At 44.4% G+C, this 130664-nt stretch overlaps 2 protein-coding genes and 2 long non-coding RNA genes across 4 annotated transcripts; 2 read left to right on the top strand and 2 right to left on the bottom strand.

Annotated features, from left to right (window-relative positions):
- Window positions 1-27250: 27250 nt before the first annotated feature.
- Window positions 27251-64296, bottom strand: LOC103889515 (conserved oligomeric Golgi complex subunit 7-like). The gene is given in 9 exon segments (XM_024255854.3): window positions 27251-27366; window positions 30404-30513; window positions 36038-36236; window positions 44831-44953; window positions 45920-46002; window positions 53622-53790; window positions 56196-56312; window positions 56951-57099; window positions 63908-64296. Coding segments are annotated over 9 exon segments (1227 nt in total). The 5' UTR covers window positions 64077-64296; the 3' UTR covers window positions 27251-27258.
- Window positions 64275-69126, top strand: LOC129048584 (uncharacterized). Its single transcript, XR_008511025.2, has 4 exons — window positions 64275-65452; window positions 65842-65907; window positions 66590-66681; window positions 68531-69126. It is a non-coding gene; the product is annotated as an uncharacterized LOC129048584 (long non-coding RNA).
- A 7656-nt stretch (window positions 69127-76782) lies between these two features.
- On the bottom strand, window positions 76783-107449 carry LOC129048849 (ADP-ribosylation factor-binding protein GGA2-like). The gene is given in 18 exon segments (XM_063728404.1): window positions 76783-78364; window positions 79554-79570; window positions 79573-79663; window positions 80671-80840; window positions 85488-85645; window positions 88960-89090; window positions 89475-89503; window positions 90346-90468; window positions 91228-91353; window positions 93498-93579; window positions 96601-96738; window positions 97296-97376; window positions 99218-99321; window positions 102260-102383; window positions 103929-104027; window positions 104871-104946; window positions 105539-105623; window positions 106301-107449. Coding segments are annotated over 18 exon segments (1818 nt in total). The 5' UTR covers window positions 106374-107449; the 3' UTR covers window positions 76783-78253.
- A 2294-nt stretch (window positions 107450-109743) lies between these two features.
- LOC129048583 (uncharacterized) lies at window positions 109744-124420 on the top strand. Its single transcript, XR_008511024.1, has 2 exons — window positions 109744-110623; window positions 123191-124420. It is a non-coding gene; the product is annotated as an uncharacterized LOC129048583 (long non-coding RNA).
- Window positions 124421-130664: the final 6244 nt, after the last annotated feature.

Raw genomic sequence — 130664 nt, 5'->3', positions numbered from 1 at the left:
CTAGTACCTATTAGTTGTGCTGTGTATGTTGGTGCCTAATCACACTCTACTTCACGTTGTATTTAACTTTTCATGTCCCTCCACCTAACAGTTACTGAGCACCTGCTACCACATGCAGAGAGCACTGTACAAAACATTAGGATACAAAGATAATAAGACCCAGTGCCTGACCTTGAGGATGTCTCAATTTGGTGGGAGCGTCAGCCACACGCATATAGTCATATGACAGAATAGAGTGTTCAGGCACAAAAGGACCTTGAATCAGAATAATTTAACAACTTACCAAACTTAGAAATTTAAAATTTGAAGTACAGAGCAGAATTATCAAAAACTTTAAAAGCTGCCCAAGGAAGCAACTCTTCAGTCTAAATTTTTTCCATTATATAAGTCATTTTATCCATATTTGTAAGACTACATGTATAAAATTAAGAATTAATTGCTATGTTTCTCAATAAGAACATTCTGGGGCTCCTATGGTCAAATCCAATCCCAACAGCAGAGAAAATCCATACGTTTCCTTTATGATTGTGTATTCATTCCAGTGAACTACAGAGTATGTGTCTTACTAGAATAGAAAGCAAACATATTCTGCTTTAAAAACAGTTTAGTGAAATGGAATCACTTTTTTTAATCTGAAGCTCATCATACATGCAAATGTTTCCCCTCTCATTAGACTATAAATTCCTTGGGGACAACAGCTCTTGTATCTTACACTGCCAGCACAGTAGTAAACAAAATGAAATGTCCTTTAAGTAGCCATTGAATCTTATACTCACCCAGAGCTTAGTCAATTTCATTGTATTAACGCAATGCAACAATCCTCAGTAGAAAAATCTACACACTCTCATGTCTAGCTGACTGCCCTAGGGCAGCATGCGTCCTTACCTTCAGAGGAGGCTGGCCACTCTGCTTCACTGAATGGTTGAGGTCTTCATGAACTCGGTCCAAAAGCCACAGCAGAAACTCCTGGGCATCATGCTGGGAATTTCCCCGGTACTGCAGTGCATTCTTTGACACAATAGTCTATGCAGGTAAATAAATCAGCATGAACAGCTGTGAGTTCCCGGCTTTAAAGAAAAACTATTTATTCATAATCCCAAAAGGGATGCAAGATCTCAAGGGTATTAGAGAGTACTTCCCAGAAGGAGTGAAAAGTAAAAACAGATGCCAGTGTAAAAACCTCACCCCTAGAAACATGTACCAGAACCCTTAAAATACACTTACTCCAGCAATTCTACTTTTAGGAGTGTATCTAAAGAAATCATCAGAACAGCCTGTCAAGACTTCTAAGAAAATATTAATCAGGGTTTATAAAAGCAAATAATTGGTAATAACTTGGACATCTTAAAAAAGAGAATTGGTTAAGAGTAGGAGGAGCTGAAACAGTAAAGACAGTTAAATTATGATACAACTACATGACATCCTTAAGAAATACTATATTAAGTGAAAAAAGGTTATAAATAAGTAGTGTGAAATGTGAATGTATTCTTGTAAAAATCGTTTAGGGGGGTGTAGACATATACATACAAAGAAAAAGTTCTAAAATAACACATACCTACATATTAAGTATTATCTCTGGGTGATAGAATAACAGGTGCTTTTTTTCTTCTCGCTTTTCATATTTTCTACAATGAATACATGTTACATAACAAAGCAGTTAAAAGTTTTGTTTCAAACTTCACAAGATTGATTTACATTGCTTTTGCTAAAATGCTAAACTTTTATTAGGTAAGATACGTAACAGCTTCAAGATTCATCACTCATCAACAAAGATTTAATAAGTGTCTAAGATACTAACAGCCTAGTGAGGGGGACAGGGAGAAAGTCCACGCTTACAGTGTAGTTAACGGGATGGTGGTGATGGATGCCAAGTTTCTCATAGTCAGAGAGGGAAGTTACAGATAAGCAAGGAGGGAAGGGAATGAATCAGCTGAAGTTAGTATAAACTCCTATTTAGCTTAACATAGAGATGAACAGATAAATAATTACAGATATTTATATAAACTTGGGTTCACATCCATATATCTGTACACTGAAAGGCGAAGAAGTAGCGACACCCCAGTAACAATGTGCACATCCAGTGCCCATATCTTGGTTTCTAATACCATTTTCCAATATAAAACTAGGGCTCCTTGGAGAAATGGCCGATTCAAGGACATTGGGATAGGGGACATGTCAAAGGGACACAGGAACCAATCTAAAAGAACTCCCAACAGCCAAAGCTGGAACAATCTGATCAACAGAATAAACAATATTGGGTTATAACCCAAAGTATAAAAAAGTATTAATTGATATAATTAAATGACTGAATGAATAAATATGGAGAAGAGACAAATCTTCCTTACAGAGGAATTCCAAATAATTTATATCAATAATCCCCCCTCCAGGAGGTAAAGCTTACCACCCCTACACCTTGAGTGCGGTTTGGGATAGCGACTTACTTCCAAAGACAGGAGAATGGAAAGAGGAGTAGAAAGTAACTTATAGTTACTAACACAGTAACTAACACTGCTTCAGAGAGCTGGGCAAGGTTGACATCATCAGTGGTAAGTCACGTTGCTAGCATGTGCACTTGATATGTGATGAAAAGAACATTTTACCTCTGGTCTTCCTCCCAAAAACCCATGGCCTCAGTCTAATCATAAGGAAAACATCAGACAAAACCCAAACTGAAGGACATTCTGCAAAAAAAAAAAAAAAAAAAGTGACTGGTGCTTCTCAAAACTATCAAGGTCTTCAAGGATAAGGAAAGTCTGAGAAACAATCACAGACCAGAAGAGACTAAGATGATGTGATGACTAAATGTAATGTGTTATCCCATGGGAGCCTGGAACAGAAAAAAGGCACAAGACAATAACTGGGGAAACCTGAATAAAGTATCAAACTTAATCAACAGTAATGTACCAGTGTTAGCTTCTTACTTGTAACAAATGCACTACAGTGACACAGGATATTAACAAAAGGGAAACTGAGTATGGGCTTCATGGAAACTCTATGCTACCTTTGCCACTTTTCTGTAAATCTAAAAGTATCCTAAAAGTTTATTTAAATACGAATATATATATTTACAAACTTTCTATAAATATAAATATGGCAGTTGTGTATATGCGTATCATGGGAAAAGAAGAGAGGCTAATTAAGAAGTAAGAGGACGGTGGTGTTAACTAATAGACAAGAAACCCTTCCAGGAGATGTCATTTGAGCTGGGCCTTGAAGATAAAGAGGCAGGGATTCAAGGCTGAGGAAGCAACATGCACAAACACACAAAGGTACAATATGACACCTTCAAGGAAGACCAACAAGGTAGAAATAGGCCTGAAATTCCAGATCTACTAGACAGAATGGGAGGAGATCAAACAGTAAACAGATTAGGCAGACTAGGAGGATATGAAAAAGTAAAGTCAGATGCCAGCTCAGGAAAGATTTTAAAGGCCACTCAAACATGGCACAGAGAGCCATAAATGAAATGGTAAATTAAGATCATGGGCTCTGGAGCATACAGCCTGAGTTCAGATCTCTGTTGCCCCACTTCCTATTTGTGAGGCCTGGTACTACTCTCCTCCAAAGTAAAATGGATAATAATGACTCAGTGTGATGAATAGATTTTGAGAATGCATGCCAAACATTTCACTTGTAAATGAGATAAAACCAGCACTCAAATTTTAGCCATATTATATATGGGAGTAAAGACAAATCAGGGGGCTGGGCGCGGTGGCTCACACCTGTAATCCCAGCACTTTGGGAGGCCAAGGAGGGTGGATCACGAGGTCAGGAGATCGAGACCATCCTAGTTAACATGGTGAAACCCCGTCTCTACTAAAAATACAAAAAATTAGCCGGGCGTGGTAGTGGGCGCCTGTAGTCCTAGTGACTTGAGAGGCTGAGGCAGGAGAATGGCGTGAACCCGGGAGGCAAAGCTTGCAGTGAGCCAAGATCGTGCCACTGCCCTCCAGCCTAGATGACAGAGCGAGACTCTATCTCAAAATAAATAAATAAATAAATAAATAAATAAATAAAAATTAAAAAGAGAGAAAGCAGGGGAGGCAACTGCACAATGGGAGAGTAGTTAGGAAACAAACTAAAGAGGCAAGAAATAATGACAGTCTAAGCTAAAGCAGTGAGGACAGAATGGGAAGGCAGATTTGGGAGAGATTTAGGAATTTGAGTGGTAGAATCAATAGGATTTGTGACCTAATGAATGTGGAGAGGGAGGAAGGAGGCATTAATGTCACTCAGGTGTCTTACCTAGATGATGAGCAACTGGCAGTACCCTGCATCAAGATAGAAAATAAAAAAGGAGGAAGTCCAGGAAAGAGTTCCCAGAATGAGTCCCCCCTTTCGAATCCATTGTAGCTAAAGTTCTACGGAAGCTCTGAATGGAAGTTACCTGGTAAACAACTGAAAAATACAGATCTGTGGGCTCACTGGAGGAGTCTGTGCTAAGGACAAAGATTTGGAATTCAACAGATGGGTGGTGGTAGAAACCTCAACTAAGGCTGAGAGTGCCCAGACATCATCTATAAGAGATCGAGCCAGAGGACAGAATGCAGAGGTAACCTATATTTAGGTGGGGGGCTCAAAGAAGCCCAAGAAAAACACCATCAAAGATGTAGTGAGAAAATCAGGAGAATGGTGTCTAAGAGTCAAATGAAGAGAGCTTCATGAAGAAAAGGGTGATCAACAGTGTGAAATGTTGAAGAATGATAAAGGAGGCCAGAGAACGAAAAACTGTCTACTATATTCCAATTAAGACGATAACAGAGGTGAAAAGAAGGAAAAGATTTGCGATTTGCATCACAATCTGATGATCAGTTTAATGTGAATCAACAAGAAAATATTCATTTATAGATCTTGAGATTCCGATTCAGGAGGAAAAAAACAAAGGGATATCACAGAGAATATGGAGGTGTCACTGACACAACTTACTGAATAAAATGAGCAAGGGAGAAGGATCCTGATAGCAACAAAGTTTCAAATACCTGGAAGGGACCACTGGATGCCATCTCAGAAACAGGTACACAAGGAGGAACAGGCGTGATGGGAAGTCTTCACCACGGTACAAAACCTCCCCACTAAATCACCAAATCCAAATGCTTTTTCCTCAGTCTTCATGTGTATCTCCCTTTAGCATTATATATATGTAAACGGCCCAGGCATGGTGGCTCACGCCTGTAATCCCAGCACTTTGGGAGGCTGAGACAGGTGGATCACCTGAGGTCAAGAGTTCAAAATCAGCCCGACCAACATGGTGAAACTCCGTCTCTACTAACACAAAATTAGTCAGGCATGGTGGCACATGCCTGTAATCCCAGCTACTTGGCAGGCTGAGGCAGGAAAAATGCTTGAACCCGGGAGGCGGAGGTTGCAGTGAGCTGAGAACGCACCATTGCACTCCAGCTTAGGTGAGCAGAGTGAAACTCCATCTCAATAAAAAGAAAAATAATTTAAAAAAAAAATCTTATTCCATCTTGAAATGGTTTGGCTTATGGCCTTATGTTCCCCTCATTTAGAAGAATCAAAACCAAAGGCATTAGTATGTATAATGGAAGAATGTGAGCTACAGAAGAGAAGATTTCCTAATTTTAAAAAAATGAATAGCCGGGTGCGGTGGCTCACACCTGTAATCCCAGCACTTTGGGAGGCTGAGGTGGGCGGATCACCTGAGGTCGGGAGTTCAAGACCAGCCTGACCAACATGGAGAAATCCCGTCTCTACTAAAAATACAAAATTAGCCGGGCGTGGTGGTGCATGGCTGTAGTCTCACCTACTCGAGAGGCTGAGGCAGGAGAATTGCTTGAACCCGGGAGGCGGAGGTTGCGGTGAGCCAAGATCACGCCATTGCACTCCAGCCTGGGCAACAAGAGTGAAACTCCATCCCCCCAAAAAAAAGAATTGATAAAAAACATCATTAGCACTAATGAAACCTTGGTTGACTCGGGATGTAAGACAAACATGTAGGTGTCACTATACTGACGGATCGAAAGAGGAAAGCAGATGACACCAAGGTCTCCCATTTCTGACTTAAGTAGGTAATGAACCAGGAACAGAGGAAGAGATTAAGGGACCACAGTTTTGAACAAGCTGCATTTGAGGTATCAACATGATCCCAAGTGAGGTTAAATCTGGTGCTCAGGAAAGAGATTTGAGCTGGAAATTTGAATCAGAGCAGCACATGCCTATCACATGAGACAGAACCCAGGGAACATCTGGTAAGAAGAGGAAGCAGCCGGGACAGAATCTTGAACACTGGAAAAGGTCACAGAAAAGCTGCCCGTGAAGAAGCAAAGAGGTGGCAGCCAGGAGAGAGACAGTGGCATCATACAAGTGAGGACAGACAAAAACCTCCATGGAGGCGGAAGCAACAATGAAAACTACCGCAGAAAAGGCAAGTCAGGCAAGCTCTGAGGCAGATCCTCTAGAATAGCAAATTAAGAGGTTGCTTGCTCATGTAATCTCAGTGAAGCAGAATATTTATCAGAGAGGGTTAAAAGAAACAAGGCAAGGTTTGAATGACTGCCAGAGATCATTCTTCATCACCAAGGAGCTCAGTTATAAAAGGATGGAGGAAAGATGCTGTGACCATCTGCAGGGGACCTTCAGGAGCAGAGGGACCCACAGGCTAAGGGAAGGAGCTAACAGAAAAGAGATATCTGAATAAAGATGATTCTTCAGGCTGGGTACAGTGGCTCAAACCTGTAATCCCAGCACTTTGGGAGGCTGAGGTGGGTGGATGACCTGAGGTCAGGAGTTCAACATCAGCCTCGCCAACATGGTGAAACCCCATCTCTACTAAAAATACAGAAGTTAGCCAGGCGTGGTGGTGGGCGCCTGTAATCCCAACTACTTAGGCGACTGAGGCAGGAGAGTTGCTTGAACCTGGGAGGTGGAGATTGCAGTGAGCTGAGATCACATCACTGCACTCCAGCCTGGGCAATGGAGCAAGACCCTTACTCAAAAAAAAAAAAAAATGGTGATTCTTTGGTAAGGGGAAAAGGAGAGATTGATTTAAAAGAGGCTGCAGAGGAACTGGCCTTAAACAGAAGGTAGGTAGGAGAGATGGAAGAGAAGGAGATAAAGATAGTCCTGGATGTAGATAAACTAGAGATAGGAAGGCAGGGAACCTGGTTTTTTGAGTTTATTTTGAAAAGAAAGTAGAGGACAACTGCCAAGAGGAGCTCTTAGGTGTAACAGGGGTAATGACAATCTCATAGCATAGAGTTGGGCCACACAAACTGTCAGAAGTACAGCAAGCTTCTGTTCTGAATCCTCTCTCTTAATTGACTCCCAATGGGGAAAAAATAGGAAAAAAAAAAAAGTTTCAGCATAGACATTCCTAACAAATTAACTGAAATCAAACTCTTCCTTACATTTCAAAGCAGATATTTTATACACAGCATCCATTCAGATTTCAGGGTGGAGACTACGTTCAATTATCAAGACTCCATTAAATTTATTTACGCTTCTGTCCACTATCACTTCAACTCATCCACACTTATCCACCAACTGCTGTGTTCTAAGGCAGAGTGCCAAGGCTGCTCAACAACGTGTTTGTTGGGCACGCCCAAACAGGTAACAGAACGTCCACAATCGTAACTAGGGCAAAAACCATTCTGGGTCAACCCCACCCTAAATCACTATATCAGACCCTAAAGGAAATTTAAGGAAAAGAAAATCTCAATACACAAACACAAAAGGTCCTCTTTCTGCCTCTTTTTACCCCTCACAATGGTAACTTATTCCCACTGCAGATACCCAGGGGACTACTTATCTTACCTCTTCCCCAGACAAAACAAAACACAGAAGAATCTAATGGCCAATCTTTTAGTATGTATCACAGAAAAAAGAAAAGCAGTAGGAGTAAGCTCAAGCTCCGGCTCTGCCACAAACCACTGGTTATCAGAGGCAACTCACTGAACCTGTGATTCGAATCCTGGTTCATCAAATGAGCAGATGAGACCCCTGCATCCCAAATCTTCACCCAAGCCCTTCCCCAAGAGTCCCGGCAAGTGATCTGGTATACGTTTTTGGTCACATCTGATGTTGCTTTGATTTGCCTTTTACGATTTTTTTTCATAATTAAACCTTAGTTTATTTGATGTCCTAAATTAATCTTTCTGTATGTTTGCAGTTTTGAAAAAGTTGATTATCAATGTCCTCTGTAAATAGAAGCATTGCTACAATCTGAGAAATTATTTATGTCATTTCTATAGAAAACAGAATGTGGGCCAGGTGTGCTGGCTTATGCTTGTAATCTCAGCACATTGGGAGGCCAAGGCAGGAGGATGGCTTGAGCCCAGTTCTAGACCAACCTGGGCAACATATCAAGACCCCGTCTCTATTTAAAATAAATAAAAAGAAAATAGAAAAGAAAAGAAAAAATAAAACATGCACCTTCTTAAAATTAATCTTACATATTTGTGTCTATTTTACAGAATTTGGGTATAGTGTTTCTGTTTGGAAAAAAATATTAAACTGAGTCTCTTGGTCTCCTGGCTTAAATCCTATACATCCTACTATAAACAAGTTTGACCCCTGCTCCTATTTTCCCCTCAGTTGGGATGATCCTTAGCATATAGTTAGTAAATAATAAAGTAAAAGGCAAAACACTTACCGGGTTTTCAAGTTTCACAAAATTTCTCCTTACCCTTCAAAGAGAGAATGTTTTTATTTTTTTCCCTTAAAGAAAACAAAAAAAAAAAGAGTTGGAAACATGGGTCAGAAAAGAAAAGAGCCATAAAATTAGACATGAGGGTCTTTCTTCCTGTAGAGCCCTAGTAAAGAGGTCGAAGCATCCCAGGCTCCAGGGAAAAGATACTGACTGGTCCAAGACATCCTTCACCTAACTCCAGGAAGAAGAAGAAAAAGCAACGGTCGGTCACTGGTGACTTCCACCCATGGGAAATGGATGTGGCAATATTGGTCTGACATGAATGATCGGGAGTTGGACTTCTCTTTTGGGAAGAAGGGTAGCTTGCAAGACTCATCAAACCCAACCATTGCCCACTTTCTTTGATTCTATGCCAGAAGAAACACAAAATTTGTTTCCAGTGATCATGGACAAAAACAAACAAACAAACAAAAACAGAAGAACTCAGGAGGACAATAGTATTTACATTTTTAGAAAAAGAAATAGATGAAATGCAAACAGCTGGGTGGTATCTAAAAGTGAAATCTGGTTTATGGGCTGCTGCTGGAAATAAAATAATAAGCGCTTGTCTTGAGAAAAGTTTCACCTTTTGAATTTTACTTTCAGGACGCCTACTAAGTTGATGAAGAATAATTAGCTAAAACATAAGGGATAAAATTTGTACAAATAGATGAACACTGTAAAAACAGATAGACTCATGAAAAAATGGTAATATAGTGTCCATGCAATAGTATGACATACTAGGACACAGAATAAATAGGGCCTTCTGTGCCCTTCATCTATTCTTCCTCCTTATCTTCTCCTCTGAGGGGAGAGGAGACAAATAAGACTGAGAGGCCCCTAATATTTGCTGGCTGGGGCAACTGCCCCTTGAAAGGGACCCTAAGGCCTCTAGGCTTTCATATGAACTTCCCCTAGGGCTGGAATGCCCTCCACCACACCCTTCAAACCACTCTCCCTCCTCAGAAAGATAAGCAGGGGACCCTAGTGGGAGAGGAGAGAGAAATGAGGCACAGGGAAAGGGGGCTTCCATCCAGGATGGAAAGACAACCTGATGAGGACAGGAGCAAATGCCACACACATTCCTTGGACTCTGTTCACATTTGGCCACAGAGAAAAGCATGTTATTCCTGGTACAGGTTGAGTATCCCATATCCAAAATGCTCAGAACCATAGGTATTTCAGAGTTCATATTTTTTTCAGATTTCTGATTATTTGTATTATACTTACCAGCTGAGTATCCCAAATTTGAAAATTCAAAATCTAAAATGCTCCAATGAGCATTTCTTTTGAGCATCATGTGAGTGCTCATAAAGTTTCAAATTTTGGAGCATTTCAGATTTCAGATTGTCAGATTTAGGATAGTCAACCTGTACAGAGCTCCTGATCCTTCCAGGCACGAGGGCCAAGCATAGGATAACTCAAGTATAGGTGTCCATCATATCCAAGTTCTCAGGATCCAAACTCAGGAACCAAACAGATTTGCATAGCAAAGAATATCTGCACTGCTGTAAGATTAGTGTCAGATTTTAAGCAAATTCATATGTACCACAAAGACCTAGTGGCAAAGACTCATTGCTGAATAACGACTAGTAAAGTATGCATTCCTCACCTAAAAGAAAAGGCTATAATAAAGGGGTTGAGTAATGGTTACTGCATTTCAAGAAATTATAACTGACTCGTGAAACCACAAAACTAAGGGTTGAAGTATGGTCAAGAGCCAGGAAAAAAGGGAGAAATAGTGAAAGGAATATCCTATAAGTGGATTCAGCCAGACAAACAAGGAGCAAAAGTTGTCCCAACTGATTATACAAGTAGCAAGAGAAGACCTCCAAGTAAGTATTTACACAATGGTAAAAACTTTCTGCTAGAAATGCAGTAGAAAAAGAAAGACTGGATTATGAATACCAGAGTTCAAGTTCTCATTCTACTACTTTTGATTTTTTTCCTTTTCTTATTTTTGTTGTTGTTGTTGTTGTTGTTGAGATGGAGTCTCTCTCTGTTGTTGTTGTTGAGATGGAGTCTCTCTCTGCCCAGGCTGGAGCGCAGTAGTGTGATCTCAGCTCACTGCAACCTCCACCTCCCGGGTTCAAGCAATTCTCCTGCCTCAGCCTCCAAGTAGCTGGGACTACAGGTGCACGCCACCACGTCCCACTAATTTTTGTATTTTTAGTAGAGATGGGGTTTCAACCATGTTAGCCAGGCTGGTCTCGAACTCCTGACTTCAAGTGATCCTCCCATTTCAGCCTCTCAAAGTGCTGGGATTACAGGTGTCAGTCTCTGCGCCCAAACTTTCTACCATTTTTTACTTAACATGTGCTTCTCTGAGCCTCCGTCATCTTTTCTGCAAAATGGGAATGGTGATAGTAATGCTTTTCTAAAAGGATTACTGTAAGGCTTTAATGAGATTATAAAAGCATTTTGTAAAGTCTAAAACTCTGTACAGATGCTATTATGTTACTTTTGAAAAACAGAATAAAAAAAGAAAAGCATCACCCTATGATACTACACAATCCTTAAAAATGCCAAAGAGAAAGAAAATGAGAAAATATCTAAAGCATTAGTTCTCTATCCTGGCTGCACATTAGAATTACCTGGGGAGTGTTAAAAATAAAAACCATGTCCTGGCAGCAGCCCACTGCTGATTTTTTTTTCAAGTGTGACTTATTTTTAATGACTATTTCTAATGTGAAGCCAAGTCTGAGAACAAACACAGCCACACTGGAAAAGCTCCGGAGTTTCTCTTCCAAAAGCACCAAAACTTATGGGAGGCTCCTTTGTCATAAGCGCATTATATGACTTCTTACATTACGTTTTATTCATATCTCCAGGACATACCATCTCACATGCATCACTAGACAGTGAACAGGAATAATGTCTTACTCAATATTACTTCCCCAATACCTAGCAAATACAATGCTTGGTGCAAAGGGTAACAATAACAGTTAATACTTATTGAGTGCTTATACTGTATCAGGCATTACGCTTATTGCTTATAGATGTTATTTTCTATAAAATTCACCCTTAATGGCTGGGTGCAGTGGCTCATGCCTGTAATCCCAGCTACTCTAGAGGCTGAGGCAGGAGGATCGCTTGAACCCAGGAGGCGGAGGTTGCAGTCAACTGAGATCGCATCACTGCACTCCAGCCTGGGCGACACTGCAAGGCTCTGTCTCAAAAAAATAATAAAATAAAATAAATAAATTCACCCTTAGGAAATTCCCTATGCTGTATTCTTATTTATGGATGAAAAAACTTAGCCTCAGAGAAACAAAGTAACTTTTCAAAGTTATCACTCTTCTTTTTTTCTTTTTTTTTTTTTTTTTTGAGACAGTCTCACTTTGTCCCCCAGACTGGAGTGCCGTGGCACAATCTCAGCTCACTGCGACCTCCGCCTCCCGAGTTCAAGCGATTCTCCTGTCTCAGCCTTCCAAGTAGCTGGGATTACAGGCGCATATCACCATGCCCAGCTAATTTTTGTATTTTTTGTAGAGACGGGTTTTACCATGTTGGCCAGGCTGGTCTCAAACTCCTGACCTCAAGTGAGCCGCCTGCCTCAGCCTCCCACAGTGCTGGGATTATAGGCATGAGCCACCGTGCCCAGCTAGTTACCACTATTCTTCAACCTCAGCTGATTAAAAAAGCCTTAAAATATTTTTGCCCATAATCCTTCTTCAACAAAGTACCTTAAAATGATTTGTCCCCATATAGGACTCAGCATCATACAGGGCTCAGGTTCTTCATTCTAAATGTCAATTCTCAGACATAAAGCACGACTGAACTACAGCTGCACCAACCCTGAGGCTTCAGGGAATTTATCTGCTCTTAAATAAATCCTTGTTAAGCAGTTTTTGTTTTGTTGCAATTTGTATTTCTTCCTATGACTGAAATATGGCCCAGAAACAAAAATGCCGTTTATCTAATTGGCATGTTATTTGAGAAATAAGGAGGAATGCAGACAATGTAGAATGATCAAGTTGCAGCATGTGAAGAACTATGTCCTGCCCAAGTGTCCCAGGATGCTAGAGAAAGCAAACACACCAGAGACAAAGATCTGGCTTCAGGGAACTCCATCCGTCTCTCATCTTGCAGCATGTAAAGAACTATGTCCTGCCCAAGTGTCCCAGGATGCTAGAGAAAGCAAACACACCAGAGACAAAGATCTGGCTTCAGGGAACTCCATCCGTCTCTCATCAGTAATGTAAAGGGGGTGTTCTTCACCTTAAATGCTCAAGCTGCTCTTCTGGTGGAGATTAATTCCACCAATAGTTCATCCTTCCCCGCACAACTTAAGTGGCCAAGACTTGCTGACTCCAAGTTTAGAGTCAGCTCAGGTCACCAAAATGTATTTAACTACCCAATCAACTAACTCAAGGAACTCAAAAGTATCTTCTTTTTGGACTCTTTCTCATTTTTCCAACACAATCTACCATTCAAAACTATAGTAAAACAAACCCTTTTTTTAAAGAGGAAGGGGGGAAATTTTGACTTACAATCAACACAAAAAAGCAAATGTCCAGTCCTAATGCAAGTTGGTCATCATACAGGAAGAATGATAATCTGAAAGAGTTAAAGTTAAAACTGAAAAGCCACCTAAATATCTAATAAATTATTATATATTCCTGTCACGAAACATTACAAATGGTTGAGGGTTTAAAAAGCATCAAGTTGTACACTTTAAATACACACAATTTTTATGTGTCAATGATATCTCAGGCTGTTTAAAAACAAGAGACAGACACCTATGGAGCTTTAAACCAAAGTTTTCCATTTATAGTAACTCTAAATCCAAAGCCCAAACCAACCTCTGGATCTTAACCACTGGGGAAAGAGACAGCAGCCAGCATCAAAGGAAAATTAGAGAGAGAAAAAGAATGTATCCCTACAGCTACATCCAGTGGCCTTTTCAGGCCATCCTGGCTTGCCAGGTGGTGGGAGATGAATGCTTAACCCTAGGAAGAGAAAAAAAGAATGGCAGTGGCAGCTTTCTGAGCAAGTAAAAGAAGGTAGAGGAGGAACATACAGACTTGCGAACTCAGCACAATGACCCTGCCCACAGCACAAGAGCCAATCAATGTTCTTCACTGAGTGGTGCTCCTCTCCAAAGTGGAAGTAAAGTGACCTATACATCCCAGGAGGCAGAATAAGGTGGGAAAGGCAAGGACTAGAGGAAAAATGAGATAAGGCCTTGAACTACCCCTAAGCCAAAGATGCATATATTTCTTCTATAAACACACACAGATTACATATACACACACAAGAGGCAAAATCCTCTTGATTTTGAATATATTGACATTTTATTACAACAGACCTAAAATGTTTTTGACTGAAGCCGATTTTATAAGGGGATCCAAAATATTCTGGAAATAACCTTGCGTTGACTCATTATTCTGCTATTGCATTTTTATAACTGCAACATCACTTAGTAGTAACTAAGGGAGACTATTCATAAGCAGATCCAGCAAGTTTCACTATAAATTATGCATTCACATCGCCATAAACCCAGAGTACTCCCAGTAAATTGTAACTGCCTGAGACGCTTGCAAGTCACAGACCTGCTGTGGCACTCTACACAGCCAACCCTATGGATACTTGACAGGCAAGCCAGGCTGACTCTTAGGCCTCCAATCAATCACAGCCTCCGCCCATTCTTTCAATCCTGGACACAAGAATCAGATCTCCTAAAAACCAGCACAGACACCTCCAGCTCATCCTGGCTCCAGTCTTCTCCTAGCAAAGTACAATTTAGAACCTTCCCAGCCTAGGCCTGGCCTGGCCCGGCCCAATCTTTACCAATTCTAGTCAGTTCAGGCCTTGGTCATCTGCCTGTCTTATGTGGATGCTAAATGGATAAGTGTGTGAATATACAGACAGTAAACAAAGAGAAGAGTGTGAAATCAAAATAGGGCAATTCCCTAGTATCAAAATGTTACTATCACATAGTAACTTCAAAGAATAGATCAAGCTGTTCTCCCTCACTACTAACCAAAGAAATGCAAATTAAAACAATGAAATGCTATTTTCTACTTAGCAACTTAAAGATTTCTTTTTTAATTACAACAGTGGGGTACCACACATTCTTAACAATGCTAGTGGTAAAATCCTTCTGTAAATAAGGTAATAATATGATTTAAGAGCCTTTGAAATAGGTAACTACTGAAAGGAATTTCGTTTTATATAGCCTCAAGAAATAATCAAAAGTGAAAGATTAATGTACAAAATACATTCATTACAACCAGAAGCCATCTGCATGCCCAAAAATAGGTTATAGTACCTTCATATAATGATCTGAAAAGTTTTTATGATGAAAATTACTCATAAGACAATACAAAATAAAGATCACATGATGAAAATCTGGATATATGGTTTGATATCAATTACATTATACACACACAGGGGAGGGGAAGGCAAGTAAGTCAATTTTATTATTTCAACTTGCATATATTTTCCATGTTTCCTACAAAACTTTAGACACTACTCTTACAGAAATAGATGTTATCTAATATCAAATTTTAGCAAAAGAACCCAGACACAAAAGAATATATACTTATTGCAAACCAAAACCACAATGAGATACCACTTCACGCCTACTCAAATGGCTATAATGAAAAAGACAGACATTAACAAGTGTTGATGAGGATATGGAAAAACGAACCCTCACACAGTGCTCATGGGAATAAAATGGTATAGCAACATTGGAAAAGTGCCTGACAGCTCCTCAAACAATTAAACACAGTTACCATATGACCCAGCAATTCCATCTCTAAAATATACCCCGAGGAACAAAAACACATCTCCACATAAAAATCTGTACGTGAATGTTCACAGCAGCATTATGTATAATAGCCAAAGTAGAAACAACTCAAATGTCTATCAGCAGATGAATAAACAAAATGTGAAATATTCATATAATAGAATATTTTGCAGCTATAAAAAGGAATGTAGTATGATATATACTACAAGATGATTAATCTTGAAAATATCATGCTAAGTGAAAGAAGCCAGATGCAAAAGGCCACATATATGATTCCTTTTATCTGAAATATCCAGACTAGATAGAGACACAATGTAGCTTAACGTTCATGTAGGGCTGGAATACTCCAGGGAAATAGGGAGCGACTGCTAATGAGTATGGGGTTTTTTGGGGAGTAACTAAAAATGTTCTAAAATTGATTGTGATAATGTTTGCACAACTCCAATAATATAATCAAACTGTACACTAAATGGATGAATTAAATCGTAGGTTAACTGTATCCCAATAAAGCTGTTTTTAAAACAATATATACTTATTTCACTCATAATAAAATCCAACAACAGACAAAACTAATCGATGGTGTTAGAAGACAGTCTATGTTTAATCAGTGGTGTTAGAAGACGGTCTAATGGATGGTGTTAGAAGACAGTCTAACATTCCAGAAAGGGTACCTTCTGGAGTGTTAGAGATGTCCTATTTCTTGATCTGGGTTACAAATTATCACTTTAGGATAACACATCAAGCTGTATGCTAACGACATATATATTTTTCTGTATGTATGCCATACTTTGTTCAAAAAGTTGACATTAGGCTGGGCGCGGCAGCTCACGCCTGTAATCCTCGGACTCTGGGAGGCCGAGGTGGATGGATCACCTGAGGTCAGGAGTTCGAGACCAGCCTGGCCAACAGGGTGAAACCCTGTCTCTACTAAAAATACAAAAATTAGCCAGGCGTGGTGGTGCACGCCTGTAATTCCAGCTACTCATGAGGCTGAAGCAGAAGAATCACTTGAACCTAGGAGGTGGAGGTTGCAGTGAGCCAAGATCATGCACACCAGCCTGGACAACAGAACAAGGCTGCATCTCAAATAAATAAATAAATAAATAAATAAATAAATAAATAAATAAAATAAAAAATTAAAAAGTTGACATTAAAATGGAAAAACACTAAAGTTTCTTAATTTAGTCAGACGCTCAGACTCTAACTCAGTTTAGTTAATCTTATTTAGAGCCGATTCTATTTATCTAGTTACTTAACTAAAAAGCAGATTAGAAACTGCAAAATAGTCGGGCATGGTATCTCATGCCTATAATCCCAACACTTTGGGAGGCCAAGGCAGAAAGATCACTTGTGGCCAAGAGTTTGAGACCAGCCCAGGCAACAAAGAGAGACCTGGTTTCTACCAAAAATTTAAAAATTAGCCAGGCATGGTGGTGCACACCTGTGGTCCCGGCTACCGGGGAGCTGAGGTGAGAAGATTACTTGAGCCTGGGAGATAAAGGCTACAGTGAGCCATGATCACACCACTGCACTCCAGCGTGGGAGACAGAGTGAGATTCTGTCTCAAAAAAAAAAGAAGAAAAGTACAGGAGGAAGTGGGAGGTACAGGATCCCAGCAACAGGATAAAGCAAGAGAAAACTAGCATGAAGATGGTAGGGAGCAATGAAAGGAAATATCATAGGAGAAATAAGAATTTGAACAATATAGCAATCCAGAACCACTCAACAGGGCCTATGTAGTCCCACTAGCCCCAAAAGAAACCTCCATATTACCTAAAAGGAGATCAATCAATGATGTTCATAACAACCCTAAGTCACCAAGGAACAAATGAGTATGTCTAGGATTCTCACCCTGGCAATGAGTACAAAATAATATGATCAAGCCATCTAATCAAAAGAAAAGGTTAAAATTGTAAGGATCTGATGTTCAAATAAGTAGTTACCTCAGAAGTCACTTACGTAAAAGACTCATTACCCAAAATGCCAGGCACATGGATTATCACTGTGTTATTCAACGATGATACAATGGCACAGAATGTATCATACTGAGAAGTGAGTGCCCTCTCCGGGACATACTCCTCAGTGAGTCATCCAGCACTAGAACACTGGAGATATAAATAAATACCACCTCTTCAAAAACAGTCTGAAATTCAAGTGGTCATAACTTAGAGCATCATGGCCGGGCATGGTGCCTCATGCCTGTAATCCCAGCACGAGGCTGAGGCGGGTGGATCACCGGAGGTCAGGAGTTCAAGACCAGCCTAGCCAACATGGTGAAACCCCATCTCTGCTAAAAATACAAAAATTAGCCAGGTGTGGTGGTGGGTGCCTGTAATCCCAGCTACTTGGAAGGCTGAGGCAGGATAATTGCTTGAACCCGGGAGGTGGAGGTTGCAATGAGCCGAGATCATGCCACTGCACTGCAGCCTGGGTGACAGAGTGAGACTCTGTCTCACAAAAATTAAAAAATTAAAAAAACCCTAGAGCATCTATGCATCAAAGGTAAGCTATAAAACAATCAGACTTGCAAAGCTAGACCCAGTGAAAGTGCAGAGGTAGAGGGTACTTCTCGTCAGCACTTAACTATGGTGATATTTTGCAAGATCCTTTCTACGCCTCTGTCCTACCAGCATCCCTTTCTTATGTCCCAGACCTGCTGTCACAGGCTGGGTTGGTTGGTGTGTTGGTTGGTTGTTCTTGCTAAAATGTTTTCACCACTCAGGTGTAAAGGAGTCAATGGTTGTTAAACACCATGATCTGTGAGGATGGTATTACTATGTGGCAATGAGAAGGAAAATATGGAAACTGAGGCTCAGTGACCTGCCCAAGATCTCAGCTGCACTAGGAGTCTCACTACATTCAAAACTCATAGGCTCACAGATTTTCAAAAGGGAAAGAGTAGCCTCTGACCCTGGATGCCCTCCACCTCCCCCAGCTCTACCCTCTGACGTTTGACAGAATCTGGGAAGGGGTGGGGGCAGCTACAACAGCTTAACCAGCTGCCTGACATCACAATAGAACCTGAAGGGTAACTAACCCCTTCCTCCAGCTGGATATAAAATAAAAAGCAGCCAATACTCCTTTCTTTCCCATCTGAAGGGAAATTAAGCTACTCTCCTTTCTTCCCGTCACTATTAAAATTGTGAAATCATTAACTAGTAGATATTTTCCACTAGCTGTTGCTTTTAAAGGAGTTTGTCCTTTTCCTTAGCTACCCTAGTTGATTATAACTTCCACGACACGAAGACTCTGAAACGAGGAAGATTCACCAAGTCGTCACTGTACTGTTAAAAAGGAACTCTTATTTTTAGAAGATGAAAGAACTTTCCAACTTAATGTGTCTGTGTAATCACTGGGAGCAACTCTGGTCAGGGAATAAGTTCTTACTATTATTCTTCTCCAGCTACAGAGAGCCATAACCTTCAAATAAAGAAAGCGTTTAATTTCCTTCTCTAGAGTTTGGAAACAGCCTTTCTCTGCTCCCATCATTGCTCAAAGTAAAGTAAATAGAGAAGTTAATTCCCTGCTCATTCATTTGCTCATGAATATGCACACAAGGGTCACGACTAGTTACTATGGGGGTTAAAGGGAATCATAGCAGCCATACACGGTGCCTCATGCCTATAATCTCAGCACTTTGGGAGGCCGAGACGAGAGGATCACTTGAGGCCAGGAATTCAAGACCAGCCTAGGCAATATACCAAGAATTGTCTCTACAGGAAAAAAAAAAGTTTTAATTAGCTGAGAGTGGTGGCAGGCACCTGTCATCCCAGCTACTGCAGAGGCTGAGGTGGGAGGATTGCTTGAGCCCAAGTTTGAGGCTGCAGTAAGCTATGATTGCACCATTGAACTCTAACCTGGATACAGAGCGACCCTGTCTCTTTAACAAAAAAAAAAAAAAAAAAAAAAGGCTGGGCATAGTGGCTCACACCTGTAATCCCAGCACTTTGGGAGGCTGAGGCGGGTGGATCATGGTCAGGAGGTGGATCACGGTCAGGAGATGGAGACCATCCTGGCTAACATGGTGAAACCTCATCTCTACTTAAAAAAAAAAAGAAAAATTAGCCGGGCATGGTGGCGGGCGCCTGTAGTCCCAGCTACTTGGGAGGCTGAGGCAGGAGAATGGTGTGAACACAGGAGGTGGGGCTTGCAGTGAACCAAGATCACACCACTGCACTCCAGCCTGGGCAATAGAGCGAGACTCTGTCTCAAAAAAAAAAGGAAATAAAAAAGGGACTCAGAGAAGTAAAGGTCTACACAGAAATACCTCTGTCTCCAACTATAAAACAGAAATTGTAACACATGCATCTACCTTACAACATTATAAGGAGCTAATAAAATAATCCACTGTGCAGGGCATGTGATAAGCACTCATACGTTACCGATACGAAAAAAAGCAAGAGGAGAAAATTATCCATAGTGTGCTACCATTTATCTAAACAAGAGAGAACATGAATACACACCCATATATGAATACACACAAATATTAATATATACCTACACATACTGCCTTATATTTAAACAATGAAAGAATAAATCATAAAATTTAGGGAGAAAGGCAATGGAGTGGAAGGATCAGAGACAGAGCTAGATTTCTGAATAGATCTTGTTTTGCAGATTTGACTTCAGCCATATATTGTATTTTTTAATATAATTATGATGTGACAAAATCAAATTTAGCATAGGAACCAATCTATCAAAATCAAAAGCAAAAAAAGAAACAAATGGGCCAGTGTGGTGGCTCACTCCTGTAATCCCAGCACCTTGGGAGGCCAAGGCAGGAGGACTGCTTGAGCCCAGCAGTTCGAGACCAGCCTGGGCAACATAGTGAAACAGTATCTCTATAAAAAATAAAAAACTAGCTGGGCATGGTGGTGAGCACCTGTGGTCCCAGCTACTCCAGGGACTGAGGATCACTTGAGCCTGAGAGGTAGGCTGCAGTGAGCTATGATCACATCACTGAACTCCAGCCTGGGCGACAGAGCAATATTCTATCTCAAAGAAAAAAAAGAAAACCTCATTTTAAAAAAGATTAAAAAAGAAACAACTGATTTTTTTTGAGATGGAGTCTCACCCTGTCACCCAGGCTGGAGTGTAGTGGCACGATCTCAGCTCACTGCAACCTCTGCCACCTGGGTTCAAGTGATTCTCCTGCCTCAGCCTCCCAAGTAGCTGGGATTACAGGCACCTCACCTACCACTGCGCCTGGCTAATTTTTGAAGGTTTTTTTTTTTTTTTTTTTTTTTTAGTAGAGACGGGGTTTCACCATCTTGGCCAGGCTGGTCTTGAACTCCTGACCTCATGATCCACCCGCCTCAGCCTCCCAATGTGCTGGGATTACAGGCGTGAGCCAACGTGCCTGGCTGAAACAACTAATATTAACTATATATCCAGTGATGACAAAACCACGTAGAGAACTATTCCAAGTAACTTTAAAACACAGTAATTTGTACCATACGGTCCTAGTAGAATATATGCTATGGACAAAAAAACTACCAAATAAGTCTTAAGCCATTTTCAAATACTAACATTGTTGGTGGTAGTACTGGGATTATTATTCTGAGACTTAGGAGCATACTGTGGGATAAGGCAAACGAGAATTTACGCTGGTGCTACAAATAGGACTTTCAGCATGGGAGGAACGAGCCACAGATATAAGACCAATGAGGGTCAATAAAACCCCAAAACCCTGTATTGGAATAATCAATGTGAATTCATGATTTAGCTTTAAAAGAAATCACCCCTTTCTTAGAAACCATGTGCATCCCTCATGCCTCAACTGTGGTCTCTCGGTACCACCGTACCAAAGGAACCTGATTCCAGTATCTGGAAATGACTAATTCCAGATCTGGTGCAAGAAATGATGAGCCTGGAACATCTTAACATCCTTGCATTCTCGTTTGACATGCCAGGCTACTAGTACAGTGTCAAAACGACTTGAGAGTCGACTTGTCCCACTGGACAAAAATGGGACAATTTTGAGCATCAATACGGTTAAAAACTATAACTGACTGAATACATCAAATATGCTTAAACCCATGAGCTCACAAGGTTACAAAAATTCACTAAACACAACTGGAAATCAAGTAATAATTTTGAAAACTGGAAAATAAAGGAGGGGGAAAAATCAAGCTTTTATCTAGCCTTTCTTCTGCAAAATTTACTTCAGGGAAACCAAATAACTGGACAAGAGTCTCTGTAGAAGTGTTCCAGCTAACAAGTAAAAAAGGAATGTTAGAATTATAATTTCACCACTTTCAACCCTTAATAAATTAACGGGTCAGGGAACAACTACCAGTGATTCTTGGCACCACAAGAGATAGAACCAAACAGTGCAGGCTTTCTGATGGAAGTTTATAACACCACACACAGAAAGTTTTGCCAAAAAGAGAAGGAGAAAAAAACCTCAAACGAGTCTCTAAACCTCTAGCTCTAACTACCATTTTACAGGAAATACATGGACAGAGGAACATCTTAATTGAAGCTACTGGAATATAATACAAAAAATCAAGGCTATGAAGTTTCTGTTGCCAGTCCATGATGAGATTATAGAAATTGAGAGTAAGCATTTAGAAGTATTTACAAATTAAATCATAACTTTATGTTTTCTGAATTTAACAATTTTTTTAATGGGGCTGGTCTTACATATGCCTTTTTAATGTCACTTTTCTATTAATTCATTTGTATTGTATTTTACAAACAGCCCACAATAGATTGGAAATTTTAAAAATTAGTCCTAAACCACAAATAATTTGAAGAGCTCTGCTCTACTAGACAAACACGCATTCAACAAATAAACTGCCAGAGGAAAAATAAAATAAATGAGAGAGAGAGGATGTGAGTGACAACAGATGTATCAATCCATTGAAATTCTGGAAACTTATTTGGATCCTTATAAGGAAATATATATGCACAGTTGTACACATATATGTGTACGTATATATGTGTGTGACAGACAGAAACAATATCAGAGAAATATGAACACTAATTAAGGAATATTAGTTTTCCTTAGGCAGATAATGGCATTATGATTTTTCTAAACCATCCTTATCTTTTAGAGATATATACTTAAATATTTATGGATGAAATACATTTGGAAGCTGCTTCAAAAGTTTGGGGAGAGTAAAGGCAAAGGTTATATAGAAGAAAAAAGGTTATATAGATGAAAAAAAATTGCCCACAAATTGGTAGTTGTTGAAGCTGGGTGACAGGGAAATGCAGGTTCATCGTACTGATCTCCCCTCTTAGTTATATATAGTTGAAATGTTCACAAAGAAAGGTTTTCTGAACATTTGGCTATTATTACTATTATTTAAACATAACTAAGAAAGAAGTGTACAAGTACTTTAACATGGTTCCATGTAAAATGTTACCTGCTTTCAAATGAGGAAGCCATAACGTCCAACTACAGGGGCTAGCGGAACTTTAATGTAAGAGCAATTTCTAAAACTAGTAAAGTGGGGGTGTACTCTGGACCCAGGAAGGAGAAAACAGAAAAAGCACTACAGGTGGGAGGGTATAGGGAACAAACAATAGCCAGCAAAGTAGTCAGGGGACTGTGAAATAATAATGCTAACAGATTTCTCTATACCAGGCACCATATTAGGCACTTCACATACACTTCTTACCTATTCCTGGTTATCAATCCTATGAAGAATGCATCACTTGACTCAGGTCTCAGAATCTGAACCAAAGTCTCTGATGCTATAGCTCTTTCCCTGTGTTCCTCTGCCTTTCTGGGACAGGGGGGAAGACAAGGTTTCATCATGAGAAAGCTTAAATACCAAGCTAAGAAATGGGGGGAGGAGCCAAGATGGCCGAATAGGAACAGCTTCGGTCTACAGCTCCCAGCGTGAGCGACGCAGAAGACGGGTAATTTCTGCATTTCCATCTGAGGTACCGTGTTCATCTCACTAGGGAGTGCCAGACAGTGGGCGCAGGTCAGTGGGTGAGTGCACCGTGCGCCAGCCGAAGCAGGGGCGAGGCATTGCCTCACTCGGGAAGCGCAAGGGGTCAGGGAGTTCCCCTTCCAGGGGTGACAGACGGCACCTGGAAAATCGGGCCACTCCCACCCGAATACTGTGCTTTTCCGACAGGCTTAGGAAACGGTGCCCCAGGAGAGTATAGCCCGCACCTGGCTCAGAGGGTCCTACGCCCACGGAGTCTCGCTGATTGCTAGCACAGCAGTCTGAGATCAAACAGCAAGTCGGCAGCGAGGCTGGGGGAGGGGCGCCCGCCATTGCCCAGGCTCGCTTAGGTAAACAAAGCAGCCTGGAAGCTTGAACTGGGTGGAGCCCACCACAGCTCAAGGAGGCCTGCCTGCCTCTGTAGGCTCCACCTCTGGGGGCAGGGCACAGACAAACAAAAAGACAGCAGTAACCTCTGCAGACTTAAATGTCCCTGTCTGACAGCTGTGAGGAGAGCAGTGGTTCTCCCAGCACGCAGCTGGAGATCTGAGAACAGGCAGACTGCCTCCTCAAGTGGGTCCCTGACCCCTGACCCCCCGAGCAGCCTAACTGGGAGGCATCCCCAGCAGGGGCAGACTGACACCTCACACGGCCGGCCAGGTACTCCAACAAACCTGCAGCTGAGGGTTCTGTCTGTTAGAAGGAAAACTAACAGAAAGGACACCCACACCAAAAACCCATCTGTACATCACCATCATCAAAGACCAAAAGTAGATAAAACCACAAAGATGGGGAAAAAACAGAGCAGAAAAACTGGAAACTCTAAAAACCAGAGTACCTCTCCTCCTCCAAAGGAACGCAGTTCCTCACCAGCAACGGAACAAAGTTGGACGGAGAATGACTTTGACGAGCTGAGAGAAGAAGGTTTCAGACGATCAAATTACTCCGAGCTACGGGAGGATATTCAAACCAAAGGCAAAGAAGTTGAAAACTTTGAAAAAAATTTAGAAGAATGTATAACTAGAATAACCAATACAGAGAAGTGCTTAAAGGAGCTGATGGAGCTGAAAACCAAGGCTCGAGAACTACGTGAAGAATGCAGAAGCCTCAGGAGCCGATGCGATCAAATGGAAGAAAGGGTATCAGCCCTGGAAGATGAAATGAATGAAATGAAGCGAGAAGGGAAGTTTAGAGAAAAAAGAATAAAAAGAAACGAGCAAAGCCTCCAAGAAATGTGGGACTATGTGAAAAGACCAAATCTACGTCTGATTGGTGTACCTGAAAGTGACGGGGAGAATGGAACCAAGTTGGAAAACACTCTGCAGGATATTATCCAGGAGAACTTCCCCAATCTAGCAAGGCAGGCCAACATTCAGATTCAGGAAATACAGAGAATGCCACAAAGATACTCCTCGAGAAGAGCAACTCCAAGACACATAATTGTCAGATTCACCAAAGTTGAAATGAAGGAAAAAATGTTAAGGGCAGCCAGAGAGAAAGGTCGAGTTACCATCAAAGGGAAGCCCATCAGACTAACAGCGGATCTCTCGGCAGAAACCCTACAAGCCAGAAGAGAGTGGGGGCCAATATTCAACATTCTTAAAGAAAAGAATTTTCAACCCAGAATTTCATATCCTGCCAAACTAAGCTTCATAAGTGAAGGAGAAATAAAATCCTTTACAGACAAGCAAATTCTGAGAGATTTTCTCACCACCAGGCCTGCCCTAAAAGAGCTCCTGAAGGAAGCGCTAAACATGGAAAGGCACAACCGGGACCAGCCACTGCAAAATCATACCGAAATGTAAAGACCATCGAGACTAGGAAGAGACTGCATCAACTAACGAGCAAAATAACCAGCTAACATCATAATGACAGGATCAGATTCACACATAACAATATTAACTTTAAATGTAAATGGACTAAATGCTCCAATTAAAAGACACAGACTGGCAAATTGGATAAAGACTCAAGACCCATCAGTGTGCTGTATTCAGGAAACCCATCTCACATGCAGAGACACACATAGGCTCAAAATAAAAGGATGGAGGAAGATCTACCAAGCAAATGGAAAACAAAAAAAGGCAGGGGTTGCAATCCTAGTCTCTGATAAAACAGATTTTAAACCAACAAAGATCAAAAGAGACAAAGAAGGCCATTACATAATGTTAAACAGATCAATTCAACAAGAAGAGCTAACTATCCTAAATATATATGCACCCAATACAGGAGCACCCAGATTCATAAAGCAAGTCCTGAGTGACCTACAAAGAGACTTAGACTCCCACACATTAATAATGGGAGACTTTAACACCCCACTGTCAACATTAGACAGATCAACGAGACAGAAAGTCAACAAGGATACCCAGGAATTGAACTCAGCTCTGCACCAAGCGGACCTAATAGACATCTACAGAACTCTCCACCCCAAATCAACAGAATATACATTTTTTTCAGCACCACACCACACCTATTCCAAAATTGACCATATACTTGGAAGTAAAGCTCTCCTCAATAAATGTAAAAGAACAGAAATTGTAACAAACTGTCTCTCAGATCACAGTGCAATCAAGCTAGAACTCAGGATTAAGAATCTCACTCAAAACCGCTCAACTACGTGGAAACTGAACAACCTGCTCCTGAATGACTACTGGGTACATAACGAAATGAAGGCAGAAATAAAGATGTTCTTTGAAACCAACGAGAACCAAGACACAACATACCAGAATCTCTGGAATGCATTCAAAGCAGTGTGTAGAGGGAAATTTATAGCACTAAATGCCCACAAGAGAAAGCAGGAAAGATCCAAAATTGACACCCTAACATCACAATTAAAAGAACTAGAAAAGCAAGAGCAAACACATTCAAAAGCTAGCAGAAGGCAAGAAATAACTAAAATCAGAGCAGAACTGAAGGAAATAGAGACACAAAAAACCCTTCAAAAAATCAATGAATCCAGGAGCTGGTTTTTTGAAAGGATCAACAAAATTGATAGACCGCTAGCAAGATTAATAAAGAAAAAAAGAGAGAAGAATCAAATAGATGCAATAAAAAATGATAAAGGGGATATCACCACCGATCCCACAGAAATACAAACTACCATCAGAGAATATTACAAACACCTCTATGCAAATAAACTAGAAAATCTAGAAGAAATGGATAAATTCCTCAACACATACACCCTCCCAAGACTAAACCAGGAAGAAGTTGAATCTCTGAATAGACCAATAACAGGAGCTGAAATTGTGGCAATAATCAATAGCTTACCAACCAAAAAAAGTCCAGGACCAGATGGGTTCACAGCCGAATTCTACCAGAGGTACAAGGAGGAGCTGGTACCATTCCTTCAACTGGATTCTATTAGGGTTTGGTCTAGCAATTATCCACCTTTATCAACGTTTTTCAGTTTTTCTGTTTTTGTTTTTGTTTTGTTTTGTTTTTTGTTTTTGAGATAGGGTCGCACTCTGTTGCCCAGGCTGGAGTGCAGTGGTGCAATCACAGCTCATTGCAATCTTCATCTCTCAGCCTCCCAAAGTGCTAGGACAACAGTGCGCAGCCTATCAGTGTTCTTAAATGCAAGGAATCTGCATATCCGGGACCCAGTAAAAATGAAATAAAATGAAGGTGCAGAGCCCCTTGTCAAAAATTTCTAAAAATTTCAAGACAGTAAGCATCAAACCAAGCCCAAGGTCCTTCTAAGCATGGGGCCTTGGACAACCGCACAAGTCACATACCCATGAAGCTGGTCCTGTGCCTATCATTCATAACCAAGTTCTAGCCCACACAGAATATACAAATTGTAACATAACTGTCTCTGACTGGCCCATTCAACCCTCCAGCCTGCATTTCCATTGTCTGAGACAACTTCTTTCTCAAGCATAGTCTTCTGGAGACAGAGGAGATGACCATAACCCAAATCAGAACTTGTTCTATTATTTTACTCACTTGTTCACTCACAAAATATGTGTTGAGCTCCCATTGTGTGCCAGGCACTGTTCTTCACATTGAGGATACAGCAGTGAACAAAAGGCAGAAATGCCTGCTCTGGAGGAGCCTGCATTCTAATGCAGAAAGACAGACAACAAACAAGTAATAGATACAGTGTGTCAGATGGAAATTGATGCTATGCAGAAAGACAAACATCACATGTTCTCCCTTATTTGTGGAATCTAAAAATTAGAACAATTGTCATGGACATAGAGAGTAGAAGGATGGTTACCAGAGACTGGGAAGGGTGGTGGGGTGGGATGGTTAATGGGTACAAAAAAATAGAAAGAATGAATAAGACCTATTATTTGATTGCACAACAGGGTGGCTAAAGTCAAGAATAACTTTTTTTTGGGACAGGGTCTCACTCTTGCCCAGGCTGGAGTGCAATGGCACAATCTTGGCTCACTGCAACCTCTGTGTCTCAGGCTTAAGTGATCCTCCTGCCTCAGCCTCCTAAGTAGGTGGGACGACAGGTGTGTGTCACCACACCTGGCTAATTTTTGTATTTTTAGTAGAGATGGGGTTTTGCCATGTTGCCCAGGCTGGTCTTGTACTCCTGAGCTCAAACAATCCACCCACCTCAGCCTCCCAAAGTGCTAGGATTACAGGCATGAGCCACCGCACCCAGCCTAAAGTAAATAATAATTTAACTGTACATTTTAAAATAAAGAGTGTCACTGGATTGTTTGTAACTCAAATGATAAATGCTTGAAGGGATGGATACTCCATTATCCATGATGTGCTTATCTCACATTTCATGCCTGTATCAAAACATCTCATGTACCCCATAAATATATGCACATACTATGTACCAACAAAAATTAAAAATTATATAAAAATAAAGAAACCTATATCATAGATGTAAATTATTAGAAATTTATATATATATATATACTTAAAAGCAAAAAAAAATTTAAACAGAGAAAATTGGCACTATGGAGAAAATAAAGCTGGAAAGGGCAACAAAAGAAAATGTACATGGGGTTGAAATTTTAAATAGCGTGGTCATGAATAAATAGCAATGGTCCCTTGCTGGGAGAGTGACTCTTGAGCAAAGATCTGAGGGAGGTGAAATAGGGAGCCAGGCAAAAATCAGGAGGGAGAGCATTCCAGTCAGAGCAGAGCCAACTCCAAAGGCTTTCAGAAAGGAACGTGCCTGGATGAGTTGGCAAAACAGCAAAGAGGCCAGAGTGGCTAGAGGGGAGTAAACACAGGGTGAATAGTAGGATGTGAGGTTTGAGTGGTACCGAGATAGGAACAGCACTGGGTGATCACAGGAGGATGGAAAAACCCAAACAACAGCTCAAACAAGAACTAGGCAAAGAAACCACAGGATAACCGAAAACACAAAAGAAGGGAGAGAAAATGGCCAAAACCCCGGTCAGGATGACGTGTCCGTGACTCTTCCAGGCAAACTCATAGACAGTAATTGGGGTCCCTGAAATTCCCTCCTTTTGCAGAATACCTACTGATTATTCCAACCCCTAATTGAAGAGACACCCATAGAATTAGAAACCCAAACTCCATCGTGTGAGATTTGTTCTCCTAAGCATGCCCACCCTTCTCTCTTAAGTGTGTGTTCCCGCTTTGCAATAAAAGCTTCTTGCTTCATTCTGACTCATCCCTGAATTTTTTCCCCTGACAGTGTAAAGAATCTGGCCAGTGGCTAGGACTGAGGCCTCACCGGCATCGGGAGACCTTCCTGAGCCTTCTGGCAACATTACTAAATCATGTAAGGCTCCAGGATAGACCATATGACAGGCCACAAAACAAGCCCAACCAAGTACATTTAAAAGACTGAAATCATGCAGTGCCAGAGGTCTCTAATGGGATGCCCATCTCCCATGAAATGCCATTCACAATGTTGGAATGAATACAGTAAGAAGGATGAAGGAGTGAAAAGGACATTGTCCAACCAGCCTATTCAGTCTGGATGGATGAGCGATATCATGGTCAGATTACCTTTAGAACCGGACATGCACAATTTTTTTCTTTTTTTTTTTTGAGATAGAGTCTAGCTCTGTCACCCAGGCTGGAGTGCAGTAACACCATCTCGGCTCACAGCAACCTCTGCCTCCTGGGTTCAAGTGATTCTCTTGCTTCAGCCTCCCAAGTAGCTGGGACTACAGGCACTCACCACCATGCCAGGTTAATTTTTGTAGTTTTAGTAGAGGTAGGGTTTCACCATATTGGTCAAGCTGGTCTCGCACTCCTGACCTCAGGTGATCTGCCTGTCTCAGCCTCCCAAAGTGCTGGGATTACTGGCATGAGCCACCACGCCCGGCCAATTCTTGCTGTTGTGGTTAGCTATGTTCTATAAAGTTGCCACAAACACTGACTTAGTGAATACTGAACCATTCTTTCTTCTTCTTTTTTTTTTTGGCAGGTTTCAAAAACTCGCTTTATTCCAATGTGAAATGAAGACATGATGGTTTAAAAACAAGAAAAGTTATTGAACAACTGTGAGGATGCTTTGCTTGCTAGCTCACATCCACCGCCTTTGAAACAACATGCCTGGACAGACCACACCCATAAGCAGCTCTCTGCAAAGACCCAGGCAGATGCCCCAGCTCCCTCCAGCTCACAAGGCAGCCATCTACTCCCCCATCAGAGCTCCAACAGCAGGCACAGAGAAGAAGCATGGGCAGCGGGGAGGGGAAGCAGTGGGGCCTGTGGGGGCCCCCGCCACCCACAGAGCTAGTTCTCTGTAGAAGGTGCTGCGTGGCAAGGACCAGGACAGGAACTGCGCTATGGAGAGCTGACATCACTTCTGCATCTTTAACTTTCCCCAGGAGGCTGAGGCAGGAGGATCACTTGAGCCCAGGAGATCAAGGCTGCAGTGAGCTGTAATCGCACCACTACACTCCAGCCTGGGCAGCAGATGGAGACCCTGTCTCAATCCATCAATCAATAGAAAATTGGTAGCAAATACACGGTCTCATTTTACACTGGGATTACAAGAGCCCACAAGTGCTTAAAGGCCATATTTCAGCACCCCAGATCACAACCCCCAGCCCTCTCCCAGATGTGGCCAACAGCCTGGCTAACAGAATGCTTCCTCAGTGGCCCCAGGACGCACTGCGACTTTACCAAAGGCACGGCGCTTACCTGGATGAGGAGGTTGCTCTCTTCCATGTTGCCATACTTCAGCTGGTAGGGTTTGTATGGATCATACACAGCATCCACCAGCTCCGTGACTTTTACCCGATTGTGTTCATCTTTAGGGAATCAGAAATGTAAACCATAATGAACAAAGAATCTGAAATTAACTGTGGGAAAGCAACAATCAAGAGGCGCGCTACTAGAACTTTCCCCGTTTGATCTCCAGAGGGGACTACATTTTGTTAAGCAGCTTTTATCATTCATGGAAGCTTCTCCTACAATCAGTTCAGCAAATATCTGGATAAATTTGGGCTTTGCACATTGTTTGCCTAAAGCACTATTAAAGACACCAGCCCCCTGAATCCCATGACCCATCATGGATAAGAATCCCTTCAAAAGATAACCCTCATTGGCCGGGCGCAGTGGCTCACGCTTGTAATCCCAACACTTTGGGAGGCCGAGGCGGGCAGATTAACTGAGGTCAGAAGTTTGAGACCAGCTTGACCAACATGGAGAAACCGAAACACTGTCTCTACTAAAAATACAAAATTAGCTGGGCATGGTGGCACATGCCTGTAATCCCAGCTACTCGGGAGGCTGGGGCAGGAGAATCACTTGAACCCAGGAGGCGGAAGTTGTGGTGAGCTGAGATCACACCATTGCACTCCAGCCTGGGCAACAACAGCGAGACTCCATCTCAAAAAAATAAAATAAAATAACCCTCATCAAGGTCAGGTTCAAGAATTGCCACAGAGGCCGGGCGCGGTGGCTCACACTTGTAATCCCGGAACTTTGGGAGGCCGAGGTGAGCGGATTACTTGAGGTCAGGAGTTTGAGACCAACCCTGGCCAATATTGTGAAACCCCGTCTCTACTAAAAATACAAAAAAAATTTAGCTGGGCATGGTAGCACGCACCTGTGGTCCCAGCTACCTGGGAGACTGAGGCAAGAGAATTGCTTGAACCTGGCAAGCCGAGATTATACCACTGCACTCCAGCCTGGGTGACAGAGCGAGACTCTGTCTCAAAACAAAAACAAAAAACAAAAGGATACCCCATAGGCCAGGCATTCCAAAAATTCCTACGTTCAACCACATAAAAATGTAAAACACGCTGTATCAGAATGTAAATGTGCATATTCTACAACACAGTAATTCAATTCCTGAAAATCATCTCAAAGAAATCAACAAATACACAGAGATAGAAGGATGTTCATGGAAACATGGCTCAGAATCAGAAAGCTTTGGACACAGTCTCAACAGGGGATTAGTAAATGTAATAGCCTACTTACTGGTATCCTCACATCCTTCTGGTCCCCTCCTTCAGCTCGTTTTATTATTACTTCTACAGCCTTATCCTCCTTCCCTCTTCCTCTAGCTCCCAGCCTTCTCTCAGTTCCTAAAAGCTTCCTTCTGTTCAAATGCTGATCCTCTGTCTGGAAGGACCGGCTTCGTCCCTTCCCCTCTTCATCTAGTTAACTCCTACTTCTCCTTCAATACTCACTCAGCTAAAGTCTGCTGCTCTTGATTTCTGGCACCAATTTTACAAGGTTTTGTAGAGATTAGGTAAAGTAATGTGGGTCTAACGTGGTAATAATCAAATCTGCACATGTATAGAATCCAAAGTGTTATTTCTTTTTTCTTTTTCTTTTTTCTTCGAGACAGGATCTCACTCAGTTCCCCAGACTAAGGTGCAGTGGTCCAACCATAGGTCACCACTGCCTTGGCCTCCCAGGCTCAAGAGATCTCCCCACCCCAGCCTCCTGAGTAGCTAGTACTACAGGTGTGTGCCACTATACCTGGCTAATTTTTTTTTTTGTTTTCGTAGAGATGGGGTCTATGTTGCCAGAGCTGATCTTAAACTCCTGGACTCAAATGACTCCCCCACCTTGGCCTCCCAAAGTGCTGAGATTACAGGTGTGAGCCCCCATGCCTGGCCCAAAATGCTGTTTCTGAATGGTGGGTTGAGAATGATTTCTTTTTCCTTCCTTGTTTTTTCCTAGATTTTTCTATAATGATAAAGTCAAACTAAATTTTTTAAAATTTACTTTATATTGCATAATCTTTTATATTTTGAATTGTATTAGGTACATGTATTAACTATTAAAATAATAGAAAAAATGTTAAAGGTAAAATTAAAAGTTAGGCAATATATTTACAACATATTTGATAAACAATGGTAAAAATTCCTCACTATATAAGGATCTTTCAGGAATATGCACCAAATTTGTAACAGTGGTTAAAGTGGGATTATAGGAGAGTTATTTTGTGTCACAGATTTCTATATCATTAATTCTTATAATACATATTTTGTTGCTTTTTATAATATATTTAATAATATATTACTTTAAATAAATTGCTCTTACAAATTAACCAGAAATAGGTTAAACTCCCAAACAGAATAACAGGCTAAAGAATAAGCAATTCAAAAGAGAAAACATACTTTTTATCATGTAACTTTCAAACTTGCTAATAACCAAAGTGAAAAACTAAAATGATATATCAGTAATTGTCTAAGAACCTGGCAATGACAGGAGAAAAAAAGAATCTAGTGCTGGTGAGTGGATGGGAACACAGGCACCTTCGTTCACTACTGATAGATACAAAAACAGGTCTAAAGAACAAAATGTGTCAGGAGGCTGAGGAAGGAGAATGGCATGAATCCAGGAGGTAGAGAGGCTGCAGTGAGCCGAAATCGCGCCACTGCACTCCCGCCTGGGCAACAGAGCGAGACTCCATCTCAAAAAAAAAAAAAAAAAAAAAGAACAAAATGTGACAAGTATCTTCAAATTTTTCATTTCTGAGCAACTGCAAATTTAAACTTATCCTAAGGAATAATCAGAGCTAGGCTCAAAAACGAATGTATAAAACAGTTCATTATAGTTTTATATATCATAGTGATTAAAAATGGTAGTAAATTGGCCAGGTGTGGTAGCTCACACCTGTAATCCCAGCACTTTGAGGCCAAGGCAGGAGAATCACTTGAGCCTAGGAGTTTGAGATCAGCCCGAGCAAAATAGGAAGACCCTGTCTCTACAAAAAATTTTAAAAAATGAGTCAGCCTTGGTGGCATGTGCCTGTGGTCTCAACTACTCAGGAGACTGAGTTCACAGAATCACTTGAGCCCAGAAGGTTCAAGGCTACAGTAAGCTGTGATAGTGTCACTGCACTCTAACCTGGGCAACAGAGCAAGACCCTGTCTCAAAAAAACAAAAAAAAATAAAGACAACAAAACTATGTCTTAGGAAAACATTTAATGACATAAGAAAATGCCCATTATATTATTTTGAGCATTGCAAAAAATGAAAATATAAGACTGTCTACAACCAATATTTTAAGATATTTTGTATATATTATATAACATATATTATTACATGTAAATATATAAAAGTATATAATATATTTAATATATATCATGTATTTATTACATAATGTTTATATGGTAGATATTAAGCATTTATATTAATATTTGTGAACAATGTATATTTATATTTGTATTACCAGAAGCAAATAATGTTGGTGGCTCTGACTGATGAGTTTATGGATTGTTCTTGCTCTCTTTTTATTTTTATTTTTGTGTGTGTTTCCAAAGAATTTTTAAGTTAAAAGAAAAACTAAAACCCTTTTGGAAAACCTCAGGGAGAATCATTAGTAATCTAGGTCAGGTGTGGTGGCTCATGCCTGTAATCTCAGCACTTTGGGAGGCCAAGATGGGCGGATTGCTTGAGGTAAAGAGTTTGAGACCAGCCTGGCCAACATGGTGAAACCTCATCTCTACTAAAAATACAAAAAAATTAGCCAGGTGTGGTAGTGTGGGCCTGTAATCCCAACTACTCAGAAGGCTGAGGCAGGAGAATTGCTTGAACCTGAGAGGCAGAGGTTGCAGTGAGCCAAGATCACGCCATTGCACTCCAGCCTGGGCAACAAAGCAAGTCTCTGTCTCAAAAAAAAAAAAAAAAAAGAAATCTAAAATCCCAGCCGGGCATAGTGGCTCACACCTGCTGTAATCCCAGCACTTCAGGAGGCTGAGGCGGGTCGATCACCTGAGGTCACGAGTTCGAGACCAGCCTGGCCAACATGGCGAAACCCCATCTCTACTAAAAAATACAAAAATTAGCCTGGTGTGGTGGCACACACCTGTAGTCCCAACTACTCAGGAGGCTGAGGCAGGAGAATTGTTTGAACCCAGGAGGTGGAGGTTACAGTAAGCCAAGATCACACCGCTGCACTCCAGCCTAGGCGAGAGTGAGACTCGTCCCATGGCTGACTAGCAAAGCACTTCCAGATCTGTCTCAAGGGTGGTTCTCTTCCCCACTACATCCATCCCCAGGGGAAGGATGCAGCCATTCCTTGCTCCACCTTCGTCCCACTGTGCTGCGGCAACTCGCCTTAGCCCAACTCTCTCAACTCTCCTTAGCCACTTCCACAAAGGCATCACGGTCCCTTGGAAGCTTCCCCATCCACTGGGCCTTTCCCATAACTAAGGCCTGACCTGTGAGCATGCCTAAAACACCGATGAGTCATCAGGAATCCGAACAATAAACACACTCCCTGGAACGTACGAGGCAATTATACACAAATGTAATTAAAGAGAGAATAACTATTAAATAAACCAAGTCAGTGACACACAGCCGCCGAACAGTAGAACAAGGCCTTCCTGAAGCGATTTCCTGATTTGACAGCAACATGCATCACGGGGTCTGTGTTCTTTAAAAATTTATGAAGCTTTTAACATAGACAGCAAAGAGCTTAGAGAGCATCACACACCAGGCACTGTTTACCCAAATGGGAGTAAGGGGTGCTCTGCTCTCAGTCGACCACCGGGGAAAGCCCATTTTCTCTACAACCACCTGTAGTCCTAACACAGCTCCCCTGCCCTGGGACACTTGCTGTTGCTCCTTCAAAAAGCCCCTGTAGGCTGGGCACAGTGGTTCATGCCTGTAATGCCAGCACTTTGGGAGGCCAAGGCGGGCAGATCACCTGAGGTCAGGAGTTCGAGACCAGCCTCAACATGGAGAAACCCAATCTCTACTAAAAATACAAAATTAGGCATGCAGGCATGGTGCTGCATGCCTGTAATTCCAGCTACTTGGGAGGCTGAGGCAGGAGAATTGCTTGAACCTAGGAGGCGGAGGTTGCGGTGAGCCGAGATCGCACCATTGTCCAACCTGGGCAACAAGAGCGAAACTCCATCTCAAAAAAAAAAAAAAAAAAAAAAAAAAAAAAAAAAAAAAAAAAGCCCTTGTACCCTATTTGTTCTCTAAAACTGACTTTTGAGGTTGAACTGTCTGAGGCTTTGTGATGACTTCAAAGGATAAGCACACTTGCCTCCTGGTGTAATCTACCTGCCTCACTGTGATGCCTCTTTTATATCCCAAGCCCCGCAGAGGTGTCCATCACTTCCCCAGAGCATGTCAGGCACCCAGGCAGCACTGGAGCCAGGTAAAGATCTTAAACAACTATTTCCTTGATGGCAACGTTTTTTCATGGAAAAGCCCTCCACATCTGCTGAGAAGGAAAACACCGATCCCTTCCATTTCTGTAAAATCAGTCATCTGAAAAGGCAAACAAATCCAGGCCCCAGAAGCTTCAGAAAGAGCGAGTAAAGACAAGCTAGAGAACTGGCAGGAAGGAATGTTTACGTAGGTGGGGGAGCAGTGCCATCTCCAAGCCCTTGGCGAAGTGGGCGGTGGCATCGTAGAACTCCAGCAGCCTGGTGAGCTCCTGCTCGGGCCCTGCCCTCTCCACGCCGTTGCTGAGGCAGGAGGGCAGCGAGGGCATGAGGGCCCCCAGGGTCTGAATCAGCAGCACCATTACCACCTCGTGGGGCTTCTGGAAAACCTGCAGTGAGAGACAGGTGTACCTGCCTTAGCACATGGAGCCAAATAGGAGCCTATCTTTTTTAAAAAAACTTTTTTGAGATGCCAGGCATGGTGGCTTATGCCTGTAATCCCAGCACCTTGGGAGGCCAAGGCAGGTGGATCACTTGAGGCCAGGAGTTCAAGACCAGCTTGGCCAACATGGCGAGACCCTGTCTCTACTAGAAATACAAAAATTAGCGGGGTGTGATGGCGCATGCCTGTAATCCCACCTATTCGGGAAGCAGAGGCAGGAGAATCACTTGAACCCGGGAAGTGCAGGTTGCAGCGAGCCAAGACTGTGCCACTGCACTCTAGCCTGGGTGACAGAGCGAGACTCTGCCTCAAAAAAATAAAAATTAAAATTAAAAACTTTTTTGAGACAGGGTCTCACTCTGCCACCCAGGCTGAAGTGCAGTGGTATAATCATAGCTCACTGCAGGCTTTAACTCCCAGGCTCAAGTGATCTTCCCATCTTAGCCTCCCAAGTAGCTGATACTACAGGAGCACTACCACACCTGACTAATTTTTTATTTTATTTTATTTTTTTGTAGAGACGGGGTCTCACTATGTTGCCCAGGCTAGTCTCAAACTCCTAGCCTCAAGCCATCCTCCTTCCTCAACTTCCCAAGGTGTTAGGATTACAGGTATGAGCCACATCACCTTTTAAAGAAGTATAACTTTTAAAGAAGCTGTCTCCTGGGTCATCTCAAAAGGATCTCCCCTGATAGATGAAAAGTGGTCTAGTTTAGAGCTATAAGCCCAAAGTTTTCCTCATGGCAAATGTGAACATGCTCAGAAAGTAAACTGGCAAGACTTGGAACTTGCAACTTGCCTAGAACAACTGGCAAGTTCATGTCTATCAGTGGCCCCAAGTGTCTAGCTATTTTCAAATCTAACGAACACATTCATGTGGCATTTTTTTGATGGGCGCCAAAAATTAACTAGAGAGAGAACTATGGGCCAGGTGTGGTGGCTCATGCCTGTAATCCCAGCACTTTTGGAGGCCTAGCTAGGTGGATTACTTGAGGTCATGAGTTCGAGACCAGCCTGACCAACATGGTCAAACCCCGTCTCTGCTAAAAACACAAAAAAATTAGCTGGGCATGGTGGTGCATGACTGTAATCCCAGCTACTTGGGAGGCTGAGGCAGGAGGATTGCTTGAACCTGGTAGGTAGAGATTGCAGTGAGCTGAGATGTTGCCACTGCACTCCAGCCTAGGTGACAGAGCAAGACTCTGTCTCAAAAAAAAGAAACAAAGAAAAGAAAAGAACTATAAACCAACATGCCTTATGAATACACATGCAAACATCTTCAAGAAAACACTAGTAAGCTGAGTTCAGCAGCATATTAAAAAACATTGTACACCATGACCAAGTAGGATTCACCCAGCAATGTGAGGATGGTTAAACTAAACAAAAATGAATCAAGGCCGGGCACAGTGGTGGCTCAGCCCTGTAATCCCAGCACCCGGGAGGCCAAAACAGGAGGATCACCTGAAGTTAGGAATTTGAGACCAGCCTCAAAAAATAAAAATATTATAAATCTCTAATTTTTTAAAATGAATCAATGTAATACACCACATTAACAGAATGAAGGGAAAATACATGATCATCTCAATTAATGCAGAAAATATATTTGACAAAATTCCATACCCTTCATGAGAAAAACACTAAACTAGGAATAGAAGGAAACTTCCTCCACATAATAAAGGCCATATATGAAAACCCACAGCTAACGTGATACCCAATGTAAGAGATTGAAAGCTTTTCACCTAAGAACAGGAACAAGATAAGGATGCCTGCTTTTGCCACTCTATTCAACAAAGAACCAGAAGTCCTAGCCAGAGCAATTGGACAAAAAAAAAAAAAAAAAAAAAAAGAAAGAAAGAAAGAAAAGGCATCCAAATTGAAAACAAGAGTTATCTCTGTTCACAGATGACATTATTTTATGTGTAGAAAATCTTAATCCACAAAATACTTTTAGAGTTAATAAACAAACTCAGGACAAGTGCAGAGTGGCTCATGCCTCTAATCCCAACACTTTGGGAGGCTAAGGTGGGAGGATCGCTTGAGCCTAGGAGTTTGGGCAACAAAGCAAGATCCTGTCTCTACAAAAAATGTTCAAAAATTAGCCAGGTGTGGTGGTGTGCACCTGTAGTCCCAGCTACTCGGGAGGCTGAGGTGGGAGAATCACCTGAGCCCAGGAAGTAGAGGCTGCAGTGAGCTGAGATTGCACCACTGCACTCCAGCCTGGGCGAAAGAGCAAAATTCTGTTGCAAAAAAGCAAACAAACAAACAAAAAAAAACCAGGCTAGGCACGGCGGCTCACGCCTGTAATCACAGCAGTTTGGGAGGCCAAGATATGGTGGTGGGCACCTGTAATCCCAGCTACCTGGGAGGCTGAGGCAGAGAATTGCTTGAACTCAGGAGGAGGAGGTTGCAGTGAGCTAAGATAGCGCCACTGCACTCTAGCCTGGGCAACAGAGCGAAACTCTGTCTCAAAAGAAAAAAAAAAAAAACAAAAAACAGCTAAACTGCTGAGGACTCTCCAATTTGTGTTTCTTCCAACCACCTACTGGATGTCACCACTAGGATGCGTCACTCTCACTTGGAATTTAAAAGCAGTCAGAATTGGAATTCATTCTTTTGCCACTGACCTCCCCAGACCTGCTTCCTCCAATTTCTCTGTTTCTGTCAGTAACATCTCCATTCAACCATCATGAAAACCGCTCTCTGACTCTCTGTTCTTGTGGTCCATTCATCAGTTACCAGGTCCTAACAACTGTTCATTCTTCTTGAACTTCAACATTTCCATCACCATCCTCTACCAAAGGTTCTTACCCGTCTTCAGCATAGGCTCATCAGTTCACCCTCTAGACCACCACCAAATTCATTATTTTTAAATGTTATTTTTAAAATTCAAGGCCTAGCACGGTGGCTCACATCTGTAATCCCAGCACTTTGGGAGGCCGAGGTGGGCAGAGCGCTTGAGGCCAGGAGTTCGAGACCAGCCTGCGCAACATGGTGAAACCCTGTCTCTACTAAAAAATACAAAAATTAGCCGGGCATGGTGGCATGCACCTGCAGTCCCAGCTACTCCAGAGGCTGCAGCATGAGAATCACTTGAACCAGGGAGGCGGAGTTTGCAGTGAGCCCAGATCGTGCCATTGTACTCCAGCCTGACCAACATAGTGAAACCCCATATCTACTAAAAATACAAAAAAAAAAAATTAGCCGGGCGTGGTGGCACACGCCTGTAATCCCAGCTACTCAGGAGGCTGAGGCAGGAGAATTGCTTGAACCCAGGAGGCGGAGGTTGCAGTGAGCCAAGATCATGCCATTGCACTTCAGCCTGGGCGACAGAGCAAGACTCCCTTTCAAAAAAAACTGCTACAACTCAATAATAAAAAGGCAAATAACCTGTTTTTTTTTTTTTTTAATGGACAAAAGACCTGAATAGACATTTCGCACAGGAAGATACACAAATGGCCAATAAGCACGTGAAAAGTTCCTCAACATCCTCAGTCATCAGGGAAATGCAAATAAAAACCACGATGAGATACTACTACACACCCACCAGCATGGCTAAAATTAAAGAGAATGTCAACACCTAATTTTGGCAAGGATGTGGAACAACCAGAACTCTCACACACTGTGTAGGAGTGGAAAAGTACAACCACTTTGAGCAAAGTGGTTGTTTCTTTTCCTTTTTTTGGGGGGGGGACGGAGTCTCACTCTGTCGCCCAGGCTGGAGTGCAATGGTGCGATCTTGGCTCACTGCAACCTCCACCTCCCAGGTTCAAGCGATTCTCCTGTCTCAGCCTCCTGAGTAGCTGGGATTACAGGCATCTGCCACCATGGCTGGCTAATTTTTTGTATTTTTGGTAGAGATGGGCTTTCACCATGTTGGCCAGGCTGGTCTCGAACTCCTGACTTCAGGTTATCCGCCCACCTCGGCCTCCCAAAGTGCTGGGATTACAGGCATGAGCCACCACGCCCAACCATCTTTCTTTTTTTTTGAGACAGGGTCTCACTCTGTCGCCCAGACTGGAGTGCAGTAGAGCAATCATGGCTCACTGAAGCCTCAACTTCCCAGGCTCAGGTGATCCTCCCACCTCAGCCTCCTGAGTTGCTGAGACTACAGGCATGTGCCACCACGCCCAGCTAATTTTTGTATTTTCTGTAGAGACAAGATTTTGCCATATTGCCCAGGTGGGTCTCAAACTTCTGGGCTCAAGCAATCCTCCTGCCTTGGCCTCCCAAAGTGCTGAGATTACAGGTGTGAGCCACCACGCCTGGCTGGGCAGTTTCTTACAAACCTAAACATACACCTACGCTTTGACCCTGCAATTCCACTCCTAGATATTTACCCAAGAGATGGGAAGATGTGTCTACAAAAAAAACCTACAGAACAATATTCAAAGCACCTTTATTCATAATTGCCCAACACTGGAAACATACCAAGTGTCTACCAGTAAGAAGTGTCAACAGGCTAGGTGCAGTGGCTCACGCTTGTAAACCCAGCACCTTTGGGAGGCCGAGGCAGGCGGATCACCTGAGGTCAGGAGTTCGAGACGAGCCTGGCCAGCGTGAAGAAACCCCGTCTCTACTAAAAATACAAAAATTAGCTGGGCATGGTGGTGTGTGCCTGTAATCCCAGCTACTCATGGGGCTGAGGCAAGACAATCACCTGAACCTGGGAGGCGGAGGTTGCAGTGAGCCGAGATCGTGCCACTGCACTCCAGCCTGGGCAACAACAGCAAAACTCCGTCTCAAAAAAAAAAGTGTAAACAAACAGGTATATTCACACCATGTAACAGTATTCAGCAACAGAAAGGAACAAACTAGTGATAACACACAACACGAGCAAATCTCAAAAACACGCTGAGTGAAAGAAGCCTACAACAGATGAAATGCTGTCTGATTCCATCTAGGTGAAATTCTAAAACACATTAAACTAACTTATGATGGAAAAAATCAGGCCAGTGGTTGCCTTAAGGGTGCTGGTGCACACACCAACCGGGAAGGAGCATGAGGGAACTTTCCAGGGCGATGGTGATATGGATGTTCTGGATCCTGAAAGGGGATTAGGTTACCCAGGCATTTGTAGTTGTCAAATGAATGGGATGGCATATTTAAGATCACTATGGCTGGGTGCAGTGGTTCACTCCTGTAATCCCAGCACTTTGGGAGGCGTGCGGCCCAACAGTGGGAGGATCATTTGAGCCCAGGAGTTCAAGACCAGCTTGGGCAACATGGCAAAACCCTGTCTCCACAAAAAATACAAAAGTTAGTTGGGTGTGGTGGCGCGCACCTGTAGTCCCAGTACTCAGGAGGCTGAGAGCGGAGGATCACCTGAGCCCAGGGAGGTCCAGGCTGCAGTGAGCCATGATCATGCCACCGTACTCCAGCGGGGAATATAGGGCAAGACCCTGTTTCAGAAAAAAAAAAAAAAAAAGATTGTATTTCACAACTTTACCTAAAAAAATGTAAGTAAACATTGAACTCTAGTTAATAATATGTATGGTCTGAAGTGAATGAAGTTTGCAACTTACTCCATTTTTTTTTTTTGAGATGGATTCTCGCTCTGTTGCCCAGGCTGGAGTGCAGTGGCACAATCTTGGCTCACAGCAACCTCCACTTCCCAGGTTCAAGCGATTCTCCTGCCTCAGCCTCCCGAGTAGCTGGGATTACAGGTGCCTGCCACCACGGCTAGCTAATTTTGTATTTTTAGTAGAGATGGGGTTTCACCATGTTAGCCAGGCTGGTCTCGAATTCCTGACCTCAGGTGGTGTTCCTGCCTCGGCCTCCCAAAGTGCTGGGATTACAGGTGTGAGACACCACACCCAGTCTTGTAACTTGTTCTGAAATGAGTAAAAAAAATAAGATGATTGACTGGGCACTTTGGCTCACATCTGTAATCCTAGCACTTTGGGAGGCTGAGGCGGGAAGATCACTTGAGCCCAGGAGTTCAGCACCAGCCTGGGCAACATAGTGAGATCCCATTTCTGTTTAATTTAATATTTTTATATAAAAAAGAATACAAATAAAAATAATTTTAAAAAATAAGATGGATTAATGAACAGACAGAGACAGGGATAGAGGGGCAGATTTGCAATAAAGCAAATAGAGCAAAATGCACACTGTACAACGTAGGAGGTGGCTACATGGGTATTCACTGTACAATTCCTTCAACATTTTTATATATTGGAAATTTCTCATATGAAAATGCTAAGGGGAAAAATCTGAAGGAGACACATGTGCCCTGGCTCCTGTGTGCTATAGCGACCTTCAGGAGGGGACAGCCCAGCTATTATGTTTACTTACATCCTGAAAAGAAAATGGGCCACAGGCCAACAGTATAAATCAGCAGAAACTCATGTCTCCCAAAATCTAGGATGAGGCCCAAAGAGAAGTCTGAGAAGTCTAAATTCTTTTTCTTAGATGACGAAAGGCATTCGTATGTATGGACATGAACTGTTTTTATCCTTTTGATACAAGAAGTAGTAGAAGAGGCAAGAACACATGAATAATTTTTTTCTTGGCCGGGCACAGTGGCTCATGCCTGTAATCCCAGCACTTTTGGAGGCCAAGGTGGGTGGTCATTTGAGGTCAGGAGTTCGAGACCAGCCCAGCCAACATGGTGAAACCCCATCTGTACTAAAAACACAAAAATTAGCTGGGCATGGTGGCGGATGCCTGTAATCCCAGCTACTCAGGAGGCTGAGGCAGGAGAATCGTTTGAACCAGAGAGGTGGAGGTTGCAGGGAGCCGAGATTGTGTCCCTGCACTCCAGTCTGGGTGACGGAGCAAGACTCTGTCCGAAGGAAAAAAAAAAAAAAAGAAATATTCTTCTTAAGAAAAATAAAATAAAGTCAGGCGTGGTGGCTCATGCCTGTAATCCCAGCACTTTGGGAGGCCAAAGTGGGAGGATTACTTGAGGCCAGGAGTTGGAGACCAGCCTGGGCAACACAGTGAGATCCTTATCTCTACAAAAAAAAAGTTTTTAATTAGCCAGGCATGGTGGCACACACGTGTATTCCTAGCTACTTGAAAGGCTAAGGCAGGAGGACAGCTTGAACCCAGGAGGCCGAGGCTGCAGTGAGCCATGATCATGCCACTGCACTCTAGCCTGCATGACAGAGCAAGACTCTGTCTCAAACAAAACAAAACAAAATCCTAAGAATGAATTAGGTTAATTCAAGGAAAAAGAACAAGGACGGAGAAAAGCGCTTTAACCAACAACTTGAATGACATGACCTGGTATAAGGAATTCTCTCCAACCTTAGTCAAGTTCATTCCAGCAAATGACTGATGAACATCTGAAGAGTGATTCACAACCATTGTAAAAAATAAAATATGGGGAATGTGACACTAAACCACTTGTAGATGACCTGCTTCTAGGTTGGGGTTTCATACATAGCAGAACAGCTCCCTCACTGCAATCTATTTCAATAGCTCTCTATCTGAGTGCTATTGAAAATCGGCCCTCAACACAAGGGTTTGGAAAAAAAAAAAAAAAGAAATAAGAAAAAAATAAACAAATAAAATAAGCCACACTAGAAACAGGCCCAGTAAGTCATTACTGCGAAGTAAGACAGGCTCTTCTCCTGCTTACAAGAGGTTCCACTGTGCCTCCTGTCTCAAGGCAAGAGAACAATGGTTTAAAACCTTTATGGCTGGAAATGCCTAGAGACTTGAGGAAAGTAAATGATGGAAAGTTGCCACTTGAAACAAAGTTCCTCTGTCTCTCCTCACTCCTAGTCAAGGGGTACCTTTAAAATTATCTCTTCCCCTACTTCTTGGTGTATCATGAGAACAAGGGAGACTCACTTCAGGTAGGTAAATTTTACCTGAAGTAAAGATAAAAACATTCCTGTTCATTCAAACACCACCTGACCAGGGGCCTCCTGCTTTTAGATGGGAAGAAAATGGTCTTCAGGAATTCCACAGGCTCCCTTGTTGGACAACAGGCGGCACTGTCACATTAGGTCCTATTTAAGTTATAGATAAGAGTGGTAAGAAGAGTTTCAGTGGAGACCTAAAGATTTCACTGACGTGGGTTTCTAAGCTTATCTTTTATTTTTAAACTTAAACCATTTAACTGGTTATCATTTTGTTTTTCTTTTGTTGTTGTTTGTTTGTTTGTTTGAGACAGTCTTGCTTGCTCTGTTGTCCAGGCTGAAGTGTAGTGGTGCGATCATAGTCACTGTGGCCTCCACCTCCTGGACGTAAGCAATCTTCCTGCCTCAGCCTCCTTAGTAATTGTGCCACCACACCTGGCTAACTTTTGCATTTTTTGTAGAGTTGGGGTTTCACCGTGTTGGCCAGGCTGGTCTCGAACTTCTAGGCTCAAACGATCCGCCCACTTCGACCTTCCAAAGTGTGGTGATTACAAGTGTAAGCCACCGCACCTGGCCTAACTGGTTATTTTTTAACCTCTTGAATGACAGCAACAAATGGGGAAGTTCTTTGAGCCGTGCTCTGCAGTTGAGGGTGGCCACTCCCGAGGCAGTCACCCGTTCCCTTGTCACCACAGACTCTGTTCTCCCTAGAACAAAAATGAGCTGTTACCTGTGTAGCCCACTAGATTTGTGTGTGCCAAGCACCAAGCAAGGCGTCATAGAGTCCAGTAAGCTGCCGGTCCAGGGGTAGGTCACTTTGACACAGCTCTTGCCAGGCTGCTAAAAGCTGCACCTGCAGAGACAGAACAAAGGGAACCTTATTGGGTACGTCAACATAGATTGCCTGCGAACACTGCCCTGCCCTGCTACCCAGAGTAATCACGGATTGCTCAATGGGCTCACTGGGCAGCCCAGCGAGGTCCATCCACTTCAAAGAAAGGCAGGAAAAAAAAAAACATTTGCAGTTATCTGCACTGATTCACAGCTTTAATCTGTCACCCGGTGGATGTAATCCCCTCTCCATTTATCCTGCCCTAAAAACATGTAATGTGCAACCACTTGGCACACCATCACTCTTCTGAATAGACGTCGGGGCAAGAGCGGGCAGATGTGTGTGTTTAAGCTTCATGTCCTAACATCACTGCTTAAAAGACACAGAGCACTGGACTTGAAGGAATTAAGGTCAGTTCAGGAAGCTGTCAAGTTTTTTGGCAATCTAACTTCAGCAAACCTAGAAAACATAAAATTCCAAGCCAAGTGGAGTGGCACGCGCCTGTAGTCCCAAATCCTCCCAAGGCTGAGACGGGAGGATCACTTGAACCCAGGAGTTCAAGGCTGTAGTGCACCATGATTGGATCAGTGACTAGCCACCACACTCCAGCCTGGGCAAAATAGTGAAACCCTATCTCTAAAGAAAAAAAGAGAAATTCTTACTGCTTCCTGAGGGTGTAATAAAGCTTAAGACATAAATCTCCCTTAAAAGACAAAAATGAGAATAAATTAAAACAACGTTTCAAGTCTATAATGAATCCAGCTGTAAACAGAAAACAGAATGAAAACGGATAACTTTTTCCAACCGGCAATTAAACAAATCCATATGCTAGACCAAGAGCACCCCCTACTGGCTAACTAAGAGAAAAACAGCCAGAGGGCAAGAAGATAAATGTTCCTACCTTCTGAATTATGAACCTGCGATTCTGTGACCCAGAGTTATGAGCATTCCACAACTGCACAACTGTCATCACGCACAGCTTCTTACCTTGTGACACTTGTAGTAGTAGGCCAGGAGCTGGGGCATCCGGTCATTTTCAGTAAACACCTTCACAAATACTTTGGACCGATCTAAAGAACATACAATGTACATATACTGTTACCAGCCTTTCTGGTGTAGACATGAGAAAAAAGTCACCAGGATGAAGGTGGATATATGGAAGCTAGTATTCACAAGTTCCTGCCTAGATACTGAATTAACTCATGCATGAGGATCATAAATTTGAAAAATAAGCATGACTTGAAAACCAGATACTGCAGGGTATTGCCCGCTGTTCCTCACAGAATTCATATTTTAACATGATATTGAGAGGTTAGTTATGTCTTTGAAAATTCCTACTTCGATTATACCAGATGGGAACTTTAAAAAAGCAAACACACTGAACTTCTATATGTCAACATATCTGGTGGTTTGAGGAATAAGTAAATAATTTGGGCCGGTCGCGGTAGCTCATGCCTGTAATCCCAGCACTTTGGGAAGCTAAGGCAGGTGGATCACCTGAGGTCAGGAGTTCGAGACCAGCCTGGCCAACATGGTGAAACCCCATCTCTACTAAAAAAAAAAAAAAAATTAGCTGAGCGTGGTGGTGCACACCTGTAATCCCAGCTCCTTGGGAGGCTGAGGCAGGAGAATTGGTTGAACCCGGGAGGAAGAGGTTGCAGTGAGCCAAGATCACGCCACTGCTCTCCAGCCTGGCCGACAGAGCAAGACTCCGTCTAAAACAAAGCAAAACAAAAAAAACAAAACATAAAATCAAATAATTTGATAACTATTAGCATTCCACACATAACAATGGATTCTAAGACCCAAGTTACGGGCTTAATATAAAGTAGTTTCTTACACATTTCCCTAAGGGCAGAGGAAATGACTGGGCAAAGCACTTGCTTCCAGGCTCACCAATGGACAGACAGGAAGGTGGGTTTCAGTGCAGTCTCTGAATAGTGTGCACAGCAGCGCCACCTCTGGCTCCCGTCCGCCCCCTTCTGGCCAAAACGTACATGCCACAGCCTTAGAACTATATCAAAAGGAAGGAAAAAAAAAAAAAAAAAAAAAAAAGCCTTGAGCTAACAGGTCTCCAAACTTCTTATATTTGCTCTGTTCCCCTTCACTTCTGGGAAGCCCAATAAACTGCTGAGAAGGAAATGTTGTAACAGCAACCGCTGTGGGACACCCAGCTAAGCGCTGAGACCTGTCAGTGGAACTTGACTTAATGGGCAGAAATCCATGAGTTAGAAAACGAATATTTGCCTTTAAAATGCTTATTATTTTCATAAGAACACTTAAATAAATGAATCTTCCTGTTACATTTAAAATTATTCCATAGGCCGGGTGTGGTGGCTCACACCTGTAATCCCAGCATTTTGGGAGGCTGAGGTGGGAGGACTGTTTGAGCCCAGAAGTTCAAAAATGTCCTAGGCAACACAGGACCCCTCTACAAAAAATAGAAGAAATTAGCTGGGCGTGGTGTGCACCTGTAAACCCCAGGAGGCTGAGCTGGGAGTATCACTTGAGCCTGGGAGGACAATGCTGCAGTGAACTGTGATCACATCACTGCACTTCAGCCTGGGTGACAGAGCAAGATTCTAGCTCAAAAAACAAAATTCTATAAATTGGGTTTGACCAGTGAGAAGCAAAAAAATTAATTAAAATAATTCTATAAAAAGTTGCTTCAGTGTATCAGCTGAATTCATTGGTTATATAAAATGAACTGGGCATGTATATTTGGCTATACCCACATTGTCATTTTAGGAGAGAGATGGAAAAGGGGAACATGTTGGGGATGAACAAATTTATCAGAGAATTCCCTTTAAAAACTGTTAGCTAGGCCGGGTGTTGTGGCTCACGACTATAATCCCAGTACTTTGGGAGGCTGAAGTGGGTGGATCACCTGGGGTCAGGAGCTCGAGACCAGCCTGGCCAATATGGTGAAACCCCGTCTCTACTAAAAATATAAAAAATTAACCGGGCGTGGTGGTGCACGCCTGTAATCCCAGCTACTCCAGAGGCTGAGGCGCTTGAACCCAAGAGGTGGAGGTTGCTGTGAGCCGAGATCACACCACTGCAGTCCAGCCTGGGCAACAGAGTATAGACTCCGTCTCAAAAAAAATAAAAAGTAAAAACTGTTAGATAAAGAACTACCTCAGCCTTCTAGGAAACATGGCTGATTATAAACAACACATTACCTGTGGGGTGGGGGAACCCTTCCTGATACTCGCCAAAATTAAGATTAATCACCAAAAGAAAACATCGTTTTATCTGCATTGAAGCCAGGAAAATATCTGTACTACATACTTCAGAGAATCCCAACCAGATATCCAATCACTTTGGGCCACAATGGGTGGGGAAGCTGGTAAAAGTCTGGGCGCTAAGGGTGGCGCAGAACAGTACAAAGAGCCAAAGACTGGCGGCCGAGGGGGCTTGGGCCAGGCATGGGAGGGAGGGCTGTTTCCACCGCAGCCTAGCAGATGAGGCTGCCTACGGTGCTCAAAAGCGCCATTTTCGCCTTCTGAATCCGTGTCCTGCCTAGAGTCAAGCCCGATTCAAATTTGTGCGCGAAAGCTGTCAAAAACTGCTTATCTCCAAAACCAAACCCATGATGCTGAACCACCAGGCATCACTCAAATCCAACACCAGCTCCCAGTCGCCAGCTCACTCAGAAGGAAACAAACAAAAAACCTTAAATGCATGGAGCCACCACCTCTCCATCCCCACTCCCACTCCCCTAACCCTACATAACTGGATGTAACCCCAACCAGAAAAGTGAGCTCTGTAGTAGCCACAAATTCACGAGAGACTGTGAGGAACGAAGCTCCTAGATGGCGACTTTCCAACCCCCCAGCTCCAGCCTGGGGGGTTGAATGAACAAAAGATTCAAAATAAAGAATTAACAAATGGGGAAGAGAAGGAATTAGAGGGCTGGAGATGAGTACTGAGGCCATTCTCTCTAGGTAACAGAAGAGCACAGCAGAGAATGTAAACTTTCAATCAAGGGCTAAAGGAAAGCTCTCTTAAACAAGGAGGGGCTTCCAAGGAAATTCCACTATTTTTCAGTAAATACCAGGCCCAGAACAAAAGCACTATCACATACAAACATGAATCAGCAGAAACAAAGAAAACTCCACCACGGTACCTATGCACTCAATAAATTAGACTACAACAAAATTAAAAACTTGGGGCTGGGCACGGTGGCTCATGCCTGTAATCCCAGCACCTGGGGAGGCTGAGGCAGGTGGATCACAAGGTCAAGAGATTGAGACCATCCTGGCCAACACAGTGAAACTCCATCTCTACTAAAAATACAAAAATTAGCTGGGCGTGGTGGCACAAGCCTGTAGTCCCAGCTACTCGGGAAGCTGAGGCAGGAGAATCGCTTGAACCCAGGAGGCGGAGGTTGCAGTGAGCCGAGATCAAGCCACTGCACTCCAGCCTGGAAACACAGCAAGACTCCGTCTCAAAAAAAAAAAAAAAAAAAAAAAATTAAAAACTTGGGCATCAAAAGATTTCATCAATAATAGAATGAAAAGACAATCCATGGAATGGGAGAAAATATTTGCAAGATATATTCAATTAAAGAATAATATCCAGAATATATGAAGAATTTCTACAACTCACCAGCAAAAAACCAAATAACCCAATATAAAATTGGGTAAAGGGCCAGGCACCTTGGCTCATGCCTGTAATCTCAGGACTTTGAGGCTGAGGAGGGAGGATTGTTTGAGTCCAGGAGTTTAAGACCAGCCTGAGCAGCATAGCAAGACCCTATCTCTACAAAAAACAAAAAATTAGCTGGGTGTGGCAGTGCACACCTGTAGTCCCAGCTACTTGGGAGGTTGTGGTGGGAGGATCACTTGAGCTTGGGAGGTCAAGGCTGCGGGGAGCCATGATTGCACCACTGCATTCCAGCCTGGGTAACAGTGCAAGACCCTGTCTCAAAAAACAACAAAACAAAACAAAAATGGGGAAAGGATTTGAATAGACATTTTTCCAGCAATATACAAATAGTCAATAAGCAAATGAAAATACACTCAATATCATTAATCATTAGAGGAATGAAAATCAAAATCATAAGATACCATTTCATACTCATTAGTATGGCTATAATCCAAAAAAACAAAAAATGACAAGGGTTGGAAAGGTGTGGAGAAATTGGAACCCTTGTGCATTGCTGGTGGTAGTGTAAAATGGTGCAGCCACTATGGAGAACAGTATAACAGTTCCTCAAAAAATTAAACATCAGATTACCATATGGCCAGGTGTGGTGGCTCACACCTGTAATCCCAGCACTTTGGAAGGCCAAGATAGGAGGATCACTTGAGGCCAGGAGTTCGAGACCAGCCTGGCCAACATGGCGAAACCCCGTCTCTACTAAACATACAAAAATTAGCTAGGTGTGGTGGTGCGCACCTTTAATCCCAGCTACTCGGGAGGCTGAGGCACAAGAATCGCTTGACTCCGGGTGGCAGAGGTCACAGTGAGCCGAGATCATGCCACTGCACACTCCAGCCTGGGCAACAGAGTTAAACTGTGTCTCCAAAAAAAAAAAAAAAAAAAAGATAAGCATATGATCCAGCAATTCCACTTCTGAGTAGATCCCTAAAGGAATTGAAAGCTGGAACTCAAACAGACACTTCTACACCCATGATCATTCTAGCATTCTTTACAACAGCCAAAAGGTAGAAATAACCTAAATGTCCATCAACAGATGAATAGATAGAGAAAATGTGGTAATATATGAGATGGAATATTATTCAGCCTTAAGAATAAAGGAAATTCTGACACATGCTACACCATGGATGAGACTTGAAGATGTTATGCTAAGCCATAAAAGGAAAAATACTATGTGAATCCATTATAGGAGGCATGTAGAGTAGTCAAATTCATAGGGACAAAAGTAGAATGACGATTGCTGGCAGGTGAGGGTAGGAGGAATGGACAGTTGCTGTTTAATGGGTACGAAATTTCAGTTCAGAAAGATGAAAAAAGTTCTGGAGATGGATGGTGGTGATGTTTGCACAGCAATGTGAATGTACTTAATGCCATTGAAATGCACACTTAAAAATTATTAAAATGGTAGATTTTGTTACATGTATTTTGCCACAATTTTTAAAATTTTTTTCTAAAAAAGAACACTTCCAAAGATTTTCCCTAAGAAAGAGAAGAAAATTTTAGGCAATAATTGCTTCACACTCTCAAAGAAATTACATATCCTTTCTTTAATAGGACCTAAGGCTTCGGGAGGCTGAGGTGTGAGGATCACTTTAGGCCAGGAGTTCAAGACCAACCTGAGCAATATAGCAAGACCCCATCTATAAAAAAAAAAAAAAATAGGCTGGGCACGGTGGCTCACGCCTGTAATACCTGCACTTTGGGAGGCCAAGGCAGGCAGATCACCTGAGGTCAGGAGTTCAAGACCAGCCCGGCCAACATGGCGAAACCCCATCTCCACTAAAAATACAAAAAATTAGCCAGGTGTGGTAGCACATGCCTGTAATCCCAGCTACTCGGGAGGTAAGGCAGGAGAATCGCTTCAACCCAGGAGGCAGAGATCATGCCACTGCACTCCACCCTGGGTGACAGAATGAGACTCCGTCTCAAAAAAAAAAAAAAAAGAATCTAAGGTATTACAATGAGATATAAAGGGAGGTTGGCAGAGCTAAGGAAAAAAATTAGGAAGTAAATCATGACATAACAAAAATTAAAAATTAATTAGAAGAACAAAGATAACAAAACCTATTTTTTTTTTTTTTGAGACAAGGTCTCACTCTGTCACTCCTGGGCTCAAGCAATCCTTCTGCCCCAACCTCCTGAGCAGCTGAGACTACAAGCGTGTGCCACCATGCCTGGCTAATTTTTTATTTTTTGTAGAGACAGGGTCTTGCTATGATACCTAGGCTTGTCTCAAACACCTGGGTTCAGGTGATCCTCCCGCCTTGACCTCCCAAAGTGCTGGGATTACAGGCATGAGCCACTGCACCCGGCCGAGAACAGATACTTTATTTTTTTAAATAAGTAGAGAGTTTATTTGAGTGAAGTTTGAGGACTGCAAACCAGAGTCATGGATTCATGCTGCCCTGCATATATGCTCCAGAACAGATACTTCAGAAAACCCCATCAGCCAAATGAAAAACAAGCTTTAGAAAAACCACACATGGCAGGAGGGGACTGAGAGGGAGCAGGCAAACATCCAAAGAGACCAGAGAAAATATGATATATATGGAGAGGGAAAAAGGAGAGCTAATGAACAGATAGTTGATGTTCTCAAAGACAGAAAAGAGAACGAATAAAACAGAAAAAAAAATTTTCAAGGAAGGTGATTTTCTGTAAATGAAGATATGAATTGGTAGGTGAAAATGGCTGACGCTGGGTCCTGGAAAAGTTAAAAACTTTCAAAACTGAAAAAGAACCAAGAGAAGTTACTAAACTACAAGGTAAAAGAATCTTATAAGCCATAATTTGGCAAACTATGCGCCAGCAGGCCAAACTGCCATCTGTTTTTGTAAATAAAGTTTTACTTGGCCAGGCATGGTGGCTCGCGCCTCTAATCCCAACACTTTGGGAGGCCAAGGTGGGCAGATCACTTGAGATCAGGAATTCAAGACCAGCCTGGACAACATGGTGAAACCCCTTCTCTGCTGAAAATATAAAAATTAGCCAGGTGTGGTGGCTGTAATCCCAGCTACTCGGGAGACTGAGACAGGAGGATCGCTTGAGCCTGGGAGGCAGAGGCTGCATTGAGCTGAGGTCACGCCACTGCACTCCAGCATGGGGAACACAGCGAGACTTCATCTTAAAAAAAACAAAAAAAATTTACTGGCACACAGCAAAGCCCATCCATTTATGAGTGGGCTTTTGTGCCACAACTGCAGAGGTATCTGTGAGAGAGACCATAAGGCCGCCAAATCCTAATATTTATGATCTGGCCCTTTACAGAAAATGTTTGTCAGTCCCTGTTATAACTATTCAGGGAAAAGAAACAAGCTACATACAAAAAAAATAATGGGAAGAAGAAGCAGGCCAATCTCATACTTATCAGAATATAGAGGGAAATGCATTCGCACTAGAAGACAGAATTCACAGAAGTAGCATTTCACCTTTTGTCTTTACAGAAGTATATTTGGCTGTTTTGTGAGACATTCTGGGGGAAAAGAAAAATAAATATAGATGGCAGAAGACAATGAAGAATTCTGAAGGGGAAAGCGTGTGACCCAAGAATTCCAAAAGCAGTTATTGCTTTCTACACATAAAAGCAATAGAAAGACACTCCTGGCCAGGCGCAGTGGCTCACGTCTGTTAATCCCAGCACTTTGGGAGGCCGAGGCGAGTGGATCACCTGAGGTCAGGAGTTCGAGACCAGCCCGGCCAACATGGTGAAAGCCCGTTTCTATTCAAAATACAAAAATTACCTGGGCGTGGTGACACACGCCTGTAATCCCAGCTACTCGGGAGGCTGAGGCAGGAGAATCACTTGAACCCAGGAGGCGGAGGTTGCAGTAAGTCGAGATCGCGCCACTACACTCCAGCCTCGGTGACAGAGAAAGACTCCGTCTCAAAAAAAAAAAAAAAAAAATTACAGAGTTCCTTCTAATCTATATAATTCAGTCACCATTAAGACATTCTAAAAACTGAAGACTTACAAGGCCTTATCTTTATAGAGAGATATACACAGAGATGAGAAGCAGCTAGCACTCACCTACAGCCTGAGAGGTGAACGCCACTACAATCTGCAGACTGGCTAGGGCCTCCAGCCTGTTCTTCAGTGCCTCCAAGTGCACACACTTTTCTGAGTAGTCTGGTGTATCAACAAGCATCATTAAGCTGTTCTGCATACCTGTTAGCTTCGCAGAAATCACAGCTATGTCCTAGAAAAGACCAGAATAGAGAATATTCATTTTAAAAGATCCCTACTGCCTCAATTGGGAATAGATAAAATACATGAAAAAGGCAACTCATCAAGTAAAAAAATGGGGCTGGCCATGGTGGTGGTTCATGCCTGTAATCCCAGCACTTTGGGAGATTGAGGCAGGAGGATCCCTTGAAGCCAGGAGTTCAAGACCAGCCTGGTTAACATGGCAAGATCCAGTCTCTACAAACAGTAAAAATTAGCTGAGTGTGGTCATGCGCACCTGTAGTCCCAGCTACTCAGAAAGCTAAGGCAGGAGGATCACTTGAGCCTGGAAGGTGGAGACTGCAGTTAGCCAAGATCGCACCACTGCACTCCAGCCTGGGCAACAGAGAAAGACTCTGTCTCAAAAAAAAAAAAAAAAAACTGTACTCAAATAAATGCAAATTAAATTAAAACAAGAAAGTGTCATTTTCCTCCTAACAAATTGGAAAAGTGTTCGAAAAATTATAATAGCTATTGTTGGTGAGGGTACAAAGAAAAAAGACAATCTGTCTGGTATCATAAATTTAAATTTATACTGTCTTTCTGGAAGGCAATTTAGCAATATGTGCTAAGAGTTTTAAAAATATTCACATCCAGGCTGGGCACAATGGCTTATACCTATAAATCTCAGCATTTTCAGAGGCTGAGGCAGGAGGATTGCATGAGGCCAGGAGTTCAAGACCAGCCTGACCAATCATAGCAAGACCTTGTCTTTACAAAACATTTTAAGAAATTGGTCAGGCAGCCGGGCGGGGTGGCTCACGCCCCTGTAATCCCAGCACTTTGGGAGGCCGAGGCTGAAGGATCACCTGAGGTCAGGAGTTTGCAACCAGCCTGGCCAACATGGTGAAACCCTGTCTCTACTAAAAATACAAAAATTAGCCAGGCATGGTGGCGTCCATCTGTAATCCCAGCTACTCGGGAGGCTGAGGCAGGAGAATCGCTTGAACCCAGGAGGCAGAGGTTTGCAGTGAGCCGAGATCATGCCACTGGACTCCGGCCTGGGCAACAGAGCAAGACTCTGTCTCAATAAATAAATAAATAAAAGATAGATTGTTGAGTGAAAAAATAAAGTGAAAAGCAGTGTTCACAATGAGCTTTGTGAGGAAAAAAAGGGGCAGGGAACATAAATATGTATGTGTGTATCTGGAAGGATAGGCATAAAGTTGATAACAGGTCTTGTCTGTACAAGAAAAATTAACCCCTGACCGGGCATGGTGACTCACGCCTGTAATCCCTGCACTTTGGGAGGCCGAGGAGGGTAGATCACCTGAGGTCAGTAGTTCAAGACCAGCCTGGTCAACATGGTGAAACCCCATCTCTACTAAAAATACAAAAATTAGCCAGGTATGGTAGTGCGTACCTATAATCCCAGGTACTCGGGAGGCTGAGACAGGAGAATCACTTGAACCCGGGAAGTGGAGGTATCATGCCACTGTACTCCAGCCTGGGCTTCAGAATGAGACTCCGTTTCAAAAGAAAAGAAAAATTAGAGGACTAAGGTGGGGGTCAGGGTTAGCAAAAAAACTTATTTTTTGCAGTTTATTCCTGTGTAATAAATTTGTTCCTATGTGCATTTGTAACTTTTTCTAAAAATTGACTGATAAATAATTCATTTTGCTTTACAATTGAGTAAGAGTTCTTCATAAGACATCATCCTACTTCATCCTTACATCCCAGGTGGAAAATGTTACTATTTTCCACACTTTGCAGCCTCAGAAGGGGTCAATAACCCACCAAGTCCCCAAGGTATATAAGGCTCTCCTCTCCCCATGTTCCACCCTCTCATCCATTTACCCCCAACCTTCTCTGCCTGTGCTGGTTTTTCTTTTCTTCTTTTTTTTTTTTTTTTTTTTTTTTTTGAGACAGGGTCTTGCTCTGTCCCTCAGCACAGTGGTATGATCATAGTTTACTGCAGCCTTCAACTCCTGGGCTCAAGAGATCCTCCCGCCTCAGCCTCCTGAGTAGCTGGAACTACAAGTGTGCAGCACCACAGCTGGCTAATTTTTTTATGTTTTGTAGAGATGGGGGTCTCATTATGTTGCCCAGGCTGGTCTCAAACTCCTGGCCTCAAGTGATCCTCCCACCTCAGCATCCCAAAGAGCTGGGATTTCAGGTATGAGCCACAGTGCCTGGTGCCTGTACATCTTTATCAAGGCTTCTCTTGAACTCACTCTGTGACTAACAGGCTTCAGTCACACAGAGGGTGCAAGCTAAAGAGGCTGGAAACACACCGAGCAGCTTCAGATCTTCCCCACCCTGAGTCTGAAGGTTTCTGAATGCTGCTATTGGCTATCAACTTTGTATCTCTTTTGCTTTCTCCAAACCTCAGTTCTTGCTTAAATACCCTTCATAACATCCCCTAAACAAGAAACCTACCTGAGTCTTAAACGTCTCCTCAGTATCAGCGCTCAACGTGCTCCACTTATCTGCTTCCTGAAGAGATTCAGCAGCAAGTTGCATTCTGGACTTCACTTGGTCAATTTCTACCAACACCTGAAAGAGGCGTGAGGGGTGAAAAATGAAGGGGTAGGTCCTTTTTCTCCATCTGCCACCAGGGACTTGAAATGTAAGTATGGTGGCTTGCTCCTGTCTTTAGGGAGCTTCTGTCTCCCAAAACACCAATCATCTGGCTAAATTTATTCAGCAGTGCTGAAGAGATGAATCAGCTGAAAGACCCAAGCAAAAGCATAGTTTCGGGGAGCCAGGCACAGTGGCTCACGCCTGTAATCCCAGCACTTTGGGAGGCCAAGATGGGAGGATCACTTGAGACCAGGAGTTCGAGACCAGCCTGGGCAACATGGTGAAACCCTGTCTCTACTAAAAATACAAAAGTCAGCCGGGCATGGTGTTGCACGTCTGTGATCCCAGCTACTCAGAAGGCTGAGGCACGAGAATCGCTTGAACCTGGGAGGTGGAGGTTGCCATGAGCTCAGATCACGCCACTGTACTGCAGCCTGCACTCCACCTACAGAGCGACACTGTCTCAAAAAAAAAAAAGAGCCTAGCTGGAGTGCTGGGCAGAATCTTGAGTGATGGTTGGCCTCCCAAAACACCGTGCTGTTCTAAACCCCTTACGAGAGTGACCACCTTCCCAAAACAAGAATCACCATTTACGACAGGAGCCAAAATACCTGCATGGATTGAGATGTATCCTGTTCAAATTTTTTAATGTCCTCCTTGACAAGAATCATCTGTTCTTTCAGGAAAGATGCCTCCTGTTTTAGGGCTTCAACATCACGGAGCACTTTGGACATGTTCTGGAGAGTTTCGTGACTTGTTTCTGTAGTTAAAAAAAAAAGATTAACAACAGCGATAGCCACAAAAGGTGAAAGTTGGACCAGTCACCAGTAAAAAACAGGAAACAAATCGGACAACAGAAAGGAAATGCACGACCAACCAAACTGTTTTTGGAGCCTGCAGAAAATATGGGGCAGGAGGGGAGATGGGCAGTGAGGTGGCCCCTGCTGGGATCATGTCCCCATACTGATGGGAAAGGGCCTTTGATTTCACAAAGAATCAACAATCAACCTGTCCCAACACCAACTTGCCACCACCAGTGAAATCATAACTCCATTTGCAAGGAGGCATGCCCCAGGAGCTTTGCATACATCGTATTCCTTAATGTCCATGGCGGTCATTAGCAGCCACCTCCTCCTGATAAGAAAACTCAGAGAGGTTAAAGTAACTTGCCCAAGATCTTACAGAGCTGAAACTAAGCCTCAGATGGGTCTGGCCCCGATGCCTGCTTTCCATGGTCTTTTTTTTTTTTTGATACAGAGTTTCGCTCTGTCACCCAGGCTGGAGTGCAGTGGCGCAATCTCGGCTCACTGCAACCTCTGCCTCCCGGGTTCAAGTGATTCTCCTGCCTCAGCCTCCAGAGTAGCTGGGTTTATAGGCACCCGCCACCCGCCTGGCTAATTTTTTGTATTTTCAGTAGAGATGGGGTTTCACCATGTTGGCCAGGCTGCTCTTGAACCCCTGACCTCAGGTGATCCCCCCACCTTGGGCTCCCAAAGTGCTGGGAATACAGGCATGAGCCACCACGCCCAGGCTATTTTAAAATTATTTTTGAGACAGGGTCTCACTCGGTTGCCCAGACTGGAGTGCAGTGGTGAAATCACAGCTCACTGCAACCTCAACCTCCTGGTCTCAGGTGATCCTCCCACCTCAGCCTCTCAAGTAGCTGGGACTACAGGCACACACCACCAGGACTGAATAATTTTTATATATTTTGTAGAGACAGAGTTTTGCCATATTGCCCAGGCTGGTCTCAAACTCCTGGGCTCAAGGGACCTGCCTGGCTAGGCCTCCCAAAATGCTGGGATTACAAGTGTGAGCCACAATGCCAAGCCTAAAAATATCTTAAATCTACCCATGACTCATCATCTTCACTGCCGTCACCCCAGTTGAAGCCACTATCATCTCCTTTCTGGACCTCAGCAATAGCCTCCTGAACCACGTTACTCCGCTGCTTAAAAATCCTACAATGCCTTATTTTTAAATTAAATTCACACTCTATTTATTTATTTATTGAGACAGAGTCTCCCTCTGTCACCCAGACTGGAGTGCAGTGGCACAATCTCAGCTCACTGGAACCTCTGCCTCCTAGGTTCAAGTGATCTCCTGCCTCAGCCTCCCAAGTAGCTGGGATTACAGTTGTGCACCACCACGCCCGGCTAATTTTTATATTTTTAGTAGAGACGGGGTTTTGCTGTGTAGGTCAGGCTAGTCTCAAACTCCTGGTCTCAGGTGATCCACCCAGCTCAGCCTCCCAAAGTGCTGGGATTGCAGGCATAAGCCACCGCACCCGGCCTTAAAATCAAACTCTTTAATGTGACACTGAAATCCCTGCATAGCATTCTAACCTGGGTGACAGAGCAAGACCCTGTTTCTTAAAAATAAAGAAATAAAATAAAATCCCTGGCCAGGCTTGGTGGCTCATGCCTGTAATCCCAGCACTTTGGGAGGCCAAGGCAGGCGGATCACGAGGTTAAGAGATCAAGACCAACCTGGCCAATGTGGTGAAACCCTGTCTCTACTAAAAATACAAAAATTATCTGGGCATGGTGGTGTGTGCCTGTAGCCTCAGCTACTCGGGAGGCTGAGGCAGGAGAATCACTTGAACCTGGGAGGCGGAGGTTGCAGTGAGTCGAGATTACACCACTGCACTCCAGCCTGGCGACAGAGTGAGACTCCATCTCAAAAATAAATAAATAAATAAAAATAAAATCCCTGCATAACGTGGCCCCTGTGGACCTCTCCAATCCAACACTGGGTCTTGTTCAACAGTGTATTTTTAGAACCTAGAAAAGAGTTTGTGCCCAATAAATATTTGTTGACTGACTAAATGAAGAAATTGGTCCTCCAATTTGGGGTCCTCAACATGGGCTTGAACGGCTACAATCACCTTTCCTCATCGCAGACTTGGGCCCTTGTCTCATCTTGCATAAAAATAAATGAAGTTTTAAACCTATGAAGGCTACCCGCTGCCTAAGGGATAAAAGCCAAACTCCTAAGGCTGGCCAGAAAGGTCTTTCGCAGGCTGATCCCGAACTATTTATCTGCCTCATCTTCAGTTACATTTCCCCTACGAAAGTGTGATTCTCTAATAATAACACTACTAATTATCTTGTCTCACTCTGTCCCCCACATTGGAGTGCAGTGGTGCAATCCTAGCTCACTGCAGCCTCGAACCTCTAGGCTTAAGCAATCCTCCCAAGTAGCTGGACTACAAGCATGAACCACCATGCTGGCTAGTTTTTTAATTTTTTGTAGAGATAGGGTCTTGCTATGTTGTCTAGGCTGGTCTGGAACTGCTGGTCTGGAACTCCTGGCCTCAAGCTATCCTCCCACTTCAGCTTCCCAAAGCACTGAGATCACACCCAGACTGTTTATTGCTATTATTCATGCAGCTCTGTTTGAACTTCTCACCTTTCCCTGGACTATGCCTTCTTATAGCCACACTCCTGTGCATATGTTACTCTCTCTCTCTCTTTAATACGAAGGAAGTAGTGAAATATAATGGTTAAGGGCCTGGGCTCTGGAGCCAACTGTCTGGGTTCAGTCCAGCCTCCCCATTCATTAGGAACATGATGCTGAGCAAGTTACTTAACTTCTCTCAACCTCAGTTTCTACAAGTCTATAGTGGACATAATAACTGTGCCTACCTCTAAGGATAACTGTCAGGTTTAAATTAGATAACCATGCCCAAAAGCAGGTACTATTCACATTTAGGCCAGGACAATTCTTCATTGTGCAGGATTGTACCAAGCACTGTAGGACATTAAGCATCACTGGGTCCTCCCACTGAATGTCTTATGTCTGAATGTCACTGCAACATTCCCCACTACTGCAACAACTAAAAAAGCTCCCACAGCCGGGCGTGGTGGCTCACACCTATAATCCCAGCACTTTGGGAGGCCGAGGCGAGTGGATCACGAGGTCAGGAGATCGAGACCATACCGGCTAACAAGGTGAAACCCCGTCTCTACTAAAAATACAAAAAATTAGCCGGGCGTGGTTGCAGGCACCTGTAGTCCCAGCTACTTGGGAGGCTGAGGCAGGAGAATGGTGTGAACCCTGGAGGCACAGCTTGCAGTGAGTCGAGATCACGCCACTGCCCTCCAGCCTGGGCGACAGAGCAAGATTCCGTCTCAAAAAAAAACAAATACACAAAAAATAAACAAAATAAATAAAAAAGCTCCCACGGTCCAGGCACAATGGCTCATGCCTGTAATCCCAACACTTTGGGAGGCCGAGGCAGGCGGATCACCTGAGGTTGGGAGCTCGAGACCAGCCTGATCATCATGTAGAAACCCATCTCTACTAAAAATACAAAATTAGCCAGGCATGGTGGTGCATGCCTGTACACCCAGCTACTCGGGAGGCTGAGGCAGGAGAATTGCTTGAACCCGAGAGGCGGAGGTTGCGGTGAGCCGCGATCACGCCATTGCACTCCATCGCACTCCAATGCACTTCAATCCAAGATTGAAACTCCATCTCAAAAAAAAAAAACCTCCCACGACCAATTTCCAAATATTCGCTGTTCCTGAGGGCATGAACAAGGATAAGGGGAGGTGAGGAAAGCATCGCAACCCATGTTTGAGAATCACTTAGCTAATACATATAGAGCACTAAAAAGAGTGTCTGACATGTACCAAACCTCATATATGTGCTATTATATCGTTATTATTATTATTTTTGAGACAGAGTCTCACTCTGTCACCCAGGCTGGAGTGTAGTGGCGGGATCTCTACTCACTGCAACTTCTGCCTCCTGGGTTCAAGTGATTCTCCTGCCTCAGCCTCCCGAGTAGCTGGGACTACAGCGCATGTCACCACACCCACCTCTAATTTTGTGTTTTTAGTAGAGATGGGGTTTCACCATGTTGGCCAGGCTGGTCTGGAACTCCTGACCTCAGGTGATTCTCTCGCCTCGGCCTTCCAAAAGTGCTGAGATTACAGGCATGAGCCACTGCGCCCAGCCAATTTGCTATTATATTATTATTAATGTCCTTTCCTCTTTGCCCTACAAAGTTTTCCTTCAAGGTCTAACACAGGGCAAGTGCTTTATGATTCTCCTGAATAAGACGTAACTGCACCCTCCTGCCAGCTCTCACAACTCCAGATTCTATTCTGAGTAAAGCCATCCCTCACTGTAATTTACTGTTTCTATCTTCCCCACAGGCAGCAAGCTCGAGCAAGATAAACTTTTCCTCCCCACTGCCCATTTCTGGACACATGCATAGTAGATGCTCAATAATTAGTAAAAGATGCAAGGTACAATAAAGAATACGGGCTGGGCGTGGTGGCTCACGCCTGTAATCCCAGCACTTTAGGAGGCAAAGGCTGGAGGATCACCTGAGCTCAGGAGTTTGAGACCAGCCTGGACAACATAGTGAGACCCCATCTCTACAAAAAATCAAAAAATTATGCCATCTGGCATGGTGGCACAAGCCTGTGGTCCCAGTTATTCAGGAGGCTGAGGCAGGAGAATTCCCTGAGCCCGAGAGGTGAAGCTGCAGTGAGCACTGATCACACCACTGCACTGTAGCCTGGGTGACAAAGTGAGACCCTGTCTCAAAAAAAGAAAGAAAGAAAGAAAACAATCTGCAGTGAAATAAAGCCCCCTCCCTACCTTTTCTCAAACAATGGGCACACCTGGCCAGGCGCAGTGGCTCATGCCTGTAATCCCAGCACTTTGGGAGGCCGAGATGGGTGGATCACCTGAGGTCAGGAGTTCGAGATCAGCCTGGCCAACATCATGAAACCCCGTCTCTACTAAAAATACAAAAATTAGCCAGGCGTGGGACACGCACCTGTAATCCCAGCTACTCAGGAGGCAGAGGCAGGAGAATAACTTGAACTCAGGAGGGGGAGGTTGCAGTGAGCTGAGATGGCGCCACTGCACTCCAGCCAGGGGGAAAGAGTGAGACTTCGTCTCAAAAAAACAAACAAACAAAAATGGGAACATCTCTTGGACTATCCACTCCCAGTGGAAGCAGTCTGTTTGGTCTTTCCATCTGAGCCTAGGAGAGAGACTTGTGTGCAGTATGTACTGAATCAACACACAGTGAATCAACACACGGTGAATAAACGTCAAGTTGAGGAGTTACATGAAATGGTTGCCAGTGCATGTTATTTTTTATAATTTAACTTATCCTCAAAAAATGGTTTAGGCCAGGCGTGGTGGCTCACACCAGTAATCCTAGCGCTTTGGGAAGCCAAGATGGGAGGATCACTTGAGGTCAGAAATTTGAGATCAACCTGGGCAACATAGTGCAACCTTGTCTCTAAAAAAAAAAATTTTTTTTTTAATTAGCCAGGCATGGTGGCACATGCCTATAGTTCCAGTTACTTGGGAGGCTGAGGCAAGAGGACTGCTTGAACCCAGAGTTTGAGGCTGCAGTGAACTCTGATGGTATCACTGCATTCCAGCTTGGGCAGCAGAATGAGGAATGAGACCCTGTCTCAAAAAAAAAAAAAAAAGGTTTAAGTCTCCACTGAGACCAGCCTATCTTCCTCAGCTGACATAAAATCCACTAAAACAATGTTTTCCAGATCTGTTTCGTTCTCTTACACCTATACTATAATACGTTTTTTTCCAGATATAAGGATCCGTTGGCTATTCCTTCATACTCTCAAAATTCACTGTAAATTTCTTTTTACAGTTTATTGTTTGGTACAAAACAGGCTCTTTAACTCTTTGAATAAACATCTCACAGACTCGTGCTCCTAGATTACAAAAAGTCAAAGCCAATTTTCTTTGACACTGGGCCCTTGACTCTGAGATTCAAGTCACTATAACAGAAACTGGAGTTGTTGTATCTTATGTTCTGGAAGGTACCTCAACAAAGACATGTTAAGAACTGGTTAAAACTTCTAGCATTTAAAAAGATCCATCTTGTCTTCCAGTGCCTATGGATAATAATAAAAAGGGAATCCCAGAGATCTGCTATTGAGTTAGAGAAGAGCTACTGCAATAAGATCCACTCTTTTAAGTTCCAAAAGGAAACTTGAGGCCAGGTGTGGTGGCTCACAGGTATAATCACAGCACTTTGGGAGGCCAAGACTGGAAAACCCATTATGCCCAGGAATTTGAATTTGAGACCTGCCTGGCAACACACAGTGAGATCCCATCTCTACAATTTTTTTTTTAAACAAAATTTGCGGGGCGTGGTGGCTCGCGCCTGTAGTCCTAGCGACTCGAGAGGCGAGAGGATCGCTTGAGTGCTGGAGTTCGAGGCTGCAGTGAGCTATGATCGAGCCACTGCACTGTAGCCTGGGCAACAGAGAGAGACCCTGTTTCAAAAGAAAAAACAAAGAGAAAGAAAGAAAAGAAAAAGGAAACTTATAGCCCAGCCAGAGGAGGAAAAACAACACCCAAAATCAGCAAGTGTTCAAGACAGCCCGGCACCCAGCTGAGACTCCCGCTGATGTGATCAGGAGGAGTTCGGGGCTTGCTCTTTTGCCGAGGGTATTTGCTGTCCATGCGTGCCCCGCCCACCTGAGTGCCCCACGCAAGTTCGGTGACCTCTGCCCAGCCGAGAGCAGGGGATGGTCCCGCGGCCAGGGCCCCGCGCGGCTCACCCTCCACGGCGTGGTTCACCTCTTGGATGAACAGCTGCAGCTTCATCACCAGGGTGGCTGCGTGGCCATCCGCCTTCCCAGACGCCGCCTCCTTGGAGCCGGCCCTGAAGGCCGCATTGATCCACTCCTTCACGTCGAAGTCGTCTGCCAGGAACTTGGAGAAGTCCATGGCGGAACTGTCTCAGACCTGTCGTCCAGGACTTAAGAGTTGGCTCCAGGCGGCAACGGGGATGCAGAAGCGAGCGAGCCTGCGAGAGCACCAAGGCTAGCCTCCGAGGCGAACCCCAGAAACGCCAGGACGGGTAGCTTGCCCCTTTGCGCTTCCCTGCTCAGCCCACTCAGGTTGGGGCTGGGAATGACCCTCGCCGCCCGCCGTTCTTCTTCCGGAAGTAGTTGGCCGTTACCATAGCGACTGCAGGCGTCCGGAGCGCTGAGCAGAGCTGGGTGCGGGAGAAACGCCCCGGACTGAGAGCTCCCGGCACCGACAAACATCCCACGTCTGCTAACATTTGCCGAGGATTAAACTATGTGCTTACTATAAAGCCCTGACATACATTAGCGCATTTACGCGGTGGCTCGCGCCTGTAATCCCAGCTCTTTAGGAAGCTGATGCGGGAGAATCGCTTGAGGCCAGGAGTTCAAGGACAGCCTGGGCAACAGTGGAGCGCAGTGGGCAGCAATGGAGTGCAATTGAACGATCTCTGCTCACTGCAGCCTCAAATTCCTGGGCAATTGAATGATCTCAGCTCACTGCAGCCTCAAATTTCTGGGCTCAAGCGATCCTCCCACCTCAGCCTCCAGAGTAGCTGGGACTATAGGCGCGCGACAACACGCCCGGCTATTTCTTTCTCTTTTTTTCTTTCTTTCTTTCTTTTTTTTTTTTTTTTTTTTTCTGAGAAGGAGTCTTGCTCTGTCGCCCAGGTTGGAGTGAAGTGACGCGATCTCGGCTCACTGCAACCTCGGCCTCCCGGGTTCAATTGAGTCTCTTGCCTCAGCCTCCCGAGTAGCTGGGATTACAGGCGCGTGCCACCACGCCCGGCTACTTTTTGTATTATTAGTAGAGACGGGGTTTCACCGCGTTGGCCAGGCTGGCCTCAAACTCCCAACCTCAGGTGATCCGCCCGCCTCGGCTTCCCAAAGTGCTGGGATCACAGGCGTGAGTCACCGCGCCTGGCCTAATTATTTTCTTAATGATGTGTTTTGAGGTGCAGACCTTTTAAAATTTGTTAAGTTCCTTATCACCTTTTTTTTTTATGGCTCATGCTTTTGGTGTTGCGGCTAAGAAATCTGTGCATAACCCATAATCACAAACAATTTCTCAGCCTGGGCAACACAGGAAGACCCCGTATCTGCAAAAAATTTAAAAATTGGCTGAGTGTGGTGGCGCACACCTGTAGTCTCAGCTGCTCGAGAGGCTGGGGTGAGAGGATTGCCTGAGCCCAGGAGGTCGAGGCTGCAGTGAGCTGTGATCATGCCACTGCACTCCAGCCTGGGTGACAGAGCGAGAACCTGTCTCGAAAAGAAAAGAAGAAAAGATAGGGGAAGGTATGAGGGTATTCTTTAGGTTCTAAGGTTTTATGTTGTTTCAAGAGTGGGACCAACCCAAGGGGGAGGACAAGATGTAATCCTTGGGAACCCTACAAGGGACAGTTTTCCAGGCTGGCCGGCCATTGGGGTATGAGTGGCTGGCTGCTATCTCCATGCCTGATAGCCACTGGTTTTTCATTGGCATCTCCCTTGGTTTGTCTCATTCTTCTGGGTTGAGTAGGTTTTAACTGGGGTAACCCTTCTGCTAGGAGTCCCAATTATTTGGGGGGAGGGGAGAGCAGGGAAGAGGAGAGGAGGGGAGCAATGTAGGGAGGGGAGACGAGGGGAGGTGAGGGGAGCAATCTGATAGTGTAAGTCCTCTTACTTTGTTCTTGTTAAAAATTTAGGCCAGACGCAGTGGCTCACGCCTGTAATACCAGCACTTTGGGAGGCCGAGGCAGGCGGATGACGAGGTCAGGAGTTTGAGACCAGCCTGACCAACATGGTCAAACCCCATCTCTACTAATAATACAAAAATTAGCTGGGCATGGTGGCACGCGCCTGTAATCCCAGCCACTCAGGAGGCAGAGGCAGGAGAATCGCTTGAACCTGGGGGGCGGAGGTTGCAGTGAACCAAGATCCACCACTGCACTCCAGCCTGGGCAACAGTCCGAGACTCCATCTTGAAAAAAAAAAAAAAAACTCCTGCTGGGATTTTGACAGGGATTATGTTGAACTGTTGAATTAATTGTTGGATTAATTTTAGGAGAATTGCCATCATGACAATATTGACTCTTCCAATCCATAACATGAAACACCTCTTCATTTATTTAGATGAGAATTTTTCAGCCTTGGCACTATTGAGCCCAGATAATTTTTAGTTATGGGGGCTGTCCTATGCATTGTAAGATATTTTGCAGCATCCCTGGCCACTACCCATTAGGAGCAACATCCTCTCCAAGTTGTGATAACCAAAAATCTGTCCACACAGTGCCAAGTGTCCCCTAGTAGGAATCACCCCTGGGGATTTAGATCTGATTTAGATTTTCTTTAATTTCTCTCAGCAATATTTTGTAGTTTTCATTGTATAATATAAGTCTTGCACTTATTTTGTTAAATTTATTTATTTATAAGTATTTCCTTTTCCGGGTGCAGTGGCTCATGCCTGTAATCCCAGCACTTTGGGAGGCCGGGGCAGGCGGATCACAAGGTCAGGAGTTCGACGCGAGACCAGCCTGCCCAACATGGTAAAACCCTGTCTCTACTGAAAATACAAAAATAGCCTGGCGTGGTGGTGTGCACCTGTAATCCCAGCTACTCAGGAGGCTGAGGCAGGAGAACTGCTTGAACCCTGGAGGCAAAGGTTGCAGTGAACAGAGATCGGGCCACTGTTATCCAGCCTGGGTGACAGAGTGAGACTCCGTCTCAAAAAATAAATAAATAAAATAAGTATTTCCTTTTAATGCTACCATGAATGGAATTTTCTTAATTTTCATAGTTTCTTGTTACAGAAAAATGATTTTGTGTGTGTGTGTGTGACAGAGTCTTGCTTTGTCACACAGGCTGGAGTACAGCAGGGCAATCTCAGCTCACTGCAAGCTCGGTCTCCCAGATTAAAGCAATTCTCCTGCCACAGCCTCCCAAGTAGCTGGGATTATAGGCATGTCTCACCACACCCAGCTAATTTTTGTATTTTTCATAGAGACAGGGTTTTGCCATGTTGGCCAGGCTGGTTTTGAACTTCTGACTTCAGGTGATCCACCCGCCTCAGCCTCCCAAAGTACTGGGATTACAGGCATGAGCCACCACACTTAGCAACAATTGATTTTTATAGATTTGTCTTTTACCCTTTGACTGTTAAATTTGTTTTCTAGTTTGTGTGTGGGGGTGTTGTTTGGGATTTGTTTACATACAGGATCATGTCATCTGTGAATAGACACTTCCTTTTTCCTTTCCAATTTTTTTTGGGGGGGCGGGCGTGGGGGGACAGAGTTTTGCTTTTGTTGCCCAGGCTGGAGTGCAATGGCGCAATCTCGGCTCACTGCAACCTCCTTCTCCTGGGTTCAAGCGATTCTTCTGCCTCAGCCTTCCAAGTAACTGGGATTGGAGGTGCCCACCACCACACCCGGCTAATTTTTCATATTTTTACTAAAGACAGGGTTTCACCATGTTAGCCAAGCTGGTCTCGAACTCCTGACCTCAGGTGATCCACCTGCCTCTGTCTCCCAAAGTGCTGGATTACAGGCATGAGCCACCACACCCGGCCGGAAGTCCCTTTCTATTCCTAGTTTGTTGAGAGTTTTTTAGGATGTTGGATTTTGTTTTTTTTTTTTCTCTGCCAATTGAGATAATCACGTGGTTCTTGTCCATTCTATTCAAATGATATAGTAATAGATTTTAAGATGGCAAATGAATCTTGGGACCAGGCACAAAGTGCTGTAATCCTAGCACTTTGGGAGGCCAAGGCGACGGATAGCTTGAGGTCAGGAGTTCGCGACCAGCCTGGCCCAAATATGGTGAAACCCTGTCTTTACTAAAAATACAAAAATTAGCTGGGCATGATGGCACACACCTGTAATCCCAGCTACTCGAGAGGCTGAGGCAGGAGAATTGCTTGAACCCAGGAGGCGGAGATTGCAGTAGGTGGAGATCACGCCATTGCACTGCAGCCTGGATGACAGAGCAAGACTCCATCCCCCCCAAAAAAAAAATTGTCGGTTTTAGGCCAGGCGTGGTGGCTCACACCTGTAATCCCAGCACTTTGGGAGGCCGAATCACTTGAGGTTAGGCGTTCGAGACCAGCCTGGCCAACAGGGTGAAACCTCGTCTCTACTAAAAATACAAAAATTAGCCGGGCATGGTGGTGGGCACCTGTAATCCCAGCGACTTGGGACGCTGAGACAGGAGAATCGCTTGAATCCAGGAGGTGGAGGTTGCAGTGAGGTGAGATCACGCCACTGCACTGCAGCCTGGAGACAGAGCAAAACTTTGTCTAAAAAAAAAAAAAGTCTATTGTATGTGATATTAACATAGCCACTCCAGCTTTCTTATGATTACACTTGCATGGCTAATTTTTTTTTTTTTTTTTTTTTGTAGTCCCAGCTGCTAGGGAGGCTGAGGCAGGATCGCTTGAGCCTGGGAAGTGGAGGTTGGAGGGAGCCGTGATTGTACCACTGCACTGCAGCCAGGGCAGCAGAGCAAGACTCCATCTCAAAAATAATTGTCCATTTCATCCAAGTTGTATAATTTGTTGGCATAAAATTGTTCAAAGGATTCTCATATAGTCTTTTCTCATCCGTAGAATTGTGGTGACGTGTGCCTGTTCTTTCCTGACTTTGGTAATTTTTTTTTCCCTTGGTCAGTCTGCTGAGATTTGTGATTCTGTTGCTCTTTTAAAAGAACCAGCTGCAGGTCAGGTGCGGTGGCTCACACCTATAATCCCAGCACTTTGGGAGGCCAATACGGGCAGATCATCTGAGGTCAGGAGTTCGAGACCAGCCTGGCCAACATGGTGAAACCCTGTCTCTACTAAAAACACAAAAATTAGCTAGCTGTGGTGGTTGGCGCCTGTAATCCCAGCTACTCAGGAGGCTGAGGCAGGATAATTGCTTGAACCTGGGAGGCAGAGGTTGCAGTGAGCCGAGATCAGGCCACTGCACTCCAGCCTGGGTGATAGAGCAAGACTCTCTCTCAAAAAAACAAAATAAAACAAAAGAACCTATTTTGACTTTGTTAATTTTTTTTTCTATTCAACTTTGACTTCATTAATTTTTTTCTATTTTTCATTTTCTATTATTGATCTCTGTGCTAATCAGTTTCCTTCTTTCTTTGAATTCAGTTTGCTCTTTGGTATATTAAAGTAGAATCTTAGGTTACTGATTTGAAATACTTTATTTTCTTATATAGGCATCTAAAATTACTAATTTTTCCCTCATAATCTAATGGCTAGGAAAAAAAAAACAAAAAATAAAATTATAAAGCAAGACACTGTCTTTACAAAAAGTTAAAAAAAAATTATCTAGCCATGGTGGTTTGCACCTGTAGTTACAGCTACTCAAAAGTCTGAGAGGCCAGAGATCATTTGAGCCCAGGAATTTGAGGCTGCAGTGAGCTATAATAGTGCCACTGCACTCCAGCCTGTGTGACAGTGTGAGACGGCCTCTAAAAAAAATTTTCTCTGAGGCCGGGCGCGGTGGCTCACGCTTGTAATCCCACCACTTTGGGAGGCCGAAGCGGGTGGATCACCTGAGGTCAGGAGTTCATGACCAGCCTGGCCAATATGGTGAAACCCCGTCCGTCTCTACTAAAAATACAAAAACTAGCCGGGCGTGGTGGCAGGCACCTGTAGTCCCAGCTACTCAGGAGGCTGAGACTGGAGAATCACTTGAACCCAGGAGGCGGAGGTTGCAGTGAGCCAAGATCACACACGCCGTTGCACTCCAGCCTGAGCAACAGAGAAGACTCTGTCTCAAAAAAAAAAAAAATTCCTCTGAAGCATTGCTCTAGCTGTAATTCATAAATTTTGATGTTTTCATTTTTGTTTGATTCTAAATGTTTTTAAATTTTTCTTGTGACTCATTTAACCCATGGGTTACTTAGAAGCATGTTGTTTAATTTCCAAATAGTTGGGTATTTCTTGGATTTCCTGTTGTTGATTTCTAATTCAATTCCATGTGATTGGAAAACATACTTGGTATGATTTATATTCTTTTTTTTTTTTTTTTTTGAGACAGAGTCTCAGTCCATCTCCAGGCTGGAGTGCAGTGACACGATCTCGGCTCACTGCAACCTCCACCTCCCAGGTTCAAGCGATTCTCCTGCCTCAGCCTCCCAAGTAGCTGGGACTACAGGCACCTGCCACCACACCTGGCTTTTTTTTTTTTTTTTTTTTTTTTTTGAGACAGAGCCTTGCTCTGTGGCCCAGGCTGGAATGCAGTGGCATGATATCCATTCACTGCAAGCTCCGCCTTCTGGGTTCACGCCATTCTCTTGCCTCAGCCTCCCGAGTAGCTGGGACTACAGACACCCGCCACCATGCCCAGCTAATTTTTGTATTTTTAGTAGAGACAGGGTTTCACCGTGTTAGCCAGGATGGTCTCGATCTCCTGACCTCGTGATCCACCTGCCTTGGCCTCCCAAAGTGTTGGGATTACAGGCATGAGCCACCGCGCCTGGCCTACCCAGCTAATTTTTGTATTTTTGGTAAAGATGGGATTTCACCATGTTGGCCAGGATGGTCTCCATCTCTTGACTTTGTGATCCAGCCGCCTTGGCCTCCAAAAGTGCTGGGATTACAGGCGTGAGCCACCGCGCCCGGCTGGTTTATATTCTTTTATTATTTATAGAGATGGCATTCTTGCTTTGCTGCCAAGGTTGGTTTCAAAATTCCCTGGGGATTCAAGCAATCCCATCTCAGCCTCCCAAAGTGCTGGGATTGCAGGCCTGAGCCACCGTGCTCAGCCCTTAAATTCTTTTAAATTTATTGAGACTTGTTTTATGGCCTAGCATTGGTCTATCCTGAAGACTGTTCCATGTGCACTTGAAAATATGTATCTGCAGTCATTGGGTGGAGTGTCATATATATTTTAGCTACGTTAATAGTGTTGTTCAACTATTTTATATCCTTGTTGATTTTCTATGTAGTTGTTCTGTCATTACTGAAGGTAAGGTATTTAGATCTCCAATTATTATTATTTTTGAGACAGTCTTGCTCTGTCGCCCAGGCTGGAGTGCAGTGGCGTGATCTCAGCTCACTGCAACCTTGCCTTCTGCGTTCAGGTGATTCTCCTGCCTCAGCCTCCTGAGTAGCTGGGAGTATAGGCGCGTGCCACTATGCCCGGCTAATTTTTGTATTTTTTAGTAGAGATGGCGTTTCACCATGTTGGTCAGGCTGGTCTCGAACTCCTGACCTCGTGATTCACCCCCCACCCCTTGGCCTCCCAAAGTGCTGGGATTACAAGCGTGAGCCACCGCACTTGGCCCTATTATTTATTTATTTTTTTTGGAGACGGAGTTTGCACTTGTTGGCCAGGCTGGAGTGCAATGGTGCAATCTTGGCTCACCGCTACCTCCGCCTCCCAGGTTCAAGTGATTCTCCCACCTCAGCCTCCTGAGTAGCTGGGATTACAGGCATGCACCACCACACTCCAATAATAATTGGAGGCCAGGTACGGTGGCTCATGCCTGTAATCCCAGCACTTTGGGAGGCCGAGGTGGGTGGATCACGTGAGGTCAGGAGTTTGTGACCAGCCTGACCAACATTGAGAAACCCTGTCTCTACTAAAAATATAAAAATCAGCCAGGCATGGCGGTGGGTGCCTGTAATCCCAGCTACTCGGGAGACTGAGGCAGGAGAATCGCTTGAATCCAGGAGGTGGAGGTTGCAGTGAGGTGAGATCGCGCCACTGCACTGCAGCCTGGGAGACAGAGCAAGACTCTGTCTCAAAAAAAAAAAAAAAGAAAAGAAAAAAAGTCTTTTGTGTGATATTAACACAGCCACTCCAGCTTTCTTATTACTATTTGCATGGCTAATTTTTTATCCTTTACTTCCAACTGATTTGTGAACCTAAGTGTACCTTTTGCAGACAGCATAGAGGTGGAATTTGGTGGTGCTGGTGTTTTCAATCCAGTATGACAGTTTCCGCCTTTTTGGAGACAGGGTCTGGCTCTGCCACCCAGGCTGGAGTGCAGTGGTGTGATCATGTCTCACCACTGCCTCCTCTGCAACCTCTGCCTCCTGGGCTCAAGCCAACCTCCCACCTCAGCCTCCCAAGTAGCTGGGACTACAGGCATATGCCACCATTCCCAGGTAATTTTTTGTAGAGACAGGGGTCTCACTATGTTGCCCAGGGTGGTCTCAAACTCCTGGGCTCAAGCAATCCTCCCATCTCAGCTTCCCAAAGTGCTGGGATTACAGGCTCAAGCCACCACACGGTTTCCTCACAGCCTTTTGAGTTAAGGCAGGTAGTATTTCTATTTCCAAAAGAGGAAACTGAAGCTGAGATGAGGCTGTGCTGTAGAGAAACTTGAATGTTAGGGCAATTGATTTTACTTAATCCAAAAAGATATGCAGTACTAATTAAATATGGTTAGAGATGCAGTAGGGTCAGGCTAGGCATGGTGGCTCATGCCTGTAATCCCAGCACTTTGGGAGGCCAGGAGTCCAAGACTAGCCTGGGCAACATGGTGAGGCCCTCATCTCTACAAAAATTTAAAACTTAGTCAGGTGTGGCAGCACGCATCTGTAATCCTAGCTACTTGGGAGGCCAAAGTGGGAGGATCCCTAGAGCCTAGGAGTTTGAGGCTGCAGTGAGCTATGACCATGCCACTGCACTCCAGCATGTCTCTTAAAAAAAAAGAAAAAAACTGGTCATGTAAAGAAGGCACAAGGAGAACACCATGTGACAATGAAGGCAAAGGCTAGAGTTATGCAGCTACAGGCTAAGGAAGTCAAAGATGGTGGAAGCCAGCAATCACCAAGAGGGAGTACCGTGGCCCTAATATTAGACTCCCACCCCGCAGAGCTCAGACAACACATCTGTTGACTTAAACCACCCAGCTTGCGGTACATTGTCACAGCAGTTCTAAGGAACTAATACAGAGAAAAATAAATATTTCGACTGGCACTTTGGGTTTGTTTATTGCAGCTGATCCTGATCTTAACAAAGGGTATGGTCAGATTTTTTTTTTTTTGAGATGGAGTCTTGCTGTGTTGCCCAGCCTGGAGTGCAGTGGCACGATCTCGGCTCACTGCAAACTCCACCTTCCAGGTTCAAGCGATTTCCAGCTAATTTTTGTACTTTTAGTACATGGCCAGGCTGGTCTCGAACTCCTAATCTCATAATCCTTCGCCTTGGCCTCCCAAACTGCTAGGATTACAGGCATGAGCTGCCACGCCCAGCTGATATGGTCAGATTTTATTAAAAGTATCAACCTTTTTTGCTGCCTATAAAAATGTTCATAAGTTATCAGTATTCTTAGCACAATTTCTGTGGTTTTATGAGAGCAGGAGGGGCTGTGAAATGAACAGTGATGAAATGGAAGTCACCACTGTTACAATGGTCAAGAAAATCTCAGATGTGAAGGTGATTTGAGAAATAGCACCTAAATTTATAGAGTATCTATCCTATCTGCTATTTGGTACACCTCATTAAATTCTCACCAAAATGTGTGAAGTAGACTTCTAACATTTTTACCATTTACAGCTATAAAAACTGAGGCCCAGAGATCACTGAGTTGCCCAAGATGCTACAGGTGGTAAAAAACTAGAAATTAAACCTGACTCCCCAGCCCACACTGGGTTCACTCTAGCGCACAGGGCTGCCAGAATTGAGGCAAGAGAGGGTTGCCAGGGAAAAGTCCAGCCTGCTTGGCTGCCTGGGAATGGTGCCAGCGGGAGGGAGAGGATACAAGGAAACTGTGAGGGAATTGCTACCCCAGAGTTTTAACATGCAGCACTTTCAACACATAAATGCTTGATTTGTACCATATGAGCTCAGGGAAGAGAGCGGGGTTATGTTTCTAAGTAATTCATACTGATAATGGCATTCTCTCCAAGCTGTCTATGGTGTTACGTGAAAAGAACAAAACACAGAACAGTATACTATATTTTCTTGAACATGCCTAGAATCGCTCTGAAAAGACAGAGGATGGTAACTGGGTAGGAAGAATTTTCATCTTTCATAATTTTGAATCATGACAATGTCTTTATCTTAAAAAAAGATGACACTGAGCACAAAAAAATAAGGTTTTATTTTCAGCTGATTTTAGAAAGCTCAGAAAAAATTGAAAGAAAATTTATCTATAATTCCCTGACCCAAAGATTACCTGTCAGATGTTCACACAAACATCCTGGTGCATTGCTTGGCTTTAAAACAAACTGGGGTCAGGACATGGTGGCTCATGCCTGTAATCCCAGCACTTTGTGAGGTCAAGGCAGGAGGATCTCTTGAGCCCAGGAGACCAGCCTGGGCAACACAGAGATCCAGTCTTTACCAAAAACTTCAACATTAGCTGGGCATGGCAGCATGCACCTGTAGTCCCAGCTACTCCAGAGGCTGAAGCTGGAGGATCGCCTGAGCACAGGAATTCAAGGCTGTATTGAGCTACAATCATGCCACTGCACTCCAGCCTGGGCAACAGAGCAAAGCCCTGTCTCAAGAAAACAAACAAACTCACTTTTATACTCTTGACGCTGGGTAAGCATCTTCTATAATGGGTATATTTAAAGGACTTGGGATTAATATTGTAGTAGGCAAGCACTATTTGTATTCTAGAATATTGCCCTTGCTTTCTAGCTTTAACATTTTCTGTCTCAATTTACACTATTTTTACTAGGTAATATTCACTTTTCTTTTGGTTGTCATTTATTCTGTTTTCAACACTATCTTCGTGACCTGTTTGTGTTCAGAGTGGCTCACAGATAAGGAAACATTTTTGCCCAGTCTTAAATTCGTGGAAGATAATAGGAAGAGTAACTAACTGCAGCAAAAGATTAGGACAAAACATGGCATTATCAGGGCTTGAAAGGACTTTATTGTGGCTGTGGTGAAGCAGGCCCTGGTCTTGGCAGATGATAGCAGAAGGGCACTGAGTGCCAGTGTGCAACTTGAATTTGATCCCATAAAGTTAGGCATCAGGAAGCCATTTAGAATTTTTCACCCGGTCAGATGCTCAGATTTGCCAGAGAACTCTGGTAGTGGCAAGAACCAGAGCTGGTACTCAGAATTGGGACAGAGGCATTGTCCCCCGCCCCCCCCAAAAAAAGCCCAAATCAGAGCAGTGGCAATGTAAGTGCAGGGAGGACATGATGTGGGATTATTTAGAAAACAGGCCAAATGACATGCAACTACTCCACGGATACAGACGAAGCAGGAATCAGGGACCCAATAAGTCTCAGGTACTTTCAAGTAAGACCATGTAGGTGGAAAGGGGCAGGACTCTGGGTTCCATTCTAAGTAACTGAGACTGATGCAGCAGTGGAACCTCCAGATACAGATAACTCCTGACAGACTGAATACGATCTGGGGACAGCAAGGAGGTGGTAGCTTGAGAGAGGTCTACAATCCACCTAATGGTTTAGAGCCACCTGACTACCAGGCCTCTGTGTGGATGGGAAAGTCCTGAGGATTGGACTCTGGAAAACCACCACACTTAAGAGACAGAGGAAAAAGAGCAGTCACGGAGGTAGGTCACGAAATAGGGGTCAACAGGACCCCCGAGGAGTTGAAGATACTGGAAAGCACTGGCCATGAGTGCCAGATCTCCAGCACACACATCATGAATTTGCTTCTCCCCAGAGGAACAGAAGCTCCTTCAGCGTGGTGCCTGGCTCAGGGTAGCTGGTCAACAACTAGCTTTTAAAAAAACAGAGACGAGGTCTCACTATGTAGCCCAGGCTGGACTTGAAATCCTGGGCTCAAGCGATCATCCCACTCAGCCTCCCAAAATGCTGGGATTATAGACGTGAGCCACTGTGCACAGCCAATAACTACTTGTTGAGTGAATGAAGAGGTAGGAGCTGGGCTGTAAGTGGCCACTGGACTTGCTGATTAGAAGGGAGTGATGCCATAAACCACAGCCACTTTCAGGACAGCAGCCTGCCTCCTCTCCTCGTACCTTTATCCTGTCCAACACCTAAGTATAGTAGTACCATTGGAAGTCTGTCTCCTCAAAAGCAAGAATGTTCAGGTACACACGTGTGAGTTCACCTCTTAACTATAGGGGAGAAAACCTGTCTTTATGTATAAGTCTCATTCACTCATTTTGACCAAAACCCTTCAGAGGGAGATGCTGTCATTATGATGGGTACCTCTTCAAGACTATGCAACAGCAACAGAGTCTATAAAAGCTACACAGAGGCCGGGTGCGGTGGCTCACGCCTGTAATCCCAGCACTCTGGGAGGCTGGGGCAGGCGGATCACCTGAGGTCGGGAGTTCAAGACCAGCCTGGCCAACATGGTGAAATCCTGTCTCTACTAAAAATACAAAAATTAGCTGGGCGTGCTGGCTCACGCCTGTAGTCCCAGCTACTCGGGAGGCTGAGGCACGAGAATAGCTTGAACCTGGTAGGCAGAGATTGCAGTGAGCTGAGATTATACCACCGTACTCCAGCCTGAGTGAGAGTGAGATTTGGCCTCAAAAAACAAAAAACAAAAAGCCACACAGAACACAAGCAAGAAAGTACTTTTAGATTAAAATTCATCTTATGTGAATTATGGCAAATGAAATCACCCCACTGTTTATCTGTTTTACATTTTCTTAAAATTAGCATACTTGATCTTTTATAGTTCCCATCTCCATCAATTAGTATTGGCAGATTTCCACTATATGTAGAAGTCAAAAGATCAGACTGTAAAAATATCAGATATTGTAATTAAGAGCTCCAAACAAGTCTTGCAGTTTCGGAGGTAGAAACCCACCCAGCCAGTTCAGCTGCTTGGACTTCAAAGCCCTCCGCCTGGCCATCTCAGCCAGGCTCAGATTCCTTCTCCCACAGATCAGGCCAAGCAGGACTTGTCAAACATACACATTCAAGTTCCTAGCACACAGTAGGTGCTAAGTGGGAATTGATTATAAACTTGAATTCTTCCATCAACAAATATCCACCTCTCCTGTCCAGCTTGCCTCAGATCTTCAGGTTCTCTCTTCACTGAGGCAGCTAAGCTTCTACATCCTTCATGAAGTTTCCTTTACTTCTCGACAGAAGACAGTTCCCTTTAGGCCTATCATCTCTAAATGCAACTGGCTTTCCATTTTCCACTTACTCAACACTCCACAAAGTACATTTGCTACATGGTATTTATTCAATAACTGTATATTTAGTCACCACCTCAATCACTGCTAAGCTCTCTTCACATCTATCTGTACCACAGTTTCCCATCTTAGACTGTGACATCAACTGGCAAGGGCTTGCTGTTGGCCGATTCACCATGACTGACATGGTGTGTCACAAAGAGCTCCGAGTAAATGCTGTGAAGGAAGAGGATGAGGATGGAGATGAGGATCCTGAGAAGGGCCCAGACTGGCTGCCCAACCCATGGACCTGAGTCCTGAGTAAGGCCTGGGAGCTGCTTTCCCCTCTGCCCAGGAGGTCTGTCCAGGGGTGATTCTAAGGCACAGTGGTGAAGGACATGATTGGTCCCCCAAGTGTGGTCCTCAGGTCTCATGGCAGCCACTCACCTGGTAACAGTGCAACAAGCATTCCATTTAGAAGATCTTCCAGAACACACACAAGAAGCATTGTCTAATGAAAATGGAGACAAGGTCTTTCTTGGAAGAGAGTGCCCAAGTAGGTACTCTCTGCCCCAAGACTAACCAGGTCCCTTTTAAGGTCCCTGAGAACAGCAGCCTGGGAGCAACCAAGACTTTCAAAGGCTGACAAGGCACAGAGTGGATGAATGGAATGAACAATACATGAAAAAAACACTCTGGCTGATAGAACCTCCAACCTGAGGCAGGGACAGTGTCGCTCGCTGACATGCAGAAACATGACTGTAGCAGAGATGATGATGATGAGAAATGCTTTGCATTTCCCACAATGCCGATATCCCAAGCCCTGTGCTACCACCCTCTCCCTGAACACACACACACACACACACACACACACACACACACACACACACACACACACACACACACACACACACACACACACACACACACAAAGCATCTGCAGAATAAGTCAGAGGTTGACACCCAGAGCCTGACATCAGGATAGGACTCTTGGCACTCTCAACTGAAACACTGTGATTAGTCCTGACTAGACAGCAAAAGTAATGCCAGCCTAAGCTTGAAATGAAGGGTCCATCTTGTGAAAAGTTAGGCTGCACCCAAGACAGCCAGGTCTGGAAAGTCTTTCACTTCTCCTACTTCGCTGAAAGGCTGTCCACCTTGGTTGAATGTCAGCTTGTACCGTAAGCGGATAGGTTCCTGGGACAGAATAGACAGAAGATGTTATCAGTGGAGAGCAACCCAGGAACAGGGGTCAATGTTAACTCAAGTCAAGTGAGTGCTTCAAACAATTCTGACACAAAATACCTGGGATACTCTCTTTGGGACTACAAACAAGGGGAAACAGGCACATATCCTGGGAACCCTTCGATACTTCTGCAGTCCTGAAATCCTGAGATGGGCTGCAATTCAGAGACCAGCTAAGGAAAACAGGCCTTGTCCTTTCAGAGGACTCCAGAGGATTAGGGAGAGTTCATGTGTCCCTCCCTTGGTCCCCAGCTGTGACAATCCATCTGATCTTCCTTCAATGAGCCCCAAAGACAGACTCCAGCGAGGGATATTCCACATATACCCCTAACACCCAACCAAACCAGAGACTGACTTTCTTTTCTTTTTCTTTTCCTTCCTTCCTTCCTTCCTCCCTCCCTCCCTCTCTCTTTCATCTATCTATCTGTCTGTCTGTCTGTCTGTCTATCTATCTGATGGAGTCTCGCTCTGTCACCAGGCTGGAGTGCAGTGGTACAATCTTGGCTCACTGCAACCTCCGCCTCCTGGCTTCAAGCAATTCTCCTGCCTCAGCCTCCCGAGTAGCTGAGACTACAGGTGCATGCCACCATGCCCAGCTAATTTTTGTATTTTTAATAGAGATGGGGTTTCACCATGTTGGCCAGGATGGTCTCGATCTCTTGACCTCGTGATCCATCCGCCTCAGCCTCCCAAAGTGCTGGGATTACAGGCGTGGGCCACCGCACCTGGCCGACTTTATTTTTTTTTGAGATGGAGTCTTGCTCTGTTGCCCAGGCTGGAGTGCAGTAGTGCGATCTTGGCTCACTGCAACCTCCACCTCCTGGGTTCAAGCGATTCTCCTGCCTCAGCCTCCTGAGTAGCTAGAACTAAAGGCGCGTGCCCCCACACCCAGCTAATTTTTGTATTTTTAGTAGAGATGGGGTTTCACCATGTTGGCCAGGCTGGTCTCAAACTCCTGACCTCAGGTGGTCCACCTGCCTCAGCCTCCCAAAGTGCTGGGATTACAGGGGTGAACCACTGTGCCCGGCAAACCAGAGACTTTAGAGCAAGGCCTCAATGTGTCTCTCTCTACCCACAAAGTTACCGCCCCTTACAGTTCAGAGGCCCCCATCTCCCTGCTACCACAGACACTGGAACATACTTTGTGTGGACTGTCAGCAGCAGCATCTGAGATATCACAGATGGAGGCATCAAAGGACTGAATGCAGGAAGCTTGGAGCTGGATGCCGGCTGCAGCTTCACTCTCATTGACTATTGGGGGAAGAAAACCAGCATGTAACTCATTCCTAACCACAGCTTCCAGGACGGAGATCAGGTGAGGGGGAGCTGGACCTCCCCAACACCCCTCCAAGAGGAAATGGCCCTCTTAGACGTGGTACCCCGAGGCACCTATGGGAGCCCAAGCAAACAGACTCCCACTAATTGATAAAAGGATCTAAGAGGACTTTCCTTCCACACACAGAATGGATCAGGAGTTGTGCGGTCAATAACCGGCATCTGAGAGGCAGCATCAACAGCCAGGGCACATCTTGGGTTGAATTGTAACTCTGCTTCTCACTAGCTCTGTGACCTTGAGTAAAATATTTAATTTCTGAGCCTCGGGTTAACTTATAAAACAGAGGTGGTAGCAGAACGTTGCCCACAGGACTACCATAAGAAGTAGAGACTGCAGGTCATATTTTTGTCTGTCTCGAATCTTTTCCTTTCAGGACAGGCCCCTTCCCCTGTGACTGTGGGGTGCCTGTTAATCAGTAGGGCCCCACTTCCCTTGAAAAGGGGTGGATATGTTATCTCACATTGGCCAAGTGTCTCATATCCCAGGATACAAGTTCCTGGTCCAAGGTATGGAAGTAACACCAACAAGCCCAATCAGAGCCCTTTCCTGGGTAATCAACATACATGCTTCATGCCTGGTGAGAGTTTCTGAGATAAAGAGGGTTAAGGACCATGCAACCCTGGAGCTGTGGGTAGCCACTTTCCTGTTTGTGGCGAAACTGTCGGAATGGTGCCAAAGAAAAGCAGAGTCAAGAGATACAGACAGATTCTTAAGGCATCGTTTAAGAACCTATCTGGATCCACTCATATCTGAAGCCAGATATTCAAGAATCCCCAGTCAGGTAAGCCATTACATTCCCACTTTATCTTCAGTTAGTTTGAGTGAAGATTCTTTCCTTGACACTCGACAGATAAGTCCCAGCAAAGAACCTGGCATTCAAAAACGACAGCCATTACTGAGAAATCCTCAACAGATGACTCACCTTTGGCACAGCCACTTGAAACATGATATCCCAGACAGGCTGGGGAGCCGTGCTCATCATGGTCAAGAGCAGCACCTGTACCTCTGGGTGCCCAGGGGCTCCCATCTGGGAGAAGTGGAGCAGAATTCTGAATCCATTCCGGTCATACACAATGAGAGGCGGCAGGCTGCCTGGCAGAGAGGGCGCGAGCAGAAGGGTTAACACTACTACAAACCCCCCAGACAGCCAGGCTGGAAAGAGATGTACATGTTATCCCCAGATGCTGTTGCTTCTCCATGCAGAACATGTCCATGACTGAATTCCTCTGCACTACCAGAATTCAAGTCCTAGCTGGACTCTAGCTGGACTCCTATGACGCTTCAAACTGACCTTTCTCCACCATCCAACCATCATACACACACCACCAGCTATTAAAAATCACATTTTTGAGGAAGATATGATCATGATTAAAATCATGCATGAACACTATAGAAAACAGAGAATTATCAGCCAGGCATGGGGGCTCACGCCTGTAATCCCAGCACTTTAGGAGGCTGAGGCGGGTGGATCACTTGAGGTTAAGAGTTCAAGACCAGCCTGGACAACATGGCAAAACCCCATCTCTACTAAAAATACAAAAATTAGCCAGGCATGCTGGTACACGCCTGTAATCCCAGCCATTTGAGAGGCTGAGGCACAAAAATCACTTGAACTTGGGAGGCGGAGGTTGCAGTGAACTGCACTCCAGCCTAGGTGACAGAGCGAGACTTGTCTCAAAAAAACAAACAAAAAACAAAAAACCACACACACAAACAGGATTATCATTAAAAAATGAAATAAATGCCTTTTCTTTTTTTTTTGAGATGGACTTTCACTTTTGTTGCCCAGGCTGGAGTGCAATGGCATGATCTTGGCTCACTGCAACCTCCGCCTCCCGGGTAGCTGGGATTACAGGCATGCACCACCACACCTGGCTAATTTTTGTGTTTTTAGTAGAGACGGGGTTTCTCCATGTTGGTCAGGCTGGGGGAGTTCAGGCCTCAAACTCCCGACCTCAGGTGATCCGCCCACCTCGACCTCCCAAAGTGCTGGGATTACAGGCGTGAGCCACCACACCCAGCCAATGCATTCTTAATTCTACCCAGAAACAACCACTTACTTCCTTCTGGTCTTTTTTGTATGACTACAAACACACACATATGCTCACACACACACATATACCACCTTATATTTAATTGTACAAAACCGTAGATACCAAATCACCTCAAATTAATAAGTTTAATAACATTCCAATGGAAATTCTAAAGAGACTTTTAATTTAGCTAAGGAGTGACTCTAATGTTTATTTGAGGGGGAAAAACTATGTAAGACTAACCAATAAATTTAAAAAGGGGGACAGGGCTATAGCAAATACTCAGATAAAATTACAATTCAAGTAAAGTGACATAAAACGTGCGGAACAAATCTAAATGAGACTGTAACATAACATATCCTTCAAAAATCAGGGCTGGCTCAATGAATGGCACTCAGACTGGTTAATCAGCTGGGAAAAAACCTTAATATCAAAATATACATTACTAAAATATAGCTTAGAGCTGGGTATGGTGTCTCATGCCTGTAATCCCAGCTACTCAGGAGGCTGAGATGGGAAAACTGCTTGAGGTCAAGAGTTCAAGACCAGCCTGGGCAATACAGTGAGATCTGCCTCCCACCCCCAAAAAGACAATAAAAATTTGCTGGATGTGGTGGTGCATGCCTGTCATCCTAGCTACCTGGGAGTCTGAGGCAGGAGGATTGCTTGAGCCCAGGAGGAATACGAGGCTGCAGTGAGCTATGACTGTGCCACCGCACTCCTGCCTAGGCGATGGAGCGAAGCCCCATCTCAAAAAAATTAAAACACAGTTTAACAATGAAACTACCAAAGATTTAAGAGACTGAAAATACCAGTGGGGTATGGTGGCAAGAGTATGGGGAAAAAAGCAACCTTTTCAGAAGGGAAATTGGTAATGCAGATCAAAATTTTAAATGTCTACATGTGGCATTTCACTGGTATTATGATCTCCTAATAATCAGGAAGGTATAAAAGGAAGGTATAAAGAAAGGCATCCAAAGATGTTCTTTGTAGTCCTGGTTTTTTTGTTTGTTTGTTTTTTTTTTAGACAGTCTCACTGTGTCACCCAGGCTGGAGTGCAGTGGTGCAATCTCAGCTCACTGCAACCTCCTCCTCCCAGGTTCAAGTGATTCTCTTGCCTCAGCCTCCCAAGTAGCTGGGACTACAGGTGCCCACACCATGCCTGGCTAATTTTTTTTGTGTTTTTTAATAGAGACAGGGTTTCACCATGTTGGCCAGGTTGGTCTCAAACTCCTGACCTCAGGTGCTCCACCCACCTCGGCCTCCCAACGTGCTGGGATTACAGGTGTGAGCCACCACACCTGGCCTGTAGCCCTGTTTTTAACAGTAAACAGGTAGAAAGAAATTGACCTTCAGAGAAGGACTGAATAAGCTGGACATAGTGGCGCATGCCTGTAGTCCCAGCTACTCGGGAGGCCAAGGTGGGAGGATGGCTTGAGTCTGGAGGACGGAGGTTGTAGTGAACTGAGACGGCGCCACTGCACTCCAGCCTGGGTGATAGGGCCAGACCTTGTCTCAAAAATAAAATTTAAAAAAAAAAAAAAAATGACTGAATAGGGCTGGGCGCGGTGGCTCACGCCTGTAATCCCAGCACTTTGGGAGGCCGAGGTGGGCAGATCACGAGGTCAAGAAATCGAGACCATCCTGGCTAACACGGTGAAACCCTGTCTCTACTAAAAATACAAAAAATTAGCTGGGCATGGTTGTTGGCACCTGTGTCCCAGCTACTCGGGAGGCTGAGGCAAGAGAATGGTGTGAACCCAGGAGGTGGAGCTTGCAGTGAGCCGAGATCATGCCGCTACAATCCAGCCCGGGCGACAGTGAGACTCTGTCTCAAAAAAAAAAAAAAAAAAAAAAAATGACTGAATAAACAGATTACAGTACCTCTACGTAATGGTGCATATATATAAGTTCATTAAAAATCAAGTTTTTAAAGAACAACTAAGGGCATAAAAATGGTATAGGCTTATAAAGTAACACTAAATAGAGTATAAAACATTCTATATACACTTTGGTATCAAATTATTAAGAACTGTATGTACATATATATGTACATGATAAGACAAGAAGAAAATCTATCAATACATGAACAGAATTTCCATCTCTGGCTGGTAATGGTATAGATGATTTTACTTTTCTAGTCTATCTTTTTTTTTTTTTTTTTTTTTTGAGTCAGAGTCTTCTCTGTTGCTCAGACCGAAGCGCAGTGGTACGATCTCAGCTCACTGCAACTTCTGCCGTCTGGGTTCAGGTGATTCTCCTGGTTCAGGCTCCTGAGTAGCTGGGATTACAGGTGTACACTACCACACCCAGCTAATTTTTATATTTTTAGGGTTTCACCATGTTGGCCAGGCTGGTCTTGAACTCCTGACCTCAAGTGATCTGCCCGCCTTGGCCTCCCAAAGTGCTGGGATTACAGGCATGAGCCACTGTGTCTGGCCTATTTTATCTTTAATAAAACTCTACATTTTGAACACGTATTTTTGTTTTTAACTTTTTTATTTTTTAACGTTTGCTTTGTAATAATTTCAGACTTATAAAAAGTTATAAAACTAATACAAAAATTTCTATATACGCTTCATGTAGCTTCCCCAGATGTAAACATCGTAACTACAGTACAATTATTGAATTCAGAAAATTAACATTGAACATGTATTATTTCTTCAATCAAAAATCAGTAAAGAAATGTGCAAAGAGCTCCCACTGTTTACCAACTCTGTTTATTTATAAATTTGTCTGCCTGGCTTTCAGGGCTCTCTGCAATCTAACCTCACCACAAAGAGCCATAGGAGGGCTCTGTGCTAAAGAGCCCAGGCCCTGGAACAGACGACCTGAGTTGTGTCCTGCTCTGCATACTAGTGTAGAGATGGTAGGCACCTTAATTAGCTGAGCCTTCCATTTCCTTCCCTTTTAACAGAGATAATATCTACTTTTCTGCTTTAATGAGGATCCCTAGAGAAGGAGGATCACTAGCCAAATTCATCCACTCGTTTGAATTCTACCTCTTGCCAGTCATTTCAGGCCACATTAAACATTCCCTTCTTAATCCCAAATCAATGAACATTATGTGCCTAAGTAAGCCTTTTCATTAAATTCTGCCTGCCCATATCCTTGACAGTGTCAATACTAAGGAAGACTAAGAAATCAGCTAAAAGACAAAGAAGCAAACTTTTTTTTTTTTGGAGACGGACTCTCACTTTGTCACCCAGGCTAGAGTGTGGTGGCATGATCTTGGCTCACTGCAACCTCTACCTCCTGGGTTCAACAATTCTCCTGCCTCAGCCTCCCAAGTAGCTGGGACTACAGGCATGTACCACCATGCCCAGCTAATGTTTGTATTTTTTGTAGAGAGAGGGCTTCGTTATGTTGGCCAGGCTGGTCTGGAACTCCTGGCCTCAAGTGATCACCTGCCTTGGCCTCCCAATTTTTTTCTTCCCCCCCAAATAGAGACAAGGCTATGTTGCCCAGGCTGGTCTCAAACTCCTGGCCTCAAGTGATCCTCCCACCTCAGCTTCCCAAAGTGCTGGGATTACAGGCATGAGTCACCATACCTGGCCACAACCTCTTACTTTCTGCCCTCATGCAAAATCTCTCCCATTTATCAACCAAATTTAAGGGCCACTTCTACCAAATTGGAGTGGAAAAAGCTGGGAACCTAATAGATTCCCAGGAAAAAAAAAAAGGTGGGGAGTGAAACTGTACTTACTGGGCTTAACAGACTCCAAAGAGACAAACACTTGAGCCAGAGGTGTATTCTGTGAAGATGGGGAAGGAGCCAACGGGCCAGCCTCCCAGGACCAACCTGGAGAGGACTTAGTACCTGGTGGCACTTCCTTGGGGACACTTTTCTGCGAAACATAATTCCTACAAAGAAATAAAAAATATCAAAGATCAGCAAAAATTGTACCGATTTCCTGGAATTTGGGTTAGGCTTATTAAAGAACAAGGAAAAAATAACACACACACACACAGACACACACACACACACGCAGAGTTAAATGTCATATGCCTTTTTTTTGATACAGTGTCTCGCTCTGTTGCCCAGGCTGGAGTGCAGTCGAACAGTCTCAGCTCACTGCAACCTCTGCCTCCCAGGCTCAAGCGATTCTCCTGACTCAGCCTCCTGAGTAGCTGGGATTACAGGCACCTGCCACCACGCCCGACTAATTTTTGTATTTTTATTAGAGACAGGGTTTCACCACGTTGGCCGCGCTGGTCTCAAACTCTTGACCTCAGGTGATCCGCCCGCCTCGGCCTCCCAAAGCGCTGGGATTACAGGCATGAGCTAATGCGCCAGATGTTATATGACTTTTGTCAAGTAATCGAACTCATACCTCAGCTTCCTCATCTGTTAAATGGGAATAACAGAAGTAATTTACCTCCTAGGGCTGTTATAAGAATCGAATGAGACAATGTATGAAAAGCACTTAGAGGCTGGGCATGGTGGCTCACGCCTGTAATCCCGGCACTTTGGGAGGCCGAGGCAGGTGGATCATTTGAGGTCAGGAGTTCAAGACCAGCCTGGCCGACATGGTGAAACCCCATCTCTACTAAAAATACAAAAATTTTAAAAAAATAAAAAATAAAAAATTAGCCAGGCGGTGGTGGCGCACGCTTGTAATCCCAGCTACTCAGGAGGCTGAGGCAGGAGAATGGCTAGAGCCTGGGAGGCGGAGGTTGTGGTGAGCCGAGATCACACTACTGCACTCCAGCCTGGGCAACAGAGTGAGACTCCATCTCAGAAAAAAAAAAAAAAAAAGAAAGAAAGAAAAGCACTTAAAATGTCCACACATAATAAGAACCCAATAACCTAGAGCCTTTGTTATGAAGGTTGCTCATGTTGTACCTGTCAGGCAGTCCCTGACAATAAGTAGCTCAGTTAGGTTGTTTCCCAGGTGTGATCACAGAGGGACTTGAGCCAGGCAGATGATACACAAATTACACCAGCTACTATCCACTCCATGATTTTGTCCATTTGGGACACAAACTGAAAACATTTTAGAAAACTAAAGTCCCGAGAGGAGAAATAACCCACCCTGCCCGAGTGGCTGAAAAAAAGAAGACTGAAAGAAATGACCTCTGGGTGGCAAATGGGAATGAACTCCCAGGACATCCCACTTCTGCCAGAGCCTGGTGGTTTCTATCAGGAACATGGGCACTTTCAGGCTGTTTGGGTGAAGGTAAGCTGCACTTTTCCAGAGGCAAAGGGACAGGATCTATGAAAATGTTGTTACATTCACACCTTAGAGAACCTCTCCCTTCAGGGATCTATACTATAAGGCACTCCCCCAAGCACCTCCAAACTGGAAATTATGTAAATGTCCACAAAAGGGAAATGATCAAATACATCCATGCAATAAATTGTAATGTAGCTATTAAGACTGAGGCATATTTATAGAAACTGATATGAAATGCATCACAGATATAATATAATATGAAAAGGTCATGCTGGAGTGCAGTTTATAAATTAAAATCCTGTTTGTGTAACAAGACACAGGAATGTACCACTACATGTATAGAAAAAAAGCAAAGAAGAAACATTCAACCTTGTTTTTAGGGAGTCGCACTTTGCACTTTGTTGTATATTTCTCCATGGATCAAATTTTGCTTAACTTCAATTATATGGTTATTAGAAGGGAAAACGAAAACAAATGGCGAAAACCTCATGTTCTACTACTCCTAGTCCTTAAATAAACCTCTTTTCAGATGTCTTGGCCAAAGCAGGTATTTTCCTATGACTTAGGAAAAGAAGTAAAATGAGAAAAGGGAAGCAGCATATTAAACTTTTTTTGAGAAAGGGTCTCACTCTGCTGCCCAGGCTGGAATGCAGTGGCATGGTAATGGCTCATTGCAGCCTCGACTTTCCAGGCTCAAGTGATCCTTCCACCTCAGCCTCCTGAGCAGCTGGGACTACAGGCATGACCTACCACGCCTGGCTAATTTTTGTATTTTTTGTAGAGATGGGGTTTTGCCATATCTCCCAGGCTGGTCTTGAACTCCAGGGCTCAAGCGATCCACCTGCCTTGGCCTCCCAAAGTTCTGGGATTACAGGTATGACATGGTTTGGCTGTGTCCCCACCCAAATCTCATCTTGAATTGTAGCACCCACAATTCCCACATGTTGTAGCAGGGACCCAGTAGGAGATAACTGAATCATGGGTGCAGTTTCCCCATACTGTTCCATGGTAGTAAGTCTCATGAGACCTGACGGTTTTATAAAGGGAAACCCTTTTTCGTTTGGCTCTCATTCCCTCGTCTGCCGCCACATAAGACATGCCTTTTGGCTGAGTGCGGTGGCTTATGCCTGTAATCCCAGCACTTTGGGAAGCCAAGGCGGGCGGATTATGAGGTCAAGAGATTGAGACCATTCTGGCTAACACAGTGAAACCCCATCTCTACTAAAAAAAATACAAACAATTAACCGGGTGTGGTGGCACACGCCTGTAATCCCAGCTACTCAGGAGGCTGAGACAAAAGAATCGCTTGAACCTGGGAGGCAGAGGTTGCAGTGAGCTGAGATCGCACCCCTGCACTCCACCTAGGGCGACAGAGCAAGACTCCATCTCAAAAAAAAAAAAAACAAAAAAAGAAAACACATGCCTTTTGCCTTCCGCCATGACTGGGAGGCCTCCCCAGCCACGTGGAACTATGAGTCCATTAAACCTCTTTTTGTTTTTAAATTACACAGTCTTGGGTATGTCTTTATCAGCAGTGTGAAAACAAGTACAAGGCATGAGCCACCGCACCTGGCCTAAACTTTCAATAGAAAGATGTTTCTCGGCCAGGCGGATGGATCACCTGAGGTCAGGAGTTTGAGACCAGCCTGGCCAACATGGTGAAACCCCGTCTCTACTAAAAATTAAAAAAAAAAATTAGCTGGGCATGGTGGCGTGTGCCTGTAATCCCAGCTACTCGGGAGGCTGAGGCAAGAGAATCGCTTGAACTCAGGAGGTAAATGTTGTAGTGAGCCGAGATTGTGCCACTGCACTCTAGCCTGGGCAACAGAGTGAAACCCCGTCTAAAACAAAAAGAAAAAAAGACCAAAAAAAAAAAAGAAAGAAAGATGCTTCTCCAGGGCGAGAGGCTGTCTTAGAGCACCATTCTCTGGCCCTTGTCCCATGAGAAGGAACCGCACTCAGGAGCCACACTCTCCCAGTCCCTTTGCCCAGAAGACTCACAGAGGGCCCAGAGCTGGCTGTGGTGAGAGGAGGTCCAACAAATTCCTGTCTGCAGAAGGGTTCTGAACGTCACCGCCTGGCAGCATGAGGGAGGGATTCCTCTTTTCCTCACAGCAATTCTGACCAGAACCCTGTCAAATCAGGAATGGCTAAAATAAGACCAGGGTATGAATGACCATCAGCCACAGTAAAACTAAGGCACAGCTCTCCTGAGCCCACCCAAGCTGCTGTGGCCCAGACTGGTGACATCACTTGGGGCAAGAGGGGAAAGAAAGGGCAAGATCACATGAAGCTCCTGGGCAGACCTCCAGGAAGTAGGCAACTGGTGCAACCTGTCTCCCTCCAGGGTACCAGCCAGACAGTTATGGGTGAGGAAGAGGCTTTGGACCTCCAAGGCCATGATCCCACCAGGACAGTGCAGGAGCACCTCTCTGCTTACCAGGCAGTGCTGCCTCACAAGGGCAGGTCTGAGACCCTCCCCTTCTCTCTCCAGGCCCTGGGAAGGGCATCCTTACCGTGCCTGTAACAGGAGCATCACTGATTCCTGTAAGAAAGGAGTAGAGTGAGATGCCTAACAGTAACTCCACCTGCTTCAAGATGAAGAGTAATGCCACACCCATCCTTTCTAGGACATCCAGAAAGTCTAGACAAATAAGCAACTTACTGAAGGTCATGCGACTCGTCCATGGCCAATCTGTGACTAATATGCAAGGGAGACCCTCTGAACTGCCCAGAACACCTGATTCCCTCGGCAGCAGATATGTGATCCCCAAGGGAACCAGCTCATTCCCCTACTCACAATCACCCGGACTCCCTCAGCAGCAGGTATGTGCTTCCTGAGGGGACCAGCTCACTCCCCTACTCACAACCACCCTGATTCCCTCAGCAGCAGGCATGTGCTTCCTGAGGAGACCAGCTCACTCCCCTACTCAGAACCCTGCTGATTCCCTCAGCAGCAGGCACTTGCTCCCAGAGGGAACCAGCTCACTCCCCCACTCACACCCATCCCGATTCCCTCAGCAGCAGGCATGTGCTCCTTGAGGGTCCAGCTCACTCTCCTACTCACAACCACCCTGATTCCCTCAGCAGCAGGTATGTGCTCCCTCAGCAGCAGACACGTGTTCTCCAAGGGTCCAGCTCACTCCCCTACTCACACTCTTCCTGACTGCTCAGCAGCAGACATGTGCTTCCCAAGGGGACCAGCTCACTCCCCTACTCACACCCATCCTGACTCCCTCAGCAGCAAGCACATGCTCCCAGAGGGAACCAGCTATTCACAACCATCTCGACTCCCTCAGCAGCAGGCATGTGCTCTGCGAAGGGAACCAGCTCACTCCCCTACTCGCACCCATCCTGTGCCTACTCCCCACAAGCACCTGCCCTTACCCAAGGCTGCCAGGTCCTGATGAAGCAAAGATGACACCACAGTCCCCGCCTGCGCAGGTCCATTGTCCACCTCCAAGTCAATCAGGGGGCAGGTCTTCATGCAGCCTGCTGGATTCTGAAAGACTAGAAAGCCCAGGGTTAGGAAGAGAAGTCAGTTGGACATGAAAGCGAAGTCTCCACATAAATCCTATCAGCTTCCCTCAGGCCACCTCCCAATCAAATGGTAATGCCCTCCCTGCCCTTCCAAGAACCTTCCACTAAGCTGAGTGTCCTGACACACAGCTCAGCTGGCATCCACGACAAGAGGGAGCCAAGGCCTGCCTTCCTACCCCAGAGATCACCGGCCCTCCTGCAAAGGTCCCATCACCCTGGAGGAAAGCAGATTCAGCCTTCTCCAGCTCAGGCCATTCTGAGGCTTCTGACCACAGCTGATCAGAATCACCCACAGTGCTGGAAAGACGCAGACCTCCAGGCCCAGCTCCAAGCAGTCTTGATTCAGAAGGTCCAAGCCAGGGACCGCATTTCAACCAGTGCTCCAGGTGATTCTGATACAGCTGACCTGGCACTAGGAGCCACTAAGGAAGACCATTTCTTTTGTCTCTAGCTCCTGTATGTAAGCATTTATGAGAATTCAAACGCAGGCACAGCTTAGCCATCTGCTTTTGTGTGTAGTCAAAGCTGGGGTCCAGCCTGGCAACCAGCTCATGACAATTCCTAAGGCTGGGTGTGGCATCATGAAACCCACTTTCACAGGAAGAGGAACAAAGGGCGAGTTCTCTCATTTCTATTCCTTAACCCAGAATATGTTTAGGACCCATTTCTTTTCTGGGAATTGCAGGCTGCCCCAAGGCAGAGAAGGCAAGGAGAAGCTTTCAAACATACCTCTGGAGACAGGGATGTCTCCCAATGAGCTGGTCACTCTGTTTCCAAAGGTGACCCGGCCCTCCATCACCTGTTTGTACAGCAGAACTCCTTGGGTGAGGAGGTCATTTGCCTGGAGAATTTCCGCTGAAGAATGAGGGAAGACTCAGAACCCCCTGGTTTGGCAACCAACAATCTCAGTCTTTTCTAAGCTTTTCCATAAAACAGCCTTCATATGGCTCGACTATGTTCAGTTTATCCACACCTCCTGTCCCCAGATTGTGTCATCGGACCCTATCAGGCCTAGTCAGTTAACCCAAGTCCTAACATGTTAGTAGTTCTCAATGCAGAAGGAAGCAAATCTGTTCACCTTCTACACCTGTACTGTCCAGAGTAATGGCCAGCAGTAAGCACTCAAATTAAGGCCCTTTCAATAACAAACTTTTAACTTTAACTCAGAACCTGAAGCTGGTGGCTCATGCCTATAATCCCACCATTTTGGGAGGCCGAGGCGGGTGGATCACCTGAGGTCAGGAGTTCGAGACTATCCTGGCCAACATGGTGAAATCCAGTTTCTACTAAAAATACAAAAAATCAGCCGTGGCGGGTGCATGTAATCCCAGCTATTCGGGAGGCTGAGGTGGCAGAATTGCTTAAATCCAGGAGACGGAGGTTGCAGTAAGCTGAGATCGCACCATTGCACTCCAGCCGGGGCACCAAGAGCGAAACTCCATCTCAAGAAAAAAAAGAAATATCAGAAACAGAACATTAGCAGCATCATGGGGGATGCCACGAACAAAACTGAGACCAAGAGAACTCTCAATTCTGAGGGCCTATTTTCACTCAAGGAAAAAAGGCTGTGCGTGGTGGTTCACACCTGTAATCCCAGCATTTTGGGAAGCCAAGGTGGGCAAATCACTTGAGCCCAGGAGTTTGAGACCAGCCTGGCCAACATGGCAACACTCCATCTCTACTAAAAGTACAAAAATTAGCCAGGTGTGGTGGTGCGCAACTGTAGTCCCAGCTACTCAGGAGGCTGAGGCATGAGAATAGCTTGAACACAGGACGTAAAGGCTGTAGAGGCTGCAGTGAGCTGAGCACGCCACTGGACTCCAGCCTGAGCAACAGAGTGGGATTGTCTCAAAAAAAGGAAAAAGGATTGCAGAGGGCATGCACGTGCTATCCACTAAGAGAGACTGAAGAAATATAAACCAATTATACAGTATGGCTTTTCTTTTATGTCTGACTTAGAACAATTTTTTTTTAAGTTAGCAAGAGATGATTAAGGAGAAATTTTATCAGGGAAATCTGAACACTGACGGAATCTTTGATTATTTTGAAATGTCCAGAGGCCGGGGATTGTGGCTCACGCCTGTAATCCCAGCACTTTGGGAAGCCGAGGCAGACGGATCACTAGAGGCCAGAAGTTTGAAACCAGCCTGGCCAAAATGGTGAAACGTCATCTTACAAAAATACAAAAATTAGCCAGGCGTGATGGTAGGTGCCTATAATCCCAGCTACTTGGGAGGCTGAGGAAGGAGAATGGCTTGAACCTGGGAGGCAGAGGTTGCAGTGAGCCAAGACTGCACCACTGCACTCTAGCCTGGACGAGAGAGCGAGACTCCATCTCAAAAATAATTAAAAGAAAAAGAAACGTCTAGAATTTGCTTCAAAACAGACTAGGGAATGGGTGGGTACAGAGGTACAGATGACACAAGATAAAAAAAATCAGCTATGAGCTGGTAATTATTAAAGATGAGTGAAGAATACATAGGATTTATTTTACTATTCCCCTCTCTCATGTTTCGAGATTTTCCATAATAAAGAGTTAACATTTTTTTTTAGTAACTGTGGACAATTCTCCACTTCCTTACAGATGTACCTTCCATTTCCCATCGGCCTGGCCCTCTTAGGTGACCTACCTGGCCCCTGAAGGTACAAAAGCCCGTAATCCCTTGGAGACACCACCCGCAGCTGTTTCTCTGGCCCCTGCGATTGGTCAGCTTTTCCTGAAGCCTCCAAGTGGGATCTTTCTTCTACCTCTCACACCCCAATCTCCATGGCCAATTTCCACCCCTTTTCAGGCTTTAGACCTGCTGCTGATTTCTTACTAAAGCCTGGATCCTGCTAGAAGTCAGTTCTGAGGCAACTCAGGCCACACCCTCCCCAAGCCCAAACTCCACGGAACCTAAAGTCCACTCTGTCTTGTTCCTGGCACAGCAGTGTGACAGGAGGGACCGAGTCTGTCTTGCAACTGGGCTGCTAGCTACACCCAAGGAAAGAAAACTTACCGAGTGCATCATCGTCATCAGTGGTGTCACTCGCCAGCTGGAACAGCATGGGCCACAGCTTTTCACACCTCTCATACACGACCTGAAAGAGCAGAGCTTGGTTCATGACACACGCCCGGGCACACCATAAAGCCCCCCTCCAGGGCCCCAGGAGCCTCCGATCAGGCAGACGGCAGAGTCTGGGGCTCCAGAAGGCCTCCCATTGGTCCTGACTTAGAGACTGCAGTTTTGAAGTAACATGGCAGAGTTTCAGGAAAAGACTACAGGCTACAAGTGTATGATTTTTGAAAATAAAAGAATCTGACCGGGCAGAGTGGCTCATGTCTGTAATCCCAGCACTTTAGGAGACCAAGGTGGGCAGATCACCTGAGGTCAGGAGTTCAAGACCAGCCTGGCCAGCATGGTGAAACCCTGTCTCTACTAAAAATACAAAAGTTAGCGGGTGCCTGTAATCCCAGCTACTCGGGAGGCTTTCTCTTAGGAATTTGGAAAGACAGTAGTTCATTTCTACTAATCTTGTGAAGTGGAAGGACAGGTAAATAAAGAAGTTATGTGGAGGTTGGCTCTCCTCCTGTGCAGAGAAACATAAAAAAAAAAAAACTGGAATGCAGAGGGAGATGGCTGAAACAGACCTGCAGAAGGAGGTGGAGAACAGAGCTCCAAGGGAGTCCAACAGCATGGCTGCCTTGAACCTGGCACAGACGGGCTGTGGTTTCTTTTTGATTGTTTGTTTTATTTTTTGAGACAGAGTTTCGCTGTTGTTGCCCAGGCCGGAGTGCAATGGAGTGATCTCAGCTCACCACAACCTCCACCTCCCGGGTTCAAATGATTCCCCCTGCTTCAGCCTCCTGAGTAGCTGGGATCACAGGCATGCACCACCATGCCCGGCTGATACTGTATTTTTAGTAGAGACGGGGTTTCTCCATATTGGTCAGGCTGGTCTTGAACTCCTGAACTCAGGTCATCCACCTGCCTCGGCCCCCCAAAGTGCTGGGATTACAGGCATGAGCCACTGCGCCCGGCTGGGCTGTGGTTTCTTAGATATGATAACAAAAGCACCAGCAAGACATTAAAAAAAAAAAAAAAAAAAGGCCAGGCATGGTGGCTCATGCCTGTAATCCCAACACTTCGGAAGGCCAAGGCAGGTGGATCACCTGAGGTCAGGGTTCAAGACCAGCATGGCCAACATGGTGAAACCCTGTCTCTACTGGCCAGGCACGGTGGCTCACACCTGTAATCCCAGCACTTTGGGAGGTTGAGGTGGGCGGATCACCTGAGATCAGGAGTTCAAGACCAGCCTAACCAACATAGAGAAACCCTGTCTCGACTAAAAAAAAAAGAAACAAACAAAATTAGTCAGGCGTGCTGGCACATTCCTGTAATCTCAGCTACTCAGGAGGCTGAGGCAGGAGAATTGCTTGAACCCGGGAGGCGGAGGTTGTGGGGAGCTGAGATCAAGCAATTGCACTCCAGCCTGGGCGATAGAGCGAGACTTTGTCTCAAAAAACAAAACAAAACTTCCCCGCTTCAAAAGGTGATATCAAAATAGTGAAAAGACAGCCCAAAGGATGGGAGAAAACTGTCTGATAGGGAACCTGTATCCAGAATATACAAAAAAAACGCTTGTAACTCAAAAATAAAAAGACAATCCAAAAGATGGGCAATGGATTTGCACAGACATGTCTCCTAAGATGTACAAGCTGCCAATAAGCATAGGAAATGCCATCAAGAAGCAGAAAGTTGCAATGAGACAGCACTTCACACCCTCCAGGAGGGCTCCAATCAAAAGATAACAACAAATGTTGGCAGGATACAGAGAACTGGAGCCAATACATTGCTGCTGGGAATTCAAAATGGCACGGCCACTTTGGAAAACAGTTTGGCAGTTCCTCAAAATGTTAAATATGGAGTTACCCCAAGATCCAGCAATTCCATTTCTAGGTATAGTCCCAAGAGAATTTAAAATCTATGTTCACATAAAAACTTGGACAAAGTTCAAAGTCATTATTCGTAATGAATAATTCAAAGGCATCATTCGTAATAGCCAAAAAGTAGAAACAACCCAAATGCCCATCAGCTGGTAAATGGAGAAACAAAATGTGGCATAGCCACACAATGGAACGCTATCCAGCCATGAAAAGGAATGAAGCAGTGACACATACTACCAGATGGATGCACCTGCAAACATTAGGCTATGTAAAGGAAGCCAGACACGAAAGCCCACGTATTGTGTAACCGCACTTGGACGAAGCATCCAAATAGGCAAATCCAGAGAGACAGAAAGTGGATTAGTGGTTGCTAGGGACTGGGGAAAGGGGTGTTTGGGAAAGGGGGAATGACTGTTGATGGGTACAAGGTTTCTTTTAGGGGTGATTAAGAAATTCTATAACTAGGTAGGTGTGATGGTTGCTTTTATGGTATGTTAATTATCTCAATAAAGATGCTATATAAGATCCAAGATCTCAAGATGTGGAGAAGCTAGAACTTGCATATGCTGCTGTTAGGACCATAAAATAGTGCAATCACCCGTGAAGATAGCTTAGCCACTTTGTTTCCTAACAAGTTAAATATATACTTAGCACATGACCTAGTAATCCCAGACATCTACCCACAAGAAATGAAAATAGATGTTCACACAAAATCCCGTACACAATTGTTTACAGCAGCATGATTCATAATCACCCAAAGCTGGAAACAACGCAAGGCCCATCAACAGGTACACGCTGTGGTACATCCAGGTGACGGGACAGTACCCGGCAATAAGAAGAAACAAGCTACTGCTACACACAGCAACGTGAATGGCTCTCAAGTGAGATCCAGAAACCAAGCAAAAATAGAGGGTTATGTACTGCGTCATTCCATTTATACGAGAGTCTGGGAGTTGTCAGCCAATCAGAACAGAAAGCAAATTAGCAGCTGCCTGGGGATTGGGGAGCAAGGGAGAGACGAAGGGAGGACAAAGCAGCACAAGAACATTTGGGGAGGTGTCAGATAGGTTTACTGTCTTGACTCTGAGATGGCTTCATGGGTGCAAACAGGTGAAAGCATTTCAAACCCACTTTAGTAAACACGTGCAGCACCCTGTGTTACACCTGAAGATTACCTGCAGGGCCTCCTGGTTGGGCGGGGCCTGCCCTGGCCTGCGGTACATGCTCAGCATCTCCTGCAGCACCTTCACATGGCTTCGCACTTCCTCCACTGCACTGACCCTCTTGGACACCTTCTCTGCTTTTTCTTGTTCCTTTTGGGAAAAAGAGGAGGATGGGAGTGAGGGAGCAGAAACCCTGGCTGAAGCCTGAACAAGGGATGGGAAAGAGTCACTATTGAGAGAGCTCGCTCAGGGGCATCGCCAGGATGTTAAGTGCATGGGAGAACTCACATAGTGGGTGAAAAAATACTCAGAAGCCCAGAATTCCTGGGGAGGAAAATGCAGTTTGGGGACTGGTGACCGTGACCTCTGCCTTTGTGCCACCAGCCTCAAGCCCTCTGAAAAGCAGATTCCTAAACCTGGACTTTGTCCATACCAATACCTGTTGCTGGGACCCAAGCTGGTGTCTAGGAAATGCTTTGAGCAGCATGGATGAAAGCAGCTGAGAAGTATGGCAGCGGGATTTCTGGTTCCAATCACCACCTTGCTGCCCTTGAGGGAGCCTATAGCTCTTCCCCAGAGTTCAGGGCTAGGAGCCACTCTTTCTCCTAGGCAACCGTTCCTCTACCCCTCAATCATAGGCTCATATGTACTGTCCTTCAGCCTCTGTCAAATGCTGCTTCTACTGAACCAACTGGAAGAATGCCCACCTCCTTGACCAAATTCTTGATTAACCGGTTTGCGGCCCGAAGGTCCTCGGGGTGGTTGCTCTTTAGAAGCCTTGTCAGAAGCTGCAGAGAGTGAACAAGAAGAGTAGGTGAGACCACAACTACCTCAGGCCCAGAGTAGAAGCAGCAGCAACAGAAGAGTTAACACTAACAACAGCGCATACATTTTACATGCACCATCTCACCAAATGGTCCCAAGGACACTACGATGCAGGCACTCTGACTATCCCAATACACCACTGGTTTTCTTTTCTTTCTTTTTCTTTTTTTTTTTTTTTTTTTTTTTTTTTTTTGCTCTGTTGCCAGGCTGGAGTGCAGTGATGCAATCTCGGCTCACTGCAACCTCTGCCTCCCAGGTTCAAGCAATTCTCCTGCCCCAGCCTCCCGAGTAGCTGGGACTACAGGCGCGTGCCACCATGCCCAGCTAATTTTGGTGTTTTTAGTAGAGACGGGGTTTCACCATGTTGGCCAGGATGGTCTCAATCTCTTGACCTCGCGATCTGCCCACCTCGGCCTCCCAAAGTGCTGGGACTACAGGCATGAGCCGCCGCGCCCGGCCCACCACTGGTTTTCAGTGGGGTAGGGGGATGTGGGGGATTACTTCTCCCAGAGAATGTCTGGCTAAGTCTGGAGAAATTTGGTTGTCACAACTAGAGAAGGGGTGCTACTGGCAGCTCGTGGGTAGAGTCAGGAATGCTGTGAACATCCTACAGTGCACAGGACAGTCCCCAACAACAGAGAATTCTCTGGCCCAAGAGGGCACTAGGTCTGCAGTTGCCCCGGACCGTGTGCTTTATGACACGACAGACCCTGGTGATCTTGTTCATCCCTTCATTTCCAGCGCCTAGCAGGATGCCTGGCACAGAGAAGTCGCTCAATCTTTGTGGGACGGATGGCAGGAAAAGTGGACATAATGAGGGCTGGTGACACAGGATTCTTTCTCAGAAGTCACACCACACCTCCTTCCTAGCTCCTCCCACCCTCTGCAAACCTAAGGCACCAAGCAGGAGGAAAGCCAGGGAGAAAGGTGGCCTGGAACCTAGACTAGCCTTGCTCGTTCTAACAACAGGGACCTGATGGCCACAGAGTATCTAGGCCCAAGGAGTGGGTATAGGGAGAGGGTGCAGTTGACAGGCAGAGCATACCATGCAGAAATGAGTACGCAGCGTGTAGCCTTCCGACGCTCCATGAACTAGACCTTGTGACTGACCAAGAACAGTCACAACCAAAAGCACTGCCAGCACTAGGCCAAAGGGCTCCCCACTCACAGGCACCATAGTTATCCCTGGGTCTTGGCCACCTTCTTCTTCTTGTCCCTCTAGATACTGATGTCCAAGGAATAACAATTTGGGGAGTTCATAGTGGATGGAAAATGGATAGGGCCGGGCTCACTGGTACTGAGAAAGAGCTGAACCAACACATAGCAGCAAGTTCTTCCACTGTCCCCACCCCAACACCACACCCACACAGGACATGACCCATCCATCACCCACACTCCCCACGGGCTATCCTTCTGCACCTTCTTTCCCCAAGGAAGGCTGTGCAGAAAAGGGAGAAGGCACAAAGAGAGGGCACAAAGTACTCTTGGAGGAGGAGCAGGAATTATGTACTGGGCCCAGATCTACACTGGGGTAAGGCAGGATCACATACAGATCCTACCAAGACCCAGGATGCAGTGTCTGCCTAAGAACCAGGCTGAATCAAAACAGAGACTGGCCCTTATTAATTGACTTATCCGTGAAGAACGCACCCAAACCTTCTGCTACCTCACTCCTAAGGGCCTGTCTGGAGAGGAGAACCCATGTAACCTGGCCCCCTCCACACTCCGATTCAAGCATCAAAGGGCACTTACAGTGCCTAAGAGAAAAGGTCTGATCAGACACCATGTAGGTCTGTTTCCTTACCTTGGACTTTTCTTCATCAGCATCAAAGATGGAGCTCTTGGGCCAGGGAGATGGTGGGGGTAAGATTTTATCCACTGGTAGTTTAGGGTCTTGTTTTATAATTCCTAAAAACGCAATTTACAAAGTTAAGACGCCGATATGGTACCCAGAAACTTCAGTCAGAATCCAGTATGAAGTCTGAAAACCCCTGGTTCCTAATACCATGCTAGCAAATCACTGTCAACAGCCTTCAAAGACAACACCCAGTGTATGAATGAAGTTTTGCATCATCTCTTAGGAGAATCCAAGGGACCATGGTGGCCAGGACAGCAGAGCCAACTATGTCAGAGAAGAGCCAGTCCTGAAGGCCTGCAGTCTGTGGGCCTTATGCTGTAAAAACATGGATCAGTTTATCCAGCTACATAACCTCCCAGGGATCAAAAGTTTCTGGAGGGTCCCTGATGAAGCTCCAGAAAATGCTGAGTGTATGTGACAGGGAACAACAGTCCATCCTGAACCTGAGTTCCTTAAGAGTCCAACATAAAAAGGAATTCAGATTCCCATCTTCCAAACAGGGCACACAAAGGTAGGAACTATCACCCCCACCGTGACAACAACAAAACACTGGAAAGTGTGCAAATTCACAACATTTTTGTTATTTTTGAGACAGATTCTTGCTCTGTCTCCCAGGCTAGAGTGCAGTGGTGTGATCATGGCTTGCTGTAGCCTCAAACTCCTAAGGTCAAGCAGTCCTCTCACCTTGGCCTCCCAAGTAGCTGGGACTACAGGTGGGCACCACCACACCCAGGTAATTTTTTTTAAAAATTTTTTGTAGAGATGGGGTCTCGCGATGTTGCCCAGGCTGGTCTCAAACTCCTGGCCTCAAGTGATTCCTCACCTCAAACTCCCAAAGTGCTGGGATCACAGGTGTGAGCCACCATGCCCAGCCTACAGCTTCCCTGAATCCATCAGAGAGCTCAGATCACAGGGCAACAACCAAGTAACCTGAAATCTAAGGAAAAAAAACAGCCTCCAAGGATTGACAAAAGGCAATACCAATAGTAACAACTAAGCTAGAATTATTTAAAAATTGCCTACAGGCCAGTGTGAGCTACCAAGAGAATACAGAATTTCTGGAGGCTGCAACAAAAAGAAAATAAGCTCGCGAAAACAGCGGGAAGGCCTGAAGGTGGGATTAGAGGGAGAAGAGTAACAAACCCTGCAGCCTTAGAGCACTGGTAGAACCCACTGCAGCTAGAGAAAAAATAGGGGAGAAAAAACAAAAACAAACCCTAATACCCTTGGAGGAGGAGCAGGAATTATGTCCTGGGCCCAGATCTACACTGGGGTGAGGCAGGATCACAAACAGATCCTACCAAGACCCAGGATGCAGTGCCTGCCTAAGAACCAGGCTGAATCAGAACAGAGACTGGCCCTGCCCGTCACCCTATCCCTCTGACAGGGGATGGCTGTCTACTGCTACGAGTGGCAAGAACAAGGAGAAAGGCTCTCTCTGAGGTGCAGAGGAAAGTGAAGACCTACAGCTGAGAGAACAGATACTGAAGAAAACTAACAAACTATCCCCCAACCTAAACATCGGCTAAGACTAGAGGAATCTGAAGTCTGATATAATAACTACAGCAACAACAAATCTCACACCCAGCTCAAATCCTGTCTACCAAAAGGAAAGCTCTACCCAATTCCAGGGATTAAAAACTCCTTACCTCACTGATGGATATGCCAATTACCCTGATTTGATCACCACACATTGTATGCATGTACCAGAATATCACATTGTACTCCAATAAATGTGTATAAGTATGTGTCAATTAAAAATAAATCCATGGCCAGGAGCGGTGGCTCATGCCTGTAATTCCAGCACTTTGGCAGGCTGAGGCAGGCGGATCATTTGAGGTTGGGAGTTTGAGACCAGCCTGAGCAATATGGTGAAACCCTGTCTCTACTAAAAATACAAAAATTAGCCAGGCATGGTGGCGGGTGCCTGTAATCCCAGCTACTCGAGAAGCTGAGGCACAAGAATTACTTGAACCCAGGAGGCAGAGGTTGCAAGGAACAGAGATCGCCCCACTGCACTCCAGCCTGGGCAACAGAGTGAGGCTCTGTCTCAAAAGAAAAAAAAAAAAAGAAGTAAATAAAAATAAATCCACTAAATGAACTGAAAGATCTTTTGTAACTATAAAATATTATATGTCTGCACGTTGTTACTTTTATCACAATAGTATTTTTCAAACTCTAGCTCATAGGTAGCATTTATCTGTACTTCATAGTAAGGTTCCACTATTTCAGGAAAGGAGGTTAAAGATGGACATGGTGTCTCATGCCTGGGAGGCTGTGGGAGGATCATTTGAGCCCAGTAGTTTGAGACCAGCGTGGGTAACATTGCAAGACCTTGCCTCTACAAAAAATAAAAATATTTGGTGTAAGTGAGACAGCAAGTGAGACAGAGACAGAGACAGAGACAGAAAGAGAGGAGAGAGTGTGTGTGTTTGTGTGTGTGTGTTGGGGTGCGGGTGGGAGAATAATAATAAATGAATAAATTAGTTGGGTATGGTGGCACATGCCTGTAGTCCCGGCTACTTGGGAGACTGAGGCAGGAGAATGGCTGGAGTCCAGAAGGTCGAGGCTACAGTGAGCCATGACTGCACCACTGTGCTCCAGCCTACGTAACAGGGCAACACCTTGTCTCAAAAAAAAAAAACCAAAAGGTTAGTTTTTAAGCAAACAAGACTTTTAAAAGATAAATAAGTGCTTTAGTGACATAGGTAGCTTGTATTTTGACCTTTTTCATGCTGTGGTTTCCTATGATTTCCAGGCAACAGGGAAAAAAGCAAACCCTACATCATCTTTCCAGGTTTGCCCTATGGCTTTTAAAGGTAAGCAGATAAAAGATTTATTGCGTAAAAAAAAAATCAAAACTCTACCTCAGTGTCTATGGCTTATATAAGAAGTCCAGCTTTCAACAAAAAACTATAAGGCAGATGAAATAGCAAGAAGATACAGGCCTAGACAAGAGGAAATAAGACACAGTAACGCAAGTCAGACCTTGTTTCTTCAGCATCTGATAGGCGTCTCGGATCTTGATGTCTTCTGGAAACCAGACTGTCCAACTAAAGAGTATTTCAATGACTCTTCCTTTCACTTTTTCTGTGGCCCAGGACCCCAGGTACTGAAAGTAAAAAGGAAAGAGAATTCTAGATCTGGAAGGGACTTGGGAGACCGACACTTTAACTAAAGAGGTAGCTGCTGAGGCCCAGAGACACAAGCTCCCAGGCGCGGTATGAGTGTGAGGAGAGACTAGAGGCCACGCCATCTGGCACCCAGCCCCGGAGCCCTTCCTGGGATTCAAGGAATTCATCTCCCCAATACTCACACTAAACCCCACCATGCAGGAGCCCAGGTCAGAGCCTGTTCTACACCACTGGGGACAGTCATTTTTTGCCTCGGACAAGAATATAATAATAAAATTTGGTCTTTGTTTCCGTTCCTGGCACAGAACTTCAAAAATCCTTGGAATTTCCTGAGTCACAAGAGTGTCTTGTTGTTCAAGAGACACACTCGCAGGGTGCACCTGAGTTTTCACTAATGACTTACAGTGAGTGCCTAGAGAGTTTCAAGGGCTGGCCACTCCAAAGAGATCAACCTTGTGATCAGACGGCTGAAACTTTCAGCCCCATCCCCTGACCCGTGCCCTCACATCCCCCCACCCACGAAGGTGGTGGGGCAGGCAGGGGGCTGTGAACTAGAGATTGAGTTCAACTATGTGGCCTATGATTTGACCGATCATGCCTAGGTAATAAAACCTAGTGCTAGTTCAAGTCAGCAATGATATGTAAAAAAACAAAACAAAACAAAAAAACCTCAGATGAAAATACTGAAACAAGGAAGCTCAGAGAGCCTCTCAGTTGAACCTACGTTGGGAGGATGGCAAGCTCAGAGTCCAGGAGAGGGCACAGCAGCTCTGTCCCCTCTTGCCCCACCAAGACCTTGCCTACGTATTGCTTCCATTTGTATCCTTTACAATAAAACAGGGATAGAAAGTATAGTGCTTTCCTGTGTACGTGAATCATTCTAGGGAATTATGGAATCTGGGGCGGTGGGGGTCATGGGAACCCCTGAATCTGCAGCTGGGGATGCAGAAGTGCAGCAGCTTGAGGACACATGAGACTCACGGCTGGCAGCTGAAACACAGGAAGCCTAAGCAGCACTGAGCCCTCACTGCGTGGGGTCCAGGTAGCATGCAACTCTGGGGAGTGTCAGAACTGAAATGAACTGTAGGACCCATGGCCAGCATCAGCACTATTGTGGGAACACAGCAAGGTAGGGCTCAATGTTGGTTACCTGAGACTGGCTGAGCTAAGACAGGTGCCAGGAGGATAGGTGCAGAGGACAAGGCAGGAGGTGATAGGAAACGTCAGGCCACCCCTGGGATCTCTCACTGTCTCTACCAGGAACCTGTGCCTCCAAGCTGGAGTTCCTCATCTCCTCTAGGCCACATGTCCCCCAAGGCCTTCTTAAAAGGGAACTGTGAAGGGGCAGGGGTCAGCTAATGAGCAGAGCCTCTTCCTAGAGCTTGGAGAGGAGAGCGCTTCTTTCACAGGCAGGAGCGGGTTTTGTCCATGCGTGGGCCTGCCTCTGGCCTGAGGAGGGAGCCAGGCATTTGACAGTGGGCGTAGGTGCGGCACAGTCAGCAGAGCCAAGCCCAGGTACTCACCTTTGGGGACAACACTTTGATCAGTTCGTTCAGGAAACGAAATTTGGCCACCTCGCTGTGGAACTTCTCCCCACAGTGGTTCATGCACATCTCCAGCACCTGCACAGACACAGGACCCCCATGAGAAGGTGGAAAGCCAGTGGTCCCAGGCTCCCCTCCAGGCTGGTAATCACTTGCTGGAGACTGCACTGGAACCAAGGCTAACCCTGCCTCAAGCCTATGAGGACACTGAAGTTTTGATGAAGAGGATGTTTTCAGATCAAGAAAAAAATGTCCCCTGTTCAATCTTGCTATACCTGCCTGAGGTTTATGCCCAGGAGATAGCTTAGTGGGGTATGTCAAACCCTGAGGTCACCCCGCCTTTTAAGGAGACCCTTTGAGAGGGGAAAGTGGCTAAAGAACCAACTCCGCCCCAGAGGCAGAAATCTGGTATCCAGTGCCCAAGACCAGCCAGATGTTACCCACTGGCACTCAAGAGGCAAGCTGAGCCTGCAGACCCCTCCTCTGGTCCATACTGTGGCTTTCAACACTGCAAATTAGTCACCAACATCTAAACACTCAAACATATACAAAGACCTAAACTAGCAATCCTGAGCCCATACTCATACCTGCCAACAGCTAGTGGGCCCTGTGCTAGAACTGCCCTCTCTAGACAGGGCACATGAACTTGCCAACCCTGGTCTAAGAAGGGCAAATGAAAGAAACCTTCCTTTCCTTCTCCCACAGTAGACTCAATGCTGCCCTGAAGAAACAGATGAGAAACAGGAGGAAGAAGGGTGGGGACCCTGGCCCAGATCTCCCTCCTCCAACCTGCTGTGAGGGTAAACCTCTCGGGGGACCTCCCTTCCCCAGTGAAAAGGATCTGCGTGGAAGCAAAGTACCTCTCAGCTCTCTATAGCACAAGGACAGGAAAGCTTAGGCTACAAGACAAGCCAAACTCACCGTTAAGGCATAAAGAGCTTCCTTCTCTTGCGGAGACTGGATCTTGTGGGCCAGTAGCCAGGGCGCATGTGTGGGGCTACAGGGAAACAAAAAGACCTAGACTCTGGGCGGGCAAAAAGAAACTAACCCGAGTGGCTGAGCATGCTCAGTAAAATCACTTTTCTTCCAAGGGCTGGTGTCCAAAAGCAGAGGTGGAGCGTGCCTGACAAACAGCCCACGCGGGGGCCCTGGAGAGGGCCACCTCGCACCCATCCTGGTTGCACCTATAGCACCCAAGCTCCTCCTCCTGCCCAGGGCACACTGCCCTCCCCTCAGCCAACCCCCAGCCCCCAAACTCCAAGCTGCCAGTCCCAGCCCAGTCCCATGCGTAGCCACAGCAGCACAGGCCCTGTATGGCTGTGATAAATGCCTAGGAAATGCTAGAGCAGAAAGTGCGATCAAACTCTGGGTTCAAACTGGCCAAATATGCGACACCACACAGATTAAACATTAAACTCCTGGGCTCAAGCAATCCTCCCGCCTTGGTCTCCCAAAGTGGTGGGATTACAGGCATGAGCCACCGATCCTTGCCTAGAGAGCTTAACCCTAAAACAGCCTCGAGAGACAAAGGCCTACACTCAGTGTGGGGTGCCCCCAGAGTCAACTATGTGTGTGAGAAGTCACCTTACCCATTGGGGTCAGTGTTCACCTGCTCACAGAAATTCTGGATAGCTGACCAATCCTGTTCCGACATGCTTGGGTCTGTGGCTTTGTCTGTCAAATAAATAATAAAGTTAGAGAGTACATAATAAGAAGAAATTTACACCCGTCCCCATAGACATGGTGGCCAAGAGCTGTCTTATCACAGATCTGCAGGATCAGACCAGTGGGCAGACAGCTGGAAGGAGAGGAATTGTGCCCGCGCTGCCTGCCACCACCCCACACAGCACTGGGCACATGGTATGCCCTTACTGAATATTTGCTGATTGAATGAACCAGGAAATTAACAAGCTGGCTGGGTACAGTGGCTCATGCCTGTAATCCCGGCATTTTGGGAGGCCGAGGTGGACGGATCATTTGAGGTCAGAAGTTTGAGACTAGCCTGACCAACATGATGAAACCCTGTCTCTACTAAAAATACAAAAAAATTAGCCAGGCGTGGTGATCCATGCCTGTAATCCCAGCTACTTGGGAGGCCGAGGCAGGAGAATCGCTTGAATTTGGGAGGTGGAGGTTGCAGTGAGCCGAGATTGCGCCACTGCACTCCAGCCTAGGAGAGAGGGAGACTCTGTCTCAAAAAAAAATAAAATAAAAAAAATAATTAACTGACAAGTTATTCCCCTGAAAGTGGCTCCACTTTTAGTGCAGAGGTTGGCCCGGGTGTTGTCTTCACACTCTAGTTGGGATGCCCCCACCTGGCCTGTGACAAGCGGAGACAGAAGAGAGGTCACCTGGAAGTGTCTCAGCTGTGTGACAGGAAGACAAGAACACACCACCAGAAGGAATACCATCCTGCCCGTTCATAAAACTTCCAGTGGCAGTATGGTGGCTCACACCTGTAATCCCAGCACTTCATGGGGCTGAGGTGCATCACTTGAGCCCAGGAGTTTGAGACCAGCATTGGCAACATGGGGAAATCACATACCTACTAAAATTTTAAAAAATTAAGAGCAGGCGCGATGGCTCACGCCTGTAATCCCAGCACTTTGGGAAGCCGAGGCAGGTAGATCACTTGAGTTCAGGAGTTTGAGACCAGCCTTGCCAACATGCTGAAACCCTGTGTCTACTAAAAATACAAAAAATTAGCTGGGCGTGGTGGGAGTGTTCCTGTAATCCCAGCTACTCAGGCGGCTAAGGCAGGAAAATTGCCTGAACCCAGGAGGTGGAGGTTGCAGTGAGCTGAGATGGCACCACTGCACTCAGCCTGGGCAACAGAGTGAGACTCCATCTTAAAAAAAAAAAAAAATTAGCTGGGCGTGGTGGCATGTGACTGTAGTCACAGCTACTCAGGAAGCTGAAGTGGAAAGACTGCTTGAGCCTGGGAGGCTGAGGCTGCAGTGAGCCAAGATCATGCCACTGCACTCCAACCTGGGCGGCAGAGCAAGACTCTGTCTCAAAAACAAAAAAAAACAACAACCCTTCCAACTCCCCTCTGGCCATCTGGTCCTGGCCTGCCCAGCCTCTCCGATGAAGAAACCGTACTGGTTCTGACAGAGCAGCTCTTTTAGGCTCTGGAAATGAGGCGTTGCTTCTCGGGGCAGTACTTCTGACATTCTTCTTCTCCTGGCCCGAGTGTCCGCTCTGTGCCTCTCAGTGCCCTATCCATATTCTTCCAGACCCATCTGAATTTCCAGCTCCTGCAGAAAACTTCCTCCCGCTGTGCCAGCCCCACTGCTTCTTCCTCTGATTACTCAACACAGCACAGTCAGAGTTGAATTTTTTGTGACTGCAGTCACATTTATGTCACGTGGAAGTCATGTGTCTAGATAGGGAGAGTCAACGGACAGGTAATCACCGTCTTCCTGCCCACTGACTCCATTCTAAGTGAAGAGAGAACACAAGGGCTAGGGAAGGATCAGTGATTGATTCCTACATTCTCCTCCCCACCCCCACAAAGCTCTCTCCCCATGTTCCGTATCTTAAAATCCTATCTACCCTTGGAGTCCCAAGTCACATTCCACCCTAAAGACTTCTCTGACCTTTTTATCTCCCACCCCCATAAAACAAAAGCTGTCTCCTCCTCCTCTGAACAGATATTTTATCTGCCCCTTCTCTGATAGGGATCTCCAGCTACACCCATTAGTCACATGTACTTGGACTCTCTGAGCCTCAGTTTCCTCAACTATAAAATAAAGAAAATAGGGCCAGGTGCTGCAGCTCATGCCTATGATCCCAGCACTCTGGGAAGCCAAAGGAGGAGGACTGCTTGAGCCTAGGAGGTCGAGACCAGCCTGAGCAACATAATGAGATCCAATCACCACAGAAATTTTTTTAAAAAATTAGTCAGAAGGCTGGGCGCAGTGGCTCACGCCTTAATCCTAGCACTTTGGGAGGCTGAGGAGGGCGGATTGCCTGAACTCAGGAGTTGGAGACCAGACTGGGCAACAGGTGAAACCCCGTCTCTACCAAAATACAAATAATTAGCTGGGCGTGGTGGCGTGCATCTATAATCCCAGCTACTCAGTAGGGTGAGGCAGGAGAATCACTTGAATCCGGGAGGCAGAGGTTGCAGTGAGCTGACATCGCGACACTGCACTCCAGCCTGGGTGACAGGGTGAGACTGTCTCCAAAAAAAAAAGGGCCAGGCATGGTGGCACACACCTGCAGTCCTGGCTACTCAGGAGCATCACTTGAGCCCAGGAGGTTGAGGCTACAGTGAGCTATGATTGTGCAACTGCACTCCAGCCTGGGGGGACAAAATGAGAGCCCGTCTCAAAAATAATAATAAAAACAGTCTGGGCACAGTGTCTCATGCCTGTAATCCAAGGTAGGAGGATCTCCCGAGCCCAGGACTTTGTGACAAGCCTGGGCAACATAGTGAGGCCCCATCTCTACAAATATATTTACAAAAAATAAAACAAGGAAAATAGTACCTTCCTCATGGGACTGTCATGTGATTTAAAGGGGAAGGTGTCTAAAATGCTTAGTACAGCAGCATGCAGTAAGAGGTCTACGAAGGATAATTGTTTATTATTACGTACAGTCTCTGGCTTTTACTGTAATATGTAGACATGTCTTGTCCTACCTAAAGAGAATGAAATCTTAAGGGCAGAAGCCATATCTTCCCTACAGTGCCTTACCCATAGGTACAACATAGAAACTCATCAAATAAATTATTTAAAGCAGTGATTCTCAGCGATTATGTGTCTGAATCACCTGAAGTCTATACCATTTAAGCTTCTGTTTCAGTTCACTACAAGGTCAAGGTTGACACCTCAAAAGAATTGTGACCTCAGCATGGGACTGGACCTGGAGGGAGAGAAGAGGAGAGGCAGGGAGAGAACAGGGGGAGGGGAGGCAGGGACAGGACAGGAGAGGCAGAGAACAGGAGACATGGCCCAAGCTCCCCTCACAGAATCCAAAGCCTTCTCACTCCTCCCTGGCTGCCAAGTGAAAGCACTGACCGGCACCATCTTTTTTTTTTTTTTTTTTTTTTTTGATATGGAGTCTCGCTCTGTCACCCAGGCTGGTGTGCAGTGGCACAATCTCAGCTCGCTGCAACTTCCGCCTCCCGGGTTCAAGCGATTCTCCGGCCTCAGCCTCTCAAGTAGCTAGGATCACAGGTGCCCACCACCATGATTGGCTAATTTTTCATATTTTTAGTAGAGATGGGGTTTCACTGTATTGGCCAGGCTAGTCTCGAACTACTGACCTCGTGATCCGTCCGCCTCGGCCTCCCGAAGTGCTGGGATTACAGGCGTGAGCCACCGCGCCTGGCCGGCACCAGCTTTCTTAAAGAAAGAAAAAACCTCTCTGAGGTTAAATTACATTCCAAACCCTTAACCAAGCCCAAGCAGCAATACAACCCACAAAATGTAAGGAGGTTTCTTTCTTATTTGCTAGAGCTTGTAACATGAGGACTCAATCAAGATTTATCGGTAATCCCAGCACTTTGAGAGGCCGAGGCAGGAAGATCACCTGAGTAGGGACGGGGTTTCACCATGTTAGCCAGGATGGTCTTGATCTCCTGACCTCGTGATCCGCCCGCCTTGGCCCCCCAAAAGTGTTAGGATTACAGATGTGAGTCACTGCGCCCGGCTCGGTTTTCTTTTACATAAACCTCTTCGTTTGTTGAAACCATAAGATCTTCCTCACAGTGTAGAAACCTGAAAACTCCCAGCAGCCAGCAATGAATGAAAGGTAGGGGCGGGGCCGCTGTCAGGGCGGGGCCTGGTGAGCCACGTGCCTAGGCTCCCGCGTCACGAAGGGAACGGGGCATGTGGAGGAGACTCTGGGCCTGATTGGTTCCTGGGAACCAGGACGGAGCTCTGGTGGTTGGCAGGGCAACCTCCTTCAGTTGGTGGGAAGCAGTGGAAGGAAGAGGAGCTTCCTCCGTGCCCTCTTCTCCACAATCACAGCTCTCAGGCTTGTTGTATCTAGACCCATTTTAAGGAAACCAAACAGGTTTCCAAGGGACCCCTGTAGACAAGGCAGCTCAGGGGAAGCAGCTGAGGCAGGGTGCGGGCTGCTAGTGGGGAGTAGCCCCACAGCCAAGGGCTGGCCCTGCCGGCGTGCCTTTGCTGGGAAGAGGTATAAGTGCTGAGCTCTGCAGACTTGGAAGCAAGGGAAGGCCCAAGCTGCCGGAGAGGAGCCAGGAGCCGAGCTGCCTCATGGGGAACACGCTGAGCTGTTGCTTGAGTGCCAATGCCAGCCCCAGGTAGGGTCGGCCCAGGGGGTCTGCGGAGCTGTACTGTGGCTCTGACATCTATGAGGCGGTGGCAAGCAGAGATGCAGGCCAAGGCAGAGAGGAGCGGAGGCACAGCAGATGGAACATGCTGTTCCCCAATGCCAGCCCCAAGCGGGGCCAGCGTGGGGGGCCTGGGGAGCTGTCCTGCAGTGCTGACATCTATGAGGCAGCGTCAAGCAATGGTGCAGGCCAAGGCAGAGAGAAGCAGAGGTGCCGCAGATGGAACATACTGCTCCCCAATGCCAGCCCCAAGCAACGCCAGTGCAGGGTGTGGTGGGTGGAACCGCCCTGCAGCTATAACATCATGCAGGCGGAGGTGGCAGTAGCCCACACCCCACTGCTGTGGAGCCTGCCCAGTCGGATTTAGGTACCGTTTTTTCCTTCCTTGGTTAAATTTATTCGTAAGTATTTTATTCTTGTTGATGCTATTGTAAATGGAATTATTTTGTTTTATTTTTGGATTGTTCATTACTAGTATATCAAAGTGCAATTGATTTTTGCATGTTGATTTTGTATCCTGCAATTTGCTGAATTTATTTATTAGTGCTAACAGATTTTGGTGTGGAATCTTTAGGTGTTTCTACATACAAGATCATGTCATTTGTGAAAAGAGATCATTTTTCTTCCTTTTCATTTTTAACGGCTTTTGTTACTTTTTCTTGCCTAATTGCTCTGGCTAGAACTTCTCATACTATGTTGAATAGAAGTGGTAAAAGTAGGCACCTTGTCTTGTTTCTTGGGCTTAGAGGAAAAGCTTTTAGTCTTTGACCATTGAGTATGATGTTAGCTGGGGGCTTTTTTATATGCTGCTTCTATCATGTTGAGGAAGTTTCCTTCTATTCTCAATTTGTTGAGTGTTTTTTTTTTAAATCATGAAAGAGTGTTGAATTTTGTCAAATGCTTTCTTCTGCGTCAACTGAGATGATCATGGTTTGCTTTTTTCTTATTATTTTGTTAATGTTATGATCAATTTTCATATGTTGAACCTCCTTTCATTCCAGAAATAAATCCCATTTGATTATGATGTCTATTTAGATTTTGAAGACTGTTTTTGATTTTTAAACTTTATAGGAGCTCTCTATAGAATGTGTGTGTGTGTGTGTGTGTGTGTTTATAAAGTAACAACTTTAAACATTTGGTACATTTGATAAAAATATTTCCCTCATTCTCTTGCTCTTTTAGTTTGGTACTTTTGTATATTACAGAAAGTTTTAATTTATATTTTTTAACCTGACCTTTTCCCTTACTGCTTTTATTACTATATAGCTGAAAATGGTATTCTTGTATATAGGATAATTTTTTTTTCTTTCTTTTTTTTTTAGCTTTTTTTCTACTGTGTTCTAAAATATTTATCTCTTTAGAATATGGAGTTTACTTTGGTGCATGTGTACAGTGAGGATTTCCTTTAAGGTTTGGTATTTCCCATCTCGTGTAGTATAGTGAGTGGTTAGTGTTCAGATCCTGGCTGCACCACTTGCTAGCCTCGGGACCTTTGGCACTTAACTCTTTGGGCTTAGTTTCCTCATCTGAAAAGTGGAGATAAGAGTATATCTGTTTCATAAGGCTGTTGTGAAAACAAATGAGAGAAAAACTTGGCAGGGGGCCTGCATGCCATCAGGGCTCACTGAGAGCTAACTGATGTTGTTACCATTGTTACTCCAACCTTATGATCATCCTGCTTATTTACAAAAGGTTTCTCTGTATTTAGAGTTATGGTTTATTTCTGAATTTCATATTCTGTTTCATGAATTCTTTTACTGGTGCTGTATGGTGTTATTGTTGCTTATTCTTCTTTCTCATGCTATTTAAAGTTTCTCCAAATTTTAGAATCATTTCTTCAAGTTTCAAAAACAAAGTAATCTGTTCGATTTTGTGTGTGTGTGTGTGTGTGTGTGTGTGTGAGACAGGGTCTCACTGTGTTGCCCAGGCCGGAGTGTAGTGGCATGATATTGGCTCACTGTAGCCTTGACCTCCCAGGCTCAAATGGTCCTTCCACCTCAGCCCCCCGAGTAGTTTGGACTACGGGTGCATGCCACCACGCCTGGCTAACTTCTGTATTTTTTTGTAGAGATGGATTTTGTCATGTTGCCCAGGCTGGCCTTGAACTTCTGGGCTGAAGTGATTTGCCCATCTCTTCTTCCCAAAGTGCTGAGATTATAGGCATAAGCCACTGTGCCTGGCCAATCTGTGTGAATTTTAATGTTAAATCTATGCATTAATTTGGGGCAGGTAACCACGTTTGCTGAATGCCTGCCTGTCACTGATAAAATCAATAACTTTCCACAAAATAGCAACTAAAAATGCTATAGTAGGAAAGCCTGAATTGACTGATAACTGAGGAAGAAATGGAAAGCTATTAAAGAACTGCCTGTTCCCTCAAAGGGTAGCAGGATTGGATGGATTTTTTCATGCATTCTTCCAAGGATCAGATAATCCCCATGTTGAATGAACTGTTTAAAAACATAGAAAAATCACTGTCAGAGGCAAAATGATTCAGTTTCCTAAATCCATTGCCGTCTCCCCCCAACTCCCTCATGTGCAGTGATTATGTCTTATTCAACATCGAATCTCTGTGCCTGGTTTGTAGGAGGTGCACGATGTGTTGATTAATCTGAGAGGAACATGGCACAACCAAAGACAGCTTGCAGAGCAGCCAGCCCCAGCCTCTGATGTTATAAATGTGGATGTGCTGGTGGTGGGCCAGTTCTGTTGTGGGCTTGGGTCAGACCTCACTTGAGGACTGTGATTACTCTTGGGCTTTAAGCTTTGAGAGGGGAGAGGAGAAATTAGAAAAGGAAATGGCAGGCCTCGTATACTGGATTTCTGAGCAGGTTGTCTGAAAATAGGATGAGCTGCCTCACATAATAGTATTTTTCCTATCATCGCACAAGCTTAAGCAGAGTCTTGGGTGATACTGTAAAGGGGCAGTCACATGCCTCATAGTGGATTGGGCTGGATTCACTTACTTTCTTTTCTTTGTCTCTTGCTGCTTTCTTCTGACTTTTGAGCTTATAAAAATGTATGTTAGAAGCAGTGTTGACAGTGTTTGGCAGCTTTATGGGTGTGTGAAGAGTGGATAAGGAGGAAGAGATGAAAATATCAGAGGTTTTGAAACAGGGTGTTTGGGGATGGCACTCTTGACGATTGGAAAAATAAAATGGAAAGCCATTCTGGAGGTGGGTGGATAAGTTTCGTTTTGGTTGGGTTATATAGTATTTGAACATAAGAATCCCAAGAAAACTTTTATTAAAAGCTATATTTATTGAATGTTACCATTTTCAGGTACTGTGCAATGTGAATCATTTAAGTTTTTGGTGACCCGTGTAGAAAGGAACTGATCTAGTCTAAACATGGAACTATCTCTTAAATCAAGATACAGCTGTAATCATATAGATGCTTTTCCTGAGTTAGTTTTTTACATCTTCCTTTGTTGACTTAAAGTTTTTAGTTTGACTCTGATACTTTTGTTTTATTTGTGCGTGGCTTGATGGATTTTTCCTGTCCCCCTCTATACACTTGTCACAATGAGGGGCTGCTAAATAGGGCAGTGTTCTCTGTTTGTGTAGTCCCCACAGCTGTTTCCTATAGTAAAGACTCTGGAAAACAATGACCTCATAGTTTCCACAAAAAAAAAAAAACCTTTTATATTTAGTAGGGGAAAAGAAATCATTCAAAATTCAGTAATTTAAAGTTATGGCCTCTGTTGCTTCTTCCTTCAAAAATATTGTTTGCTCTGCTAATTAATTGTTCATTGGCTGTTCCTCAAATGACCTTTTATGTTTAACAAACAACATTTTTGCAGTGGAGCACGTCGGGATATCTTGTCTTTCATTTGATTGTGATCTTTCTCTATTTAGAAATCATTGTTTTGTCTACGGCCATACCACCCTGAATGCGCCCGATCTCGTCTGATCGCGGAAGCTAAGCAGGGTCGGGCCTGGTTAGTACTTGGATGGGAGAAATCATTGTTTTAAGCCATGGACTGTGGCATTTCCTAGTGCAATTGGCCAGTCACTGAACATCTGTTGCTTCTTCCCTCCAGCTGTTGGGTTCGGATGGTAGCAAACAGTGTGTCCACAAATAAACAGTTCACGCTTTAGAAGATTTCATAGGACTGGTCAGGAAATGCCTTTGTTGGTATCTGCTTCTACTGGAAGGAACCCTTCTTTGTAAACGCATTACTAGCTCAGTACATGTTTTGGCTTTAATTTTTGGTATTCTTTTGATCTTGAAAAGCAAGGCAGAGAGCCATCTGATTTTCAGGAGATTTAAGAAACAATAATAATCACAGTGATGGAAATGCCGCTTATTTGTGTAGGGCCATATCATTTACAAAGTGAATTCATGTACACAAGCCCAGAGAGAAAAGCAAGCTGATGATGGCAGGTTCCATGTGCCTTTTATGGTTCATTAGAGTTCTTCAGCATCAAATGCCCTCCCATTCATTGCTACGCTCATTTTACTGCTTGCTCATTTCAGTCCTTTGGTACTCTAGTGACACAACAGGTTTCCGTGTTTGATCCTGTCCCCAACAACATTTTTGCCAGTGAGTTGGATGAGGACCTCACCTAGGTATATTAATTGAATTTGTAAATGTCTTCTACAAAAATTTGACTGGGCATGGTGGCTTATGACAGTAATCCCAGCACTTTGGGAGGCTGAGGGTGGAGGATTGCTTGAGCCCAGGAGTTCAAGACCAGCCAGGGCAGCATAACAAGATCCTGTGTCTACAAAACTAAAATAAAATACAACTTTAAATTGTTATTATTTTTAGACAGTCTTGCTCTGTCGCCCAGCCTGGAGTGCAGAGGCACGATCATAGCTCACTGCAGCCTTGAATTGCAGGTCTTGAGATCCCTTGCCTCAGCCTCCTGAGTAGCTAGAACTGCAGGTGCACAACACTACCATGCCTGGATAATTTTTGTATTTTTTTGTGAGGTGGGGTATGTTGCCCAGACTGGTCTCAAATTCCTGACCTTGAGTGATCCTCCCACCTTGGCCTTCTAAAGTGCTGGGATTACAAGCGTGAGCCACAGCGCCCAGCTGAATTTGTAAATGTCTTGACGGGTATAGCGTATACTCCAAGTTAGAGAATGCAAGTCCATTAAGATCTTTAATTAAAATTAATGGCTAAAATGGAATAGAATCCTGCATCTTGCATTTGGATCCAAAAATGAACTAACTACCCCATAGCACCTATGTGAAAGGACCTGGGTGTGTTACTAGCACGTGACTTACGCTGATGTATCTGTCAAAAATGTTTAAGGTTTTTATGCTACCTTCAAAGAAGTATCTTGATCTGGGGTGGTGGGTGATAGTGCTGTTCCTGGCAGACCACACCTAGGATTTTATGTTTACGTGTCATTCTGGAAACCTAGGATATCATGTAATTTCTGGGCTGACAAACTGTAGCGTGTCTAGAGTTGGTGGTGGAAGACTCCCTAGAGGAATCTTTCAGCAGGGAGAGGGGATTACTTTGATTGAAAGCATTTGTCTTTGCACATAATTCCAACTCCTGTAGTTCTGGCCCTCATTATGTCTCAGTCACACAATTGCAGTAGTCTTCTAGCCCCTCCACTATTGCTAAACTCTGTCCTTTCTAATTGGTAGTTTTTCTTTTTTTAAATTTTATTTATTATATTAAAAAATATTAGAGATGGGATGTCACTTTGTTGACCAGGCTGGACTTGAACTCCTGGCCTCAAGTGATACTCCCATCTTGGCCTCCCAAAATGCTGGGATTATGGGCGTGAGCCACCACGCCTGGCCTAATTGATAGTTTTGGTTGCTGCCAGATGAATCTTATTAAAGTTTACTTGAAATTACATATTTTTCTTTTCAAAAATTGCCATTGCTTTTTTATACAGAAAGTACCATGCAAATTTCTTAGCTTGGTATTTAAGCTTTCTCATGATGAAACCTTGTCTTCCCCCCTGTCCCGGAAAGGCAGAGGAAAGAGCTGTAGCATCAGAGACTTTGGTTCAGATTCTGAGACCTGAGGCAAGTGATGCATTCTTCATAGGATTGATAACCAGGAATAGGTGAGAAATGTATGTAAAGTGCCTAATATGGTGCCTGGTATAGAGAAATCTGTTAGCATTATTATTTCACAGTCCCCTGACTACTTTGCTGGCTATTGTTTGTTCCCTATACCCTCCCACCTGTAGTGCTTTTTCTGTTTTCTCCTTCCTGGGTCCAGAGTACACCCCCACTTTACTAGTTTTAGAAATTGCTCTTACATTAAAGTTCCGCTAGCCCCTGTAGTTGGACGTTATGGCTTCCTCATTTGAAAGCAGGTAACATTTTACATGGAACCATGTTAAAGTACTTGTACACTTCTTTCTTAGTTATGTTTAAATAATAGTAATAATAGCCAAATGTTCAGAAAACCTTTCTTTGTGAACATTTCAACTATATATAACTAAGAGGGGAGATCAGTACGATGAACCTGCATTTCCCTGTCACCCAGCTTCAACAACTACAAATTTGTGGGCAATTTTATTTCATCTATATAACCTTTGCCTTTACTCTCCCCAAACTTTTGAAGCAGCTTCCAAATGTATTTCATCCATAAATATTTAAGTATATATCTCTAAAAGATAAGGATGGTTTAGAAAAATCATAATGCCATTATCTGCCTAAGGAAAACTAATATTCCTTAATTAGTGTTCATATTTCTCTGATATTGTTTCTGTCTGTCACACACATATATACGTACACATATATGTGTACAACTGTGCATATCTATTTCCTACATTTTATATAAGGATCCAAATAAGTTTCCAGAATTTCAATGGATTGATACATCTGTTGTCGCTCACATCCTCTCTCTCTCATTTATTTCATTTTTCCTCTGGCAGTTTATTTGTTGAATGCATGTTTGTCTAGTAGAGCAGAGCTCTTCAAATTATTTGTGGTTTAGGACTAATTTTTAAAATTTCCAATCTATTGTGGGCTGTTTGTAAAATACAATACAAATGAATTAATAGAAAAGTGACATTAAAAAGGCATATGTAAGACCAGCCCCATTAAAAAAATTGTTAAATTCAGAAGACATAAAGTTATTGTTTAATTTGCAAATACTTCTAAATGCTTACTCTCAATTTCTATAATCTCATCATGGACTGGCAACAGAAACTTCATAGTCTTGATTTTTTGTATTATATTCCAGTAACTTCAATTAAGATGTTCCTCTGTCCATGTATTTCCTGTAAAATGGTAGTTAGACCTAGAGGTTTAGAGACTCGTTTGAGGTTTTTTTCTCCTTCTCTTTTTGGCAAAACTTTCTGTGCGTGGTGTTATAAACTTCCATCAGAAAGCCTGCACTGTTTGGTTCTATCTCTTGTGGTGCCAAGAATCACTGGTAATTGTTCCCTGACCCGTTAATTTATTAAGGGTTGAAAGTGGTGAAATTATAATTCTAACATTCCTTTTTTACTTGTTAACTGGAACACTTCTACAGAGACTCTTGTCCAGTTATTTGGTTTCCCTGAAGTAAATTTTGCAGAAGAAAGGCTAGATAAAAGCTTGATTTTTCCCCCTCCTTTATTTTCCAGTTTTCAAAATTATTACTTGATTTCCAGTTGTGTTTAGTGAATTTTTGTAACCTTGTGAGCTCATGGGTTTAAGCATATTTGATGTATTCAGTCAGTTATAGTTTTTAACCTTATTGATGCTCAAAATTGTCCCATTTTTGTCCAGTGGGACAAGTCGACTCTCAAGTCGTTTTGACACTGTACTAGTAGCCTGGCATGTCAAACGAGAATGCAAGGATGTTAAGATGTTCCAGGCTCATCATTTCTTGCACCAGATCTGGAATTAGTCATTTCCAGATACTGGAATCAGGTTCCTTTGGTACGGTGGTACCGAGAGACCACAGTTGAGGCATGAGGGATGCACATGGTTTCTAAGAAAGGGGTGATTTCTTTTAAAGCTAAATCATGAATTCACATTGATTATTCTAATACAGGGTTTCGGGGTTTTATTGACCCTCATTGGTCTTATATCTGTGGCTCGTTCCTCCCATGCTGAAAATCCTATTTGTAGCACCAGCATAAATTCTCGTTTGCCTTATCCCACAGTATGCTCCTAAGTCTCAGAATAATAATCCCAGTACTACCACCAACAATGTTAGTATTTGAAAATGGCTTAAGACTTATTTGGTAGTTTTTTGTCCATAGCATATATTCTACTAGGACCGTATGGTACAAATTACTGTGTTTTAAAGTTACTTGGAATAGTTCTCTACATGGTTTTGTCATCACTGTATACATAGTTAATATTAGTTGTTTCAGCCAGGCACGTTGGCTCACGCCTGTAATCCCAGCATGTTGGGAGGCTGAGGCGGGTGGATCAAGAGGTCAGGAGTTCAAGACCAGCCTGGCCAAGATGGTGAAACCCCATCTCTACTAAAAAAAAAAAAAAAAAAACACCTACAAAAATTAGCCAGGCACAGTGGTAGGTAGGTGCCTGTAATCCCAGCTACTTGGGAGGCTGAGGCAGGAGAATCACTTGAACAGCACTTTAGCAGCATAGGGCCCTGACTGTTAGAAGGAAAACTAACAAACAGAAAGGAATAGCATGTCCACTTAGAGTCCTCATTTGAAGGTCACCAACATCAAAGACCAAAGGTAGATAAATCCACAAAGATGGGGGAGAAACCAGTGCAAAAAAGCTGAAAATTCCAAAACCAGAATTCCCCTTCTCCTCCAAAGGATCACAGTTCCTCACCAGCAAGGGAACAAAACTGGACAGATTTTGAGTTTGATAAGTTGACAGAAGTAGGCTTCAGAAGGTGAGTAATAACAAACTCCTCTGAGCTAAAGGAGCATGTTCTAATCCAATGCAAGGAAGCTAAGAACCTTGAAAAAAGGTTAGACGAATTGCTAACTAGAGTAACCAGTTTGGAGGAGAAAATAAATGACCTGATGGAGCTGAAAAACACAGTATGAGAACTTCGTGAGGCATACAGAAGTATCAATAGCCGAATTGATTAAGTGGAAAAAAGGATATCAGAGATTGAAGATTAACTTAATTAAATAAAGCGAGATGACAAGATGAGAGAAAAAAATGAAAAGGAAGGAACAAAGCCTCCCAGAAATATGGGACTATGTGATAGGATCAAATCTACGTTTGATTGGTGTACCTGAAATTGACAGGAAGAGTGGGACCAAGTTGAAAAACATTCTTCAGGATATTATCCAGGAGAATTTCCCCAACCTAGCAAGACAGGCCAGCATTTAAATTCAGGAAATACAAAGAACACCACAAAGATACTCCTCAAGAAGTGTAACCCCAAGACTCATTATCATCAGATTCAGCAAGGTTGAAATGAAGGAAAAAATGTTAAGGGTAGCCAGAGAGAAAGGCTGGGTTACCCACAAAGGGAAGCTCATCAGACTAACAGCAGATCTCTCTGCAGAAACCATACAAGCCAGAAGAGAGTGGGGGCCAATATTCAACATTGTTAAAGAAAGAATTTTCAACCCAGAATTTCATATCCAGCTGAACTAAGTTTCATAAGCGAAGGAGAAATAGAATCAGACAAATGTGGAAAGGCTGATGGCAGTATGGGTCAGGGAGGGAAGGTTGTCACTTACTGGGGATGGGGAAGCTGTTCCTTCTGGCAAAAAAAAAAAAGGTTCATCAGAGTCTACGAATTCAGTGTTCCCAGCTTCATCAGGGTCCTCCCACACATTTTTATTCCAAGTTGCAGAGTCTCATTCTTTTCCAATCAATGCCCTCACTTTAACAGTGGACACCTGGTGAGGCGGTGCATGCACCTTTCATTACATGTCAGCCACTTGTGTAATAAGAGCTTGTGTCTGTTTTTCCACAATTTCAGCTCTGTCTCTACAGGAGATAAGATTCTCACTCGGGCAATCTTAGCAGATTGGAGGCTCAGTATCTGCTTCTGAACCCAGGAGACAGAATCCCTGAGTTCATCATTTTCTTTCATCACTTTGTCCACTGAACTTAGGAGTAACCAACCAGCTTCATTGTGTTCCTTGGTTCTCCACATATGGTCAAAGGTATCATAATATTCCTTTGGGTATATATCTAGTAATGAGTTTGCTGGGGCAAATGGTATCTCCAGTTCCAGATCTCTGAGAACTCACCACTCTGTCTTTCACAATGGCTGAACTAATTTACATTCCCACCAACAGTGTAAAAGCGTTCCTGCTTCCCCGCGACCTCACCAGCATCTGTTGTTTCTTAACTTTTTAATAATCGCCATTCTTACTGGTGTGAGAGGATATTTCATTGTGGTTTTGATTTGCATTTCTCTAATGATCAGTGATGTTGAGCTATTTTTCATGTATTTCTTGGCCACTGAAAGTTTCAATGTTTTAAAAATAAGAAATTAACCCAAGTGACAAATTCACTGTAGTAGAAATCTATGAATTAATGTTTGTTTATCTCTTTGGTAGCTTTTTTTTTTTTTTTTTGAGACGTAGTCTTGCTCTGTCACCCAGGCTAGGGTGCAGTGGCACGGTCTCGGCTCACTGCAACCTCCACCTCCCGGGTTCAAGTGTTTCTCCTGCCTCAGTCTCCCAAGTAGATGGGATTACAGGCACCCACCACCGCACCTGACTAATTTTTGTATTTTTAGTAGAGACGGGGTTTCCCCATCTCGGCCAAGCTGATCTCGAATTCCTGACCTCATGATCCACCTGCCTCAGAAATAGAATCCTTTACAGAGAGGCAAATGCTGAGAGATTTTTGTCACCACTAAGCTTGCCTTACAAGAGCTCCTGAAGGAAGCACTAACATGGAAATGAACAAGTACCAGCCACTGCAAAAACATACCAAATTGTAAAGACCACCAACACTATGAAGAAATTGCATCAACTAATGGGCAAAATAGCCAGCTAGCATCATAATGACAGGATCAAATTCAGACATAACAATATTAACCTTAAATATAAATGGGCTAAATGCCCCATTTAAAAGACATGGACTGGAAAATTGGATAAAGAGTCAAGTTCCGTCAGTGTGCTGTATTCAGGAGACCCATCTCACATGCAAAGATGCACATAGGCTCAAAATAAAGGGATGGAGGAAGATATAACAAGCAAATGGAAAGCAAAAAAACAGCAGGGGTGGCAATCCTAGTCTCTGATAAAACAGACTTTAAACCAACAAAGATCAAAAGAGACAAAGAAGGCCATTACATAATGGTAAAGGGATCAATGCTATAAGAAGAGCTAACTATCCTGAATATATATGCACCCAATACAGGAGCACCCAGATTCATAAAGCAAGTTCTTAGAGACCTACAAAGAGATTTAGACTCCCACACAATAATACTGGGAGACTTTAACACCCCACTGTCAATATTAGACAGATCAATGAGACAGAAAATTAACAAGGATATTCAGGACTTTAACTCAGCTCTGCACCAAGTGGACCCCAAATCAACAGAATATACATTCTTCTCAGCAACTCATCACACTTATTCTAAAATTGACCACATAATTGGAAGTAAAACACTCCCTAGCAAATGCAAAAGAATGGAAATTATAACAAACACTCTCTCAGACCACAGTGCAATCAAATTAGAACTCAGGATTAAGAAACTCACTCAAAACCACACGACTACATGGAAACTGAACAACCTGCTCCTGAATGACTACTGTGTAAATAATGAAATGAAGGCAAAATAAAGATGTTCTTTGAAACCAATGAGAACAAAGACGCATGTACCAGAATCTCTGGGACACATTTAAAGCAGTGTTTAGAGAGAAATTTATAGCACTAAATGACCACAAGAGAAAGCAGGAGATATCTAAAACCAACACCCTAACATCACAATTAAAAGAACTAGAGAAGCAAGAGCAAACAAATTCAAAAGCTAGCAGGAAGCAAGAAATAACTAAGATCAGAGCAGAACTGAAGGAGACAGAGACACAACAAACCCTTCAAAACGTCAATGAATCCAGGAGCTGGTTTTTTGAAAAGATCAACAAAAAAGATAGACCACTAGCCAGACTAATAAAGAAGAAAAGAGAAGAATCAAATTGATGCAATAAAAAATTATAAAAGGGATATCACCACTGGTCCCACAGAAATACAAACTACCATCAGAGAATACTATAAACACCTCTACACAAATAAACTAGAAAATCTAAAAGAAATGGATAAATTCCTGGACATATACAACCTCCCAAGTCTAAACCAGGAAGAAGTCAAATTCCTGAATAGACCAATAACAAGTTCTGAAATTGAGGCAGTAATTAATAGCCTACCAACCAAAAAAAAATCCAGGACCAGACAGATTCATAGCTGAATTCTACCAGAGGCACAAAAAGAAGTTGGTACCATTCCTTCTGAAACTATTCCAAACAATAGAAAAAGAGGGAATCCTCCCTAATTTTATGAGGCCAGCATCATCCTGATACCAAAACCTGGCAGAGACACAACAAAATAGTCATAGAAAATTTCAGGCCAGTATCCCTGACGAACATTGATGCAAAAACCCTCAATAAAATACTGGCAAACTAAATCCAGCAGCACTAAACTCCTTGCCTCTCATGAGTGGTGAATCAGGAGTGTCAAATGCATTTATTTTTTATTTTGTATAAGTCTCTAAACAGTTTACACCAAAGACTATCAGTGTTCTCCATACTATTAGAAGTAGAGTCCTTAGCATTTTTGGGTTGAATTATATTAAGTAGCTAACTCCAGAAACCCCCAAAACAATGAAAGAACTTCGTCCTTAATATACTGTTCCTCTAGAACCACTCCTGGTACCAAAGTCTGTATTAGCGTTCTCTAGAGAGTAAAAACTAATAGGAGATAGATATAGATATATGTAGATATATATAGATATATATATGAATTTGTTATTATATAACATATACTATATATAATACAATTTTAATATATATTATATTTATATGAGTTTATTAAGTATTAACTTATATGATCACAGGGTCCTGCAATAGGCTGTCTGCTGTCTGCAAGCTTGAGAAGCAAGGAGAGCCACTCCGAGTCTCAAAACTGAAGACCCTGGAGTCCGATGTTTGAGAGCAGGAAGCATCCAGCACGGAAGAAAGATGTTGGCTGCCAGGCTAGGCCAGTATCTCCTTTTCAAGTTTTTCTGCCTGCTTTATATTCACTGGCAGCTGATTAGATAGTGTCTCAATTAAGAGTGGGTCTGCCTTTCCCAGTCCGTTGACTCAAATGTTAATCTCCTTTGGCAACACTCTAACAGACACACCCATGACCAATACTTTGTTTCATTGAATCCAATCAAGTTGACAGTATTTTTTTTTTCTTTTGAGACGGAGTCTCGATCTGTTGCCCAGGCTGGAGTGCAGTGGCACCATCTCGGCTCACTGCAAGCTCCACCTCCCGGGTTCACGCCATTCTCCTGCCTCAGTCTCACGAGTAGCTGGGACTACAGGCACCCGCCACCACACCTGGCTAATTTTTTTTTTTTTTTTTTGTATTTTTAGTAGAGATGGGGTTTCACCATGTTAGCCAGGACAGTCTCGATCTCCTGACCTCGTGATTCGCCCGCCTCAGCCTCCCAAAGTGCTGGGATTACAGGCATGAGCCACCACGCCTGGCCTAAGTTGACAGTATTAACCATCACACCCTGGTTCTCAATGTTTACCTCCTTGCTTCCACATAAGGAATCCCAGAGAAAGAACTGCCTAGCAGTGACCTGGGCTGGGTCCTCACACCTCTTCTTGTCCATCCCCACAGTATATAAAGTGTGCTCACCCACCTATGAGGTACCTGTATGTCTTTGTAAGTTGGCCCCACATGTAAACAACACACATGAGAACAGCAAACCACAACCACATTGAAGGTACCAAATGAAAAGGCGGGTATTTGAGTCCTTTGCCAAAACAGGTGCCATTTAGGAGATAAAATAAATAGATTTTCTCCATCTTTTTCTGGAGAGGAAAGCAGTTACCCTGTGACATCCACAACAGGTTGGATGCAGCGTTGTATGAATTCTGGAAAAGCTGCATGGAGAAGCAGAATAAATAACCTCAGGATATGTGAGATAGAGCAGGAAACATGGGCTGATCCTCATTGTGGGTTTCTAGAAACAGTTTACTGAACTTGATAGTTTACTTAGCAGAAAGCCCTTTCTTCCTATAAAGTGCATTGCAATGAAGTGGACAATAAAACCTTTTGTGCTATTTGTCATTGGCCTCCATTAATTCCATTAGCTCTGATACTTTATGTACACCTAGCCATACGTAGCATCTTCCCTGAACAGCCTCTGGCTGTAGGTCAGCCACCCTTTGGCACTAAGGCATAAATTTGCATAATTTTTTCCTATTCCAGGATGATCTAATATCTGGTTATTGCCCGTTAAGCCTCCTGTGATTGTTCTTGGAGGTATTTATTGAGCTAATTAAGCCTCATGTATTATATTGTAGGCAACAAACTTTCCAGCTATTAACTCTTCAATAGGTCAGATAAATGGCCTCCAACAGGCTGAAAAATTAAGACCAAGACTCTAGGTTATCATCATGGGAAGCCAGATAAGGCTGATTTTTCCTTAGGTCCAGATTTACTTTTTCCTATGTATCCTCCTATTGCTAAAGTAGAGGCCTGTGTATTTCCCATCCCACAACCACATGGCAGCTGGCTCCTTGTGAGTCTCCAGTGGAAGGTATTGCTGGGAGACTGGAAGCTGGGAGGAGGCAGGAGTCATGTTTCTCTGCTTCTGACATGGCCTCTTGCAGTAATTGTGGCAGCAGAACCTGCAGAACCCAGCAGCCCAGCAGGGCCGTGTGCAGTGTGAAGGCTGCCATTCCTGCTTAGGAAAATCAGTTCCAGAAAGGGCAGTGGTTGTCCTAAGTCACCCAGGATGGTTCCTCTAAGCAATTTGGAGTATCACCTGGTTCCCCGTCTAGCCACTTGGAGTCCCGTGTCTATAGTAGACCAGCACTCTGGGGGCAACAGTGATGGGTTTCTCAGGGGTCTTCAAGAAGTTCTGGGTGTGGGTTACTTTATGCCTGAAAGATCTGACGCATAGTTTGTCACCACCCTCAAGTTTGCTTAAGGCCCTTCTCTGGGAATGCCACACAGAGAAGCCAAGAAGAATCTGAACAGCAGTCCTTGCTAGATTTTCCCACTCCATCTATTCGCATGAGATTATTCCCTTTTTCTCCAATCACATTTCTACACGGCTGTTACTGTCTATTAAATCTAAGTTTTAAAATGAACAGTTTTCCCTTGGTTCTTTGTGACTTCATTTCTGAAGCTTTCCATGTCAAGTAAAACTTTGATTAAATGAACTCGTTATGCTTTAAAAATAACAAAAACCAAAGGGAAAAAAAACCTCTTCTTGAGAATGTTCATTTTGTCGGCAGTTTCAGAAGCTCTTATGTCTGTCACCTACCATGCACACGGTCCCCTTTCCACTGCATAGGTCTGACATGCTCGTACATAGGCTCATCCACCAGTGCAAGCCTGGTTTTGGATGTGAGATGTTCCCCATGTGGCATGAGTATCCTGGAGTGGCCCCTTCCCTTACAGCCTGTTGCCTCTCAGGAATGTATATGGCCCCCTCACCAAATGGGCCAGGGCCTTCTCTATACACATTTATATTTTCTGCTACCATGTGCCCAACTTCTAGTTCTTAGCTCTGAATCTCTTTGCCCTTTTCCTCTCTTTCAGGACCTTAAACCAAAGAGGGTGGCCTGTGGTTTTTGGAAGTTGTTGGGCGTAAGGCTTCATTGCGACTTTTGCAGGTCATGGTTATTTTACTGCCTTCATAGGCTGTTTATCCACACAAAAAAATTAAACTTTGTATTTTACAACTACATTAGTAACATAGAGTATATATTCCTGGCTAGATTCATTGATATATATTCATCACTGTTATACTCACTTTAGGAAATGATTCTTTAAAATTATTTCATTTTTATGGTCCCTTAGAGATATTGTGGGCCTGGATTCCTGCACCTGCCTTGCCTGAGAAAAGAGTCAGCCCTAGTGGAGCTGAGTTGTCCTGAGAAATAGACAGGGTCTTCTTGGGTGAGTGGATGGCCCCAGAAAGAAGAGGGTAAGGCTGTAGCAAGAGCAGAAGAGGTGGTAATAGCCTACCCCTGGTGACAGGAATGCTGGGGACAGGACATGAAGGAGACCCCAGGTTCCATTTAAACATCCCCTGCTGTTCTGGGTCCCTGCATGGCACACTCACTCCCCTCAACCCTCATTGCCTTTGCAGCTCACTGTGGGGCAGGGGAGGATGGACCACGTTCTTACTGCAGAGACATGACTCAGGGAAACTCAATAATTTAAGGAGGGTGCTATGAAACTCGGTAATTATATTTTTATATGTCTAAAATAATATAATATTATAAATGATATTTTAATGCAACATTTAAAGAAATTGAATCTGAGACCAACATCCATAATGAACAAAAATTATAATTTAAAAGCCAGACACCATCCACCCTGCTTTGTAGATCTCCCCTCCCTGGCTGGCTCTTGTCTGGACTCTGCACACCTGGGGGAGGCCCAGGGACAGTGCAGAGGAGCCTGGCATGGCCAGCAGGGCTCAGCACACACAAGAGGACTGGAATGAAAGCAGGGCCTCTGAGCAGGACTCCACCTCAGAACCTAGAGCCTGAGGACCCCAGAGAGAGTCAAGTGTGGAGGTGGTGGGATGGAGGTAGGAAACAGTCTTCAGAGAGAGGCCCAATGCTGGGCAAGAGGTGATGAGAAAGCAAGTGCTTCACAGAAGCCTCGGTCCCTCACCTGGCACTTGCAAGGCCTGTCTGTGGCCTGTCTGTGTCTGCCTCCCACAGGCAGCCTGACTGTGAGGCCTGGAAAGCCTCCCTTTCCTGAAACAACAAAAGGAACTTGATGATTTGCAGTTAGTTTATTGAAATGAGAATGAATTTGAGGTTTCAACAGTTTCCTTGCAGTTTTCACAAAAAAGGTTCAGAGGAAAAAGAAAATAAGAAAAATGGCAGTTTCTAGCGGTAGGCCACAGTTTTCTGGCCATCTTCTCTCTTGTCATGTCTGAGCCAAAGGTCTTGTATAAAGTTAGGAGTGCTTACACCAAAAGCTGTCGTATATTGTTTGCTGGGAAACAAAAGCAAATAGACAACTTAGATTTGTAAATCACTCTTAGAAGGTGAAATATTAAGATACAGAAACTTTTCTTCATGTTGTTTTCCTGCATTTGTCCATGAACATCTAACACTCAGGAAAATTTGCACTGGAAGCAAAACAAGAATTCTCTTTTCATTTATTCTGTCATCCAGGAGACACCTTTATATTTTGTTTGTTTGTTTTGTGTTGTTGGGTTTTTTGCTTGTTTGTTTTGTTTTGTTTTTTTTTTTTGGTTTTTGAGACAAAGATTTCCTCTGCTTCCGAGGCTGGAGTGCAGTGGCCCGATCTCAGCTCACTGCAACCTCTGCCTCCAGGTTCAAGCCAGTCTCCTGCCTCAGCCTCCCAAGTAGCTGAGATTACAGGTGGCTGCCACCATGCCCAGCTAATTTTTGTATTTTCAGTAGAGATGGGTTTTCACCACGTTGGCCAGGCTGGTCTTGAACTACTGACCTCAGGTGATCCACCCACCTCAGCCTCCCAGCGTGCTGGGATTACAGTTATGAGGCACCACACAAGGCCTGGGAGACACTTATTCCTACAGGGGTGCTAACCGGGGTCAGGGTTTTAGGATCTTTTCCCTGACAGGATCCCCTTAATATTTTCTTCTCCAGAAATCCTATTCTTTGAAATAGTTTATCCAATAAATATGTGACATGCACTATTTGATGAAGACCTGCCAGTTTAAACTGATTCTGAGACCGCTCTTTCAACACAGAATCATTAAAAACCTCAGCTCAAATATATGAATGTGATGGTTTGGAGTTGCTGTGTGGCCTTACAAGTGAGAAATATTGTAACAGTCTGAGGCACTCCACCATTACCTTGATATAGATTTAAAAATATTGGAGCTAGGTATGATTAGTCTGCTCCAGGTTTTTAAAGAAGAAATGATTCTACAAATGTTTGGTAGGTCTTTAAATTTTCTACCATAAAATCTTTCAAATGGAATTTTGAAATATTACGTAAATGTTAAAAATAGAATCTGTAGGTAGCATGTTTTTTAAAATAGGCAGAAATACTTGTTGTTATAACCACTGAGTTTTATTTTAAAGAATTCCCACACTCATGCTGTTTTGCATCCATGACGTGCACTTCCCATTTCCTGAGGTGCTTAATTAAATGGTGCATGATTCCCAGTCATGTATGCTAGCAAATCTGGGCATGAGTTCTAAATTCTTTATATTAGAATCTGTAGAATTTGCACAAATGGTATTTTCTGGACTGTGCAAAATAATTTTGAGAACATTTGTATTATTTATTATTGTGAAAGGGAAAAATTACATTGTTGGTTGCTCCTAGTAGTGAGCGGTTCTTTGAGAATCAGATACTTCCTCTTGATAGAAAATGTCCAGCCTCGCCAACACGGTGAAACCCCATCTCTACCAAAAAATACAAAACTTGCCTGGTGTGGTGGCGGGCACCTGTAATTCCAGCTACTCAGGAGACTGAGGCGGGAGAATCCCTTGAAGTTGGGAGGTGGAGGTTGCAGTGAGCCGAGATTGAACCACTGCACTCCAGCCTAGGTGACAGAGTGAGACCCTGTCTCACAAAAATTAAAGAAAGAAGGAAAAGTGTGTGTGTGTGCGTGTGTGTGCATGTGTGCCTGTTAGTCTGTGTGTGTTTCTTTTTGTGTGTCTATGTGCATGCGTGTGTGTTTCTACGTACGTGTGCATCTGTGTCTCTGATTCTATGTGTGTGTGTGTTTTTATGTGTGTGTGTCTACATGTTTCTATGTGTGTGTGAGAGACAGAGAATGGACTGGGGAGCTGATGATTTGCTCTGCCTTTTCTGGAGCTTGCTTTTTTTTTTTTTTTTTTTTTTTTTTGCCTTTTCCTTTTATCACTCCCTGAAGACTCTCAAAGTGAAGTGTCAAAGCACCATAAGGACAAAATTAAATTAAATGATGTACAAAGAAAGCTTGTTCACCAGATGCTTAACACTCCTTGTGGCACATTTAGAGCCTGTTTGTTTCTGGACAGTGATTTTAAAGGGCACATAAGGAAAAAAATGAAATTACCATCATTAAATCAAAATTCTGCAGAGTTTCATTGGACTGGTTGAGGAAACACTGTTTGAGTTCACCTACAGCCTGTTGATCAGCATCACTGTCTGCGAACTCTTGCAAATATTGCTTATATTCTGATAAAGACACTTCAGGATTGATGGTCTTTGCAACCACATCATCCAGCAGTTGGCAGCCAGAACCAGAACCTGAGAAAAAGACACAAGAACATGGGCCATCCCCAGAGGGGTGAACTCATTTTGGGCATGAGCCGTGAGGCTGGTCATCTTTTTACCTCCCAGGAGAGACCAAGGTTCAGAAAGATTATGGTGCAGCATGCCAAGTTCTCAATTCTAGGAGCATAAACTCAGTCTGTGCAAATTCTCCCAACCTCTGTAGCTCAGATAAGCCCAACCCTGTGCATCCTCGGTGAAGAGGACCCTTGGGAAATGAGGTGCTCTGACTGGGGACACACACCAAACACTGCTTGAGCTTCTTTGGTTCAGAATCGTGCAATGCTTCCCTTTTATCATTCCCAGCATCAAGTAGGGGTTCAATGACTTCAGATGAATGGGTCTAAGACATTGCCCATTAGTTCCATTAACTCTACTGCAATAAAAAGGAGCCTGAAACAGAACTTCTTGCTCATGATAGAATCTGAGGTGGCCCCCACTTTCGGGGAGTGGAAAGTGCTCAGGACTCGGATTCCTGTGAGCTTCTTGTGCTCTGTGCTCTGCTGTTTTCTATTTAGTTGACTGTAAGCTTGTTAGCTATTGACCCATTTGCACCTACTTTGGCAACAAATGAGGCAGAGTATGCAGGGTGAGCTTTGTGAATTGCACAAGGCAAGCCACTGACGGGACCTATCAGTGCTGATTCCAGCTGTCTGGGCTTTTTCCTCCCACTGGATGTTCAGCACTGGAAGAAGACTTCAGGGGGTGTGAATTCTCCCCCCCAGACTGCCTTGGGCCTGAAGGAACTGGGATGGAAAGGGCATCCCAGAATGACTCAGATAAACTCTGAGAACTCAGATAAACTCTGAGAACACAGAGTGAGGCCCACAGAACGCAAGATGCTGGATTACCCTCTGCAGCCTGCGACTTCTGTTTTAAGAGGTTTGCTGTTTCTTTACACATTCAAGGACACCCATGATTGTTGCATTGATTGTGGACGCATATGTCATGGGGCCTTCATTCATGTCTCTCTCTCGCAACACTGAAATACCTAATTCCAATATTCAATCTTGAGACTCATCCTGGTTTCTATGGTCACTGTGATCATGGTGGGACCCTGAGTGCCAGACACACAGCTT

This window comes from Pongo abelii, chromosome 9 (genome assembly GCF_028885655.2).
Source record: "Pongo abelii isolate AG06213 chromosome 9, NHGRI_mPonAbe1-v2.0_pri, whole genome shotgun sequence".
Classification (NCBI taxonomy): domain Eukaryota; kingdom Metazoa; phylum Chordata; class Mammalia; order Primates; family Hominidae; genus Pongo; species Pongo abelii.
Note: the sequence above shows the minus strand (reverse complement) of the source record. Positions and strands in the feature narration are given on the sequence as shown.